Source organism: Dreissena polymorpha, chromosome 3, assembly GCF_020536995.1.
Source record: "Dreissena polymorpha isolate Duluth1 chromosome 3, UMN_Dpol_1.0, whole genome shotgun sequence".
NCBI classification, from domain to species: domain Eukaryota; kingdom Metazoa; phylum Mollusca; class Bivalvia; order Myida; family Dreissenidae; genus Dreissena; species Dreissena polymorpha.
The window spans coordinates 111,655,869-111,800,047 of NC_068357.1; the positions used below are offsets into that span (position 1 = coordinate 111,655,869).

Sequence of the window (144,179 nt, forward strand, 5' to 3'; positions counted from 1 at the left end):
AAAATAGGAGGAAATTAAAAACTGTGTAGGAAGCTGCTGATCTAAACCTGCAAGTAGGTCTAAAAACTGCAATAAGACGGCAACGTAAGAAACTGAATTCAAAAAGAAACACAAAAGTGCGACTGATAAAAAAGTGCTTAAGACGAATATCACCTCGAATCAGATTCGAGATTAACTGATCAGCAGCTTTCTCACAACAAAAACAGAATAAAAGCATGGAACAAACTATAAGCAAGCATCAAAATAGAGCAAGAAACAACTAGATGCAAACTATAAGCAAAATAAAATAATAATACATAAGACAAAGCAAAGACAGCAAAAGCAACTAATCACAGTGTGGCATGCAGCTCCAGAGAGATTTGTTCCTAAGTAACTTTACAGGCAGAACATTTACATTATTTGCCATTCCAGTGCATCATAAAGCTTTTGAATTGGTTAAAGTTACTAGCTTTTCTTTAGCTTTCTGGTAAGGCATTTCATAGAGTTGGAGCCGCAAGCCGGAAACTGTAAATACCATACTTATTAGTCTTGACTTGGGGAATCTCAAGAAGATTGGTATACATGTATATGAAATGATAACGAGATTCACGTTTGATAACCAGGTCATTTAGAACAGGTGGAGATATACTATTTACAATTTTGAATGTTTCAAGGGCCATAACTCTGGTTCTTCTAATATATAGACTAGGCAAATTAGCTTTTGTCAGTAATTGGTCATACGAAATGTTGTAATCGTCATATACAAAGCGATGAGCTCTCTCTTGTATTTTTTCAATTTTGTCTGGGTTGCTTTTAGAGCAGAAATGCCAAGTTAGAGGGCAGAAACTTAAATTTGAGAGGATAAATGAATGGAAGATGGTCAATCTACTGAGACGACAGAGGTTTTTACCTATTCTTTTCAGAATGTTAAGCTGGTTTGCTGCCTTACTATCGATGCTACTTATGTGGTTATCAGAAATTAGGTTTGAGTCTAAATTTACTCGAAGTTTGACAACATCGTCACATTTAATGTTTGTGTTTCTTATATCGAAATAAGGGTTTTTGGAAGCGGTTCTTTTTCCAATAGCTTTAGCTTGAAACTTGTCGGGAATAGCTTGCATACAGTTAAAAGTTAACCAGTCTATTAGGACATTGATTTCTTCTTGAAGAACTTTAACAAGGTCGTCAAAATTTGTGGAGCAATAGGAAAGTGTGTTATCATCTGCATAATTATAGAGTGTGCCCTTGTGAATAAAATATATCATTAATGAAGACATTAAATAGGAGAGGCTTGAGTATGGAGCCTTGAAGCACGCCCTTGATAATATGAGCCCAGGAGCTTACCGAACTACCTATTTTATGTGTTGTTTCCTATGGGATAGATACGAAGTTAAAAGATCAAAAGAGTTTTTAGAAAGACCGTGACATATAAGTCTGGATAAGAGAATGTCATGGGGCAGGCAGTCAAATGCCTTAGATAGGTCCATCAGAACCGCAGCAACATATTGGTTGGAGTCTAATGCAGATTTCCAATCCTCGACAAGTTTCAAGCGTGTTGTTTGGCATCCATGTCCTTTTCGAAAAGCACATAAAAAGTTATTGAACATTTTTATCAAATTGAATGGTTAGTTGATTAGCCAAAGAAAGTAATTATGTGAATGCTGTCAATAAGAACCATTTTTACTCTGCTTGCTTATGCAATTTAATTGATTATTGTTTTGAAAATTATGAGGTTTGTTGTGTCAATTCACAAGTGAAAGAGTTTATTATTATTATAGTCTCATCCAAAAACATGTATATGTAATAGAAATAAATTTATAGTTTGTTTTATTTTTAAAACCGTCTCAGACTCTTGTCTATAATAACGCCTCATTATGACGACGACATACCTGAAGCGAAAGACAAGATAATCTTTTTCCAATCGAATAATCTTCAAAAAAGATACAATAATACTGTAATTAACAATATTCCATATTTTTAAAGAGTATCGACCAAAATATTTTCAACGATTTATTCAAATAAAAATGGGGCCGAAAAAGCCTTGCAGCTAGAGTTTCACTTCTTTATATTGTACTTAAAAATTGGGCCGAATGAGCCTGAAATTAGGGCCGAATGAGCATGAAAAAAACGGAGCCGAAAGAGCCGACAACCGTTATGATTGTACATGTACACTATTTAATATTATATGTGACCTATCAGATTCAATATCAATTAACGTAACTACACACATTTATTAGAGCACAAAGATGACCTTACGTCGTTACCAAAATAAACTATTAAAATCCGCCGTTGTTGTAGGTGAATTTATTTTATAATTATAATCGTATTGTAGTTTATGGAACACGGTCGGCGTAAAAACTATACAGCGGTAGAAAAAAATCAAATAAATACAATACACCATGACAGAGTCTCTATCGAAGCTATTTTTAAGAAAGATTGCAATAAGTATAATTATATGTCGACATGGTTTTGGACGATATAAAAGATTTTGCTTAATTTCACCAGGCTTAAACAAGTAACATTTCTATGCTCTGTATGTTTGCATCAGGTCGGTTCAGAGTTAAATGGAAATTAAATTGAAATGGGCTCGCTTTTAATTATCATTTACTTCGAAATATGATGAGTTGATGTTAACTTTTAGTTTAAAAAGTAAAGTGAATAATTCTGCGCAAACAAAGATATACAAATACACTTTATTTATCGATAGACCTTTGGTGCAAGTATTGTTTGGCATTCATTAAACCAGCGTTAATCTAAAATGCTGTACATTCACCTTTACAATGCGGTCACCGTATATAGTTGTGTTCATGTGTGTGAGCAGGGACCTATACATATTGTGTGAGCGTTTCTTGTGTACTAGTGTTATGTCTACTAAATTTGTTTTGCGTGTGGTTGTTTGGCAATTAGTTCATTACCATAAATAAACACACTAATTGTATTATGCGGTTTGCATTCTGCTGGTTCGTTTTGTGAATATTTAATCCCCCAAACTCCAAAGCTTTGCACTTGCCCTTTAAGGACGGTGAAGACACTAATTATTTAATTAATTATGTGTGTTTTAATAAGAGAATTTCTTTTAAAGTTGAATAATAATATACAATAATAGCTTACGGTAACACACGTCCCAAAAATGTTACATGCATTTCATTACAACGCCATCTGTTTCGTTGTTTTTGTTTGTATTATGACGGAAATTTGCTTTCTGCTGCTGTACACAAGTAGTCGGGATTTATGTTTGTTCAACAAACCGAACTGGGGATGGCGCAGAAGTTGAAATGTGGAAAATTACAGGATCTGCGAAAATGTATAAGGGCTGTGCAGTTGTCCGATCAGACGTTAGAATCAGACGATTTTCTTGTACGTTTCAACGCATGTGGATAAAATATTAGAGTTGCACGTATGCAATAACTGAATTTGAACGGTCAGAATTTCAAAAAAACAACCTCATAACCAGGTTACATTACACTAATTCGGATTCCCATAGGGTCCTATTATAAAACTGACAACTTTCAACGCATTTTTGTTGCCTTTCCGACGTATCAATTTTTCCGAACCTTGTATCATTTAAAAATGGATCTGTCCTCTTCCAATAATTGCAATAAAAAACATACCGTCTCGCAACTTCTAAGAAAGTAAATCGCTGTTGAATGCACCCACCGTAGAAAAACCTGTTTCGGAAGCCTAATTTCGACAAAAGCCCCACACAATAGAAAAGACACCCCCAAAAGTTCATCTTTTCAGTTAACTTCCATTCAAATGCATAAAAGTACTCTAGTTGCAATAATCAACTCTAAGCTTTATAGCCCAATGGGCCGCTTCGAGTTGCAATGCGCTCTCTCTTGTCGATGGGTGCAAAATGTTATCAAAAATGCAAGGGTTAAGGAACACTGAAACCTATGTTAGCGTTTCTGATCGCCAAAATCGCCATAGGCGATTGAATCTTCCAGCTGGCGATTAAAGTTTAAAATGTGAATGAAATGGCGATTGCAAAAAAACCCCTGATATTTCTCTATAAGTATATAATATTCCCTACTTTTAAAGAGAACTCGGTACCGATTTCCACATGTAATCGCCATAAAAGCTCCTGGTGGTAACAGATAGTCCATTGATAAGAGATAACTGGATGCCCGTATCGTATATTCAAGCCACATAACACAGTAATGTATGCTGACAGATGCGTCACGGGAAATTTTCGCGTAACTTTCCTGTCGCCAAACTGTGACATTTAACGTCCAATCGGTTACGAGAATGTTTATGGAGGCGGAGTTATATAGCGATTATTATTTTTGATTGACGTCGGTCACAGAGTAAGTGTTTATCGCAGGTTTATTAACAATGAATCACAGTAGTAGCATTAATACGTGATATAAAACCGGTAAATAAAGCAGTACATTAAAGGCGGTTTCAGGCATCATCATCACACCTATTTACCGTACTGTAAACAATCATTAATTATGAGAAAATAATTGCAATTGGTGAGCAGTGTAAAATTACTTATGGCGAGTAAGTTGTGAAAAACAAAACCCGTTAATAATTTGATGCGGTAACAAATTAAATCCAGTGCATGTATATTTTATCATGTCTATTTGTAGAACTGATTTACACCGTTTTTCTATAGCCACGTGATAAGAACTATTCACCATGCATTAATACCGGTATGCCATGTAAAACCCGTGTTATAAGAAAGAGCGCAAAATTATTGCTGCCGTCTGCAATGCCAAGTTCTACGCATGCAAAGCATGCTTTTTTAAAAACAGACGATGTGTAACTAAATATAGCCTAGCCACTCAGTACATGCAGTATTTAAGACTTACGAAATTTACCGGTACATTTCAATAAATTATATATTGCAACTATGGAAAAATATGTCAATTCAAGAATACATTGCAGTAAATGTATTTTTCAAAAATCAAGAAGCACCAGACTACGGCAAAAATTATTGGGAGAAGGGGGGTGGCGAATAAGAGTTACGCAAGACCTACCCAATCAAAGACCGGGGCATATCTGAAAGTTCTAACATTGTATACTGTTTATGCCAGTGCATGAAAATAAATATAAATGAAAAATAAAAAAACCATAAAATTATTTGATTTCAGGCAACAAATAATTTATTTAAATGTGACTTCAATAATAATTTAATACAGTCATTGTTGATACCTATAGATTCATGATAATGAATATTTCGTTCATTGAGCAAATAAGGTTATAATGTGGGTCTTTATCGTAGTGCTGAAATTTGGCTACTAATTTTTTTTCCCTAGCGCCAACCTAGGAAACTGCAAGAACTTATTAAAGTTTACCTATCTAAACCACAAACTCATCCAAATGGTACCATTTAAGCAAGAAATAAGTGATTTTATTGACTTATGTTTTGTTTTGTACGCTGTATCCGCCACATTGGAAAATTGACCGAATATTGGTTAGGTCGCAGTACACCAGTGATTCATTTTGATGTGCGTCCCACGTGCCAGACGCACGTTTTTTTCTGGGGACGCATCATTCTCAAACATGTGCGTACTCGCGACGCATTGTTTAAAGAGTCCGATTTTCAACATCGTCAAAGTTGTACATGATACGGAGTTCGATTCGTGGAGATAAGCGAAACACATGTTAACACCGTTTTGAAAAGTAGAACGGAAGTAACATTCCTAAATTCAGAATGTAATACGCGTATTTTGATTAGTTGAAATATATCAATTATCCAACGAGTTACGGCGTTTTATTAAAAGTTCATTGGACGCTTAATTTGCTGTCCCGGATGGTAAACAAAGAAAATGCCACCCAAAAAGGTTTTCAAAATTGATCCTCAACAATTTAAACTCGCTCAGTGTGTAGATATTTATCGATAACGCAGCCTCGATGTTAAACATGTGATTAAATGTGAAGAATAAACGGCAGAAAACACATTTTGTGTTCGTCTGTTGTGAGCGCAGACAGTTACATTGTGAATGTAAAGCGATGTTATTATACTTTTCTGGATTAATTATCCCCACGCTTTTTGAAAAAAAGGTGGGGATATTGTGGTAATCTCCGCCGTCCGTCCGTCCGTCTGTCTGTCTGTCCGTCCTGGCCACTATCTCCTCCTACACTAAAAGCACTAGAACCTTGAAACTTACACACATGGTAGCTATGAGCATATGTGCGACCCTGCACTATTTGGAATTTTGATCTGACCCCTGGGTCAAAAGTTATAGCGGTTGGGGTGGGGCCCCGTCAGAAATTATCACTCATTTTTTTAGGTTATTTTACATTTACTTCTTTATTTCTACACCGATTCACTTCAAATTGATACTGGACCTCTCTTATGACAATACGGTCAATCTCAACCATGCATGGCCCCATTCCCAACCCTGGGGCGCCCCGCCCACATAGGCCACACCCACCAAAAATTTCCATTTACTATAATTTTTTCATTTCTACACGGATTCACTTCAAATTGATACTGAACTTTTGTTATGACATTAGGGTCAATCTCAACTATGCATGGCCCCAATCCCAACCCTGGGGCGCCCGCCCACATAGGCCACACCCACCAAAAAATTCCATTTACTATAATTTTTTCATTTCTACACGGATTCACTTCAAATTGATACTGAACTTCTCTTATGACATTAGGGTCTATCTCAACTATGCATGGCCCCATAACCAACCCTGGGGCCCCGCCCACATAGACCACACCCACCCAAAATTGCCTTTACTATAATTTCTTCATTTCTACACCGATTCACTTCAAATTGATATTGAACTTCTCTTATGACAATACAGTCAATCTCAACTATGCATGGCCCCATTACCAACCCTGGGGTGCCCCGCCCACATAGACCACACCCACCCAAAATTGCCTTTTACTATAATTTCTTTATTTCTACACCGATTCACTTCAAATTGATACTGAACCTCTCTTATGACAATACGGTCAATCTCAACTATGCATGGCCCCATTACCAACCCTGGGGCCCCGCCCACATAGACCACACCCGCCCAAAATTGCCTTTTACTATAATTTCTTCATTTCTACACCGATTCACTTCAAATTGATACTGAACTTCTCTTATGACAATACGGTCAATCTCAACTATGCATGGCACAATTACCAACCCTGGGGCGCCCTGCCCACATATGTCACACCCACCCAAAATTGCCTTTTACTATAACTTCTTCATTTCTACACCAATTCACTTCTAATTGATGATGAACTTCTCTTATGACAATACGGTCAATCTCAGCTATGCATGGCCCCATTACCAACCCTGGGGCACACCTAGGTCAAACATTCGGCGTGGGGATACGCGTCGGCCTCTGCCGCGCCATTTCGAGTTGATCATTGTTGTTTTTTCTCTAGTGACAATTAAAAATGTGCAAGTTCTGAAATAAATAGCATCTTTTATTTTTATACGGTACATACATAATAGTGATACAGATTGTACAGCATTCGCTCCTATGTAACGTAGAATGTAAGTACATATAACAACACAGACTTCTGCTGTTCATACTGCAGGATGTGAGAGGGGTTTTTATGTCTAGAATAAGGTCTTGAACAAATTCAGGAACAGTTTAACTGTAGGGAACCATGACAAACTTATGAGAGTGAAGTTGTGCAATTTTGTCAGGAATGAATTTATGGAAAAAGCTCTCCCTGTTTGAAGAAAAAACAAGGCGAGACGGCTATACACCTTAAACAGGGATCATATTTTCCCGCAACATCAATCGGTCCGGATATAAATGGGGAAAAGTATCCGAAAATGTGTATCCGAAATCATGACAAATTACGTTAATATATATACCATTGATTTTGCCACTCATGAAGGTGGTATAATACATGTACAAGTAAAATTCCCTTAGGCATTTTTTTTAAACGGAACGAGTTTTCTAAACTGGTTTTATCATTTGGTATTTCATTGTTGTTTCGTGTGCTGTTTTATCAGACTTTTTTTATCGTTGTCAATATTATTAATCTGTGTAAGTCTATACCGATGTTATAAATTGTTGTTGGCTCGATAATATCTTACAAACATGCACTGAACCAAACAAATGTCTGTGCGTAGGTTGGCTACTGACAACAACAAACCAAATAATTAAGAAATAATTTGTTGTCAAATAACCCACGTCCGATAGTTTAGATGCGTAGGGATTTAATCACGAAAGCGAAGCATTTGAAACCACGCATCTAATTTTCCGCTCGTGAGGTATTCGACAACAAAGTATAAAGTACACGAATTATTTCGATTCTAACACGGTTTTACTAAAGATTTATTCAATGTATATTATTTTTCTTGTGTACTATTTTATGTGAAGTTCCGCCCATAAAAATTACTTTCGGCTGTTCTGTCGATCAGATCTGCGACTTTCATTCATAATTATATTACAGGATTATTACGCTGGTGGAAAATGTATCGGCATGTTTTGTTTAGTTTCAGCAGTGTCCGACAAATCCATTGCCCGGATCCCGGGGGCTACCGAAATTTTTCATCGGGCTACTGAAATTTTCCAGCTGACGCCCGCCGGGCTACTATAAATCTATAAGAGCGGTAGCCCGGTTTATTGACAGACATACGTAAAATAAACACGCTGACCATGTGTTTGTGCACTGTGTATTGCTTATAATCCGATAACAAAGTGCAGTCAATTATCTAATCAGTAACCGATCACTTGCGGTAGTGTCTTAAACAGTAACAGTGTATTTTATTCATCCAATCAGAATCAACATTTGTCGTCTGCTAATAATATAATGAGAGCCGGTTGGATAGTTGGCGCACATGATGCAACATCATTTCGCAGTTTGGAGTTCTTTGTTAACCACAACAATGAGTAATAGCGACAACATTTTTGATGTCGTTAAATATCCAAGGACGCCAAACATTAAATAAATCAAAACAATAGCGGATTCTTCAAAACGGTAACGAAACCGAAAATGAATATTACTGACAACTTTGTGAACGCGGTTAACACCTGCTAATTAGTTTGCACTGTCAATTAATAATTGGATTAATCGACTGTTAATCAATAAGCCCATATATGCCCGATTTATATTTTTAAAACCAAATTATGGGTGGGTAATATAGACGATATGAGTCATAAACACAAATGTTTGAAATTTTCTAAAGTGTCAAATGAATTTCGGCATATGGTTCTATTTAAAGATATGATGAAATAAGCTCCCAATCAGGACCGTTGTATTGCAACATGCGTAAATAACCTGCCACGGTTTGCACGCGTTGTGTACAGCTATTTTAGGTTACAAAATTCTACATTTAAGAAATGAATTTCTTTGTCCTGATAAAAAGCGCGCGAAAATTGGCGTGGGTGTATTTATTTGTAAATAAAAATTTCGTAGCTGGTACAACATTGAGATCATTTAATTTCCATTAAAAGTTTCGTTGTGAATTTCAACTAAAGTACCGGGGTATCTCGCAAATTATTTGGCATTGCCATTTTCTTTTAATAAAATATCATGTTAACACGCTGTATCGTTACCGTTACGCTGTATCAGTTCCTTCATTATTGAAACAATTATTGTATTGTATACTGACTGCACACAAGTGTGGTAACATACGGATGCAATACGTAAATTCGGACAGTACTTAAAGTCGGACACAAGTAAATAAATGATTTAATACTCTTGATTGCTTGAAACTCGGTGTTTGTTGTTAAAAAGGGCAATTGCATTGATTAACACCATACGAGTCAATCGTATTGATCATCTAAACGCTTTATTTACGTTTACGACTTAACGTGCTGTCCGAATTTAAGTACACATACATGTGCCAAACATGTAATATCTACATGTAGTATATGATTTTCTTTGGTACAATTACATTTAAGTACACGGTGCCTGTACTGTAACATTAATTTACGATATTGACTGTGTACATCAGACTACTTGCTGTTTTATGTATATGTATGTATGTATACATATTATGTATATAATATGTAAATGAAGAAATAAAATAAAGATGAAAACCTGCCTCTTATCATTTTGTATGAAAATTTTATGGGCTACCAAATATTTTTATTGGTAGCCCAGTGGGCTACCTGAAAAATAAGAAATTTGTGGGACACTGGTTACAGCGCGTGCATTCAGACGCGTCTTTTCGGATGCGTCTTTTATCCGCTGTTCACAAGTTTTTTATTCTTGGTCTGACGTGCAATAAACTGGTCCTGACCGGTTTAGAGACTGCAGCGAATGGTTTATCACACCTAATCGAGATAAGGATGTCATTAGGGTGTGTAAGCATGTACACTGTGTAATCGATTTCATGACATGGGAATTTTAGTAGCAAACAGAATCGGACCGACTGTTTGGGATTTTCAATTGGTCTTTCATGACCCCAATCGGTCTAGGACCGACAAAACCGAAAAAAATATGATCCCTGACCTTAAATACATTATGAGTGTTATTACACTAAATCTGTATTGAAGGTGTAAACCTTTTGACCAAAGCAGAAATTGTCTTTTGTCACACTGTTTGAAAGGGATAATTTGACCAAAAAATTATAAACAGTCAGTCCAAATTGTTAAATAAGTTAAAAGTTCTCTGTTTAAGATGTTATATGTTTCACTGTTTGTTATTTAAAGTAAAACAAATAAAGATTTTACTTGCTATAAACCTATTTCTTTTTTTTTAGCTGTAAAATTGCATAAAAGAGCCACTGGCTAAGGCGTATCATGTTAAGTAGATTATTTGTAACGAATTTACAAAGACACAATCTGGGACCCATTGTTTTCAGTTTGGACCCATTGTTTCAAAATATGCGAGTCCCAGGGACTCATTGATGTAGATTTCAAAATGAATCACTGAGTACACCAATATTTTGCACATAGGGGAATCACTGAGTACACCAATATTTTGCACGTAGGGATATGTGCTCCAGTCTAAAGTCGATAACGATGTGGTATTCGATACAGAATACACTGTTTCAAATTTAAACATAAACATGTCAGCGAGAAAAGTGTGTTGAAACATCGTCGTGTTTTTATAGGGTGCATGCAAAGGATAACATCCGTAGGTCGCCATTCAGGTAAATTTTTACATGTTTAGGAAGTTAATTCATTATTTTCCTCAATTTGTCTCGAACAACGTCTGTTTAGTGAAGCGCACGGATTCGCTGCGCTGAACTGCACCCATGTTTATGAAGGGGTGCATATGGACTGCCAGAGCCACCATAGCAAAAATTATTAAAGGCTCTGGGAGTCCGTTGATTTTTTTTTAAATTTAACGTGTCAATTCACGTTCTGTGGTGCTTTATAACTCAGAGAAAAACAGCGTCAAAAGACGTCATTTGGTGCGCTATGACTCTTAAAAAAAATTCCCCAGTCATTTAAAAATATATTTTTTTATATTGTTTAATTGTTTTAAAACTTTTCCGCACAGATAGTAAAATCCCGACTCGAACGATTCCCCAATACATCCGTTTCAACCCGACTCTATTACTGTATACTTACTATTTTTCAAGTTTCTATTTATTACCAGATAATCCCGTTTATTCCGTTTTTATCAATCTCTTTCTGGTAAATACTTACGATAAAAGCTTTCAGTTATTTCTTTAACACAAACCTTGCCATTTTTAAGTGACTATTTATAGATTTGATGAAATATTGCCTCTGAATATGCGTCAATCCCCTGACCTGTTGTGTGCTTGTTAAAACGCTCAATACACGCCATTTGTATGCAATAGACGCGACGTTGTACATGCTGCATAATTTTCGCGGTCTTTTAAATTGAGAAAAAGATTCGACACAAAATAAATTTGCACTGCTAATTTGAAGCAAAAATATTTAACGTTGCGGTAACATTTACATTCGGAAGTGTGTTTCGGATTAAAAACGCGTGAACATCGACTTACGGTAATAGGTTTCGGATTACAAATTTAATTATTCCCATTTGAGATTTCAACAAATATTAACTGTTGCGTTATAAATTCAACGATAATTTGTTTACACACTTTACGAGTCGAATAAATGTTTTGACGGAATTATGCATGAAATTCACGTTGTCCACGAGGATCACGGTCGGTTGCCATCATCAGTCTTCTAACTATCGATTATCGGACGAAACATTTACAAGTGTGCGTAATTAATTCAACGAAAATTTGTTAAAGCGCATTACGTGTCGAATAAATGTCCGAAAAACGAGGTGAATCAGTTCTATAAATGGACATGTTGAAATATACATGTACTGGAATTAAATAAATTGTTATCACATAATTGTAACCGGGAGTCATTTGCACAACTTACTCGCTATAATAATTAATTGTTTACCACTTGCAATTAATTTCTCGTATTAATTATGAGCATACATGCTATATGTCCCGGATTGTCCGGAAATCTGTCAAATGTCCCGGAATTTACTAAATCCATATATATATATGTACCTTATCTTAGGCTTAACTGCACCTTGAATCTGTGTATATCTGCAGCGTCTCCATGACAATGCCTACCCGAATAGGCAGACTACGCTACGTGTCAAAATCGATCAATTAACAGGGGTCATGCTATCATATTGATTGTCTCACGTTCGCGGTCAAACCGAAAAGGCGGCATTGTTTAATGTGGTTGTTAATTGACTTTAATCTACTACGTCATTATTTCCCGCTGCGTAAGGGCAAAGGATAGTTGTTCACACATCTGAAGTCCGACATCGCTGAGGAAAAAATTAAAAGCAGTATGTATTGTGAATTGATTTGAGTTGACGATCTAACGTTACTGTATTGTTGTATTTTTAACCAGGTTTTCCGAAGGAAAAAACTGGTTATTAGATTGGCGAATGCGGGCGGGCTGGCTGGCTGGCGGGCTGGCTGGCTGGCGGGCTGGCGGAATAAGCTTGTCCGGGCCATAACTATGTCGTTCATTGTCAGATTTTAAAATCATTTGGCACATTTGTTCACCATCATTGGACGGTGTGCCGCGCGAAATAATTACGTCGATATCTCCAAGGTCAAGGTCACACTTTGAGTTCAAAGGTCAAAAATGGCCATAAATGAGCTTGTCCGAGCCATAACTATGTCGTTCATCGTCAGATTTTAAAATCATTTGGCACATTTGTTCACCATCATTGGACGGTGTGTCGCACGAAATAATTACGTCGATATCTCCAAGGTCAAGGTCACACTTTGAGTTCAAAGGTCAAAAATGGCCATAAATGAGCTTGTCCTGGCCATAACTATGTCATTTATTGTGAGATTTTAAAATCATTTGGCACATTTGTTCACCATCATGGGACGGTGTGTCCCACGAAAGAATCACGTCAATATCTCCAATGTCAAGGTCGCCACGACTAAAAATAGATTTAAAAAAAAAAAAAAACTTACAAAGGGGGTTAATTTTTTTTGCTCATTTCAAAAGTTCAGTTTGAGTTTTCTCCCTTTATCAGATTTTTTTTTCACAATGAAAACCTGGTTTTGTGACAATTTTGTCCCTTGTTTATTATATAAATGTTATAAATGAATAAAGGCAAATCAACAACTACCCGTTACACACCGGTCTTAAAACAATAACGCAGTGACGTCACCATCTATGTTTAGAACGCTTACACTTTAAAGAAAACACGTGACTTGTATCTAGTATTAACGGAAGTAGTAACGTTTATTTTGACGTTAATAGATCAAGTGTATTTCGGATAGGCTTTCGAACTTTTGCAATTAACGATGCGAAAAAAACCCATACCAAAAATGCATATGTTTATAAATATTGCTACATTTTATACATGTCCCGGAAAATCGGCAAAAGTCCCGGACAATTTAACTCAATGTCCCGGAATTGGTCTGAAAAATTATGGCATGTATGATTGTGAGTCATAGGTAACACTTGTTTACAGTAAAAAGGTGTGATGATGATGCCCGAAACCGTCTTTAATGTTCTGTACTGTACTAATTACCGGTTTTATATTACTCAAATGGTACAACTTCTTGCTAATCAAGCTGCGATAAACTCTTACTTCATGCCCGACGTCAACTTCATGCCCGTTGTCAATCAAAAATAATGGTCGATAGTGAACCCCGCCCTCATAAGCAAATGCGTAACCGATTGGACGATGAACTTCACAGTTTGTCGACTGGAAAGCTACCAGATACATCCTTGTCAGCATTTAAATGACCGTGTAATGTGGCTAGAATAATCGATACGCGCGTCATGCTATTCTCTTATCAGTGGATTATCCATTACCCCATGTGGTGTTTATGGCGATTACTTGTGAAAGAAGGTACCGAGGTACCGAGTGCTCTTTTAAAACAGGGAATATTGATACACTGATAGGGAAACCTTGATTTTTTTGGACAATCTCCACTTTCTTTTACTGAAGAATACACTGATCGGAAAATTTCAAGTGCCCCGGGGACTCTGATTTCGAAATTCAAGCGCCCTGGCAAGGGGCGCTTAAATGGCCTGGGGAAGACCCTGACCATGACGACTCCACAATACAAAATGTCACGAAAGAACACTTAAATGTTTACTGATCTTAACAGTATCAAATATATAAGGATAAGATTTTTAGTCATAGAAGGATTTCCTTATAAAAAATGTTAAAAAAGCATTTTAAAACAGCCGATATCTGTTCATATTTGCACCTTTCAGTCCTATTGGCGAATATGAGTCATATACGCACTTTATTCGTACCACCATTCACCTGTCAATAATACCCGCAAGGGGAGTTAGACAGTATAGACAGATAGATAGACAAACTAAATCGGCACACTCTTAAGGACTGGTTACACTTGTTCTTCCTGAATGCTTTGAGCTTTTATTAGTACATACCTACAATTTAAGTTTTTCATGGTAAAGACAAAATCTTTGATAGTTCTTGTTGAATGCATTGCGCTTTTATGAGAACATACATTGGAGGAAAACATCCCTTAGTGACCAATTTTTGTATGGTGTCCTTGTATCGAGCAGGTCGTCCTATTGATCATTTTATTTACATCAAGAACAAGACCCTCATTGTGACATAACACACGGTTTGCTTGAAAATAAATATAAGCACATACAGAATGAGGAACAAACAGGTATAAATTCATTTCAAAAGCAAATAATTCAATTAAATAAAAATTCACTAAAACACAGTGATAATTTTAGAAATCAAAAGTATGAGTCCTTGGGACTCGTAGGTTTTAACTCTATGGGTCCCAGAGAAAAAGTATGGGTCCCATCTATGAGCAGAAGAAAAACATATTGCATCAGGTTATTTCAACATTTTAATTAGAGCTTCAACGATTCACCAACAATTGATTTGATTTCGATTTCAGACACTCCGATACAGATTTTTTCGATTCGATTCATCCTCAAACCTAGTTTAATCATATATTTACTCTTCTGTCTCAAAATAAACATTTCTGTTCAAATGTGTTGCATACCTAGATATCTTTGGCATTTGTCAAACTGTGTGTTTGTTTGATATAGTTTGTTTGGTTCAATGGTGTTTTAAAAACTGTTGAATGTGTGTTAAATTAACATTTGTAAGAAATATTTTTAAAGAAACTGCCAATTGTCTTACAAACTATGTCAATATTTCAATAAAACACATAAAAAGAATAGCAAATTAGGACTCAATTTTAATATAAAAAAACTTCTGACTAGAAGATTGTTTTTGACTACACAATAATATAAAAATAAATAGATAATCATAAGAACATCTGAAATCAGTGGAGTGATAGTACTATCACTATTATACTTATACCCCAAACCGCTACAAGCATGTCTACCATTGTGCCGTGACAGCATCACCTGTTACCTTTAGGACAAATCACATTCTCTAATAAACTTAACAAATTCCCGACAGAAACAGAACTACTTTTCTGGCTGGCGACTTGAGTAGTTGAACTTGTGCTATGTCTTAGTCTTGCTAAATCAACGTTATGTTTGCGTTTGACATGTTGCATTAGATTAGCGGTTGAGCCGGACTTAGGGTATGCCACATCCGTGAAGCACAGCTTACACTTTGCTTTATAGGGAGGGCTACCATCCCGAAACACAAAGTACTGCCACACTTTTGATTTTAGCTTCTTAGGCACATCTGATAATTTCAATTTGTTGGCCACAACTTGTTCAGCCATTTTGACGCTTTTTCCGAAAGTAGACCTAATGCGCTTATTGATTGGATGACTAAAGTAATAAGCAACCAATCGCGTGCATCGTAATTACAGGTAAAGATAAAGCCTACACCTTTGCGTATCAAATAGTCAGAATACAGCGAGCTTTGCATATCTATGTCTATAAATATCTATATGTTAAAGAATCGAATCGAATTTGGTAGGTTTGGTATCGTAATCGAATCAACACATTTCGAACCGATTTTCGATGCAAAGGATCGAATCGTTGCAGCTCTAATTTTAATGAAGTCACATGGCTATATCTAGTCCCATTAAACAGGAAACTTTAAAAGGCATTTCAACAGTTTTATGACTAGATTATTTTCATGACTTAAACAGGCAATTAAACAGGAAACTTTAGAGTCTGTAACGGCAGATATGAACGTTTATCAACAGATGTTTACAAAAAATAAAATGTTTGAATTATCAATACAAATATGCAAAACTGTCTTTGTTTGTGTGTGTGCACTTCTACATTGAAAGCTTTCTTTGGGCTGTTGACCACATAACGGATAGCTGGTAAACGAGTATTTTCGCTGGTAACGGTTGGTGTGAACTGGGACTTATGGCTGTTTTCTAGTTTGGTCTGTATTTTTAGGGCCTCCATTGTACATCACATTCACGCGTATGTAGTGCGACAATCAATAACCCAACTTGACCATTATAATAGATGAGCAGTTTTATGTCAATACTTACATATCTCAACGACTATTGCCATAAAGATGCAGTGTAATTAACATAAAAAGTTTCCTCTTTAAAGTTAAAAACAAAGCACTACGAGTTTTTATTCATCATTCAAATTGAAAGCCCAGCTTTCCCCGAGGAAGAATAACATGATTTCTTATTTTCGCATGTGTTACATGAAATGCAGGAGGACTGTTTATTTGTTGCTAGTAAATTACAAAATTGTCAGAAAAATATAGTGCTATGCAACCCATGCTCCGTATCATAATGAAGCTTCCTATTGTTGAATACAAAATTAAGCTTTCCAATGGCCTGGATTATTGATTGCACAATAGTAAAATGGAGGCCATTTTCGGTTGAGGTCACAATGTACTAAATAGTTTCCCTATATAATTCAATGTAAAAGCGACAACTTTAAGCCAAAATAAATGCAACATTTTGCACATAGAGACCCCCATAACCATACCTTTTCTTAAAGGCTATTCTAAGCGGAATCGATTTATGCAATAAAAAAGATATGTCATGTTCAATGCAAGAAAGAACTTGACACAAATCAATATCAACTGTTTTTGCAACTTTTTTTTCGGCCGTTTCTTGGTGGAATGTAACCTTTTACAGTGCAATGGTTTACTTTAGTCTTCAAGTTTATCATATTTCAGGGATTCAGAAGTGAACGCCTATTAATGCCCTACCATTTATATCTCCGAAAGATAACACCCGAAAAACAGTTAAAAGTGTAAAACATGCCTTCCTGTCAACTATGATATTTTTTTAGAGAGTACAGCCCTACATGAAACGGTTATTTATTATATTGTAACCTTGATACCTACATGAAACGGTTATTTATTATATTGTAACCTTGATTTGCAAGTTTTTATACGCCCGTCTATGACGGGACGTATTATGGTATACCCCGCGTCTGTCCGTCCGTCCGTCCGTCTGTCCGTCCGTCCGTCTGTCCGTCCGTCCGTCCGTCTGTTAATGTCGTACGCTACGATAAATATCCTTTGACAGATTTTCTTCAAATTTTAACACAATCTTAATATTGATAAACCCTGATCCCCTTTCGTTTTTGACGGAATTCTGAATTGTCGTTCCAGAGTTATGGGACTTTGTTCGTCAAAATTTCGTGATTTCATTGAATGTCCTACTGTAGCTCAAATATCCTTCGATGGATTTTTTTCAAATTTCAACACAATCTTAATATTGATAAACCCTGATCCCCTTTCGTTTTTGACGGAATTCTGAATTGTCGTTCCAGAGTTATGGGACTTTGTATTATTGGTCAAAATATCTATAACAGGTTTACTTCAACTCCATATCCTCTAAAGAAATGCATACATATACTCAAAAAAAGATATGGTATGAATGTCAAGGAGACGGCGCTCCATGCTCATGTACTTATAAAATAAACCATGTATTCAAATACAAATAAACTGAAGTAAAAAAATGATTCAAAGGGTTATTTATTACCTTACTACTTCATTGGCGAACGACGGGCGTATCATGCGCTCATGGCGCAGCTCCTCAGTTTGGTCTTAAATTCTTTTTTTCTCCATTCATGAAATCTTTTTTCAGTATCATAATTTATACACTTTTATGATGTTTGAGTCCCTTGCGATTTCTATGCGTCCAGGACGCAGGACGCAGACCTAAAATTATCCCTGAAAAAAACAATCCAAATTTTCCATATTCCATACGCTATCTGTCCTTTTCATTACGTTTTCACATTAATTTTAAAGTGACAGAAGCAGATGACTGCGCTGGTGTTAGTACAACAATTTCATGTATTTAATTTATTTTCAAAGAAATACTTTCACTTTATTCTTATTCTCAGAAAATGTTGCATGAAAATTAACTGCACGCATGTGTCAGTTGCAATGTTCAATGGGATTACTCCATCTCTATTCAGTATTGGACATTTATTTTTGGAAATCTTTTGATAATAAAATATATGTTGTTTTTTATTTGAAAAACTGTTGAACTTTTCTGTTCATGAAATTCTTGCAGTAATTTTAGTTGCTTTTATTTGTTACAGCCTGTGCCATTTGAATTGGGAAAATTAGCGCGATAAATCGTGAAACTGGAAAAAAAGCGCGATTAACCATGAAATCGGGAAAAATTAAACGTTATAAATATGATCATAAGTAACAGAATTAATATTGTTTTAAGTGCATGTTCATGGGGTTTTCTAGCCATTTTGGGAAAAGGAGTCTGGTCAAATTGGGACTTTTTTAAATCAATAAACGTGGCAAATTTAGGAATTATTTATCAACAAAAAGTACTTAACTTTTAACTTAAGTTATATATTTTGTAGGATGTTTAAAAAATAAAGTTGAGATCTAGAGTTCAGAAATCATAATTAAGTCATAAGAGACTTCTTTCTTTAAAAAAAAAAAAAAAAGAATTTTATTTTTGGGATTTTGGATTTAAAAAAAAAATTTGGTCAGATTTTGGGGAAAAAACGTGGAATATTGCGATTGGGGCCGAATTTAAGGGTAATTTTGAGCAAAAAAATCACTGTCTTCAGAACTTTTATCCTCACATATTTAAAAAAAAGACCAATTGAACAGATAGTTAGATAGTGATTTCAGAAAATCTGATACTTTTTTTATGCCCCCTTTGAAAGAAAAGGGGGCATATAGTGATCGGACTGTCCGTCTGCCTGTCTGTCAGTCTTTCCGTCAAACTTTGCGTTTAGGTTTCGAAAAATGCTCATAACTTCTATGTCCCTTGAGATATAACGTTCATGTTTGGTATGCATGTGTATATGAACAAGGCCTTTCCATACGAGTATTTTTTTTTACCTCTGTGACCTTGACCTTGAACTTAGGGTCTGCATTTAGGTTTCGAAATCTGCGGTTAGGTTTCGAAAAATGCTCATAACTGCTATGTCCCTTGAGATATAACCTTCATATTTGGTATGCATGTGTATATGGACAAGGCCTTTCCATACGCACAAAATTATTTACCCCTGTGACCTTGACCTTGAACTTAGGGTCTGCGTTTAGGTTTCGAAATCTGCGTTTAGGTTTTGAAAAATGCTCATAACTTCTATGTCCCTTTAGATATAACCTTCATATTTGGTATGCATGTGTATATGGACAAGGCCTTTCCATATGCACAATTTTTTTTTACCCCTGTGTTTTGCCCTTGAACTTAGGGTCCGCGTTTAGGTTTCGAAATCTGCGTTTAGGTTTTGAAAAATGCTCATTACTTTTATGTCCCTTGAGATATAACCTTCATATTTGTTATGCATGTGTATATGGACAATGCCTTTCCATACGCACACATTTTTTTACCCCTGTGACCTTGACCTTGAAGTTAGGGTCCGCGTTTAGGTTTCGAAATCTGCGTTAAGGTTTTGAAAAATGCTCATAACTTCGATGTCCCTTGAGATATAACCTTCATATTTGGTATGCATGTGTATACGGACAAGGCCTTTACATACGCACACAAATTTTGAACCCCTTGACCTTGAAATTAGGGTCCGCGTTTAGGTTTCGAAATCTGCGTTTAGGTTTAGAAAAAAGCTCATAACTAATATCAAGCGTTTATAGGGGGCATAAGTCATCCTATGGTGACAGCTCTTATTTCTTAATATATCAATATCCTCTGGTGAAGCCGTATCCACTGGTTAAGAAATCAACTAAAAGAATGTTATAGTTATGCATTTAGAGTTTGTTTTTCCAAGGGTCTATGTGATTGGCTTTTGTTTCCCTATCTTCCCATCAAAATACTATGTGTTTCAAAATTATGACTTGGTCTGTTTAAAATGTGGGTTTGTGGCCTATGTAGTCAATTTAAATTTAATTCAAATCAGTACCTTATTTAAAAGTATTAATAAGCAAAGCAATAATTCCTAGAGTGGAAAACTACCAGTATATACATTCAACACATTAAATAATGATATAATAACACTGTTAACCATAGGCATACATGCCATAAATTTTCAGAACTATTCCGGGACATTGAGCTCAATTTTCCGGGACTTTTGCTGATTTTCCGGGACATGTATACATATAGCGATAGCCAATATATATATATATATATAGACATATATGCATTTTTGGTACGCATTATTTGTTTCACATCATAAATTGCTAAGTTCGAAAGCCTATCCGAAATACACTAGATATATTAACGTAAAATTAAACATTACTATTTCTATTACAAGCAACGTGTTTTTGGTGTTAGAAAAGAGCACCAAATTGCTTTTGTGTACATGTCACATCATCTGCAAGAAACGCGTGGGCGTATCCACGGCCGCATACAAACTTCATAGCGCATTTGTTACTATTTAAAGATGTGATGAAATAAAGTCAAATCAGTGCGTTTTTTTCCCACTGAACACCCGTAAATTGCCTGACATAATGTTCATGTTCAAAATGCGCCCACACTTTCCATAAGACGTTCGATATCACTGCATAATTTTCACGCGCTTTTTATTGAGCCAAAGAACAAGGCGCTGTTTATTTGACGCTAGAATTTGTTAATGTCCCGTAAGCGTTAAAATTCCGAAGCGTGTTTGGATAACAAATTGAATAATGTTCATTTGAGAATAGAACGAAACATTTACAGTTGTGCATAATTAATTCAACAAACTGCCATAAAATCACACGCTTATGAAAATTATGTCACTCGTCGTCTGCATGATCTTACTGCAGGTACAGGTATGACTGCTTGTGACTGTTGTCGCTCATTCAACAAACTGCCATAAAATCAGTATACATGTATTCAAGATCGATAGATAGATAGATAAACCCCTGTTAATTGATCGATTTTGACACGTAGCGTAGGCACCACTTAGGGTAGGCATTGCCATGGAGACGCTGCAGATTAATGGGAACACATGTGCGAGGCGCAGTTAAGTCTAAGATAAGGTACATGTATATATGAATTTTGTAAAATCCGGGACATTTTACACATTTCCGGGACTGCGGGACATGTTTTTCATTTCCGGGACAATCCCGGACAATCTGGGACGTAACAATGGCATGTATGCTGTTAACTACAAAATATGATTCATTTGAAGTAAATTAATTAATAGGGATAGTAATTGCATCTGCAAAAACATGATTAAAAATACAAATAAGTTGAACATATAAAAACTTAAAAACAAGTTTTAAATCAAGTGTTATTTTTTGTTCAAAATTGGGTTTGGTAGGGGGACCCATTTCCAATGGATGTTTTTTCCCCAAATTGGACCGTAAAATACCGGCTTAAAGGTTTAAAAAAATATTTGTTTGTATATCTCAACATTTAGATCTCCCATTTAGATCTGTTAGTTGAGCCTTAGTAAATTTATTGAAATCGCTTTTATTATAAATTTTTAAATATTTGTCAAAAAACAACAACAACAACACTTACTTCAAAATTTGAGCCAAAACATCAGGATTTTTTTCAAATCAAAAGGGACCCAGCCCCATTCCCAAATTGGTAAAAAAACACAGTAATGTGTAAATTGATACAATGCCAAGAAATAGAGAAAACCAGTATCTGCTGAAAAACAAAACATGCAGACTTCAGTCTCAGTGGAGCCAAACATGGCCGGACCGACAGACATGTCCTGTACAATTTTGTAAGGTCCTGCCTGTCGGTCAAATTATCAGGACCGATTGTCCGGTAAAAAAAAGAGAACAAATTTGTTGGTTTGTATAGGTTTGTTTATGGTTCTGAAAGTTTTATGAGTTGCTAAAATAGCGATAACGTCTTTATACACTTGCTTTTCCGTACCAACGCTCTTTCTGCTGAAGGAAGTTTCCGAGGGCACCTGATTGGTCCATTTGTGTGCATCTTACGAATGTGGGTCAGGACGGTCCAAATCCACGAAGGCCTAGTCGCTTAACAAGATAATCATAAATCTGATTATTAAATGATACATATATCAATTTGTGTGGTTGTAATAGCAATAGTTATGTAGAATAATGATCATTGTCATTCGAACCGTTATTATCTTGGCTGTCAATGTCCATGCCTTAAAAAGACTGGTCATCATTTTTTGAGATCGTCGTCAGTTAAGGTCGTTTTGACCAGACTCCTATCTGACATGCGCGCCTAGGGTAGCTTAGATAAACAAGTATCGGCTACTTTCGTTTTGGAATTTGTTCTTAAGATATTACGTGGAGCGATTCCCGGCAGAAAATTAAAATGATTGATGAGAAAATGTATACTAACTGTTAACATGTGTTCAACTTTTTTTTTTGATATGTTTTAACTAAACAAGACTAGTGCCATGTATGGCGTGTATTATTATTTAACATCATATATACAAATGTGTGACCTTGAAATTAATAGCCTTTTAATCATTTATCATTTTATATCATTAACACCTTGATCCCAGCAATGAAACCCAAGTTATTTTACTATTATATTCTGTAGCCGGTAGGTCCTGTAAAAAAATGGAGGTCCTGTATTTTTTCCCATTTTACAGGACCTACATGTACTGTCCTGTTAAAATTTGCCTTGTTTGGATTTGACTGAGACTTTTAAAACTTGGTTTCAAGGTGTTGGCGGTGCAAAGATACTTGGCTGACCCGAAACACTGGGCACAGGTTGGGATATGTGATGGAAATCAGAAAGATATGGTCCTGGATGTTATAGAGGTTGTACTGACTGATGGGGAATACAAGGTCAAGGTGATACTGGCTCCAGAGCTTAACAGCCTCATACAGACATGCCAGGTTAGTGTCTCTTAGTCAAGTTATGCAGGGGTCTCACTAGGATTTTAAAACTGGAGTCTTAGAACTCCTTGCTTGGTAAAAGTAGGAGTCCAAAAGGTAAAAGTAGGAGTCCAAAAGGTAAAATTAGGAGTCCAAAAGGTTAAAGTAGGAGTCCAAAAGGTAAAAGTAGGAGTCCAAAAGGTAAAAGTAGGAGTCCAAAAGGAGCCCCTTGAATATTGCACATGACTTCAAATTTTCAGAAAAAAAATCTAATAATAAAATTAAAAAAATTTGTTGGATTCGGTGGCATATATCGATTTTAATTCACTCGTGATCATAGACTCGTGAAAATATTATTTTTTGTGATCACTCGTGAATTAAAATCGTTAATCCACCGAATCCAACAAATTTTATTATTATTTTATGCTTTGTTTCACAGTTAATATACATTGTTTAAGAGTTAAACTAAAGAATTTCACTGAAATAATGATGTCATCTCGTCAAAAAAATTACATCATTTCACAGTAAACAGTGAAAATTATTGATAATTTTCACTGATAATTTTCATTGTTTGAAACAGTGAAATTATCAGTTTTAATTCACTGATATTTCTCTATAAACCACCGGAAAGCATAAAATAAAAAGAATAAATATATAATAAATACATTATATAATTGTTTGTTTCATTATTAAAAACCCATAGCGCACTATTCCTTACTTGAATGTCGATTTTTAAATCTTCACTTGTTTAATACCCCTCATTACACCTTTCCCATCATAATTAATTCGAAGTAACTCGCATTTGGCTGTTTGGGGGAAACATTAACAAAGATAAGCAAACACACTTAAGTGTTAATGTTGAGTTATTGGTGTATTTAACTGAGCTTAATTTATGTATTTAACCTTTAACCTGCTATGTATGTAATAACTGATAAGCCTCATTACTGCTGAAATAATTTCTTTAATAGAGGCTGAAATTGGTGGTCCAGTTTAACATGCTCCATTTAAATTATTATAAAACAAAGGTAAATAAAAAATATATTTTTCTTATTTATCATTTATTAGCTCATCTATTTTTTGAAATTTTTTTATGAGCTATTGTCATCATCTTGGCGTCGGTGTTGGCGTCGGCGTCCGGTTAAGTTTTGCGTTTAGGTCCACTTTTCTCAGAAAGTATCAATGCTATTGCATTCAAACTTGGTACACTTACTATCATGAGGGGACTGGGCAGGCAAAGTTAGATAACTCTGGCGTGCATTTTGACAGAATTATGTGCCCTTTTTATACTTAGAAAATTGAAAATTTGGTTAAGTTTTGTGTTTAGGTCCATTTTATTCCTTAAGTATCAAAGATATTGCTTTCATACTTGCAACACTTACTAACTATCATAAGGGGACTGTGCAGGCAAAGTTATGTAACTCTGACTGGCATTTTGACAGAATGATGTGCCCTTTTTATACTTAGAAAATTGAAAATTTGGTTAAGTTTTGTGTTTAGGTCCACTATTCCTACAGTATCAAAGCTATTGCTTTCATACTTGCATCACTTATTAACTATCATAAGGGGACTGTGCAGGCAAAGTTATGTAACTCTGCCTGGCATTTGGACGGAATTATGGGCCCTTTATACTTAGAAAATTGAAAATTTGGTTAAGTTTTGTGTTTTGGTCCACTTTACCCCTAAAGTATCATAGATATTGCTTTCATACTTGGAACACTCGCTAACTATCATAAGGGTACAGTAAAAGGACAAGTTGCATAACTCTGGTTGTCATTTTTACGGAATTATGGCCCTTTTTTGACTTAGTAACTTTGAATATATGGTTAAATTTTGTGTTTCGATCCACTTTACTTCTAAAGTATCAAGGCTATTGCTTTCAAACTTCAAATACTTTCATGCTATCATGAGGTTACTGTACCTGGCAAGTTGAATTTTACCATGACCTTTGAATGACCTTGGCTCTCAAGGTCAAATTATTAAATTTTGCTAAAATTGCCACAACTTCTTTATTTATGATTAGATTTGATTACTATTTTGACAAAACTACTCTTACCTGACATACCACAATAGACTCCATCCAAACCAACCCCCGTGCCCTCCCCCCTCCCCCCCCCCCCCCTGAATCCCCTCTCCTAAATTTTTTTTTTTTTTAAGATCATCTCACAAATGACCACCACACCCTCACACTATAACCCCCCACCCCCAATTATTTTTTTTGAAACGGTTAAAAAACACAAATATTTATTTGTATTATTTTATTTTTGAAATACCGTCCAACCATCGCACCCAAGAATCCCCTCCCTCCCCCCCACCCCGAAAAAAAAAATTGTGTATTTTTTTTCGCATTTTTGGAAGATAATGTAATAAATGTCCACACACCCACACTATACACCCCTCTTCACTCCACCCCTCCCTCCTTTGTGATTGAAATTGAGAGTCCCTTCACCTTTAAAAAGAAAATAGCGGTCTGCACCCGCTATTGTTGAAGGTTATGATGGTACTTTTATAATTTTGATTTTTTTACCTGAACAGGTTATAAACTTAAAATTGTGATAAAGCTAGTAATTATCAGTATCTTTTTTAAATTTTAAGCAATTTACAATTGAATCAAATGTATATTTTGTTAAAATTATTTGTTTATATATTTTTTTATTTTTTTTATAATCTCATATAACAGCAGTGATTCCAATTCTTACCAGTAACTGAGCCCCATATTTATTGCATGTGTTAGTAAAATATTTATTTCAGCAGAGATTAGATTACCTCTTCCCTTTTTTTCATTCTTGAGCGTTGTTTTAATGGGCCATTTAACCTTGCAGAAGCATAGTTAAATATCAATAGGAACAAGGCAATTAATCAAGGTATCAACTATGAACAATTTCAAGAAGTCTAATGGCTCCTGACTGACCATTTCAATGTTCAACTTATGTCACAGACCCTCTATTGACCAGCCATTCTAAACATCACATTGAAACCTTTGGCATCTGGCAACTGGACACAAAGCAATGTTTAATTGAGCAATACCCAGTTATGCAAAAAGATGCAACCTTGGGACTCTCAATTGGTTTGAGATAAGCATCATTTGTTAATTTTATGGGTACAAATTATAATAAGCTTAATTAAGCGTTTCCGAGAGGCCTGGTTATCTATAAAAATTAAGCCCCTTCCAGTTTCACCGAAGCGTGTTTTACGTTTACCAGTGTTTTTGGTCAAATTTAGGGTGGAACTACGACTAAATTCCCAATATTAAAAAGTACATTTTCCCGAAGTGAAGTTTTAATGTGCCCGGATCAATCCGGGGTATATTGTTTTTTGCCTGTCTGTCTGTCTGTCATTCTGTATGTCATTCTGTTTGTCTTTCTGTCCCAAAACTTAAACCTTGGTCATAACTTTTGAAATATTGAAGATAGCAACTTGATATTTGGCATGCATGTGTATCTCATGGAGCTGCACATTTTGAGTGGTGAAAGGTCAAGGTCATCCTTCAAGGTCAAAGGTCAAATATATGGCTTCAAAGCGGCGCAGTAGGGGGCATTGTGTTTCACAAACACAGCTCTTGTTTGTATATATAATAAAACAATAAGTTATTTTCCCTATCCAACTCTATGGGTTGAACCTTAGTAAATATAATATAAGGCCATCCTTAAAAAATTGTTTGTTTGGCATAACCCGACCAAGGTAAATTTGGGTGGGTAGGTATGTAGGGAAATTTTTTTTAGTATTTTTTTTTTCTGACATTGAACTATGACATATACCAAAGGTAATTATCAAATAAAGCTCTAAGTCTTCTGGCTCATGATAAGAAAATTGGTAAAGATTTTTCTGCATGGAATAGAATTCTTTGATTAATTTTGGTAAAGAGACATCCAAAGAACATTTGTGTGAAATTAATTCAAAATTACAGTAGATCACTGAGTGGTTTAGGAGATGTTATTTAAGGACACTCTGTGACAGGTGAGCTAAAACATATATGCTGAAAATAAACAGAATAAACTATTTAATTTTAATATGCCTGTAGTAAGATGAAACATAATGGCACTGATAATTTTAATTTTTAAGATAGCTACTTGATATTTGGCATGCATGTGTATCTCATGGAGCTGCACATTTTGAGTGGTGGAAGGTCAAGGTCATCCTTCAAGGTAAAAGATATGGCTTCCAAGTGGGGCAGTAGGGGGCATTGTGTTTCTGACAAACTTATCTCTTGTTTCCATTATATTTATAAGAATTTATTGATTAAAATAATGACATTCAAAACAATGTATTACCGGTAAATTTGTGCGGTTGTGAATTAGTCATGCATGAATTACCCCGTGTCAATATCAATCTATAGTTTCAGTGGCTTTGTTATACCAAGCACACTTATCAGTCCGTATTGTGTACTCCTCCACAATAAAATTGTGGGCAGTTAGTTCGGAAACTTTTGATGCAAACATTGATGTTGTCCTTGTGAATATTGTGCATTTCATCAGGGACCTGTATAGGTCCCTGATTTCATGCAAAACTCAGTTATATCAAAACATTTATTTTAACTCGAGATTAAATTAAAAAGAACACACACAAACAATGTGTATCGTTATCGTCTTTAAGATAGTTAATTAATGAAACAATTACTGTAACGTATACAAATTAAACAAAATACGAATTGCCTATAAGGTGGATATATTAAACGATTTTACATTGTTAGGCGCACCTGCCGCTTCCATCATTTCAACAAGATGGCAGACTTTTAAAGAAATAAATTGGACTCGGCAAACATGGCAAATAAAGATCGCATTAACAAATTAGATCTAGACTTAGAAAAGATTAATGAAATTCCTGTGATAATCAAAGATGCATAAAATTGTTTTAGATGCTAACAATTTATTTATTGGTAATGTACTGAATTTACAATGTGGAAAAACAGTGCGTATCAAAAATGCATATATGTCTATATATTGCTATATGTATACATGCCCCGGAAAATCGGCAAATATCCCGGAAAATTGAGCTCAATGTCCCGGATTGGTCTGAAAATGTATTGCATGTATGCCGGTAATTATGGACCAAATCGGCAGAGTTGCATTCACACATGTTAATCCCTTTTGTCTAAACACCGCATACAGCAGTCTACACAATAGGTCAGCAGACGTGCTATGCGTGTTTTCATAACGCCCAACACTTAATCTAGTTTCGTCCAGATATTCTCTTGTTTCAGTATAAAATACAATTAGTGTTTCAATAATTAATACTCACTTAAAAGACCGTAACGTTAAAGATACGGCGTGTTTGTTTTAAAATTAATTCAGAGAAAATATCAAATTATTCACGATATAAATGTGTTAAACAATACCGAAGAAACTTTTAACCGAAATTAACATAATGTTCTATGCGCTACAAAGTTTGTATAAAAAAATCAATACACGCACGCTTTCCTTGACCTTGTATATTGCCGCATAATTTTCGCGCTCTTTTGTCGGGAAATATACATGATGACTATATATGAAGCATTTGTAAACGTCGTGTTAACATTAAAAGGTCGGAAGTGTGTTTCGGATTACAAATTATTTTTCTCATTTGGGAATTTAACGGAAAATTTATGCTTGTGTTATATTTGTTGTGAATTAAATATTCAATAGGTAAAATGCTTTACATGTCGAAAAAATGTTTTGATAAAATTATGCATTAAAAGCACAATTTTCAGGAGGATAACACCCGTTGGCTATAATCAGTCTCTTACGTAACTTGCCATGATTTTATCGCGGAGAATTACACTGTACGGACAGATTAATGTGGCAGGTTTCCCTAAAATTATTGATTGATACACAAAATGTAGAGACATGGGGTTATTGACGCATATCTGATTCACACTGTTGCCACCTAGGGGTGGGCCGTAAAACACGCATTGTGTAAGTGACGCAAATAACAGGAAAGGATAAAAAGCGGAAAGGAAAAATTTAGCGGAAATGATTGTCGGAGCAAAAAAAAAGAAAAGGAAAGGAAAGTAACAAAAAAAAAATTCAGTCGGGCCGATTTTAGTGGGTCGGTCGGGTTATGCCAAACAAAAGAATTTTTAAGGATGGCCTTAGAAACAAATTCCCAATTTTAATCAAAACTAAGTAATTTTTTCCAACCAAAGGGTTGCCTGGTTCCTAAAATGGTGAAAAAACACGGGATATAGGAGCTATGTCAACTTATGATTTAATTTGACAATGACAAAGTTGATTGTTTTTTCTCACAGCTACAGGCAGGCAGCCATATAGTCATAACATCAGCACATGTTCACTTTGATGAGACAGATATAGACAGCGGTAAAACTGTGATAGTGAAGGGGCTGACAGTGACTGGGTATGGGACCTTGCCAGGCGATAAAGGTTTGTGTTTGTTTTAATTACTGAAGATAAATTGAGTGCAATAAATCACACTTTAAACATTCGAAACAACATGGCTAGTTATTTAACATCATACACTTATTTCATGGATGCGCGGTGAACAGTCAAAACTGTTTCTCAAGGTATCAGGGATGACTTTGATACTGTTGCCCGAGGCCAATAGGCCGAGGGCAACAGTTCCAAATGTCAGCCCTGATACCGAGGGACAACAGTTTAGATTGTTCACCAAGCATCCATGAAATAAGTGTTTTATTACCTGATCAAATTTCCAACATAGAAATAACAGCAAACTAAATTTTTATTTACACACAACAGTAATTGATAAAATAAATAATTTTGACTGTTTAACTGTAAAATGACGTCATTTTTTCGACGAAATGATGTCATTATTCCAGCAGGCAACAGTTCAAACTGTTGACCAGTCAACAGTTCGATATTCACCGGTAACAGTTAAAACATTGCAAATTTCTTTTTCGACGAGGAAATAGCAAAAAATAATTAATTATCATTTATATAAGACATCAGGTAATAAATTAGATCTGGATTGTGGAACTCAATTTCTAGTTGTCTTCTTAGTTGCATACAATTCAATAGCCATATAGTAAGTAAGTTTATTGTAAACAAAGGCCTCCGGCCCATAATACATCATGTATACATAATATATTTATACAGATAATACAGAGAGTTGTCCCTACGTATATATGTACAATATCATTTGACTGGAGAAAAAACAAAACGAACAAACATACTTAAACGACACATATTATGTTCCATTTGAAAAACGTATTAACTGGTTAACATAAAAGGCTATTTTTTTAAATAACAAATTCATTTTCATTTCTTAACAAATCAAAGAAATTCGAAATAGTTTGCCTGCCATGATACCAATTATACCAATATGTTTGCCTAATTTCAGCATATTTAGACCATTAAAAAAAATACATGATATTCATCCTCTATTTTTACAGATTCATTTTCTAATTGACAATGTGCACATATTCTAAGATGTCTTGGTATTCCTAATTGTCTACCTAACTCTTTTGAAACCTGTGGCTCGAACAACGAAATCTTGGTAACGCTTGCCTGCAATGAAATGGCATTGCAATGTCTAAATATCGTTCCGTGTTTAATAAACTTTTAAATTGCTTGTAAGTATCGCATCTAGAAGAATAGTTTAATAAACTTTTAAATTGCTTGTAAGTATCGCATCTAGAAGAATCATTTATGTTTTCGTGCCAGGATTGAGTTGCACAATCAGTCAGACGTTGTTTAAAAAGGAGTATGAATAAATCAATATCACCAACATCCTGTTAGAGCCAAATAAAGCCGAACCCATATTTAAAAAGAAGCTCCTTTACATCCGTAGCCCAATTTGGCCTTCCAATATCATCTAATGACTAACATTTTATAACAGTTTTTTGGATATTTTCTATCAGGCATCTAGAGAAGTTTACACCAGTATTTTATACATTTTGAGTGATAAATGACGTACATTGGTAAACGGCCACATTCCCCTAAAGCTACACAGTTATTGACCGCAGTTTTTAACACCCAGAGAGTACTTGCAAGCTGCTATTTGTGCACGCTCTATTGAATCACTATATGTGAATCCCCAGAATTCTGATCCGAATGTGAGTATGGGTGTAACCATTGCATCAAATAATTTAAAGAATTCTGTACAGCAGAAATATCCGAACGGAATTTGGTATTCTTTAATGGCAAATAATGCCCTTCGTCCCTGAGCGGCTAATTATGTCCCCCTTCAAAGAAGAGGGGGTATATTGTTTTGCACATGTCGGTAGGTCGGTCTGTCCGTCTGTCCACCAGATGGTTTCCGGATGATAACTCAAAAACGCTTAGGCCTAGGATCATAAAACTTCATAGGTACAGTGATCATGACTCGCAGATGACCCCTATTGATTTTGAGGTCACTAGATGGAAGGTCAAGGTCACAGTGACTCGAAATAATAGAATGATTTCTGGATGATAACTCAAGAACGCTTACGCCTAGTATCATGAAAATTCATAGGTACATTGATCATGACTCGCAAATGACCCCTTTTCAGGTCACTAGGTCAAAGGTCACGGTGACTCGAAACAGTAAAATAGTTTCCGGATGATTACCAGGTTTTTTTTTGGCCCGATTTTATAGCCGAAATTTGGCTATGTTCCCAATCCCAAAAAATATACTTTTTCCCCAAAATATGGCAATTTTTTTTTTTTTTTTTTAGAAATAAGTGTCAATTACATCTAACAAAGTATTATATGATTTTGTTCTTTTAATTTGAATGATTATAAAAAGTTATATCAAATTAAGTATTTCCCTAATCAGTGGACTTTTAGTTTGTAATAAAAAGGCTAATGAATTTATTTTCCCAATTTCATGAAAATGCCGATAAAATTCCCAATTCCAAAGCCATGGGCTATCTTCCCAAAAAGTGGAAAACCCCCCTGATAACTCAAGAACGCTTACGCCTAGGATCATGAAACTTCATAGGTACATTGATCATGACTGGGAGATGACCCCTATCGATTTTCAGGTCACTAGGTCAAAGGTCAAGGTCACGGTGACACGAAATAGTAAAATGGTTTCCGGATGATTACTCAAGAATGCTTACACCTAGGATCATGAAACTTCATAGGTACATTGATCATGACTGGCAGGTGACCCCTATTAATTTTCAGGTCACTAGGTCAAAGGTCAAGGTCACAGTGACTTGTAACAGTAAAATGGTTTCCTGATGATGACTCAAGAAAAATTAGGCCTAGGATCATGAAACTTCATAGGTGCATTGATCATGACTGGCAGATGACCCCTATTGATTGTCAGGTCACTAGGTCAAAGGTCAAGTTCACAGTGACAAAAAACGTATTCACACAATGGCTGCCACTACAACTGACAGCCCATATGGGGGGCATGCATGTTTTACAAACAGCCCTTGTTTAGTTTTGCAGCCGACCAGCATAACTTTGGGGTATATGGAATGCCCATATATTTATAGACGGACGTTGTATTTACTGGACAATTATTGAAACACCATTTTTCATAGTGACATAATGGACCCCCATTTCTAAATACCATTACCTCAGTTTTTTTATACCCCCATTACTGGTAATGGGGGCTATATAGGAGTCACTTTGTCTGTCGGCCTGTCCCAAAATTTCATCTGATCTTCACCAAACTTGGTCACAAGTTGTATCTAGATGATGTCTAGGTCAAGTTTGAATATGGGTCATGCCAAGTCAAAAACTAGGTCATGGGGTCACTTAGTGTGTTTTAAACCAAAAGTTTGTCTGGACTATAACTATGTCATTTATCGTTAGATTTTAAAATGACTTGGTACATTTGTTCACCATCATGGGACGGTGTGTAGTGTGAAAAAAGTACTTTGATATCTCAAATGTCAAGGTCACACTTGGAGTTTAAAGGTCAAATGCTTGTCTGGGCCATAACTTAGTCATTTATGGTGAGATTTTTAAATCATTTGGAAAATTTGTTCACCATCATTGGACAGTGTGAAGCGCGAAAGAATTACGTCGATATCTCGAAGGTCAAGGTAACACTTTGAGTTCAAAGATCATAAATTAGCTTGTCCGGGCCATAACTATGTCATTCATTGTAAGATTTTGAAATCATTTGGCACATTTGTTCACCATCATTGGACAGTGTGTTGCGCAAAAGAATTACGTAGATATCTTCAAGGTCAAGGTCACACTTAAAGTTCAAAGGTCAAAAATGGCCATAAATGAGCTTGTCCGTGCCATAACTATGTTGTTCATTGTGAGAATTTAAAATCATTTGGCACATTTGTTCACCATGATTTGCCGGTGTGTCGCGCGAAAGAATTACGTCAATATCTCTAGGGTCAAGGTAACACTTTGAGTTCAAAGGTAAAAAATGGCCATAAATGAGCTTGTCCGGGCCATGATTATGTCGTTCATTGTGAGATTTAAAAATCATTTGGCACGTGTGTTCACCATCATTGGACAGTGTTTTGCGCGAAAGAATTACATCAATATCTCCAAGGTCAAGGTCAAACTTTGAGTTCAAAGGTCAAAAATGGCCATAGATGATCTTGTCTTGACCATAACTATGTCATTAATTGTGAGATTTTAAAATGACTCTCTACATTAATTTTGTTCACAGTCATTGCACAGCGTGTCATGTGGAAGAATTCAAGAGTTCAAGGGTCAAGATTGCTATAAATTATAATGGCATAATAATTCTTAAAAATTGCCATAAATTAGATTCTCTTGTTTTGTGAAGACAGCATGCAAAATAGTCTGTGTCAATGCATGTGTCAAATTCATGCTTGTTAAGGTACAATAGCATTTATCTGCAACTGTAGATTTACAGCTGTATCTGCACAATTTGCAATATCATCAGCAAAAAGTATACAAAATATGTCAGGGACACATAGAACAAGCGGAGTCAGTAGTAGTAGTTGTTGACAGAAATTGATATGGATTTTAAATTGTAAAAAGTTCCTAATAGTTTGGAAGAAAAAATGAATTTATCATAAGTTTAGAATATTATTTGAGCAAGTTTGGAAGAAAAAAATGAATTAATCATAAGTTTAGAATGTAAATTTGAGCACAACAGTTAAATGGTTTATGCAACAGGGTTTAAAATTGGTTGTTTGTACAGCCAAAATAAGACTTCTTTTCCAGTATACCCTAACTTATTATCCCCCGCCATAGGCGGAGGGATATTGTTTTGGCGTTGTCCGTCTGCCCGTCTGTACGTTCATCCGTCCGGCACTTTTGTGTCCGGAGCCATTTCTTGGAAGTGCTTTGGCGGATTTCATTGAAACTTGGTATGAGTATATATATGGATAAGAGGATGATGCATGCCAAATGGCATTGTACACCATCTGTTTATAACGCAGTTATGGGCCTTTGTATCTTAATAAAATGCTTTTTAAGCTGAGTGTCAAATATAGCCCTTTTGTGTACAGAAGCATATTGGCGGTGGAAATCAATTCAACAAATTTGTTTTTTTGAAATGTGTTAACCAGACTGAATCATGATGAGTTGACATTAACTTTTAATTTCCATCTTGCCCTTTTGAATCATCACCCTTTACCTTAAAGGAAACTAGCTATTTCTATGGTAAATATTTGTATGTGTTCAGACCTGTCAAGGCTTCAGTGGGCAGATGACTGCAGCCCCCACGAGCAGACATGTTTACCCCTTACATCATCCCGGGGGTATCACGTCAGTGTGTGGTCCACCATGGAGATGTGTGGGGACTGCTGGAAAATGGAAGGTGAGGCAGAACTTTGATCTTTATGTGAACAGAAACTATTCCTATGTTAAGCTAACATGAAAACCTTGCATGCACTTTGATTTTGGGCCAGTTGGGGTAAGGTGAAGGCCACTGTTTGTGATGCTAAACATATTTTAAGTTTATGGTCAGTAACTTCAGGTAGTATGGGAATATTATTCAGACCCAGGTTGCGATTGCATAGAGGGTCAGTTGGGTCAAGGTCACTGTTACTAAAAATATACAAATGATTTCTTCTCAATAATTTTAGTTTAAAGGGATGTATCTTTCTTTTATTTTCGGTATAAGCAGCTGATATGGAGACCATACTTGCAAAGTAATTGAATTCACTTAAATTATTTAGTAAAAATTGAATAATCTAATTTCTTTGCATCATCACATTTCTTGTTTTTTGGTATATTTAGGTACATTTTAGTACATTTTCTTTTTCAGTTTACTACAGATATTTATCTTCAAATATGTCTTTGTGATCATAATATTTGGTTACTGTCACAAAAAGTACATGATAGTATCAAAGCGAAGAAATGGCCGTAGGATATCTGTTGCTTTTAAGTTGTCTAAGTTTTTTTATGAACAAATTAATAATTCTGTGGTTTGGTTTCAATACATGTGGGAGCATTGCTTCATTTAACTAATTGAAAGTATAGCTTGCAATTATGTTTACTCCTTCATTTCACTTTTGGTGATTATCTACAAGATCTTTGCAGAAGGATAAAAAAAACACAAACCTTACGTGAAAAACGCTTGTCAACATTTCAGCAACATTATCGGGACTGCCAGAAGGAGTTGAGGCCAAGGATATATATGGCATCAAGGATCTAGCCAGGAGCTGGGGGAGTGTCCGTGCCTCCAACCCAGCACTGCTTGTCCGTGTACAAGTGAAGAGCAGGATGATACATTATGCAAAACCATCCAAAAATGACAAGTGGCCTTTTCAGGTGTGTGTTTGTGTGTTGCCACAGTGTTTTTTCTTGCCTTTTTTGGAATGAAGAGGGTCCATTTGCTTGGTGAAAAATTGCTTGTTTTGACTCAAATTGGGAAATTATTGTTGTTGATTTTTGGCTAACAAATACTTTAAAATTGAGTATACAAGTTATTTTAATTGTTAGATTCACTCAACCAACAAGGGAGGTAACTCGTGATGTCAGAGTTCAGCAGTAAACAAAAAGTGGCTCTTCATTAATTTGCTTTATATGGGTATAAATAAGGTTAACAAGCTCTTCTGATTAGATTAAACAGTCCAAAATCATCAAATCAAGATAGTAGAGACATTAATCTTTCAGAACATTTAATGGCATGTTCATTCAAGCTATTAAGAGGTAAAATTCATAAACCAAAAAATGTGGATTGTTTTTTGTTGCACTTATAGACAATGTTCCTGGATGAAATCAATGCAATATTACTTTTAAATCATTAATGTATTGAAATTCAACAAGAAAGTGTTAGAATATTTGTGGAAAACACAATAATTTTTATTAAAACTTGTGTCCGCTACAATTGTACTACTGGTTGCGGAAATTACAGATCGTACACATGTATTGACAGACATACGCCAAAAGACAGAATATTTTAAGTTTATCAGCTTTTAAATAATCAACTTCTCAAATGAGAATCAAAATCATACATTTATCAACTAGCAATAGTCAGTAACACCAAAATCTTTGGGCGCAACCATCGTGTTTTGTGGAAACTGCAACATATTGTTTTTCGGGTAATTTCTGTAACAGCTGGGAAAATTTCAGAAGACAAGTTTTTGTTAATATTCTTATGTTTTCCTCAAATATTCTACTACGAAATTGTTTGTATTCCAATACACAGGATTTAAAAGATATTCCTCAAGTGCATACAATATTGAGAGAAAAAACTTGTTTCAGTTTAGTCTATCCTATCTGATAGTTACAATGTACATCAATTCCTATAGCTCGACAACCCACTTATTTTCAAAATCTATAATAATTGATTTGTAATCAACGACTCACAAGACCTTAATTTCATATCAATTTTCAAGTCTTGCAGATGCAAAGTTTGAATTTTGTCAGCTTATTTGAAATTAGTTTAAATTGTGTTGTATGTTTTAGTCAACTCTCAGTGTATAATAATGCACAACATTGTGGCCAGCTGACCCTTGTTAACTTCTCATTGTATCTAGGCCCACCTGTTGGTAGCTGACAAGACAGGGGCATGTACTGCAGTGTTGTGGAATGCAATGTGTCCCCAACTGTACCATAGGTAAGTGGGCTGATCTTCAGCTGAACAGATCCTTCCGTACTTGGTTACCCTTTGCATATTTGAGCATTGTTTTAAGAAAACTGGGCTTAATGCATGAGCGTAAAGTGTCATCCCAGATTAGCCTGTGCAGTCTGTACAGGCTAATCAGGGATGACACTTTACGCCTAAGCTTGATTTTCAGTAAGGAGGGACTTCCTTGAAACTAAAAATACCTTAAAAGCGGAAGTGTCATCCCTGATTAGCCTGTGGGGATTGCACAGGCTAATCTGGGACGACACTTTACGCACATACGTTATGCCCAGTTTTCTCAGAACACGACTCATATTATTGTTGTCAACATTCACACAACCATTAATTATTATTTTATGTTCATTATTTAAACCATACTTTTCATCACCATGTTCAATAAGCATTTATTTACACATCCATTACATGTCTTGTGTATGTTGTTTGGCTAAGTACTTATGTATTTGCCAATAAAACTGACTTGACTAGACTTGACTGGTAACAGAATAGTATAAACAAATCTTACAATAAATGGATAAACCCTTAACCAGGCAGATACTCATTTTTAGCTCCACTGGCCAAAGGCCAGCGGGGCTTATGTCATGGTCCTGTGTCCGTCGTGTGTGCGTGCGTGCGTCCGTGCGTTAACTTTTTCTTTAAACATCTTCTTCTCCTAAACTACTGGTCCAATTCTGATGAAATTTCCCAGGAATGTTCCTGTGGTGAACCTCTTACAAATTTGTTCAAATTATGCCCCTGGGGTCAAATTTGACTTTGCCCCTGGGGGTCAAACAATTGAAAATTTGCTTATATAAGGCCTATTTTGTGAAAACTTAAAAAATCTTCTTGTCCATAACCATTGGGCCTAGGGCTACACAATTTGGTATGTAGTGACATCTTATAGTCCTCTACCAAGTTTGTTCAAATAATGCCCCTGGGGTCAAATTTGACCCCGCCCTGGGGGGTCAAAAAATCGAAAATTTGCTTATATTAGTCCTATTTTGTGCAAACTTTAAAAATCTTCTAGTCCATAACCGTATGGCATAGGGCTACCAAATTTGGTATGTAATGACATCTTATAGTCCTCTACCAAGTTTGACCGTTCCCTAGGGGTCACAAAATTGAACATATGCTTATATTGGGCCCATTTTGTGCAAACTATAAAAATCTTCTTGTCCATAACCATTGGGCCTATTTCTATCAAATTTGGTAGGTAGTGACATCTAATAGTTCTCTACTTAGTTTTTTAAAATATACCCCTGGGAACAAATTTGACCTTGTCCCAGGGGTCACAAAAATGAACATATGCTTAAATAAGGCCTATTTTGTGCAAACTTCAAAAATCATCTTGTTCTTAATTATAGAACCTAGGGCTACTAAATTTGGTATGTAGTGATATCTAATAGTTCTCTACCAAATTTGTTCAAATTATTCCCCAGGGCTCAAATTTGACCCTGTCCTGGGAGGTCACAAAACTGAACATATGACGTTTACCAGGGGAGATTACTGCGGCCGTGTGGCTGTGACCAACAACAACAACAACATCTTGTAAACATGAGATAAAACCCTGTCATTTAGTGCCATTTTAGATAAGATGGTGACTGCTTACAAAGTAATTGAAGTAAGAGCATGTGTTCTGAATGTTTTTATTATAAACTGAAAAAAGTCGGGATTTATTTAAATATGTCAAAAGTGACCATATATCCGGATAAAAAAAATTCGGATGACATGTTTATTTAATGTCTTTTTTGTAGTGTTTAAACCAGTTTAATAATATCTTATTGATTTTAAAACACAACTTCCATGAACATAATTGTTTCCAGAAAAGTCAATATATGATACTGCATTGTAAACTCAAACTTTGTATCCAAGAGAAGGTGTTGGAATTAATGAAGTGCAATGTTCTTAACTATCGTATATGCTGCTTTTTAATAAATAATGATTCATTGTTCCATTTGTGAATTGTGACTCATAAATTGTGGAGATATGATTGTCAATTGCTCAACGATCCATATAAATTTCTGATCATTTTATAATTTTGTTAATATAAGTTATGAATTGATATTAGAAGTCAAATGTATTACTTAATTAAATACATTTATAAATATAAGAAATAATCTTTAGATTATCATAATATTCTCAGGCCTGTTGGTCTAAGGGATGTGTGGGTTGTTAATTATATTTATGCCCCTCTTCGAAGAAGAGGGTGTTTATTGTTTTGCACATGTCGGTCCGTCCGTCGTCCATATGTCCGTCCACCAGATGGTTTCTGGATGATAACTCAAGAACGCTTAGGCCTAGGATCATGACACTTCAAAGGTACATTGATCATGTCTTGCAGATGACCCCTGTTGATTTTTAGGTCACTAGGTCAAAGGTCAAGGTCACGCTGACCCGAAATAGTAAAATGTTTTCCGGATGATAACTCAAGAACGCTTATGCCTATGATCATGAAACTTCAAGGTACATTGATCATGACTCGCAGATGACCCCTATTGATTTTCAGGTCACTAGGTCAAAGGTCAAGGTCACGGTGACCGGAAATAGTAAAATGGTTTCCGTATGATAACTCAAGAACGTTTTATGCCTAGGATCATGAAACTTCATAGGTGCATTGATCATGATACGCAGATGACCCCTATTGATTCTCAGGTGAAAGGTCAAGGTCACTGTGACCCGAAATAGTAAAATGTTTTCTGGATGATAACTCAAGAACGCTTATTCCTAGGATCATGAAACTTCATAGGTACATGGATCATGACTCGCAGATTACCCCTATTGATTTTCAGGTTACTAGTTCAAAGGTCATGGTTACTCAACTTAGAAAAATGGTTTCCGGATTATAACTCAAGAACACTTGCGCCTAGGATCATGAAACTTCAAAGGTACATTTATCATGACTCGCAGATGACCCCTATTGACTTTCAGGTCACTAGGTCAAAGGTCAAGGTCACGGTGACTTCACACAGTAAAATGGTTTCCGGATGATAACTAAAGAAAGCTTACGCCTAGGATCATGAAACTTCATAGGTACATTAATTTTTGACTCACAGATGGACCCCTATTGATTTTCAGGTCACTAGGTCAAAGGTCAAGGTCACAGAGCCAAAAAACGTATTCACTCAATGGCTGCCACTACAACTGCCAGCCCATATGGGGGGGGGGGGGGGGCATGCATGTTTTACAAACAGCCCTTGTTTGAGATGATTCTTACCAAAGAAAGATGCTACTATTGTATTTGTTATAAATGTGTTAAAGGCTCTAAGAAGGAACCAGAGATTATTAACCCTTTACCAAACACCAACAGGATTTTACGGGTTTATAGCTGACGACTTTATGAATAATTATGATAAAATGAGAAATTGCTCAAGATGAGCAATTTCTCCTTTTATCACTATTTCTACCCTACCTGATTATTTCCTTAATATTCCATTACAATTTAATTGTCGTCTGCAACCTTTTTCAAATTGGGAAAGTCCAAAATGAAAATGTGTCATTTGGTAAAGGGTTAAGGCATTTTGATTCCTACGGGTCTTGTAAATCTGTTTCAAATGAAATGCGTATATTTGATCTTCAGCATCTAAAAATATGTGAAATAGAAAGAACGACAATATCTTTTGGAGAGATAAATGTACCTACGTTATAAGCAATGGGACTGCTTCAAAGGAACAATTCCCGGGCTTTTTAGTCTGTTTAGTTAACACGGTAGTAACTTTTTCCATATATAAAAATGCTCACCCTTCCAACTTTAAGCGCCCAGTGGGACGAGGGATAGACAGAGAAAGTCACATGCTTGAGTACATTTCAACCTATGCGCATTGCGCGTTTTTTTGCATAAAAAACCAGTGGAGCGATACAGGGCCATCATGGCCCTCTTGTTACAGTTTTGGGGTCCATTGAAAATTCAAATTAAATTTTATACCTTTCTTACTATATTTAAGTTTTTAAGGCTTCATTTCCAAACCTAAGATACTAATGAGCAGCAAACAGAATTAAACCTGAACAGACTGCAATTAACTCACAGGCTGTTGTGGTTTTATGCTGGTTGCACATAGCTATTTTCACATAGCTTGTAAATGGGTAAGGGTTAAGGATTCCATGACAATACATTTCATAAAATACTTTGTAAAGGTTTTAACCCTAGGTTTTAATCTCATCTGCGAACAACTTGCTCATGGTGAGCTTTTACGATCGCCTTTTGTCCATCATTTGGTGTGAATTGCGTAGAAGTGAACATTTTTTGCCCAACCTTTGTTAAACTTGGTCTGGACGTTTGTCACAACCATATATTGGCCAAGTTCAAAACTGGGTCACTTAAGGTAAAAAATAAGGCCACTAAGTCAAATTAAATAAAAAGATTCAAATTTTTTAAAAGTGACACATATTGTTTAATCTTTTTGAAACTTTGTGGGAACATTTTTGATACCTCGCCAAAGGCAGAGGGATATAGAACTGGTATTGTCAATCCATCAGTCCGTCTGTCACACAATTTATTTTTGGCGGGGGATATCTATTCAATGAATTTGCTTGTTGTCCCCTACCGGTTTCACTGGAGGGACTTATGGTTTTCGCTCTGTGTGTCCGTCGGTCCGTCGATCTGTCAGTCTGTCACACTTTTCTGGATCCTGCGATCACTTTAAAAGTTCTTCATATTTTTTCATGAAACTTTAAACACGGATAGATGGCAATATGGATATTATGCACGTCATTTCATTTTCTTCCTACGTCAAAAATTGTGGTTGCTATGGCAACAAATATAATTTAAAAAAAATCAAAAAAAATCTGGCAATGGTGGAGCCAGTAGGGGACGTATATTGCTTGGCAATAGTCTTGTTTAAGTTATATCTTTGCTGAGTTCAAAAGCTGTTCTGATTAATTGGAAAAAATGCCACCAGTGTGCATGCCAGTTGTTATTTAGTGGTAAACCCAGAAAACAGTAAGAACTGTTTCACTTGACCTTTCATCCAATTTACATGGTATCAGGGCCTGTAATTGGAATATTGCAACTTCATATATTAACAATTCATAAGTGACCTATGGAACTTTTGTACAGACAGTCTCTTTGCAGGTGGGACAACCAGCTACTGACTTATGGTTGTTCCAGTAGAGTTATCTCCCATAAATAAATCTAAGGTTTAAATATGGACATATACATTCTGTGTTTGAAATATTTTCATATTTCAAAAGTTTGTCAAAATAATTTGACTAAAAATTAAATACTGGTAATTATGCTTTATAAAGCACTTTTATTCTTAACTCCCACTTCATAGAATAGTCTAGTTCCTTCTGGTCTCCTGTGAGCAATTGGCCCTTGTTACTACAATTACGACAATTTACGTTATTTATTTTTTAAACAAATAAGATGTGTTTTTTTGCCTTTTGGTAATAGAGCTGCAAATATCCCAGGTGTCAGCAATCATGTTTTGATTTTCAAACATACTAAATCTTTACATTTGATGTTCAAAGTTTGTATTTGTTTACATTAATTATTTCTTTCATTATCTCATTCCTTTTCTATATTGACATAAACAATATACATAGAAAGTAAATAGTCCTTATTTACGTGTGAAAATGTTAGGTGGGAAACAATTGGTAAAGTGCCTTGCAGACTCGTGCAATATCGCATATATCTTTGGACAACTATGTATTTTTAAATACATTTATACCAATCAATTAAGGTCAATAAAGCAGTCATAAATTAGGTCACATGATTAACATTATGAAAAATTAAAAGTATTAATGTGAATAAGTTTCATTTGAGTCCCTTGAATGATTTCTCAGTTATGCTCTCAGGGGTTTTTCAGCACTGTCTGCGCCTCCGGAAAACGGAGGCACTCCCAAAGCAAACGGACCCGATCCCAAACCTTTTTTTTTTAAAGAATGAAGTGTCTTATAACGTGTGTGACTAATCAGTGTTTGTTTTGGTCAAAAATATCTGCTATAAGGTTTTGACTGTTCAGTTCTTATCTCAGAGTGTAACTGTAACTGAAAAACAAAACTGCATTACTTGAATAAACGTTGAACATGCCCAATATTGCATCTGTTTATATAAAGAAGACAAAATAACAAATAAAAACAAATTTATTTGTTAAACCACTGAATTATTTAAGCATGATAAATTCACAATTTTTTCCCAAATGAGCCGTTTCATCAAAGCAAAAATTCCCAAAATGACTAATTTTGTCGATAAAAAATTCCCAATTTGGTCAGACTCCTTTTCCCAAAATAGGCAGAAAAACCCTGGCTCTGAAGAATTTGGATGGACTTAGGTACAGAAAAACAGACAATGCGTTTACTATATGCTGTCTTTAGGGGGTATAAACAAAATTGCATCACAACCTAACATACAGTCATACTATACTTATGAGTAGATGAGCAAGAACTGAGATTGTTACAATGGTGGTCAAATTCATTTTCAGCATTAAAGAGGGGACTGTTTTGTTCCTGAGGAAATTCACTACCAAGAAAAGCTTCAATGTTCCGAGGATTAAAGCAGCACTGAAGAACACCCAGTTGTTTGACATTGACCTCAATATCAACAGTCACCACCCGGAGACTGAGGTCAAGGTCATTCATGAGTCAAGGTTACCTGATGGAATAGAACTGCCCAATAGGCTGTATAATTTTGTGAACCGGAGACAAGTTGGGTAGGTAAAAATAATGCCCAGAAATTATACCTAACACAGTTCAAACAAATTTCATTAATAAGGATTTATATTTGGTATTTTTTAAGTCATCAGCATCTTTAATTACTACATTTCCTATATATTGATTCAAATCATGATATTAACATTGTAACCTTGAAGTGAACTTGTACCGTATTTCTTCGATTGTAAGACGGATTGACTATAAGACCAGACCCCAACTTTAGGTCCCAGATCGGCTGTATTTTGTGTGGCCTCGCTAATAAGACGGGGCAATTTTTAAGAACGAAAATCTCAAATTTCAATAGTCAAGATACCGGTAATGGTTTACACAATGCGTGTTTTACGGCCTACCCCTAGGTGGTAACATGTCGCTATCAGTTGATAATTTCAGGGGTTTATTGCAGTATATGGCTTTGTTTTACCTACCACATTTATCGGACTGTACAGTGTACTTCACCGCGTTAAAATCATGGCAAGTTAAGTAAGAGACTGATGATAGTCAGCGGGTGTTATCCTACTGGAAATTGTGCTTTTAATTCATAATATTATCAAAACATTTTTTTCGACACGTAAAGGGTTGTAACAAATTAATATTTAATTCATGAGAAATATACCACAAGTATAAATGTTCCGTTAAATTCCCAAATGAGAATAATAATTTGTAATCCGAAACACACTTCCGATTTTTTAATGTTTACACGTTAACAAATGCTTCCAATAAAGTCATCATGTATCTTTCCCAACAAAAGAGCGCGAAAATTATGCGGCAATGTACAAGGTCAAAGCGTGGAAAGCGTGCGTGTATTGATTTTTTATACAAACTGTGTAGTGCAGAGAACATTGAATTCTGATAATTTCGGTTACCGGGTAAATGTTTGTTTGGTATTTTTAACACAATTATATCGCGAACAATTTGATATTTCTTCTAAATTAATTTCAAATCAAACACGCTGCATCTTTATCGTTACAATCTTTTAGTAATTGTTGAAACAGTAATTGTACTGTTAATTGTGGGACAGTTGTGATTAAGTCGACTAAACCACACCTTCATCCAATCAAAAAATATACCGTGTGAAGTTGAACAATAACGATTGGTTAAGGGCGCATCAAGCGATCGAGTAATTATTTTTGATTGGTCAGAAGTAGTTTGCAGCAGAACCGTTGTGCATATCATTATAAAATCGGATAACTGTATCCTTATCATCAAGGTCTATTAGTTGAGTAATTATTGAAACAGTAATTGTACTGTATACTGATTCAAGAGTGGGCGTTATGAAAACACGCAAAACACGTCTACTGACCTATTGTGTAGACTGCTGTCTGCGGTGTCTAGACAAAAGGGATTAACATGTGTGATTGCAACTCTGCCGATTTGGTCCATAATTAGTGGTAATACATTGTTTTGAATGTCATTATTTTTATCAATGCATTTTTATTAATATAATGGAAAAAATAATAAATGAACTTTTCATTTTTATTCGATAATAAACTCGCGAGTACTATTCCAAACAGACATATCATTTATAATATATAATAACATAAGGATATAAGCGGCAAATCATGTATCTAAACGAAAGTAGTTTCTTTTCGTCATCAGAAATACAATTATCACTTCACAAATATTAGTAAACTTTTTTTTCTTAGGATGCTCTTATAAGACGATCCCCCAACTTTATGCCTTAAAAAATCGGGAAAAAACCCCGTCTTCCAATCGAAGAAATACGGTAATGCCTATGAACTCAATAATTGACAGTTTACTTTTATCAAGCATCATAATGCTTCACAAAAGTTGTAGAGAAATTAGTGTATGTATCTTATAAAAAGTGTACTAACTCTATATGTGTTGATGCCTAAACATTATTTATTTCATTTCTTTATATTTCTTCTGAATATTTCTTGAAAAAACAAAAAAGCTTTAAGTCTTTCTGAAACCATATTGTTTGAAATAGTGTGATGAATATAATGTGAAAACCAAAGAGAATGAATAGAAACTAAAATTAAATAGGCAGATTTAGAGAGTTTCTAAAACATGGTGTCCAAAATGAGCATAAATGATTTTATATTGCATGAGATGTTTAAATGGATTTGCAGGTGCCTTCCTGACAATCACATATGTGACATTGCTGGCATGGTGACCTATGTAGGCAGATATGAACGAGAACCCATCAACAGTAGGAAGTTTCTTTTACAGTAGATATGCTTATAATGTGGGGCATTTTGTGCATGATTTTGCTGTTGGCCATAATGTAACTTAAGAGTGAACACCCTTCCATTTTGAATTTTCTCTCAGTTTAACAAACTGGTAAGAAATATTAGCATTCGTTGTTTTTGCATGAGAAAACTACCCAACATAGATGATATAAATTTTTATGCCCCCCTTCTAAGAAGAGGGGGTATACTGTTTTGCGCATGTTGGTCCATCCGTTCGTCAGTCAGTCCGTCCACCGAATGGTTTCCGGATGATAACTTAAGAAGGCTTACGCCTAGGATCATGAAATTTCATAGGTACATTGATCATCACTGGCAGATGACCCCTATTGATTTTCAGGTCACTAGGTCAAAGGTCAAGGTCATGGTGACTCGACACAGTTAAATGGTTTCCGGATCATAACTCAAGAATGCTTACGCACAGTTACATAGATCATGACTCACAGATAACCCCTATCGATTTTCAGGTCACTAGGTCAAAGGTCAAGATCACGGTGACTCAACACAGTATAATGGTTTCTGGATAATAACTCAAAAAAGCTTACGTCTAGGATCATGAAACTTCATAGGTACATTATTCATGACTGGCAGATGACCCCTATTGATTTTCAGGTCACCAGGTCAAAGGTCAAGGTCACAGTGACTTGAAACAGAAAAATGGTTTCCTGAGAATGCTTACGCCTAGGATCATGAAACTTAATATATATTTGATTTTTGATTGTATCCACCCTCACAAGATCTTAGAGCCAAATAATGGTTTTATATAACAATTAAAGTGACTACAAACTCTTTTGTAAATACAGTAAACAAATATTCATTAATAGATTAAATGCATAAATTAAACTGTTGTGTGCAAACAAAAGCCATCATTTGAATACACTTGTTGCTAATGTAACAAATTTACATTATAGCAAATACCATTGATAAATTTTAGGAAAAAATCCTAAATAAGTACATATTTTCAGCTGGGCGTTTTCGGAGAAAACTCGAGGTATTGTCATAGCCAGCTCGTCGTGTCGCTGTCGTCCGCTGTCCGTCGTCTGACATCTGCCGTCCGTGTCGTGCTAAAACCTTAACATTGGCTCTTAAATCAAAGTGCTTCCACCTACAACTTTGAAACTTCATATGTAGATGCACCTTGACGAGTTCTACATGCCACACCCATTTTGGGGTCACTAGGTCAAAGGTCAAGGTCACTGTGACCTCTTAAAAAAAATATATATAAAAAAAATAATTTATTCAAAACTGCACCCGTAGCCGAGCAAGGCATCCGTTATGCAGTGCTCTTGTTTAAAGTCATTGATAAACATGTTTATACTCAATGATTTGATGTTGATAAGCATTCACTAAAGACTTTGTGAAATGTTAACATCATCAATGCAAAACATTAGTGTCATACATTGATGCTGGAATTATATTTAATGTGCAGGAGTTTTGCAGAAGGTTTCCAAGGTAAGATATAGTTATTTACTGTTTAAACTGCAAACACATAATTTTATTTATAAATCCATTCTTATACATATGAAACATGATAAATAAAACACGAGCTTGACTTGGGACAAATGGCTTGTTTACTGAGTTCTGATTAAATAAAACAGCCCTATTTCTTCATTAAGGTCCCATTGTGGTCAGTACTTAGTCCATGTCCATGAAATCTGCTTGGGCAACACTGGCCAGACATCAATGCTATCTGGTCATCATTCTTCTACAATCAATTAGTTTTGACTAAAGAGTCTTCAATCATTTTACACAACACATAGCCTTGTTTACTAACAACAAGGAAATGTTAATACTTGTTGATATGTTCCTAAATGGTTTGAAAAACTGCAAGGAATTTGTTTTTAGTCATAGAAGGGCACAGGCTGCTTTCTTTCATATATATTTTGTTGAAAGTAACAAAATGTGTCTCATACCAAAAAGTTATATAGTTTTATTTCTGAAAATGATTTACAAGGGTATATTTGCTTGTTAGAAATTAATTTATATCGTACGATTTAGAGAACAAATGCTTTATAATAGATAAAGCATCAATGGGTGTATATTCGTTTGCAAGAAATTGAATATCGTACAATGTAGACAAAAAATGATGTATTATAATATAATAGAAGAACAAAATTGAACAATGCATCAATATTTTGCAAGGAACATACACATACATAGCACCATAACAATCCAATAAAATATATTTGAACAATTGTAGTACTGTATGAACTACTGAATATATGATTGTTAAGTTGTATGCATTCATATTATCTTAATATTTCTCTTCAACAGTATACTGCGAACATTAATATGCCTTTTTTTAAACAGATTGATTGGAATAAGGAATATGAAGCAGATACGAAAACATTAAAGGTTTAACTGTTCACCTTTAAATGTGAGCTGATTTTTATCTGCCTTGACTGAATTATGCACTTTGAACATTAACTAGATTTCTTTAATGTAAGTAAGCAAAATGTATGGAAATGATGCAACGAATATAAGAGACACAACAGGATGGAAAAGTAGATGCTAAAATATTTGACCTTGCAAGGTCTTAACCATAGAGTAGTGTTGCAGGAAAATTACTGAAATGGGTAAAAACATATGGAGGGCACACAAAGATACTGACAAGCTGATTTTGATAGGGAAGTTAATGTTAAATGCAAAAACAATCATACCCAATTACATAATGCTATAGATGACAACAAGCAGACAAATGAGTGCACTTTAACACATGAAAACAAGCAAAGCGTATGACATTCTGTTTGTGAAGTAAATATGTACATGTAACAAAGAGGTAGGGAAGACAAAATTTTTTTTTCTGCATATCTGTAAATATGAACATAAGTAATGAAAACAATCAACACTACACTAAAATAATATAAGGTTCATAAGTGATAGAGGTTAAAGCAGACATTAAAGAACATTATTTACATATCTGTAAAAATGAAATGAGTAATAAAAACACTTATTAACTTATATATACCCAAAATGAAATGAACATGACTAGATATATTAGTTTCAAAGCATGAAAATGTTTTTTTACATGATGGAAATGCAAGTAAAAACAAGAGGGTCAGAGGCCTGAGACTTAATGGTACTGCTCTCAGCAACTTGTATGATGTTTCTGAAACCATTTACAAATTTGGCCAAAATATGAACGAAATAGTTTACAAGGCCTTTCTATAGCCATATAAGGAAACAAATCCAGCCCCCTAGAAGCCATGTTTTCCAACAGAAAGAACAATACTTGAAATCAACTCCAGGTATCATACAAACACATGTTCTGACAAAGTTTCATGAAGATTGGACTGAAAGTGTAACTTCTAGATTGTTAAAGACTTTTTACTATAGCCATATAAGGTAGAATGCCAAGCTTCATGGTGGCCATGTTTTTCAACAGACCACAACCATTTTCTTACATGTTCAAGATAGCATTGAGAAATATTTTCTGACCAAGTTTTATGATGATCAGACAGTAAATGTGGCCTGTAGAGTGTTATCAAGGCAAATGTTGACAACGGACAAAAGGTGATTACAAAAGCTCACCATGAGCACATTGTGCTCAGGTGAGCTAAAATACACATGTCAAGTCACATTGCATGTACCCGCTCAACTGGCCCCTCGCATGAAAAGACGAAGGGTGACAGGAGCATTCTGGGAGATGAATGTGTCTATGTCCTCGCCAGGAAAAGCCTCACTTAACACCTCGGTTGCTACCATTCTCCATCATCGGCCAGGAGCTCTTTTGTTTCCTGGTCTCCCCCAACGCCTTCAATGGTTACTACTCTTTCATCTAAAGGATCCTCAGCAGTCTGAAAGTACATCAAAATAGGTGAATAATTAATTTATTACTACAATGTATGGAGGGAATAATCATTTTAATGCAAATCCCTCGATGTTATAATGTGCCTTACTGAAAGATAATTAAGAATTTGACAGGGCGTAAGTTCATGAATACAAATGACGGTGTGCAGTAACACACAGGCAACTGAAATGTTATGTTTCGCCACGGCTATATGTAAGTAAGTGTCTGTTAAATGTTTTTGCATTTTGAAGACAATATATAAATGTAGTAAAGTGTAAACATAAAAGTTCAATATGGAAAATAACTCATTACTGATAACCAGATGCATTAAGCAGCATTATGTGAAAAGCATTTATGTCTAAATCTAGCACAAGAAAGTATTACCGACAAGAAGAATTACGTAAAGTGAGTAAAGAAGAAATAATTCTGTGAGTAAGTTTGATAATTTAATTAACGAACTGTAAAGTCATTTTTTTAGCTCATCTATTTTTTGAAAAAAATTTATGAGCTATTGTCATCACCTTGGCGTCGGCGTCAGTGTCGGTGTCTGTGTCGGCGTCCAGTTAAGTTTTGCGTTTAGGTCCACTTTTCTCAGAAAGTATCAATGCTATTGCATTCAAACTTGGTACACTTACTTACTATCATGAGGGGACTGGGCAGGCAAAGTTAGATAACTCTGGCGTGCATTTTGACTGAATTATGTGCCCTTTTTATACTTAGAAAATTGAAAATTTTGGTTAAGTTTTGCGTTTAGGTCAACATTTTTCAGAATGTATCAATGCTATTGCATTCAAACTTGGTACACTTACTTACTATCATGAGGGGACTGGGCAGGCAAAGTTAGATAACTCTGGCGTGCATTTTGACAGAATTATGTGCCCTTTTTATACTTAGAAAATTGAAAATTTTGGTTAAGTTTTGTGTTTAGGTCCAATTTATTCCTTAAGTATCAAAGCTATTGCTTTCATACTTGCAACACTTACTAACAATCGTAAGGGGACCGTGCAGGCAAAGTTATGTAACTCTGACTGGCATTTGGACGGAATTATGGGCCCTTTATACTTAGAAAATTGAAAGTTTGGTTAAGTTTTGTGTTTTGGTCCACTTTACCCCTAAAGTATCATAGATATTGCTTTCATACTTGGAACACTCGCAAACTATCATAAGGGTGCAGTAAAAGGACAAGTTGCATAACTCTGGATGTCATTTTTACGGAATTATGGCCCTTTTTTGACTTAGTAACTTTGAATATATGGTTAAATTTTGTGTTTCGATCCACTTTACTTCTTAAGTATCAAGGCTATTGCTTTCAAACTTCAAATACTTTCATGCTATCATGAGGTTACTGTACCTGGCAAGTTGAATTTTACCTTGACTTGACAAAACTACTCTTACCTGACATACCACAATAGACTCCACCCAAACCATCGCCCATGCCCCCCCCCCCTATATTTTTTTTTTTTTTTTTTTTTTTTTAAGATCATCTCACAAATGACCACCACACCCTCACACTATACCCCCCCCAATTTTTTTTTTTGAAACGGTTAAAAAACACAAATATTTATTTTTATTATTTTATGTTTGAAATACCGTCCAACCATCGCACCCAAGAATCCCCACCCCCACCCATCCCCCCCCACCCCCCACCCCCCCACAACCCCCGATTTTTTTTTCCTTTTTTCCGCATTTATGGAAGATAATGTAATAAATGTCCACACCCCCACACAATGCACCGCTCTTCACTCCACCCCTCCCTCCTTTGTGATTGAAAATGAGAGTCCCTTCACCTTTAAAAAGAAAATAGATGAGCGGTCTGCACCTGCAAGGCGGTGCTCTTGTCTTCATTTATTATAGTATTAAGGACAGACAATACTGTTACAATTATCAATTGTAAATTGAAACTGATTCAAGATTTTTAAGCATTAAAGGTTCATGTCAGTTCCACAACTTGCAACAGATTTGCGCATTCAGTGTTGAATAAAAAACCGGTTGAACACTATGTAAAAGGAAAATAATAATGTATATTATTTGTTAGAGTTTATAATAGCAATCTTACATACCTGGATAACGCTTCTTGAGGTCAGTGACAGCGAAGTCTCCCCTCTGTGAACGTTGGTCACAGCATTTGTGACCTGGATGAATGTTCCCAGACTGTGGGGCATGTCACAAGCCTCTCGCCAGAGGGTCAGTTTCACTCTCCGACGATTGTCGGAGATCGTGATATCCTTTACCCTTGTCGGGGAACTCCCAACAGTGACCTGTCTTTCCAGGTCCTCCTGGAAAAATTCAATTTAATAACACAGGGGAATAAGATCATGTGTTGGTATAATTCCAGTGTGCAGTCAATGAAATATGATTTTATTGCCCTGAAGTATTCAAATTTTAAAAGAGACAAATTTACCAATTGTTATAAAGTTGCGACGAATGTTGTCACAATATAAAAGAGTTTGCGAATCATTTTTACGCAAATTGAGGGGCCTAAGGCCTCTTCAAAAAGACAGACTAATGGCCGTTGGGAGCCTTAGCATGTGGTTCCTAAGTTTATAGCATGTAAATGCACCTCTCTGTGTTTGACACAACCTGATAATCTTTTTAAGCAAAAGGTCTCAATTTTGGAAGTAAAGAGGAGATTTTGTAACAATAACTGAAAGAAAACGAAGATAGCACACAACATGAATTATTATACAAGTGAACAAATGATATACAAACACTTAAGTCTTTATCATGTCATATATGTTTTTAAATTGCTAAGCATTTCCCGTTTGTGATCTTATTCATGATTGAAAGAGTTGCACCAGACACATGTTGCGCTCATAAGGAATAATGAAGCAATATACAAATAGACATTTTCTGGAAACGTGTGTGCAGAAAATGAGACCACACAACTAATTATGTCATTTGAAAATTTCTGCTTAATGTCGTGGGCATATTTCAATCCATGTTTGAGGCAAATATACTGCCTCGTTCCCCCAAGCAATGAGTATATATATCAATAGAAATAAAAAATCTTTGAAACATTCTTTTTTCTTTTAACACAGTGCCTATGCCGTGACTTTTTAAGATCTGTGTTGGGAGAATACGATCAATAAAAGCGCGACCCAGGCACCATTGTTAAAGATGTGTTTTTAAAAACTTCACTATTTTTTTATGGGATAAAGTGGAGAGCTTGCTTATTCGTGACAGTTTTCTGTTGGTATCATGCTTTTTTTTAAAACAAATAAGTATTTTTTCAGTAAAGATCAATTGAACGTTTGAAGTGTTAGAAAAATGTCGAATCAGTGTGGGGAATTCATATAACAAACGTACGGTTGCATTTTACTGAAAAAAAGTACTTATTTGTTTAAAAAAAATCATGATACCTATAGAGAACTCATGAACGAGCGGGCATTGTAGTTATATATATGAAAAAAAAAATTCTATAACTACCCCTTGTAAGTTAGTTTTAAGTAAATTATACTGCCTGTAAGGGTCTTGACTTCACTTTCCCAATGAGTGAGAGTATTCCTTGACTATATTAAATGATGCTTTTACAGTTAAAAATTCATTTGTACACAAAGACAAAAGAGTATCCACTAACCTGCACAATGTTCCCCCTAACAGGTACAAGTGTCTTGGCAGGGGAGGCAGCTGCCTGTTCCAGGCTCATGAATGGGGCTTCCGGGTGGTGAACGAGACCACTGGCTTCAGAAGCGAATCCATCTGATGCAACAATGGAGGAGGTGGAGAATGTTCTCGAATTCCGGGTGACAATTACTGACCCATCTGCTCTCAAGATGAAATTTCGGATCACTACTGACTGCCCCGCTTGATACCGCTGGAACTGGGCACTGTCATAAATGACAGCCTTTGCTGCCCCAGTCATGTCAGCCAGTCCTACAATAAAGGATTGGCGCTGGTCTCCCCCGCTAGTGTAGGTGGATGGCCCCTTTGTGGTAATTACCCTGGGCTTGAGTGTGCCTGCGTGGGGGCCAGGGTTTCTCTGCCTCATGTGGGCTATGTCAGTGGTGGCCATCTGTAAACAAACACGTTATGACAGGCATTGAATGAACGCAGATGGATGATAACTCAAGAACGCTTATGTCTAGGATCATGGAACTTCATAGGTACATTGATCATGACTCAGAGATGACCCTTATTGATTTTGAGGTCACTATGTCAAAGGTCAAGGTCACGGTGACCCGAAATAGTAAAATGGTTTCCGGATGATAACTCAAGAACGCTTATGCCTAGGATCATGTAACTTGATAGGTAGATAGATCATGACTTGCAGTTGACCCCTATTGTTTTTCAGGTCACTATATCAAAGGTCAAGGTCACGATGACCTGAAATAGTAAAATGGTTTCTGGATGATAACTCAAGAACGCTAATGGCTACAATCATGAAACTAAATAGGTACATTGATCATAACTTGCAGATGACCCCTATTGATTCAAAGGTCAAGGTCATGGTGACCCAAAATAATAAAATGGTTTCTGGATGATAACTCACGAACGCCTATGCCTAGGATCATGAAACTTCATAGGTACATTGATCATGACTCGCAGATGACCCCTATCGATTTTGAGGTCACTAGGTCAAAGGTCAAGTTCATGGTGACCCGAAAAAGTAAAATGGTTTCCGGATGATAACTGAAGAATGCTTATTCCTAGGATCATGAAACTTGATAGGTAGATAGATCATGACTCGCAGATGACCCCTATTGATTTTTAGGTCACTAGGTCAAAGGTCAACGTCACGATGACCTGAAATAGTAAAATGGTTTCCTGATGATAACTCAAGAACGCTTATGTAGGATCATGAAACTTCATAGGTACATTGATCATGACTGGCAGATGACCCCTATTGATTTTCAGGTCACTAGGTCAAAGGTCAAGGTCACAGTGACAAAAAACATATTCACACAATGGCTGTCACTACAACAAAGAGCCCATTTGGGGGGGGGGGGCATGCATGTTTTACAAACAGCCCTTGTTTTCAAACATGGTTAAAAAACACAAATATTTATTTTTATTATTTTATTTTTGAAATACCATCCAACCATCCACCCAATAATCCCCCCCCCCCCCCCGCCAAAAAAATAAATAATTTTTTTTTGGATTTTTTTTTTACATTTTTGGAAGAGCATTTTTGGAAGATAATGTAATAAATAACCACACCCCCACACTATACACCCCTCTCCACTCCACCCCTCCATCCTTTGTGATTGAAATTGAGATAGGTCCCTACACCTTTAAAAAGAAAAATAGATGAGCGTTGTTTTAGTTTTCAGGGCGACCGGCTCTTCACGTCGATTTAGTCGTACAGTTCCAACGGCCATCATGTTCTCAGCAGACAATCTGTCAAACAGGGTTAGAAATGTGTAATAGTTGTCAACATACAGGCAGTATCCTTTGTTCAGAAGATTTTATCTTCGTAGCAGCCCCATCACCACGCCATAGGAATAGCCCAGCTGAACCTAACCAACTTCTGCGTTAGGGTCAGGATCAGAGTCAGCACCAGTGTAGACGTTGAAGTCACACACATAGCCAGACTTACTTTCACTAGCAATGTAAACTTTTATGCCAAACTTGTCTGGCTTGTTGGGTAGGTACTGTTTGAACTTCAAACATCCTCTCCATGGGACCATCCCCTCGTCAACGGCGATGTTCTTGTCTGGAGTGTAGGTGTTGCGACACTGAGCAGAAACCACGTCAGGACACCTCCGTTCATTATTAGCAACCAAGTCTGCTTCCTGAAAGCCTTCAAATTCGCCCTCGGAATCCGAATTCCCGAAGTACATATCAACCAAATTTTCATGAACAGCCATCTTGAACAACTTTGTTTGCCAATTCCTTCATTCAATCTCGCTTTAAAATTTCTTGCGCAATATCCGGAATTTCGTTAGTTTTTTTAGGACACTACCTCATTTATTCATATTTTCATTGGATAATATTTATATACTTGATGACGTTGACGGAAACCCTGTAAACTTTTACGAATATAATCATCACTATCGGAAATGGGTTAACTCGGTTCCCCAATACGGCGCATTGTACGGAACCGAGTTATCTCAGTTCCCGCGCATTGAGGGTTAACCCTTTCCCTGATAGACTTCTTATCTGATCTGCCACTCCAGGCCTGCTGTTCAGTGACTCCATATACAGCTGATAAGCCTGACTGCACCATCTCAATAGGGTTATTGGGAAAATAATGGAAAAATTCTCAACTGTTACACCTCTCTTGTTTAGGCTTAATTTTCACTTAGTTCCTTGCATTTCACATCATTTGTGTCAATGTAAATATTGTAGAGAAATAAATTCTCCTTCAAACCATATACATTTTAAGTCTGTATTCTAATAGATAATAAGAGGATATAACCAGTACAGTAAAAAGGCAGTCATAAGTCTACCCGGCTCATAAGTCGGGGGGTATACTTTGGTACCAAAATTGGAGATTTTGAGTATGTTAGCTTCATAAGTCGAGTCAGAAATTTTCTGTTTACGAATTTCATAAACAGACGCTCACAATTGTGTCCTTATTCTTACGCCAATCTCGCACTAGTTTCTCACTTATACCAAACTCACGTTCAGCAGCACTGTTGTTATTTAAATTCTCCGCAAACTCTATCACACGTATTTTAAATGCATTGTCATAAGCCTGGCGTTTGGGTTTGCCAGGCATTTTCACATTAATCGTAAGTCCAGTTGTGTTTTTGTTTATCTAATTAATAAATGGTTGCACTCAATAATCCACGCTAGTAATTATCCACAAACTATTTTCCGCTTTTAATCCGATGAAACAATATTATCACTGTAATCCAATCTTTGTACTTTTAATGTGACTGTCAAAACAATTGATTAGTGTCTCGGTAAAGAGGTTTTTAAAACAATGATTGACATACCCAAGAGACCGCTAACTCCACCTTTTTCTCTGTAACAGTTTCAAAGGCGGAGCTATACACGTGCTCAAGCATAATGGGACGATTGCAAGCGAGTTACAAACATGCGATTGGTTAAGCATATCGCTTCTCTAAACAAAGGAATCCAATTTTGTCGGCGAGAAAGGTGTTCTTTATGGCTTCTTGACAGGAAACGGCTTTCCTTTGATGACTTCAAACTGTCTATTCACACATATTGCGAATTTTTGCGAGACTTTAAATGATGTCCTTGATTCTTTGTTTACATGAACAGTAAAAAAACAACACCTGCTTACATGAAGACTTTGGATTAAATTATCAAAATAAAAACAAGAGTAATTGCAAACTGTGATTATATTAATTGGTAAGTATCAGTAAAAATACGACATTTTGTTAGTCGTAAATCAACGATTTTTTTTATACAACAACAACTATTGCCGCGGGGATCAATCTTCTTCGAATTTCATTATTTTTTTCATGGAATTTCATTATTTTTTTCATGGACCACCTCATAAGTCGATACCGGGTTTTTTAATCAAATATTGAATTGTCTACTGAAACATTAGGCGATTAATCTTTTGATTTGTCGGCAATTTGTTTCATTTCAGACTCCATGCAGTTTAACGATCATAATCTCTGTGCTTTATTACCCAAACTCGTTAGTTTCTGGACACATGTGCTACTGAAACTAGCCACCGCGATTGCGTTTTATGGCCCAAACAAGCACACAGTGTCTAGGGCCCGTATTTTGTATCCCTAAATGTTAGATAAGCACGTGCACTAATAATTATTATGTTGGTCAGTCAAAAAGGCTTACTGCGTCTTTGTTTTATTGCTCAATCAAGCACCAAAAATCCAATATCATGTGTATTACCAAACACAAACTTTAGATAAGCATGTGTCGTCTGTCAAAACAAATATTGTACATGTCCGTTAACATTGAAGTAATTCTCGTATATGATGTTGGAAAGGGGACTTGCTTTAAACATTTACAATTACGATATTTTTTTCCCATAAGATTAGCTAAAAACAAATGAGAACCAAAACAAGCAAACACAGACAACACAAAATATAAATAATTATGACAGATTAAATGAAAAAAAACCCCACTTATTTTCAAAAAATCGCTGTTACTTTTTCCCAATTTCCAGAAAATGACTTATACATGTTGCATGAAATCTAAATATAGATGATGTCGTTGTAAAAGAATATGAACTGTACACGGCACTTTGTGTGCAATCAGAAACAGTACAATAATTGTTGCAATATTTAACGAACTAAAAGATGATAATGATACAGCGTTTTTGACTTTTATTTTATTCAGGGAAATGTCAAAATCATTTGCAAGATACCCCGATACTTAAATGGAAATTCAATACGAAGCTTTTTTCGTTGTTGTCTGCGCTACGCAGTTTTTGTGTATAAATAAATACACCCACGCCTATTTTCGCGCGCTTTTTGTCCAAACAAAGACTTGACACGAAAATATCATGGGCATATACATGTATTTATTTCTGGCTACAATTTCTAACAGAACATTAACTGTACACGATGCGCGCACACCACATTATGTTATTAAAGCGTGTTTGAATACCCTTGTCCCGATTGGACACCTATTTCATAATATCTTTAAATACTAGAAACATATGCTGAAATTCATTTGATACTTTAGAAAAATGTCAGATGTTTGTGTTTATGAGTTTTCTTGAACACTTTTGTAGTCAATATAAATCAGAATTTGCATTTGAAAAATGGACATTGGGAATATACGGTATTATCGGGTTATGGATAGAGACGGAAAAATTGGCATGTATGCGGTAATCGATAGAGACGGTAATAAACGCATGTATCAGGTAATTGATAGACTCGGGAATATACACATCTATCAGGGAAAGGGTTAATTTCAGACCAGTTTGTATAGCATCAATAGTTTGCCAATCAAGGGATAGAGAAAGTCAGAAGTAATGGTCTTTGTCGCAAAGGCACACAGTGGATAGCACATATGCCCATATACACTTCTCAACATCACCACTTAAACTTGCTTTTCTTAAGAGTATGCCCCCGTCTCTGTTTGTGCTGTGTCAAACTTCATCATCTGGTTGGCTATGTCACCCAAATTACAGTAGCTACCCAGTTCCCCCCGTGTGTTTGTCATAAACCAAATCTTCCTGAATGTTTACCTCATCAAACAGCAGTCCAACATTTCTTCTCCATTCTACATCAAACAGTCCATTCTTCTCTGCCTCTTTCTTAGCCAATTCAAACGCATCTCTCTGAAATCCTAAATCACTGTGAAAAAAATGACTGTAGTCATAAACGGTTCTGGATGATGGTAACTTTATGAATCCAGATTCAGAAATTGTATTGTATGCTGCCTGTCACTTTTGGCAAAGAAAAAGGCACCGTCTTATTATTATTGGATGCCACTGCATACCACGTTCGTCTTGTTTGTTTCCGTAAAGTTCATGTTTATCACAGAAAAGCCTTGTTGCAAATTACTATAAATGTACAACATTTTGTATAAAGCTAAAAATGCATTTTTATGGCCCCCTTCGAAGAAGAGGGGGTATATTGTTTTGCTAATGTCGGTCTGTCCGTCCGTATCAGGGCTCAACATCAACCTAAAAACCAGCTTGCCCTGCCGGGCAAGTACTTAGAAAATCTACTTGCCCTGATCTTAAAGCCACTTGCCCAAACATGAAATATTACATTAACTTAAACTGTAAACCTCATGTTTTTTTAATAAAGATCAAAGTAATACACCACAAAACCTTTTTTTATTATTTTTGCACATTTAACAAATGATTATAGCAATTAGAGACTAATTTAAGTCTAAATTTAATGCTCTTTGTTCTTTTTTGCACTTGCCTGGGGGGACAACTAGATTATAAAATAACTTGCCCAGACCCAACTTCTACTTGCCAGGGGCAATAGGACATCTCTTAATGTTGAGCCCTGCGTATGTCCGTATGTCTGTCCGTCCACCAGATGGTTTCCGGATGATAACTCAAGAACGCTTAGGCCTAGGATCATGAAACTTCATAGATACATCTCCAAGGACAAGTGGAGACCTTTTCGCTTTAAGCCCTTCGATTAGGGCTGACTGGTGCATCCTCCAGACACTTGTTATTGCTGGTGTCCAATACAGTTTTTGTAAATTGTAGAATGTAGTTTCATTTAAACACACGACCCTAGCGAACTTAAGGGCATGTAGGAACTTGGTGGTTGCACTTCCTGAGACCATGTCTGCTGAAAGTTCCAAATGACCTTTAGCCAGCCAACCAACTGAAGCCTGGCTTCTCCATGACTCGGTCTCATGGCAGTGTGATCAAATCTTCGTGGTTACAAGCAAGCGACCTTCCACTTTTTTAAAACATATACTGACTGGTTTCATGTAGCACATTTACAGTTTTAATGTCAGAATGAAAGATACACTGTTATTTTGTGAGTTACATGAAACTCAATGATACAACTCACTGAAGCTGGTGTCTGGTTTCGAACATGGTATGCTTGATGAATTGGAAGGGGCTGTGTGTTGAAGGCAATTGTGGCTAGAGTGTCCAAGTCTGGAACACTTTCAAACTTTGTATGTATTGGTGTTGCTGTCAGTGGTGCATTGAAGTCTGTAGAGGTTTCAACTAATGTTGTCACCGTGTGGGTAGTCTTCTTTGCCTCATGTAGAACCTGAAATTACAACATATTTGAATGTAATTATACATAGTACTTATTGTAAACTGGTAATGTAAATTAAATTTTTCGGATGTTATGCCACTGAAAATTGTAATGAAAAGCTGTACCTAAAAAGTGCAATAAAAGGAGAACATTGACTAGAAAAACTTCAAACTGACCGGCACTCTTATTTTGGACTAGTACAATAGGACTTAAACAACCTAAGAAAGTGAAATGCTGATAACATTTGTTATCAATGTTAATTATGATTTTCCATCATCATGGCCATTTTCTTTGGAATTGTCACGGAGTGATTTATAAGTGACAAGCGGTTCGAGCCTTGATCATGGAAATGATAATAGAGACAGATAAAATTGTAAATACTTCATTTAATAGATGTCTTAATATTTGCTACATTTTATTCTAAAACACTAATGTTAGTAGGAACCGCATGCCTGTTAGTTTATCCTAATCGCTATCAGATAATATTGTACCAATAAAAAAATATATAAAAATAACAATCATGAAGTCACTGGCTGACTAAAACTGTCACAGCTGTCAACACATAATACCACTCACACTAGGTCCTCGACCCTTTGGTGGCGCTCTATGTGTCCACCCCACCGCGACACGGATGGCTCTCGCCTGACCTTAGGTCCTCTGGTGGCGTCCAACGTATCTTGCTTACTGCGGCACAGATTACCCTCGCCAGACCCTCGGTCCTCTGGCTGCGTCCAACACTTGCCAGAACAACCTCATTGTGGCGCGTCCTGGTCGACCGTTGCCGATACCTCCGTCTCTCAGATATTGCAGCTGTCTGCCCAACCGTTGTTGGTGGTGGCCTCTGCCTCACTCACCCGGAAACCTCCCGTTGGGTGATGCCTGTTTTCTGCATCCACCCGGAAACTGGGACCCCAGTTCCTATTAATATATTATCCAAATATCTGCCCCTTGACTACAAAACAAAAGGTGGTTGTCACGGGGTCTTCTTTCAATATTTTGTGAAATCGAGATCTAAATCTCCAAAAATGCCAAACTGTGCACGAACTGGTCTTCTTTAAAGTTCAATGAACACACTCTGTTTTTTATTTGGAGAAAACGGGTTGTGTTTGGAAATGGTTTGAACGGCCGATTCAAGTGTACCAACTCTTCTTCATTTTTTTTTCATTTGTAAACTGGAAAAAAAATCACTTTATATTTTCTAGAACATGATTTACAGTCAAAGGTAGCACAGATAACCATTTTCCTTATCACTAGGCTTAATCAGTGAAAATAATTTCATGTAAATATCAATAAAAATAAAACCAGAATTCTGATCTATCGCTTATCTTCTGAAATGGCGGACGTGATAATGCCTGAACATGTGTGACGTAAAACAACAGGAGAGATGAGCGAATAAACGCTTTGCGATTTATGATCATTAAATAAAAGTCAACAAAATCATCTTTATTAATCATATTTAAATGTAAATAGCATTAAATATATTGACTTTGGATTTTCTTTGAAATTGACCTTTAAGCATCAATAATTTGCTATGCTAAGATAGCGCTCCATGTGATTGACAATCATCACAATGGTTTAATGCTTGAGCGACTACTCTCCACCTGTAAATTTCCAAGGGCATGTAGAATATAAACATTTGCTGGAAAATGCTGGGGAAAAAAGTCCACGTTTCAAGGACATTTCAAGAACCAAACCCTGGAAACTGTTTAAAAAGCCAGGGATTTCCATGGAATTCCATGTTATACCATGAATTTCCATGATTACTCTGGACAATGTACACTCGGGCTATGCCATAACCTGTATTTAAAAATAGAATTATTATTCTTAACAAATATTACAAACTGTGCATAAAAATCCAAGTATACTAACAGTCTAATAATGAACAGAACTCTTACACTGAAAACATATGGAATGAAACAACCTCAATGCATAAAAACAGACCACAACATGTAAACCTGTATACTTTTGTTTCTTAGGCCAGGCCAAAAAATGAACACATTGAAGGCATGTAAAGCATTAGAACAGTTCTTAGAAGGGCATTTGCTTCAAGTAAGACACGCTGAATGCGAGAATTGGATATTGCATGTTTAAGTTTTAATTTGAAACTCGAGACAAAAGTTAATTTTTTGTAAACTTCCATAAGTAACACAAAATGATTGTTAAAACTTCACCTTACATTAATATTCAATGGCAAAATGGCTACAGAATCATGTCTGGTTCAAAAAAGGAATCTTGTTATACTGGTGCTACAAGTTGTTGGTAAGTTTGTCCTATCATTCAGCAAGAGACACACTGGTGATTTCACTCCCTTTCTGCTTGAGGTTAACTATGACTGGACCACCTACTGTCAACTGCTCCACCTCATGTGTCTCACCAGGCATTGCAAGTATCAGGAACTCAGCAGGCACTGTCCCAATCTCTTCATTATCTAGCAGCAAGTATGCCATTCCATCATCCAGACAGACTCTATCACAACAATCTGCCTCTCTTTAAAGGGATCATCTGATTTCTGAAAATGTGAAAGAAAATGCTTGCCTTACTTTTGATTAATTGATGCCTTGTTTTAATGGTGTGACATAATGGCAGTTATAGTTTGATATTACTAGCAACCACAGACATATTTTAAGCTCATCTATTTTTTGAAAAAAAAAAAGAGCTATTGTCATCACCTTGGCGTCGGCGTCCGGTTAAGTTTTGTGTTTAGGACCTGTTTTTTTCATAAAGTGTCAAAGCTATTGCATTCAAACTTGGTACACTTACTTACTGTCATGAGGGGACTGGGCAGGCAAAGTAAGATAACGCTGGCATGCATTTTGACAGAATTATGTGCCCTTTTTATACTAAAAAATTGAAAATTAGGTTAAGTTTTGTGTTTAGGTCCACTTTATTCATATACTATAAATGTATTGCTTTCATACTTGCGACACTTAACTATCATAAGGGGACTGTGCAGGTAAAGTTATGTAACTCTGACTGGCATTTTGACAGAATAATGGCCCCTTTATACTTAGAAAATTGAAAATTTCATAAAGTTTTGTGTTTTGGGTCACTTTACTCCTAAAGTATCATAGCTATTGCTTTCAGACTTGGAACACTCGCAAACTATCATTAGGGGACTGTACAGGACAAGTTGCATAACTCTGGTTGTCATTTTGATGGAATTATGGCCCTTTTTTGACTTAGTAACTTTGAATATATGGTTAAATTTTGTGTTTACATCCACTTTACTTCTAAAGTATCAAGGCTATTGCTTTTAAACTTCAAATACTTTCATACTATCATTAGGGTACTGTACCTGGCAAGTAGAATTTTACCTTGACCTTTGAATGACCTTGACTTTCAAGGTCAAATAATTAGATTTTGCTAAAATTGCCATGACTTTGTTATTTATGATCAGATTTGATTGTAGTCCATATAAACGGACTCCCAGAGTCTTTGATAAATTGCTTCAAGTAAGGAGTCCATATGCACCCCTTCTTAAACATGGGTGCAGTTCAGCGCACGGATTCAGCGCACGGATTCAGCGCACGGAAACCGTGCGCTTCACTAAACAGAAGTGGTTCGAGACAAATTGAGGAAAATAATGAATAAACTTGATAAACATGTTAAATTTACCTGAACGGCAACCTACGGATGTTATCCTTTGCATGCACCCTATAAAAACACACTTTTATCGCTGACATGTTTATGTTTAAATTTGAATTAGTGTTTTCTGTATCGAATACCACATTGTTATCGACTTTAATAGGCTCCATCACATAACCTGACGTGCAAAATATTGGTGTACTGCGACCTAACCAATATTGGGTAAATTTTCCAATATGGCGGATACAGTGTACGAAAGAAAAACTAAGTCAATAAAAAGCAATTATTTTTTGCTTTAATGGTACCATTTGGATGAGTTTGTGGTTTAGACATGTAAACTTTAATAAGTTCTTGCAGGTTCAGTGTTCCTTATTTTTATTATTTTATTTTTGAAAGACTGTCCAACTATCCCACCCAAGAATCCCTCCCCCGAAACAAAAAATATATTTTTTTTTCATTTGTATTTCTTATTTTTGGAAGATAATGTAATAAATGACCACACACCCACACTATACACCCCTCTCCACCCCACCCCTCCATCTTTTTTGATTGAAGTATTGAGATAGGTCCCTACACCTTTAAAAAGAAAAAAAGATGAGCGGTCTAAACCTGCAAGGCGGTGCTCTTGTTTAAAATTAAGTTATCTTGTTCTTTTTTCTTTTTGTTTGTTGAAAGAGATTAAAAAGACAATTAAGTCATTTTCAATTTTTGAGTTTTTGAAATATCTTAAGTAGAACCAAAGTTATGAGCTTTTAAAGTTTCAAACTTTGCGTCGCTTTTATGAATTCTCTCAAACAAAATCTTTTGGCAACTCTTTCAATGACAGTTGTTTTTTTTATCAGTTTTTGAAGACTGGCATACTGTCCCTTCCAATTGGCCTTTCTTTGCTTACAATGATGTCTTTCTCCATTTTTTTCATGTCATCACACACATACTTGTGGAAACCTAGTAATACATGTGCCATGCAATGAAAATTAAACACTTTTTTCTGTCAAAGTCTGTAGCAGTCTTTCAGTGTTTCCTCGCGCCATTCAGTAAAAAATGTGTGTGCGAGAATCACATTGCTGGCACAATCACTCATGGTGTAGAAAAGTTTTTCTAGTGGCTTATGAATGAAATCTACATTTCTCTGTTGAACTTTTGTCTCGGAATATGTTCGTTCAAGTTCTTGAAAGTGCTGCTTTGTCAGTTATTGTCTTGGCAGTTTCCCTTGCAACCTTCGTAAATCCAAGACTCATTATTTGACCACTGTCCAGTGTAACAGACGTGTTAATTATTTTTTCTTTCCTTCTGGTAGTACTGTCACGACTTATTCCAAAGCTTTGACATTGGTTGACACTTTCCACAACGAAGGCCTTGGCTATATTACCTTCATCCACAATACTTTGTCGAATTTGAAGTCAATTCACTTTTCTTGAACTCACAGTTAAACAAGTGTTTTGATACTGTGTCAATGGCCATGGAAATTTTCTCTACCTTAATTTCTAACCCGAAGAGTTTCATAATGCATAGTCGCAATTCATTTGGAATGTTCGATCTTCATATCTTATAAGCTTGTTATCATTAATGTGTTCGTGTAACAGTTCATTTTCTATTTCCGCATCTTTTTTTTTCAGTTCATGTTTCAGGTCTTCTAGCATTGGTTGTTGTTGGTGATTCGCTCTGCCTTTGTTAATCGAAGTGAAAATTTCTTCATAGTTTTTACCTTCAACCAGGAATTCTCAAATATTGCTGCATCATATGTAGAACCCGGCCAACGAGCAACAACATTCAGGAATCTGTTTAATTGTGAAAAAAAAAAATATGAGCTACCATGATTATATCTATTTTATTGAATAAATGGTATTCGAATTTTCATCCCACAAGGCATATAATAACTGTAAACACGCAAAACCAGATATTACTGACCCAACATTAACTGCATGTCATTGGTAATTACAGTCAACATGATTGTGATTTTACATGTTAAACACAGCATAATGAACTGAAACCAAGTTTTTGATAAAAAAAATCTTACATCAGGTCTAGTGACGACACTGCCTGACAAGTCAGGGCGTGGAATCCTTTTCGACAAACATAGGCCTCCTCTTGGTCTGGTGGTGCCATGATTGGAACGATTGGCACCAATGTGCCATCAATGGCACCCACAATGTTTGGTAATGAGCACTTTCTATAGAATTGCCTTTTTACATCCAACAAATTTTGAGGATGTGTAGGAAATCTGAAAAAAAGGGTAAATGTTCACATATTACAAATTGAAATAGTTTTTATGCACCCGGATTGAATGATCAGGGGTATATTGTTTTCGGCCTGTCTGTCTGTCATTGTATGTGTGTGAGCGTGTTGTGTTTGTGTGTCTGTCTCAAAACTTTAACCTTGGTCATAACTTTTGCAATATTGAGATAGCAACTTGATATTTGGCATGCATGTGTATCTCATGGAGCTGCACATTTTGAGTGGTGAAAGGTCAAGGTCATTTATCAAGGTCAAAAGTAAAACAAATCCAAGGAAGTAATAAGCTTTAAAGTGAGATAATTATCTGTACCTGCCAAATGATAAAAATAAATAAATAAATCAAAGCAGCGCTTTAGGGGTCATTGTGTTTCTGACAAACACATCTCTTGTTGTAAATGAAAAGTACCAACAAATATATTTTTGAAAAAAAAAGCAGCGTTAAAATGTCGTCCACGAATGCAAAGACAATTATTAACATTGATATGTTAATTAATAAATTGAATTCCTTTTAAACAATGATCAGTAGAATTAAAGGGGCTGTAGCAGTTAGAATCCCCCCAAATGGAAAGTTAATGAAAACATAATTAAGTATACAATAACAACAAGTTATTATATTCTCATTTCGTTGCCACATTTGGCTTAAGAAAAGTATTTGGCTAAAACATTGTTTACATAATCTTCATACAATAATTACAAATGCCTGAATTTTTATAATGAAAGGTAATTGTGGCTTAATAAATTTCTGATATAGATCTTGAAATTTAATTGAAAGGAAGTTTAATCAGATGAGGCATACATTTTGACAAACATTTACCAATCTGACAGACATCATTAAGGCACATTTTAATTTTCTTGTGAATCTCCACATTCATGGTGATAGATTGTGTTGATAGCGGTAAAGTTACTGTCATACATACGTTGTCTGAGTTTTAAAACATACATTGGGCAATAAGATATAGAATAATGTATAGTTTCAATCTGGTCAGAACAATTAAAATTGTGCATTGAAATTAACCAAATGGCAAATCAACTCATATGTCTGACCTTATATTGTCAATGTTTGCATTTATGCTATTTACAAATGCGCCAATGACTCTGCAAATAGAGCTCCTGATCACACCGTCAGCAATTTCGCTAAAAACCGCTCCTTTGGCCAGAGATCTCAAACTCAACAGCAGCTGAAAATGAAAACCATAAACAGACTCAAAACATCATAAAGAAAATACAAAACATTATAACTAATCATCATACAGAATAAGTATTTTAAGGTACTAAATAACACTGCCAGAACTCAAAGTGGCGAGGCCAATATGTGTTGTCTAAGATCATGGATAAATACATATACAGTGATCATATCAATCATGTATTGTTACGATTATAACTTTAACAATGCGTGAAAAATCTCCTCTCATCAACCGATTATCACACCACTGACACTTGATAACAGGAGCTTAGATCTTGACTCGACAGAAATATATATTTTATAGAGACTTGTTGTGGTATTTTACGATATTTCCAATAATGATTTATACAACAATTATACATGATACGTTTCACTAAGCCAGGCGCAATGGACATGGTATAGTTTTTTAAAATACCAGTTGGAATTGAAATTGAATAAAATATAAATTAGAAAAAAGAAACTTCCTTTGTTTGATCCACACTGCATACATTCGATATCTGAATGAATAAAGTCAATTTTCTGTAAAACTAGATAATTTTTGTAACACTATAATTCCATTGCCATTTGTTTCCTTCTACACCGGATGTTTGTATCAGATGTTAATATATCTACAACAGCAGATAATTTGGGTCAGGTTATTCACTACTATAAAAATAAAACAGATTGATAAATAATTTTTCTTCAACAAATACTTGCCTGTGTGTCTGGAGGTATTGGATGTGCTCCCTGCGTCTCATGTAATAAATCATTCCCGACTATTTCAAGAAGTTCTTGGGCCACTGCGGGGTCAACGTGATACCTGGATACAAAATCCATGTCCCGTACATTCGCGAACTGAATGTGAGGAGGGAATTGTTTTCCATTTCGCCGATTCCGTTGCTGTAAGCATGCATAAGCTTTAATTTTGGCCATTTTGACTACTGTCTGCACCACCTCGCTGGCAGTTGCAAACACGCTATACAAATATGCAATCAGCAAGTGCATGTTGCAAGTGCAACTTTTTAATGAAACCGACACAAGGTTGCAAGTTGCAATTATTAGCAAATTTGCAACTGCGCTGCAATCGTTAATGAAACGGCCCCCTGAATAGTAAAGCACACAGTCTGTTTCATATCTTGAAGCATATGCCATCAGAATTTTTTAAGTTTCTTTACTGGATATACTGAATTGTCTGCACCTCTGTGCCCTTAATTTCAATATTTAAGTCAATTGTTCCATTGACTGTCAGGTGCTCCAAGTCACTGTCTAAACCCTCAAGTAAAGCCTTCAACAACAACTTGGATAACACAGTAACAACTTCATCATTGCTTAACAGAAGCTGTGCCATCTCTCCTTCAACGCTGACTCCAGCTACTGTAACGTGTCCTTCGTGTGCCAACATGCTCATCTGCTGGCTGGAAAAATTGTGTACATAAAATCATTACTTGTAAAGTAAGGCTATACACTGACACTTATTTGGCAGTACATCCCTTGAGCTACACAGTTGGCCAGTTTTCTTTACAATGACATTTAGGACAACTCAAAACTACTCTTCAATACTAGCAACATTTTCTTATAAAATATTGTTATCTTTAATGGGGTCAAACCCTTGACCCTCTCTCAGTTAAATCAATGTCAAAGATCAACGTATTGTCTGGGCACAGTATTTAAGACACACAGACTCCAATGCTTCAAACCCATCTAGTAGCCTCTTACTATCATGCAGGGTTTAACTGTGGTTGCAACTCTTGTGTTAACAGGCAACCTCTTTGCCACAATGGGAAGAAATAGAGCCTAGGGCAGCAACACAAATTATAATTTAGAAAATAAATGTTAAGTATTACCTCCATGTTTGACCTGCTAGTAGTCTTGAAGGATGTGTCCTTATAGTGGTTGACAACCACATTCATGATGGTCACGTATTGACCAGTGTGGAAGTCCTTATCTGAATTTTCACGCCACAGGGACACCTTGGCACTCCCACTTGCGTCTCTAATCTCAATCTTTTTTACTTTGATTGCGGATCCTCTGGCATCAATGGTTCTCACACCTTCCTAAAAATGAAAAATAAAATTGATATTTAACAATATTTCTGTACATTATAAACAAACATAAACATAATATAGATTCTTACTGTTTGATCTCAACCTACAGAAATATTGACCAGTGGTGTAAAAAGTAACTGGAAGGCAACAAAATGGACTAACTATTTCATTTTGAACCATATTTAGTTCATATGGTGAATTATGTAACTTTCTTGGTGACTAAGACCCCAGGTGCACCTTCAAGCCTATTTCGTCACGAGTGGGCACATTGGTAGCACCACAGACCTTTCATAAATCAAAGCGCTGAAGGCACTGGAGATGTTCGCTATTGCATAATTAAACACGCAATTCATTTTTCAAAATCAATTGCAAGTTTGAAATGAACACACGCCATTCAACTTTATAAAGTGTGTGTCATTGCGCACGGGTCGAGTTTTGTGTGCACTTTTTGTCATCCTTATTATTTCATAGAAATAACTTAGACAAAATGAACAACATGCTTTTTGGACGTTCTTAAAGCATAGAAAGTATGATGAAAATGGTAATGAGAACTTAATATAAAGAAAATTTGCAGTCACCATCATATTAAAGGAATATTTTTTCTTATATCAAATAACTATCTCACCAAGAATATAAATTCATAATGAAAGTTCCTTGTACAAAACTTTTGATTTTTGACACCATATACAAATTCAAAATATACAATAATCTTTGTATCTTGTATATGGAGGAATAAAAGTATTATAAACATTGCTGTTTATGCTTTACTTGTTACCCGAGCAGTTCACACGGTGTCAACAGCGCTGACATAAACATAGGTATAGAGCACTAATGCGCTTTTGGGCATAGCTGTTTTACTCAGTTTTCATCTTAGTGACTTTTACATAACGCCTACAGACACGCATGAATATTTTCGAATATTTAATAAGCTGATTTGAGTTACAACCCCCGGATTTTTTTGCTACATCACTGCGTATGTGCTTAATTCAAACGATGTAGCACTGTTCAGTGTAAGGAATTCTGGACTACTCTCTGTATGCTCAAACGACACAAATTGTGGCCCTGTTACAATTATGCGTTACAATCGATCTCACAGAATTTCACTTTGATGAGAAAACATTCATTAACGAAATAGTTGTTTTTTTGTGTGTAATAAAGAATCACAAAATACCAACATACCAAAACCCACAAAAAAACAACATACCAAAACTCACAAAAAATCCACAAAAAACCAACATACCGAAACTCACAATAAATTAACATACCAAAACTCACAAAAAACCAACATACCAAAACCCACAAAAAACCAACATACCAAAACTCACAAAAAACCAACATACCAAAACTCACAAATAACCAACATACCAAAACTCACAAAAACCAACATACCAAAACCCACATATGTGGGTCTTTTGCGTGCAATAAGATTCACAAAAACCAACTTTAACACACTTTTGTACAAAAGCGTGTTTAAGTTGGTTTTTGTGAGTCTTTTGTTCGCTTAAAGGATCATACAATTTTGCTCGTCTGACATGTTACCATTGTAAAAAACTAATAATTAACGCCTTTCTGGTAAAAAAAGGCAATTGAGATAAAATCACAACAGATCATTAAAAAACCCATGTGATTTAGAAAAAAAAACACACACAATTTGCAGAAAAACTATGTTTATATTAAAAAACAAATTATGTGAACATGTTTACAGTGCATTTTTAACAAAACCAGGAAAACATCTACCCAAGATACATTATCACAATATGACGGCAAATTAACATAATAAATTAAAATAAATAACATTTTCATCTTAGGGCTACCACAAGTAAAAACGGGAGGAAGGGTATGAACCATGATGTATACCGGTACAGTTTCAGTTAGTGAGGAGTGATAAAGAAAATAAAATTTATTAAAATTGTGTTCAACTGTGTTGGTGGTACAGGATTTATAAAATGAATCCTTCATCATATTTTTTCCTGGAATAGCCCTTTACACATATTTACACCTATATACAAATGCGACAATGTTGCCAAGCACTACACGATACATCTCATAAATGCTCAGCGCGGTACATCGCACGAAGCCCCCTCAAGGCCCATCTCATTTTTTCTTCCACTGTTGAGATGGGCAGGGAAAACTTTTTGGAGATGACATCTGAAATGTATATGAACAATCAATGCAAGATTTTACTGTACATTACAGTATTCAAAATACTTGTCAAAGTTTATTCCATCAAAATCAAGTCTGATCTGAATGACTTGATTTTGATGGAATAAACTTTTACATCAATATAATCAGTTCATGTATCCCATTTTAACATCATCTACACTAGAAGAATTCCAAAAGACATTTTTGAAACAAGGAGGAAAATTACTGGCGGCTTGAATTGTTTTTATCGTTCAAAATGAAAGCTTAATGTTTAACTTTATACCGAGGTTATTTTTGTCTGCCTATGTGTTAAATGCTCCAATGCGCAGCGTTCAGCAATCGGGAGACCCTCTCGAATCTCCCCCTAATAGAGCAGTTCACCAGCTGATCAGCTATGAAAACTATTGTCATGGCCTTTGCGTGCATCTCGTGCATTATCTCATTTGATATCAGGTCCTGAAAGATATTTTATAATAGTTTTTAATATTGCTGTTATAGTAATCTTGTTGCTACAGTACACTCCACGCGTTTTCCCCAATTTCCCTCCATACTCCGCGGTGATTGACCTGGAGGGAGATTAAGAAAATCCCGCCAGACGCGGTGTTTGCATGATTTTGGACGCGGCGGTTATCGCAAAACTGATAAGCCGACGCTGCGGCCCTCGGCGTTGGCAACGCAGGGGAAACTCCGCGTTTTACGAGATAACGATCAATTTAATTTTGTTTGACTTCCTGATTTTCAAATAAAATTACATTTATTACAAGTACATACATGTATATGTAGTATAATATTTACAATTAAAAAAAACAACCAAGATAGATCGATCCCGACGTGGTTGTAGAAGTAGTTGTTGTTGTATAGAAAACTCGTTGATTTACGACAAACAAAACGTCGTCTTTTAACTAATACTTACCAATTAATATAAACACAGTTTGCAACATTGTTTTTTAGCCGGATTTTTTTCGAAAAAATCTCGGCTTATAGATTGATGTTGTCGGGCGGGCGGGGGGGGCGGGCGGGGTGGCGGCGTGCTCGAAAATGTTAAAGTTCTTATTTCATGGTATAACTTTGGTATGCTTGGACCTAGAGTCTTCAAACTTGACATGAAGGTTGGCCAGGATTAACAGATGACCACTGGTCATTTCAAGGTCATTCATTTGAAGGTCAAGGTCACTGTGACCTTCAATATAAAAAATGTTAAAGTTGTTATAACTTTGGTATGCTTGGACCTAGAGTCTTGAAACTTGACATGAAGGTTGGCCATAACTAGTTAGTAACCACTGGTCATTTCAAGGTCATTCATTTGAAGGTCAAGGTCACTGTGACCTTGAATGTAAAAATGTTAAAGTTCTTATTTCATGGTATAACTTTGGTATGCTTGGACCTAGAGTCTTCAAACTTGACATGAAGGTTGGCCAGGATTAACAGATGACCACTGGTCATTTCAAGGTCATTCATTTGAAGGTGAAGGTCACTGTGACCTTCAATATAAAAATGTTAAAGTTGTTATAACTTTGGTATGCTTGGACCTAGAGTCTTGAAACTTGACATGAAGGTTGGCCAGAACTAGTAAGTAACCACTGGACATTTCAAGGTCATTCATTTGAAGGTCAAGGTCACTGTGACCTTGAATGTAAAAATGTTAAAGTTGTTATAACTTTGGTATGCTTGGACCTAGAGTCTTGAAACTTGACATGAAGGTTGGCCAGAACTAGTAAGTAACCACTGGACATTTCAAGGTCATTCATTTGAAGGTCAAGGTCACTGTGACCTTGAATGTAAAAATGTTAAAGTTCTTATTTCATGTTATAACTTTGGTATGCTTGTACCTAGAGTCTTCAAACTTGAAATAAAGATTGGCCAGTACTAGAAGATGACCACTGGTCATTTCAATGTCATTCATTTGAAGGTCAAGGTCACTGTGACCTTAAATGTTAAAATGTTAAAATTGTTATAACTTTGGTATGCTTGGACATAGAGTCTTCAAACTTGACATGAAGGTTTGCAAGCACACTTAGATGACCACTGGTCATTTCAAGGTCATTCATTCTAAGGTCAAGGTCACTGTGACCTTGAATGTAAAACTGTTAAAGTTCTTATAACTTTGGTAGGTAAAAATGTTAAAGTTCTTATTCCATGTTATAACTTTGGTATGCTTGTACCTAGAGTCTTCAAACTTGACATAAAGGTTGGCCAGTACTAGAAGATCACCACTGCTCATTTCAATGTCATTCATTTGAAGGTCAAGGTCACTGTGACCTTCAATGTTAAAATGTTAAAATTATCTATCTGCTAGAACTGGTGTGATAGAAACCTTTTGGAGTGATCATAAGGCTGTCTGGATTTCTGTGTAGGTATGTGAAAGCAAAACAATAAATAGTATTATTTCATCTAAGTTTATTTTCTTACATTTGATAATGAAATTGATGGAAACTTCAAACAATATGTTACTAATTTGCTAATAAAAAAATTGAGATCAAACTTTCCTAATTGTCAATTCAAGTTCATATTTGTGACCTTAAATGTTATTGTTGTTCATGTATATGCATGCATTCAAAACATAACACAAGGTTTGCTCATGCCTTGAAAAGTACTTACATTTCATTTTGACCTTTGAACAATATTTCAGTAATTTAAGTATTGCATTGACAAAAACACGAAAGGTACTTTCCTGTCATTTAAATCAAAAATCCGGCTTCAATGCGGTCATCTCCGACCGCGGAACTCTTGTATAATTTGATAATTTAATCCAAAGTTTTCATGTTAGCAGGTGATTTTCTATACTGAACATGTAAACAAATGACCAAGGACCCTAAAAATCTTGCAAATCTGTGTGAATTGACAGTTTGACGTAATCAAAGAAAAGCCGCTTCCTGTCTAAAGGCATAACTTACACAAGTAAACACATTCAACGAATGCATAAGGAATGGTTTTAATTGTCGGAACAAAGTCAATTCTCTGCTCGCTAATGCATTTATTTTCTCTTTGAAGTTAGGTTATTCCATTGATTGCTAAAAGAAGGTGGTAACTATTGAGTTGATAGTTGCATTTAATATTCACAGTTGTATTCTTGTTGCATCGACATACAAAACAATGTTTACCAGTTATTATGGACCAAATCGGCAGAGTGACATTCACACATGTTAATCCCTTTTGTCAAAACACCGCAGACAGCAGACTACACAATAGGTCAGCAGACAAGCTTTGCGTGTTTTCATAACGTCAAACACTTAAAATCCAGTTCCACCCAGATGTCTTCTTTAATCAGTTTACAGTACAATTACTGTTAAAATAATTACTCTACTAAAATACCGTAACGATAAAGATTCGGCGTGTATGATTTGAAATTAATTTGGAGGAAATATTAACTTATTCGCGATATAATTTTGTTAAAAAATACCAAAGAAACTTTTAACCGAAATAAACAAAATTCAATGTTCTCTGCGCTATAAAGTTTGTATAAAAAAAATCAATACACGCACACTTTGCAGGAGTATACCTTGTACATTGCAGCATAATTTTCGTGCGCTTTTGTCAGGAAATATACATGATGACTGTATATTGGAAGCATTTGTAAACGTCGTGTTAACATTAAAAATCGTAGTGTGTTTCGGATTACTAATTATTATTCTCATTTGGAAATTTTACGGAACATTTATTATTGTCTTATATGTGTTATGATTTAAATATTAATTTGTCAAATGTCTTATATTCATTCATATTGTAGACGTACCTGTGAATTAAAAAACATAATTTTTATACTTTTAATTTTCTATACAATTATCTTTTTTATACATGCACTACAGTATTTAAACAATTTATAATAACAATGTTTTTATTTTTTGGCATGCCCAGTAGCACACTGCTAACGCGGCGTTGCGCGGCGGTCACTGATAAGAACGGAAATTGTCTGCATTTACCAACTAGGCTAAAGTAATACACGCCGCGGGAATTAGCGAACGCGGCGTACTGCCGAGCGTTTTGTCGAGTTCACCTCGCTCTCTCAACGCCGCGTGAACACTCGCTAGCAGAAAAAAATCCGCGTGGAGTGTACTGTATAAAAATTATAAATATAAATCAAAACAAGTTTGTTGTTTTTGATTGTTTATTTTTGCAATTTTAATCCCATGATCACATGTGACTTAACTCTTATCATAAATAACTATAAGAAATTGCGTTTGGTATAAAAAAACAGTTTGAAAATGAACCAAGATGCGTGGTCTCATTTGGCTGTGTGGACTGCATGGTTGGAAGTGTGATGTCTATTAAATGCAATAACCTGTATAGTTTTACCTCTCAACAAATCCAGCTTTTCTTGGTCAAACGCAGAGTGTGGTTTGCCCACTCCTGTTCAAATCCAGTTGGCTATCTCTTGAAGGGTAAAAACCTGGTGTAAAAACCTTTTTTGGTATGCAATGATACACGTTCTTTCCTCAGGATCTTCCAATCAATGTAAATTTCACCTTTGGGCAAGAGTTTAATCTTCAAAATTACAATATAAAAGTTCTCATTAATACACCGATAAACCATAAGCGTCTGCGCATGCGCGAATCAATCACCCGGATTATCGGATTTCGAGTAAAAAACAAAGATGGCTTACACATGCGCTGTGAAGAATTGCTCTAATGGAGCATATTGGCTAAATAAATGGAAGAAACAACTATGCGAAAGCTGTGGCTGTTTACACAAGGTCTCTATGTGTAAATGTGACCCACCATTTAGGTAAGTTATAAACTGTCAGTTTTTAATATACTGTATTTTATCACACACTTTTGTTTGTGTACCGCTGTACGATCTTCATTTTTTGTGTGAAGGATTTCCATTTTGTTAAAGTTGTTTAATAAAGTTTAATATTTCAAACGCAGAACAATCTTTACATGGAGACGGATTATTGTTAAAGATAATTTGTAATATAAAAATAACGCACAGAAAACACGGTATACCCAGAAAACATGTACTGAAACTTCGACAAGCAGGAAGGGATTGCTAATAGATTTTGCTAAGTGACCATTTTATTTGTAAAAATACTAAACTTGTAATTACTTTTTTTCAGATTGTTTGCCTTTCGAACAAAAAAGAGAGCACCTGTGGAAAGAGAAAAGTGGAAGCAGCTAATAGGAAGAAGAAATGGCAACAAACTGTGGTCACCATCCAAGGACAGCCGGCTGTGCTGCAGTCATTTCGTTGATGGGAAGCCTACCAAAGACAACCCCAATCCAACTGTCAATTTGGGGTATGATGGTGCAGAGAAGAGGGTTAAAAGAATGACATTGTTTGACGCTACCTCTCACAAGGTTAACGCACCAAAGAAGAGAAGGTTAGTGACCAAACCAGAACCCTTGACTGCTGTAGCTATCCATGATGACCCAGACATGGAAGTAATACCAAAATCAGAACTGAAAGTGCCGTTTGTACTTACACTTCTAGTGTTCATGGTTGGACTTCTGTTGAAATTGCACGAGAAGTTTGTGGAAATTCAGAAATTGAAAGAGGAGATCAGTGATTTGAGGGGCATAGTGAATAATCTTAAAAACAGCATTTGCTCTGATGAAATTCTTAAAAATGACAAAGAAGTAACATTCTTAACTGGATTGAACTCTAAATCAGCCTTTTACAAACTACATTCATTAGTTGCCCCGTTTGTGAATAGGAAGTGGCGTGGCATTCTGGTTTCAAAAGAGAGAAGTTCTATTCGAGAAGACGACAAAATCTGTTCCAAATGTCAGCTTCTATTGACGCTAATGAAATTGAGGCTTGGATTCCTGAACAAAGACTTGGCTAAAAGATTCTGCATATCTGAAACCTTTATGCTCCAGAATCTTCTTCACATGGCTCCGAGCTTTAAGAACAGTTTTAGAGTGTAATGTCTACATACCGGATGAGGAAACCTTGATAGCTACAAATCCACAACGTTTTCGAAAACTTAAAAACCTTCATACGATCATAGACTGTACGGAGCTCTTTATCGAAACTCCAAAGGATCTGCATCTTCAAAGTGCCTCTTGGAGCATTTACAAGCACTATAATACACTAAAGTTTCTTGTGGCATGCACTCCCAATAGTTCAATTGCTTATGTGAGTCCTGCATATATGGGGAAAATATCAGACAAGGAACTAACTGTGGAATGCGGATACTTGAATCGTGTTCCTCCAAACACTACAATAATGGCAAATAAGGGATTCAAAATCACTGAAGAATGTGCCGAGAGAAACATTGAAGTGTATATTCCACCAGGAAGGAAAGGGCAGTCACAAATGTCAAAATCCAAAGTAAAAAAACACAAGAACATTGCCAACTTTCGTATCTTAATCGAACAAGACGTTTAAAGACATTTAGAATCCTGTCCACTGAAATGCCCATTTAGATGATAAATCATGTTGATGACATTATAATTGTGTGTGCTGCTTTGTGCAATTTGAAGAAGCCTATTTATAGAACTTAAATTAGTGCTTTTGTATAAGGAAGTATGGTAGTCATTTATTTCCGGTGGATTAATGTGTATCCAATGCATCCAGGTTTCAGAAGTATCTCAGACACTCATAAATGACTCGTGTATATGTATACTTGGCTATCTTCCCTTTTGTTATAAACATGTTTGGTTTACATGTTCATTATGCCCCACCTTCGAAGAAGATGGGGTATATTGCTTTACACATGTCGGTCGGTCGGTCTGTCGGTCTGTCCACCAGGTGGTTTCCGGATGATAACTCAAGAACGCTTAGGCCTAGGATCATGAAACTTCATGGTACATTGATCATGACTCGCAGATGACCCTATTGATTTTGAGGTCACTAGGTCAAAGGTCAAGGTCACTGTGACCCGAAATAGTAAAATGGTTTCCGGATGATAATTCAAGAACGCTTATGCCTAGGATCATGAAACTTGATAGGTAGATTGATCATGACTCGCATATGACCCCTATCGATTTTCAGGTCACTAGGTCAAAGGTCAAGGTCACGGTGACCTGAAATAGTAAAATGGTTTCCGGATGATAACTCAAGAACGCTTATGCCTAGGATCATGAAACTTGATAGGTAGATTGACCATGACTTGCAGATGACCCCTATTGATTTTGAGGTCACTAGGTCAAAGGTCAAGGTCACGGTGACCCGAAATATTAAAATGGTTTCCGGATGATAACTCAAGAATGCTTATGCCTAGGATCATGAAACTTGATAGGTAGATTGATCATGACTCGCAGATGATCCCTATTGATTTTAAGGTCACAAGGTCAAGGTCACTGTGACCCGAAATAGTAAAATGGTTTCCGGATGATAACTCAAGAACGCTTATGCCTAGGATCATGAAACGTGATAGGTAGTTTGATCATGACTCGCAGATGACCCCTATTGATTTTCAGGTCACAAGGTCAAGGTCACTGTGACCTGAAATAGTAAAATGGTTTCCGGATGATAACTCAAGAACGCTTATGCCTAGGATCATGAAACTTAATAGGTACATTGATCATGACTGGCAGATGACCCCTATTGATTTTCAGGTCACTAGGTCAAAGGTCAAGGTCACAGTGACAAAAAACATATTTACAAAATGGCTGTCACTACAACTGAGAGCCCATATGGGGGGCATGCATGTTTTACAAACAGCCCTTGTTTTATGTGTGTTGTTATGTAAAATTTGCAAGCTGAACATTAAATATGATTTAAATGAACTTAGTTGTCCACTTGGTATTCTACAACTTTGAAGTTTAAGTTGATGACCATGATTACTTCTTGATGAATATTGAATTAAAGTATGACCTGTGGCAGGGGAGAGCATACAATGCAAAGTTAAATGTACTATTTCAATATATAGAGATCAAGTTTCCAATATTATTATGCATACTTCTTTTCGCGTACATGTATATCAATTGAACACTTTGTATTTACAAAGCTCTCGAGTAAAATCATTCATATTTACGTATGAAAGAATCTAAATTATGTTGGTAGACTATTAAAGGAGATGTATTGATAGCAGAAATTTCTTTTTATTTATTGCTGAAAAGCTTTAAGGGTACTTGCCTTAATACAACTTTTGTATGCCTTATTTTGGCATTACCTTTGATTATCAAGCAATACACAATAATGTACTGGTATACACAAGATTGTTTAATGACCCATAAAAAAACAGTAACAAATGGTTTTATTAAATATACAGTACACCAAAAATGTTTAATTTTTTGAGTTGTGTTTTGAGAAAACTGGGCTTAATGCATGTGCGTAGTGTCATCCCAGATTAGCATGTGCAGTCCGCAGGGACAACACTTTCCGCCTAAACTTGATTTTCGGTAAGGAGGGACTTGATTGAAACTAAAAAAAACCATAAAAGCGTAAAGTGTCATCCCTGATTAGCCTGTGCAGACTGCGCAGGCTTATCTGGGATGACACTTTGCACATGCATTAAGCCCAGTTTTCTCAGAACACGGCCCATTTTATTACATATTCATAACACACAACATGCCAACTAAAATCAATCAAAACCTCTATTGTACAGGTTGTCTACCACCTTATTTACCTTGTTTTACACTGATTTTGTGTTGTCGTCGGTAACTTCCGCATATGTGTCGCTATCGGAAATTTCACCTTTTAATTTTTTTATGTAATCTGTGCTATCCATTACGACTATACCAGAACCTTTATCAGCAGGCCGAATGACAATTTCATCGTCGTTAAGAAGCTCTTTCAGAGCATATTCTTCAGATTTACTCACATTGAGCTTAAACCTTCTTTTGAGACCCTTGATGATGTCATCCTTTACAGCCTTGATATACGCATCCAACCATTTATGGCGGCCTGCTTTTGGAGTCCATGTTGACGGCGTCTTCTTCCTGTACGGTTTCTCTTGATTAGGATGTCCGTCTCTCTCTTCAGAGTAGAAATATTATCTGAGATGCATGCGACGTTCCCATGAAGTGAGGTCCGTCAACAACTTGCCTTTGTCTACGACTCTTCTTGTTGGAACAAATTTCAATCCCTTAGATAGAACTCTTATTTGTGAGGCAGTAAGTTGCTTCTTTGACAGGTTAGTCACTACATCCGGTTGGACCGACGGTCCCTCAGTGACGATAACACAATTTTTAGACGTTAAACCGTTTGCTGTATAGCGGCGTTGCACTTCCGGCTTGTCTAACAACACATGCATGTTTTTTGTAGGCATGGAAAGTCTTTCTGAACCAATAGATCCCACTTCCGGTTTCTCTGCGCCGACATGGACGCTTTTTGCAGTCATTAAACCTTTTCCAGTGTGGTTACACTGCACTTCCGGTTTGTCAGTAGCAACATTCTTATCTTCAAGTATTAAACCGTTTTTAGAATGTGTGTTGTCTTTTTTAAGGACGCTCAATTTCTTTTTCTTTGTTCTTAAAAGTTCAATTTGTGTTTCAAGTAAAAATTGTTCCAGTTCTTTCTGTAGCTTTTCGAATTTATGTTTAGTAATTGAGGAAGACATCTTATTTGTTTCACTTGAATTGAGGAAGACATCTTATTTGTTTCACTAAATGACTTCAACCGAAAGGATGATATAAAAAATATACTATTTTGTACTATATTTGAATACTTAAAAATAATTATTTGTTAATGTGTACGAATTTATTCGATTGCCATCGTTTTAAACTGTATATATGTATATACATTTTGCCAATGCATACTAGTATTTACAAAACACACAGGTGTACATACGATTTAACAAATCACAAATGCCATTTACACCGGATAGTAATTAATTAAACTAAATTCAATTAAATCAATGCAGGTATAAATACATCAATTGCTAAATGGCTTAATGTTAACTGACCTTGAACACAAGTGGTCACGTTCGTCCAGCGCCCGTTCTGACATTGACTGGTCACATTGTTTAGATCGAGCCGAAGGTAACCATGGTTACATTCCAGCCTGCGTCTATGACCTTCCATGTGCATGTTTCCGAGGATCACTCCGTTGGTCTTTGCCGCCTTATCGAATGGTGGGCACACTGAAACAAGTATGGCGTATTTAAATGCAGAAACAAAAGAAGAAAACCAGACTAACGCATGTACATGTACGTTTGAAATGCAACGTCTCAACACATCGTATGATGTATTTATTTTAAACTGACGATTGTTCTGTAAACGGTTATGACTTCGAGTTCACTGACAATTATATTAAATATTTTAGCTACACCACTTACGCATTAAAAACTACAAATGAACGATAACCTAAGTATTGTTATTGTAACAATTAGTGTACCGTTGTTTGTATGTATGTCTCTAGTGCTTTAGTAAAATCAATCTGTGCAGGTAAACCTCTGCAGATGTCTGAAACAGAGCATGAAACCTGTTGTCCTGATAATTTCCTATCAGTGACTTGAGGCCATTTTCTGCGCAGTATGCCTCCCATCTGTCTCTGACACCCAAATGCTCTCCAGCTGGACCAAATATGTCTGACGTTGTCCGTACAACACGCCCCACTACCATTTCTTTCTTGCTCCAGGAATTGAAGAAAGAAAGAGCATCACGCCCAAAAGGTCCAGATTCTGTTCTCGTGTTCATTTCATGTTCCTTGATATCTGGCATGACATAATTATGAAATCCTAGAAGGACATGTGCCATACAGTGGAAATGGTGAACCTCATTTTTCTCAGCACCTTCAGTTACTAAGGTATGAAGCCACTCATCCAAAAGTTTGTCAGCCAGCTTTTCGTTTGCAGCACGGTCACTCATCGTAAAGGCAAGTTTACTAAATGTCTGGGAAATGAAATCTGAAATTTCGTTGACTGAAGCAAGTTCCTTTAACTGAGTCTGTGTTACATTTAGAATCGTTTCTGCAGTTTCATTTGCAACTCTGGTAAATCCCAAACTAATTGCCTTGCCTGAATCAAGATTGATGTATGTGTCCAATATCTTATGTTTCTTTGTACTTGTGCCATCTCGACACAATCTCCAACTCTCACAATTTTTAAGTCGATTAGCAATATAAACCTTGGCTATATAGTGCCCTTTATCAACAATATTCTGTGATGTTGTGGAAGATGGTAAATCCTTTTTCTGCAGCTCTTTTCCAGCAACATGCCTCATTAATTACAACCTGTATTACTGGTGACATTTTCTCTACAGCCACTTCAAGTCCAGCCAGTTCCATTATACACAAATGTATATTTTCTTAATACACACCTTTTTCATTTTTAGACTTAATTTTGTTTGATTTTAAACTGTCAATTTCCTCCTCCAGTTCTGCAATTATCAAGTCTCTTTCCTCAACATCAAGTTTAGCTTGTTTTAAACTTTCCGCGGAAGAATGGCTCGGAATTATGTCATTTGAGGCATTTGCAACATTACAGAGTTTGCGAACTTCACTGCGTAAATAACTGTTTGCTTTTTGTAGTGCAACTTTTTTTCCCTTTTTCTTTCTCCAATTGAACTGTCAATGTCTGAACTTGATTTTTCAGACAGGCATTTTCTTCAAGAATAATTATTTTATTGTTGTTAGTTTGCACTGCAGAAATTGATTTATTTTGTTTAATTAGCAGTCTTTGTAGATCTCTCAGTTTATTTAGATTAGTATGCGCAGTTTGATCACGCTTATTAACATTCTTCACCGAGTAGTGCCCAATCATTGATTTTGTTTAAACAAGGTTTAATCTTTGGTCTGAAACTTCTGCCGTCATTTTGTTTTTCGATTGTTCAAGCAATTTTATTTGGTGTTTAAGAACGTTCAACTGTTTCGTATCGTCACATGTACTTTTGTTCCTAGCACAAATTTCCGTCTGAACTTCTTTGCTACACTTCTTCGAACCTATATCCGTTTCACTTTCAGCGTGCACTTTTAAATCAGAGTTTGAAGTTGTCATTGGTGCTTGACTCTGAGCAGTCGGTGCACAGAAACTTTTCTGTAACAATTTGTTTACATTTTTATAGCCACTCACTTTCTTTTTTGATTGAAGACATTTCTTTTGATCTTTTATCCGGTTTATTTTGGACAGCACAGTTCGTTCGTTTGACAAACTAATGTCTGGCGTGAGGCTTGACAGGATTTTGATATACTTATTGTCTGTATACTTTCTTGCATCACAAAATGATTTTAGCTCAAGTACGACTCCATTGTTTATATTGTCAACATCTGGAAACGTGTTGTTGTCAATTGCCGTTTCATCCAAACCAATGGCCTGACAGTATGGACCCAGCATGATTGCATCTGAAATACAATAACATATTGATGAAATTCTTATCAAGTGTTTGCATTAATAAAACAAAATAATTAAACAAATAAAATATAAATACTGCTTACTGGTATTAAATTATAGTATTAAAAAGTCAGATATTAATTTCTTAATTATAAACAATCACTTTTGTCCAATCCTTGATAACTTTATATTTTGTATTATGATGAACAATTTTTTAATCATCATAATTTCTTATTCAAATGTTTTTTATTTAAAAAAAGTGAAATATTGGCCATGCATTTTGAAATTAAAACGCCTCATTTGATTTGGTAAGAAATGTCTATAATTCAACTTGGTTAAAAAAATGTACGTTCATTAAACTTTCTTCTAGTTATATATTGCGTAAAAATTGAATAATTGTGTCATAAATTGATTGTTTACTTAACATGAATTTGAAAAACTTGTTTATTCTGTGCAATAACAGATAAAATTTATTTTGTAAAATTCAATTATTCAACAACTTTCTTTCGCGAGTGGAGCGAATCTTATTCATATTAATTTATGCGGAAATTACTGACAATTGACCGTTTTTGACAATAAACGTATTAATTTAGACTAATATAAGTACATACCGGATGAATGATACAGATGATTCCCTTTTTGTGTAAGTATATGCGGAAAACGAGGCCTTTTATCGCGTCATGAACATGGCAAATTTGACACGACCGCCATCTTGGAAATTCTTTACGCGAACATGTTGGGGGTTACCCATTTCAAATAAAGATCCGAGGTATAAATTGTTTCTTCTGAAAAAAGATTTTGGTATCAAAATAAAGATGAAAGATTGAAGTTAATGTATGCACACTTTGAAAAAAATGTTTAACAAAAGTATCCAATACACGCTTTCGAAGCGAAGAGGAAGAACCACACGCATCTCTACAGTTACCTACTCTACCGACATCATCCGAAAACGTTAATCAGTCGTCACTTCCGGCCTTTCATCAATCCCGTCAAGTCGCCACCACCATCGCTGACTCCAACGTAATGCAACCACCGCAGCAGAACGTTAAGCACCCAACATCCGGTGACACAAACATGCATAACACACCATCGCTCACCGAAAGTTTAAATCGATCTGGAACCGCACATAGCAGGTCTAGGGAAAGGAATAAGGAGCAGAACGCTCATTGGACGCCTCAAAATTTGTAAGAGGCTATGGGCGGGTCTGGCAAGCCTGAAAAGTCCACCAGAGAAAGTCAAAGCAATATTGAAACGGTCGAGTCATGCAAAACTTTACGACGAGATGCAGAGAGCGAACATGTTGCCATACTTAAGGCGTGCGCCATACTTCAGGCATCGAGCAGATCTGTGGGATTAAGCGGTGTTCCTCGGACACCAAGCTTGCTTTCAGCCGACTATCCCAAGGATCCCATGGTGAGTTTACGCTGCACTAAGAACGGCTCCTATAGGACGTCAGGTGGCACTTCCCAGGACCACGGGGTAAGTTTGGACAACATTCCCAAACCGTCTGCGAGTTCGAACTGCATCCCCGATGGACCCGTCGTGAGTTCGAATCAAACTCCCCAGACTCCTGGGATACTCTCTGATCACTCCCAGCGAGAGATCAAGAAACTGTCCGATTACTGGAGCCGACAGAGCCCACTAGCGGAGAGTTCGCCGCGACTGCGGAGCAACCGGAAGTCTTTTTTAACATCAAAGAGTGCCTGGGAAAATCATCGCAATCAACACCAGTTAGAAAAAGAAGCAAAAGTCACGACTGCTCAGAGCAAACAGGCAATTTGACATCGGATAATCTTCTGGAATCTCCATTTCCGTCCACGAGTTCGGTTTCAAAATCGCCATCCAGTCGGAAATGGCCGGAAACCAACCATTCAGAAGATCAGACGACATCTGAAAGCTGAAAGCATCACACAACGGCGGCGTCACACAATGGCGGCATCACACAACGGCGGCATCACACAACGGCGGCGTCACACGACGGCGCGCTAAATTCCCAACAAAAAGCGTATTTTTAACGTTAAATTTTACAGAACTATAATTCAGCGTAGTGATATCCGATTTACGTCATTCAAAAACATATTTGAAGTGTAACCAATCAAATTTCTTGCTGTAGAAAAATCATTAATATTCATGAGCAATTACCGCCTCGCATTTGTTTGCAAATAAAGTACATGTCCGTCAACACTCGCCCATCAGTGATGCTATCAGGAGATAGCGACCGCTGATACAAAATCTTCCAATTACCAGGGGCATGTGCTTTAGCAATTAATCCCCCATAAATATAATTTATATCAGATGAAAGAGAATTTTATGACGATTCAATAGATGTTTATTGCATGGTATTATCTTTACAAACAAAGAAATTATGACCGGAAAACTAAGATGACTGTTGGAATTCCTGATAATTCCAGCTGATAAGCCATTGATTTATCGACTGACTGGGGTTGCTACTTCTCCTAAATGTCAACATATATACATTGGGTACATCTACCAACTTTGACATTAAAAGCATTTGAATTTGTAGAAACTGTCACATTTAAAAGCCATTTGCAGAATTTGCATTGGGCTTGCTCAAATAATTAACTTGAATATTGAAAGATTCAACATATACTATTTTCTATTATGCATTATGATTGCATTTTTAACCTTAACATAAGGGTTAAACACCATTAGCGGAGCATTCTGTTTTCTAAGTGTCAGAGTTAATAAATCACATCGCATGGATGTAACAGCCCTATACTTCTAAGAATGCGGAAATGCAATATAATTCTAATTTTATTTCAATTTCATCTTTATGTTCTTACACCATGAAAATGTTAAGTTAAATATGTTAAGACAATATTATGCATGAAAAGCACAATTTCCACGAGGATTACATCCGGTTTCCATCATCGGTCCATTACATATAAGTAACTTGCCATGATTTTATTGTGGAGGAGTACACCGTAGGAACCGATTAGTGTGGTTGGTATGACAAAGCCTACAAACCGCAATGAGCCACTTAAATCATCAATTGATAATGACACAAGTTATAAACGCCCAACTAATTCACAACTGGTCCCATCTTCAGTAAACAATTTTGGGTATTGTGATCATTTTTAAAGTAACGAGAGACTGTTAAGCGAAGCTAGTTTATTTTAGCGAAAGTATCAGAGAAAAAAAGGCTAAGATCGGGTTGATTTGGAGTAGTAGTTTGCATGTTTTTCATGCCCCCGGATCGAATGATCGGGGGTATATTGTTTTTGGGCTGTCTTTCTTTCTGTCATTCTGTCCCAAAACTTTAACCTTACTGTAAAGTTTTGCAATAACTTTTGAAATATTGAACATAGCAACTTAATATTTGGCATGCATGTGTATCTCATAGAGCTGCACATTTTGAGTGGTGAAAGGTCAAGGTCATCCTTCAAGGTCAAAGGTCAAAAAAAAAAGTGGCACATTAGGGGGCGTTGTGTTTCTGACAAACACATCTCTTGTTTTATTTAAAGATTAATATAAAGAAGTCAGACAGACTCACCTGACACAAAAACAAGGAGTCTGAGTATGATTTAAAGGTGTCTCGTACTCCCATTAGTGTTGAACGCTGATTTATTTGTTAAGATAGAAACATACGTGTATTTTTTTGTAAAATATTTTAGTGATGTAAGACATTTTTATGACCATTTTCACCACGTGGCACGTATAAAAATGAATAATAATTAATGTACAATTTTATTAAAATGCATTTTATACATGATAGTGCATGTTTGGGCGATGCCTACTGCTTAAATGAATAATTGATAGAAAATTAAAATGAGTTTCAAATCTGAGAATAAGAATGACTATTGAAAATTCATGAACATAAGCATTTCATTACCCGTTTTGTTTATTTTTTACCTATGCATAGTATCATAGTATGCACAGCATACTCAGTATTGTAGTATTTCCTGTACTAGAATAATCTACATGATGAAAAAACATGTGGTCCGTATGGTCCGCAAATCCGGGCCATATGGTCTGCCAATGTTGGCCGTATAGTCCGCCAACGTGGGCGGTATGGTCCATGGTTTGTATGGTCCGCATACCATATGTAATTATATATTTGAATATAAATATACTAAGGTAAGCTGAATTTACATATTAAATAAATAACTTGTACTTAAACATATAGGCTGTTATTTTTAGCTGTCTTATGACTTTAATTATCAATATTTACATTCAGTAATCTATCAACAAATTTAAAATAATTTTAAGGATGCTCTTTAAGCCTATAAGACAAGTCCATAACTTTTTAACAGGTTTCATCGAGGTCAATTTGTTACTTGAACTGTTTTTTGCAGTGTTATTGAAGTAACCAATATCCCATGTTGACAAACCAAGCTTGGGTCATTCCTGAATTTGGCCTGTGTTTCATCAAACTATGAAAATCTATGAATGGCTGGAATAGCACTTTGTGTTTTAACTTGTATGCGCTTGCAACTGATACTCACTTTTCCTGCAAATTGATTGGTATCTTTCGTACAATTTAGAGGGCAGCCCTAGATTACAGGATAGTATAGCATCATTTCTCTAATTATCATTTTATAGATATAATTATCATCATTGTTAATTTCAGATCTTGATCATTGTCAATGGAAATAAAGAAATAAAGATCCTGAAGCAAATAGTTGATACTTATTTATGATCAAGATCTTGATATATCGAATAACGAAAGTGCTATGATAATAAAAAGCTGGGGTGGAAATTGAAGTTCGCCAATTTGACCAGTATGTGGTACGACTTGATGGCTCAAGACGGGTAACCCTTCGCAATAGGAAGTTCCTACGAAAGTATGTCCCCGTTCAACTACAACCACGACGGCTGTCCATTGATAGTGACCTAGCACTCAGGCCACCTGCAGCAACAACTGAAAATCCCACAGGACACTCCATCACACCAGCAGTGACCCCAACACATGCAACCAGATCTACGCCGGCTGCAACCAACACCGGGATCCCAACTCACTCTGCTCCTCACCCTACTGCGTCACCCAGTAAGGTAACGCCAAGCAGCAGTGAGACACCCAGCCGAGGTAACCTGCAGCAGAGTCGTCGTCAGCTAGCCTATACTGAGTCCTGACAGTCGACCAGTAGACGTTTCCGTGGACACAGGACCAAGTCGTGAGACACCAAACCGCACAACCCCGCCAACGGACCTGTTGTGCCTTCCAGTCAGACGATCAGGAAGAACTAGAACTGCCCCAGAGTGGCAGAAAGACTATGTCATGTGATTGTTGACAAAGACTCATATAGTTGACCACATCAAAGACATTTGCCTTTTCTTGTTGTTAAAAAGTTCTTTTTTTTTTCTTACTTTATAAGGGAGTAGACCTGGTGGGCTCCAATGTTCCCAGTACTTTTTGTTATCAGTCTTTGTTTCAACTTCAGTTAAAGTGTAATATTATTTCATATGAACATTTCATACCCAAAGACTTGGGGGGAGATACAGGATAGTATAGCATCATTTCTCTAATTATCATTTAATAGATATAATTATCATCATTGTTAATTTCAGATCTTGATCATTGTCGATGGAAATAAAGATCCTGAAGCAAATAGTTGATACTTATTTATAGATAGATAGATTTATTTCAGCAAGGAATACATACATGGGCATTTACAACATGTACAATATATAAAAATATCATATACATGAAGATAAATATACTATGATATACACACCAATAATAACACAAAAATGAGTAAACCCATTTTCCATTGTGGTCCTATGTGCTGGGGGCATGACATAGAGTGGCTCTTACACAAAATATTAAACTAAATTGCAACAACAAAAATGACCACATAGTTTAAATAAATAGATTAAAAACTATGCAAATATAACTCATTTATATACTATTTTGATACTTTAAATATTACAGATTATCATTATTAATTATGAGATTATACATGCCAGAATTTTTCAGGTCCAAATCGGGACTTTCCTTACAAAATTGTCGGGACATTTGACCAAAAAGCGGGACACCTAAAACGATCAATCATTTCACCTTTTCTTTAGTCAGTAATCAGTATATTACTTACAAAAACTCTTAATTTCTGCCCAATATTGATGATAAATGTGTGTTCAGAATTTCGTGAACGCATACGTTCTCCATTTTCCAGAAGTAAACACACTCCATGAACTGAAATGTGGGGTGTCCCTGTTTGCCTCGATTTGACACCCAATTGGTGCAGGGATATCCCCTTGAACCTATGTATGAGCGCATTGAGCACTATTCTTATTCAACCAATCGTAAATTAACTCTAAATTTAGAATATGTACAAACTATTTTCTGAAAATCCGTCGAAAACGAAAGGTAATTTGTGAGAAACATCAATGTGTATTGGACAGCATTCAATTTGTTTGATGTACAAAATCGGTGTTTTGACAGGTATTATAACTTTGGGTTTTATAATACACAGGATAATATTATTGTTGTACTTGATTGGGCCATGAAATACAAACGCAGGCAGCGTTTATTTCTGTACGATACATCTTTGGATAGCAATTAGCGACTCCTATCATAAAAACACCATGGTGTGAATGCTGATTAAATCAATAAGTTGCCAATAAATCGCTGATAAAGTGTCAAAAACAACACTGGTGCACTCGAGTAGTAGAAGTGGGTTGTAAATTGGGGGCAATAAAGGGATTAGCGATGGTAAGTTTTAGCCAGGGATTAGCGATGCAATAACTTATTCTGGGTGGTTTGGAGCTTATTTTGTAACACTTTGGTGAGACTATGGTACCATATAGAGCAAGCATAATCAAAATGACATTGAATCAAAGACATGCCAAGAAGTTTCTTGGTTTCTTGGTTTGCTGAGAGTGATATTCTTTTTTTTTCTATATACATATTTTAATCTGAGTTTGGCCTTCTGAATGACTTAACGAGCCATGGTTTCAAAGGACAATGTTTGATCCAATTTAGCCCCTAGTTATTTGACTGAAGATGTAGATTCAATAGTGGTACCATTACAAAAAATATCGAGAGAAGGGTTTGACCTGATTCTATGCCTAGAACCAAAAAGACTAGACTCTGTCTTACCTAAATGCAGAGACAACTTATTGTCAACCAACCACTGACTAACCAGATGTAAATCCTCTTTCAATAACCTTTCAATATCAGTTTTACACTTACCAGTCACAAGAATACCTGAGTCATCTGCATATAGGAGGAGCTTATTTTTAACCACAGCAGACATATCAATAACATAGATCAGGAAGAGCAGGGGACCTAAAATTGACCCTTGTGGAACTCCACATGATATTGGGGCTGTACCGGATATCATCACTAAGACCTGCTGCACTTAATTTCATGAGGAGTATAGAGTGATTAACAGTGTCAAAGGCCTTTTGGAGGTCTAGAAGAATCATTCCTAAGACTGATTACCTTTATCCATTTCCAACCTGATATAATCAGTCAGATGTATGAGACAGGTGTCCGTTGAAAAACTACTTCTGAAACCAGACTGAAATTTATACAACAATTTGTTAACCTTGAAGTATGACTCAACCTGGTCATATACAACCTTTTCATATATTTTAGATATAATACTCAAAATAGAGACCGGACGGTAATTACCAACAGAGGTTTTATCACTTCTTAAAAATAGGAACAACCCTAGCAGACTTCAGATCATCTGGAACAACACCCTGTATAAGAGATAGATAAAGAACATGAGTAAAAGGTTGAGCAATAATCAAAGCCCCATCTATCACAAAACATGAGGGCATACCGTCTAAACCTGTCGCTTTATTAGAACTAAGCTGGTTTAAATATTTGAGCACTTGGGTCTCGGAAACCAAAGATAAAGAAAAACTGTTAACAGCTTTTTCACCAAAGCTAGCATAAAAATTAATGACAAATGATTTTCCAAACTTAAGACAACTAGTTGGTAATTTATCAACAAGCTTTGAGGCAACTGTAGTGTAAAAATGGTTAAAAGAATCTGCAATAATTTCCTTATCAAAACATATATTTCCCCAATATAAATGGCAAGTTCTTTTCGAAGAACATGAACTTAATTGGAAACACATATTTACCATGCCATATAAAGCAACTATTGAAAGCACACTGAGAAATTTTCAATATAAATACATACATAGAATTATAGCTACAAATAAATATCTCTTTAAATGCAAATTATCTAACTCAAATCTGTGTGACTTCTGCAGTGAAAACATCGAAACTATAGAACATCTTTTTTGGGAGTGCAAACACATCCAGCCTATTTGGAATCAACTAGCATCTTTTCTTGAACAACAGCAACTAAATGTTAAACTAAATTTCTTAAATGTAAGCTTCGGTTTTTACTCATTGAAATCAATAGACTGTAATAATATTGTGAATTTTATTCTTATAATGATGAAATATTTTATCTATAACATGAAGTACAAAAAACAAGTACCAAATTTTAATTGTTTTATTCATAGTCTAAAACTAAAAATCCAGATTGAGAAAGAAATAGCCCTCAGTAATGACACATTACAAAGCTTTGAACAAAAATGGAATCGGATTAAATTCTCATAATGTTTGTCCACTTATATACATTTCACTCTAATGTTAGTTTATCTTTATAAAATATTTTTGTATATTTTTTGTTCAATCTTATAAGATCATTGTGAATCTACAACAAAACACACAAATCCAGTATGCTTTCTTCCGACTTTATACAACTCATCATTTTTCATAACTATTCTTCTGTTGTTCTTTTCTTTTCTCATAAAAAAAGATATATTAGCATATCTTGTATAACATGTCTGAACTTTATTGCTTAGTACAATCACTATGTTGTATGATCATATACATGTATACATTGTATGTATTATATTGAATAAAAAAAAAAAAATCAAAAAAAAAAAAAAAAAAAAAAAAAAAAAAACATATATTTCCATCAATGTTAAGACAAATATTAGAAGAGGAAGATCATCCTTTCTTAGATTGTAAACGAAGATTCTTAATAATAGACCAGAGTGACTTTGAGTCATTTTTGATAGCTTCAAGAGACTGTAAAGAAGTTTTCTTTCGCTGTATCAATTAAGCATTTACACTTATTTTTTAATAATTTAAATAATTCTAAATTTTCAGCACTTTTATCAATTGTGGAGTTACTAAAAGCCTTGTCTCTTTGGTTGATGGCCTCCAAAATGTCAGAATCTATCCATGGTTCAGTCCTTTGTTTAATTCTCATTTGTTTAATAGGACCAATATTGTCTATCACTGACATAAATGTATGTTTAAAAAGATCCCAAGCTTCAGAAGCATTGTCACACAATAAAACCTGATTCCAATACGTAGCCAAAAGGTTCCCTTGAAAAATCTCCGTCATATTTTTTCATTGAATGTGCTGAAATGTTATTATGCGATCCTATGAATGATTTTGATACCTTCTGGGTACAATATATCATGTGATGGTCACTGAAAGTTGTGAACACCAGACTGTGAAATCTTCTCTGGGTCCGAAACTAGAACCAAATCAATGGTGGTAGAAGTGGTGTTGCACACTCTTGTACTATTACATATTAATTGTGTTAAACTAAACATATTGATAAAATGTTTAAAAGCTGACACAAGAGCACAAGATCTAAATTTAGAATGATCTGTGTTGAAGTCACCCAAAATTACAGTTTCATATTCAGAAAAATGGGTACTAGATGATAATACACTTTCAAATTTTCCATAAAAATAACACTGTTTTGGTGGTCTGTAAACTGCACTGCAAAGAATTGGTTTACACTTTGGCAAGAGTATATGAGCCATGTTGCTTCTAATTCTGCATGCTCCAGATCCCTGCCACTGTTGAACGAACGTAGATCAATACAGGATATAAGCCCTAAAGGTTTCTTTTAGTGTGTTGATTTCCAATAATTTGTCACTAAATTCATACAGTTTTCAAACTCTTTCGCATTAATTTGAGACAATGTCTCAAATTTTTCCTTAACTGCAGCATGAATGCTTTTAATTGTGCCATATTTCTCATCTAAGTCTTTTCCAAATGAGCTAATTGAGCTTGACTGCCATATCTAGGTCATGAGCACAAGATGATTTCATGCTGAGAGCCTGTCTTTTGCATGAAACTCTCAACCACTTAATTAAACAGTCAATTTCTTCAGAGGGTGTGGCATCCATGTCTTTACAATTTCTTTGAAAACTAACTTTCCAACATTGTTATTTTTGTGGTTTATCTGTGAATTGTGTTAGTCTTTATAATGCCAAGTCCTTTCTCAAGAGAAACTTGGTGATGCTCAGGGGTCTAGCTAGGCTCAAAATTTAGGGAGAAGTCACTTCTCCCTAAAGCCAAAATAGGGAGAAGTGGTAACATTTATGGGAGAAATGGTACATTTGCGTCATAGATCTTTTCATGTATTTCAATTTATAAGATAATCAGCAAAACTTGTAAAAACAAATCCATCTTTCTTACATTTTATTTTCTTCAAATGAATATAATTATCAACAGTCAACAGTAGAGCATGCATACGCAGAAAATCTTAACTTGAATGGAATATGATAGTAAGTTAAAATAATAATCACATAAACACAACTTCGGTACAACATACATAAGTCAATGAAAAAAAATAAATAATAAAAAAGCATAAATTGTGAAAGAAATTGGTTCTTGATACACAAGTCCCAGAAAAAATAAAAATTCAAGCAATACAGCATACATTTGAATACGAAATTAATACTACACGTCAAGCAGTCTCTAATTATTTTACTACAAAGTCAACGTATTTCTTTGAGAGTCTCTTCAAATTTTAAACAATTTTCACTTTCCTCTCCTTCCATAATAATGGCCAGTGCCCTGTTAAAGTCAAAATTTCTGAGCTTTGGCCCATCTTCTGAGATGCGCATCAGGTCAACCAGTGTGGATTCCTTCATGCTTGTTCTGTATTTTGATTTAATCCTATTCTGGGTGCTGAAACCCCTTTCACACTGCACACTGTTCATAGGAATCACAATGCAACATTTCAATAGTGCAGTCATGTTTGGAAGATCTCCAGCTTTCATCAGTATAGTTGTCACCTGCACAACACTGAAGTTACTGTAACTGCCTTTAACCAACCTTTTGTACAGCATGAACTCCGTTATTACATCTTCCACTTTTGAGATGTGCCTCACAAAGTGGGTAGCCAGCTGTTTGATCTCCTCCATGCCATAATTAACTGGCGACTGAGTCAGATGTGCAGATATTTTGAGGTATGATCACTTTCATACACTCAAGAATTTCTGTCTCAATCAACCTGTTTTCATTGGCCACATTCAAATCTTCTACATACCCAACTGTCACTCACAGCATTGTACAACACCTTTACCCCCTACCATTTCACACATGTTGTAACCGTCTATCTCTTAACCTGGTGGAACCATTTTTCTATCGGTGTCCCTGAATCCTCTTTGATCATTATCTAAGGGTCTCTGGTATTAGCACATCAATATAATTAAAGACAACTTTCATTTTTACCAACATACATGAAAGATAAACAAATGTGCATCATAAAACATATTAAATATACTTTCATAACTTGACCCTTAGGTTACACCAATCACAGCCGGGTTTCGCAGAGCCGTTAGAGGTGTGGACAGGTCCTTTGCATCAGCTAGCTGTAAGAATAAAACTGTCTGGGTAATGCTCAACCACAGATAGTAGAGCTGGTTTTCTACTCAGCTTGGGCCATCTTTAAAAAATTGTTTGTTTGGCATAACCCGACCCAGGTAAATTTGGGTTGGTAGGTAGGTAGGTCTTTTTTTCTGACATTGAACTCCGACATATACCAAACTGAAAGGTAATTATCAAAAATAAAGCTCCAAGTCTTCTGGCGCATGAAAGGAAATTGGTAAAGATTTTTCTGCACCGTCCGTATCACCGCACGTGTATTCGTAAGTCTATATTTTTATAAAGAACATCGAAAAATATAATATAATCGACGAAAAATACTTTATCCGAAAACGAGAGTCCGAAAAATTGTACGCATTTTACACATGAAATAAAATGTGCATATCGTTTGACTACAAAAAATGAAAACAAGTAACCTAGCAAATACGTAATTAATATACTATTTGGTTGACATATTACTTTACAATTGCATAGTTTGTGAGTAAAAAACAACGAAGTAATTATAACATTTTAATTTCAATCAAGAACAGAAAGGTGTAACATCTTCGACATGTAACTAATTATTTAATGATCATCCTTTAATTCAGATCAATAGACGGTAGAAAGTTGTAAAGTGATCAGCTTAAAAATAATTTTTTGAGTGTTACGCTTCTTTTCAATTTCTTATTTTTTATACAACTTTTGCCATCGGACGTTATATTGCAGGCAGACGACAATATCAACTGTGTATTCCATTATCTGCGCATGAATGACCCAATATTACCCGATAGCGAACTCAATGTTGATTGGCCAGCTACCATATGCACTTCAAAATATTAATGGAAACAAAGAGAAAAATAATTTTAAAAAAACAATCCGGATTAAAATGGCGGATGTTTTCAATGAAATTTAATGAAATTTTAGCATATTCACAAATTATATTTTTCTTTGCCAAATTCGCTATATTTCGCAAATGGCAAACGACAGCGCGAGCCCTGTAATGTGAGCATTTATTCCAATAATAACACGTTCGCAATGCTCCCGCAGGCGTTCGCCATTTGCGAAAATATTGAGAATTTGGCTCAAGAAAAATCTAAACTGCGACAATGCGAAAATGTAGTAAAATTTCGTTGAAAACATCCACCATTTTAATCCGGACTAGTTTTCTATATCTGTCTCTTTGTTTCAATGAAAGTGTTGCCAATTCGAACAGTTAACGAAACCCGGTCTGTACCCGATTAGACATCGCTTGACCTTATTGTTATTGAAGTGCACATGGTAGCTGGCCAATCAACATTGAGCTCGCTTACACATGACATAAAGTTGTTGAATGAAACTTGAGAACGGGTGCAGCCATCGGATAATATTGGGTCATTCATGCACAGATGTTGTATAATTTGAATACACATTTAATATCGCAATCTGCCTTCAAAATAGCGGCTGGTTGCAAAGTCGTATAAAGAGATAAACAAATGAAACAAAACGTGACAATACCCATCAATAAATATTCCTAAGCTGACCACTTTTTATCTTTCTACCTAATATTTACTGATCTGAATTAAAGAGTGATAATTAAATAATTAGTTATATGGCGATAATATTACACATCTCTGCCGATTTCCGAATTAAATTGAACGGTGATAATTAATAAATTTGTTTTTTTACTACCAAACTATCCTGAACGACAGCAGCGTATTTTAATTAAAAGGATACGAGAAAAAGCAGGAGCGGTGTAATTGTATTTAAAGTCTAATTAATCGCATATGCATATGTCATATAAATACGCAACTCAAATAAATACCGGTTCGCGTTTTGTTCATTGCTATTCTAGATATCATTGAAAGAGCATTCACTTAATTGACGCAAATAACTGGAAAGGATAAAAAGGGGAAAGGAAAAATTTAGCAGAAAGAATTTGAGGCGAGCAAAAAAAAATTTTTTTTTGGAAAGTAAAAAAAAATTAATTCAGTCGGTCCGATTTTAGTGGGTCGATCGGGTTATGCCAAACAAAATAATTTTTAAGGATGGCATTACTTGCCTGTTTGCAGAATGCAAGAAAGTCTGGTTGTGTAGCTTTTGTGCCATTTGCTCTGCGCACAGTTGGAGTAGCTACAATCTCCGATGCATCCATCAGCTTCTGTGCTTCCAATTTCTTTGAAGTAAAATAGATATCTCTGACCTTGTAAAGTACTGTTTTGCTGGTCGATGGTGGCTTTCATTTACAGGGACCCTCTGTTGCTGTAGGGGAGTCTCTGACTTCCACAGCTGCCATTATTGTGAAAGAACAGTGGTATAACAAAAAACATTATTCCATGTAAATATTTTCAAAGGCGTATAATTAAATTTGTTATACCAAAACGATTGCAAAGTTGTATTGTTTTATTATTTACAGCTATATCCACAGTTATTATTTACACGAAGTCGTCGTCTTCTGAGCCAAAGTCATATTTAAATGCTGACTTCGTATATTGGTTTGAGGCTGGTCGGCGCTTGTTTACTTTCTTTCCTTCCTGTTTAAGTTGTCTGTAACCCTCTGGATTGCATACATTGTCAGTTTTGTTGGTACATTTCCTTTTTATTTATGTTTGGGCCTTTTCTTGAGGTAGATGGTCCTTGTTCTTGACTTTCAGGCTGTAATGTATTATCCATGTCCTCGCTGTCAGATGAAATGATTACAGTATTTTGATTCCCCATTCTGTTGCCAGTAACTGTTGTTCCTCACTTTGGCAATTGTCATTTTGCGTCACTTAACCATGAGGACAAAGTGTCAGCCCTGCTTTACATTGGCATAATCTTGTCGCACCATCTTCATCTGTTGTCAGTCCTTCATCTTCACCATGTTCACAATCTCCCTGAGGAGGAGGCCCTTTACTAGAATCAAATAGTGGAGTTGTATACTGATAATCTGTGGCGGTCACGAGCGGATAGACTTCTGCCAGCAGCTCTCCACATTTTTGGTAAACATCCCCCTTTGTTTGAACTCGCCACATAATCTCTGCCAAATGGCTCTCAATCTTCCCCAATTTTGTCCCCACGATCCTGCGAAAATGGTCCTTGGCATGCTTCCACGCCCCTTCAATTTTGTTGGTATTGACAGAGATGGTCTGGCCTGTTGCAATATCGAGGTATTTCCTTTTTATACGCCCGTATAAAATACGGGACGTATTATGTGAAACCCCTTGGCGGCGGGCGGCGGGCGGCGGGCGGAAGGCATCACTTTGTCCGGACTCTAATTCAAATTGTATTCATCCGATCTTCACCAAACTTGGTCAGCAGTTGCATCTAGTTGATATCTAGGCCAAGTTCGAATATGGGTCATGCCGGGTCAAAAACTAGGTCATAGGGTCAATAAGTGCATTTTCAAAGGGGCCACTTTGTCCGGACTCTATTTCAAATTGTATTCATCCGATCTTCACCAAACTTGGTCAGCAGTTGCATCTAGTTGATATATAGGCCAAGTTCGAATATGGGTCATGCCGGGTCAAAAACTAGGTCATAGGGTCAATTAGTGCATTTTCAACGGCGCCACTTTGTCCGGACTCTAATTCAAATTGTATTCATCCGATCTTCACCAAACTTGGTCAGAAGTTGTATCTAGACAATATCTAGGTCAAGTTCGAATATGGGTCATGCCGGGTCAAAAACTAGGTCACAGGGTCACTTAGTGTATTTCAAGCATTTAGCATGGTGTCCGCTCTCTAATTGAAGTAGTTTTCATCCGATCTTCACCAAACTTGGTCAGAAGTTGTATCTAGACAATGTTTAGGTCAAGTTCAAATATGGGTCATGCCGGGTCAAAAACTAGGTCACAGGGTCACTTAAACCATTTCAAGCATTTAGCATGGTGTCCGCTCTCTAATTGAAGTAGTTATCATCCGATCTTCACCAAATTTGGTCAGAAGTTGTGTCTAGACAATATCTACATGTAGGTCAAGTTCAAATATGGGTCATGCAAGGTTAAAAACTAGGTCACGAGGTCACTTAGTGCATTTCAATCATTTAGCATGGTGTCCGCTCTCTAATTGAAGTAGTTTTCATCAGATCTTCATCAACTTTGGTCAGAAGTTGTGTCTAGATGATATGTAGGTCAAGTTCAAAAATGGGTCATTTTAAAGTTATCAAGTTGTCCAAAGCCTTAAAACGGGCGTATCTTGTGACAGTTTGGCACTCTTGTTGAAGGTGTAATTAAGCAATTTCGATATCCTAGTTCATTCAGATCGATGTATGCCAACCAGCCATCACTGTAGATAGCGGAACCCTTCTCCACGCGGCGAATGATTAATGGCAGCAATGTTTCTTTACTTCTGTCCGCAACTGGGTACAATATCACGTTGTCCAACATTCCAAATATCCATACTTTCATTCCCTTGTTTGGGTTCCCCTTGTGGTACTTGACTCGCCGTCCAAACAGTGATTCCTCGATCTCCATTTCTCCAGAAAGAACCAGTTCTCTAGTGTGCCTTTAGAAATGTTCTTTTAACAGTTCTCCCATGTACGATGCCCAGTTGACTGCCGTTTTCTTATAGTCCATTCCACTGAACTTGGCTCTCAGATACAGTGAACTCTTGTCAAGCTTTTGATGAATACAAGACAATCTTGGATTTCAAGTCTGGTCTTCTAAAAAAAGAGTTTGTGAATACTGCTCTTACGTGAATATGATTGTTCTTACAACGAAAATTTTCACCTCCTTTTCTCACAGTTCTTATCTTAACAGTCATCTCTCTTCCGCAAACTACACCGTCTGCATTTTGTCACAAATGAGGAAAGTATTCCAAGCTTTCGCAACCACTGCAAAATGACTGAATCTTCTGAACTAAATAACGCCTAAAAATAAATTCCATGGATTTTCTAAATCCCTCAAAGAAATCTTCAATAAATCTAACTTGCGCTCTCTATAATTCCCTCCACTATGCCTGGGACTTGGCATACTTTCACTTGCCATTTTGAATTTAACAGAACAAAATATTTCTTAGAAATGAAGTAGGAAAAAGTTTACTCACCTTTATTAACCCCCATTTCGTCCGTAATTGCTTATAATTGGTTCTCCTGGGTCCTTTTATGTCAATGTCAAAATTAATTGAAAAGTTTGTAACCGTAACACTGATTTACCACCAATGATAGGATGTTATTAGCATGTGTCCATAATTATAGGATTATCTTTTGGATGCGTGGGTATACCGACGAATAGTTCCATCAATATACTCGTATCTATTATTTGCCACATGGTATACATATAAATTGTAATTGCGCTTTTCAAAAAGCTTGTACATACTGCAAAAATGTCTGTAACCAATCTCTTGTGAACCCTTGCAGACAGCTGACTAGGCGTTCTTCTTCATCTTGGATGAACAACAAATCCTGAACACTGATCAACAGGCAAACTTCATCATCCTCTGTGACCATCCATAAGCATGAAATACTTTGTCTGAAATGGTTTCCAACCCACTTGTATGTGTCTTGTTTCTTGTTTTTATCAACAAAAATACACATTACTGGTATAAAAACAAATCATAATCTTAATATTATTAAGATTACCTTGCCTTCTTTAAGGAGAGAAATTTCCATATAAATCCAGATCTGTTTGTTTATTTGTCTTTAAGTCAGGTGTTCAAACTTCTTCAACAACTGTGAATGAGTGTTAAGTTGACCAATCACCAACTTTCAATCAAACTGACAGATCCGCCAATCAGATACTGTTTATCGCAGTAATTGAATGAGGGTTTTATAATAGAAAAAAAACTAGGTGATGGAGCAGTCTCTGATTTGGCGACTGGTCAGTGCTTTCAACCTACATGGAAAAGTCTTTTGTCATTACTTTTTTTAGTAAGTGCTTTCTGCAAAATATTCCTCATGATTCATTGTTTCACACAAGCCAGATTATAATCAATTGACTACAGAAATGTGTTGTTGGTTAAAAAAGTTTCAAAAATCTAAACATAAAAGGTGAAAAGCACTTCAGGCCTTTTGAGTTCTGAAGATGGTCCACCTTAACTTTGTCTTTTACATGATATTTATTATACCTGAACCTGAGATTGGGAGCAATATCCTCTAATGTAAAATCTGTCTTTTATTATCAAGTCATTCATGTTATAATAAGAAATTAATGTTGGCTTAGGACCAGTTTATTTCAACTGTTGTGAATCAATTTAAAGTCCGGGTAACAATCAGAGAAGCACATTTCCCATTATTGGATTTTCAGTTCCATGCAGAAAGCGTAGGCCTTCTCATGTGGGCTGCATTCATATCATGTCAGAGTTTATTTCGTTGATTAAAATAGTTTTTAAAGGTGTTAATAGTTATTAATATGGCAAGCTCCTGTCCATTTATTGTGGAGACAAGCAATAGGCAAGAGTTATGGGACCTTGTTTAAAAAAAAGGGATATATTTCATGTTATGAGATTTAGACTAAAATTCTGATAATTTGCTGCCTTAAAAATATGAACACAAACATGCATAGAAAAAGAACAAACACATCAAAATGAAATCATCAAATGATGAGTGATGAGAATATTTGCCAGTGATGCCTTCTTCAAAATAATAGTTTTCTGTTGATAGCTGCTAGACGCTATCTTCCCATTTATTCTTGCATACCGGATGATCACATAAAATCATGTGACTGCTGCTCATTCTTTACATTTGAAAGCAAGAAAACAAGAGGGTCTTAAAGGCCTACTATCGCTCACCTAAATGGGGCCTGGACATTCTAAGTAGTTTCTAAATATGTGACAGGCAGCATCAAATATGCGAGCTAATACTCAATGATATTTAATCATTTTATTTACAGAGAACACAACAAAAACATAAAGTAACAGTTAAGCATAATAATTTACATTCATTCAATTGTTATAATGTTCTTATTAAAATGCAAATTCTGTTGTAAAATTAAATAAAGAGAAAACAACTTTTCATGCTATTGTGTTTTTCTTGATACAACTTTTGTTGGACAATAACTGGCACAAGTTCATCCAAAGCAAAGGATGTACATTGAAACACTAAACCTTCAACAAACTCTCGATCATACTGGACTGTCTGTACATGAACACCTCTATGTAAATACACAACAAAGTTGCAAAATGCTCTTTTTGCACACACGCATCTGAAATTGTATCTGCGTGTAGTATCGTTGATTTCTTTTCAAATGGAGAGATTCCTTTTCCAACTAAAACCCAGTGTCTACATCCAAAATGTCCGTCGCACTTAACTCCTTATGCTTGTATGAGCATTTGACTTCTAGCAGTCCATCACCATGCAGGGCAGGCACATGATCGAAGTCCATCTGGTGTTGCTGCAAAAATAGGAAAGTGCCTATCCACAATCAAACTATAGTCACTTACTTTAAACAGTTCATGCACTTTTTCCTTTTGCGCAGCGTACATGTTCTTCGCTTCTTGCTCGTATTTATTTCCAAAAGCAACCACTTCAACCTTTGAAAGATTGGTGTGCTTCACTTTCCATATTTTATTCAATACGTTCTCGCGTGAGGTTGTCAATCTCAATGTCTTGTTATCATGCACAATTGAAGCAGTTATCTGTCCCTTCATAATTTTTTTCACAGCAAACTCTGGCTTTGGCAGGGCATCATTTTTTGGAGGTTTTCACACTGGACTTCAGTGACTGAAAAATCTTTCACGAAATCCGCACATCGACAGTCAAACATTTTCCCAGTACACTCCTCGTGACTAAGTTGACGGTAACATGTCAATAGCTGAAAAAGCATTTCAAAACATGACTTATTGAACAACGCGCAAATTTAAATAATTGTGTTTTCTATTTATCAGACGGTTAACACTGACTTTGAGTGTTGAGTGTGCCCATTTGGTTATGTCACTCAAAACCAGGATGATGAAGAATTATTTTGGGGGGCAAAAAAATAAACTGAAATCATATCATATTTGCATCATATTTGTACATTACCAAACTTTATTTACATAAATCTTTATGTGGCAAATTAAATATTTGAAATTATTGTACAATTACGTTAACAAAATGGTTAATATTCATTTAAGCGCAAACTTACTGGGGGAAGATCTTCGTCTTTTGATGCACTGTCTGTGTCAGACTCCTTTAAACAGACAACCTGCAGTTGGACAAATCCTCAGTTCTTTGAGGGCCCTCTTCTGTTCTTCTGCAGTGAGTCCTGCTACCTCCACTGGCTTTCTTTGGTTGACCTTTCGCTTGGTCTTTTTTTCCATATTTTGGTTTGGTGAAATCAATGTCAACCATTCAATGAGCAGTGACCTTAAAAACAAATATTGCTCATTAAATAGGATGTCTTTTTTCTTCCTTAATTTGTATCTTTGCATTTTAATGTGAAGTAATAGCGATACTGCACCCTTAAATAATAAACATTACAATGTTTCATTTCAATAAAGGCCTAACAGTTAACTTACCTTTTTACGCCACGATCTGTTCCAAGAGCATGCTAAACTTGTCTTGGACTCCTTGCTAATTAAACCTGCCAACTGCTTCGACCTTGAACAACATTGCAGCAATGTGACTTCATGCCTCTTCCAATCTGAAAGAAAGATTTTTTGTAAACAAGTTAGAATCTCACAAAATATTAATGACATTTATCAAGAAAGGTGAAAAAATAAATCATGCTTATTTTGCTATGGTGGACATCATTTTAAAACCATGCTTATTGTCCCCTACCGGTTTCACTCTGTGAGTCTGTCTGTCTGTCACACTATTCTGGATCCTGCGATATTTTAAAAGTTCTTCATATTTTTAAATGAAACTTGAAACATGGTCAGATGGCAATATTGAGATTATGCACGTCTTTTCATTTCGTTCCAACATCAAGAATTATAGTTGCTATGGCAACAACAACAAAAAATTCTGACAATGGTGGAGCCGGTAGAGGACATATATTGCTTGGCAATAGTCTTGTTTTACTATGGTTTACAACATTTTAGTATAACAATACTCACCCTGCTTTGCAGATGCAATGTGCAGCCACAACATATCCCTTCTCTTTGTTGAGGCAGACCCATGGGTCATGCTGTTTGTCGTTCACCCTCTGCTAAGATGCAAATTTGGCTTTTAGATAGCACACAGGAACGTCCTCACTCATTCTGTTACAATAGCACGTTTGCACATGTCCAGAGATAAAGTAATTGTACCCATCTAGAGATTTCACTGCTCTCATTTTCTCGCGCTTGTATTGGCATGGCGTGTCAATCAGATAGCCATAGATGCCTGCATAGTTGACAACTGGCCAACATTTTACGGATTTGTTTTATCCCTTCATGTAATAAAAAAATTGAAAAAACAAACAGACTTCAAAAAAGAGTAATAAACTTGTCGTTAAACATAACACTTTTAAGCTAATATTTAATTAAAGTGCTTACAAAATGCAATTTACTGGAAACTGGTTACATATAACACATAGTTTGAACTGGGAAGTAGAAAATTCCTCAGGTCTGTCATGAAAACAAAAATAGGGATAGCTAAAGCTCAACCTATTTTAATTTTCTAAGCCTCGCTGGATAAACTTTTTTCATCCCGGCATCAACCATGTATTATCTTTAACTCCAGTATAAGCACAATGACTCATAATTACTTCTATCACAAACTTTTCTGTCTTTTTGTTGGTATACATATACTTCCTGAGGATCTTCAATTATGACGCGATGTAGAGATCATTGATTTTCATATCTATTTCTATCGGCATTCCCTGAAAGTTTCGGATTTCTATGTAAAATGTGTCAATTGATCCACGATTTGAAATGCCGGAAGGGTAAAAGGTATCTTTAGCATGGTCTTACAGTGTCTGGACAGCCAGTGTTTTATCAATAGTCAGGTGTCAAATGCCTCCCCCACCTGTCTGCCTCACTTGTTTATGGCTCTTTGACTTCTCGTTTTAATCCATCCAACCAAGTTCAACTTTTTTCGACGTTCTTTCTGCAGATAAATTTCCAGGTTTGAAGCCTGGTCTCTTTACTCCCTGACGATTGCTCTTCATTTAGAGCACAATTCTGTTAAGGCATTTGACACTTCAACAGATGCGGTATTAGACTGGTTACTTCTGCAGAAGGCATGAACAGCAACTCTATCTCTTATTTAATTACGGAAGGATTTTGCCAGCTAAAGCTAAACCTATTTTAATTTTCTACCTTTCACTAAATTTCACCTTACTGGTGCGGCTTTCCCCCCTGACCCTTTTTAGCAGCACTCTGTACCTTTTGTGACCATAGATATTTCTCTTATTTACCACATTTTAAGTGGCTGGAATTTTTCTGTGAAAAAAATATAATAATATTTTAATAAGAAGCACTTAATTGTATTTAAGTATTTTAAATCTTTTAACACCAGAAGAAAGTGTAATAACTAATAAGACATGTCATCATGTGCACATGAAATGTTCATATAAGAGCATATAGAATCTGATACATTCTAACAGACTAAGCACAAAAATTGTCTCAACTTGGCTCAAGGCTCAAAAGGTTACTTAATCTGGTAAGTGGTGTCAACAAAACAGCTATAAACGTTCCAACATTGATAAATCTCGCCGTCCAGAATGTAGACGCCAAACCACTACAGTATCCGCAGAAATACAATAAATTTCTAATACCATACAGAGATCTAGTACTGTTATAGATAATTTAATAGGAAAAATCAAAACAGAACTTTCTTCTCATTCTATTCTGTACTGAAAATGGCGTTTTTTATCAAAAGGAATAAACTGTCGCTATATTTGCAGTTACGGCAGTATAGGCCCAATCCCTGAAAGAGTGTTGGTGTAAATGACTTAACCTTGTGAAAGGATAGTCAATTATTGCTTTCGCACACGCTACCTGTTTTGATCTGATACCTCTTATGATTGGTAAGCTATGACGTGCGCATGTCATAGCTATCGCATGCGCACGTCAAAGCTATGGTGTGCGCATGTCATCGCTATTGTGTGCGCACGTCATAGCTATCGCATGCGCACGTCATAGCTATCGCATGTGCACATCATAGCTATGGCGTGCGCACGTCATGGCTATCGTGTGCGCACTTCATAGCTATAGTGTGCGCATGTCATAGCTATCCGGTGCGCAGGTCATAGCTATCGCATGGGCTTGTCATAGAGACCATTAAATAAAACATTTCCTATGTCCCCTTTACCCTTTATGCCACCGTACATTTGTTTTATGAGATATGTTAATATGATCAAAATAGGTAGTTTCATCTCTAAAGAATCTTTGGATATACAATCATGTAAATGTTGTTACAAAAGCAGTACATTTTTTATTGTATCAATAATTAATTTACATAAATGTCATTTTAACAATGAAACTCATGAACCTATCTTACCAACTTACATAAAAACAATAGAAGTTACCAGTCCTAAAGAAAAATTGAAAGGTTTATCTTTTATAGTCTGAGGAAAATCAAAAGTTTGGACTTACGTGTACAGGTTATTAGTGTAAGGTATTATGGTGAGTGTTTAGCATAGTAGTCAGGTCAAATGGTGTGCGTTTGTCATAGTGGTGAGGTCAAATGTGTGTTTGTCATGGCGATCAGGTCAAATATTTGTTCTTAAAAGTGATGAGGTCAAAAAGTGCGTGTTTGTCATAGTGGTGAGGTCAAATGGTGTGTGTTTGTCATAATGGTGAGGTTAAAAGGTTTGTGTTTGTCATAGTGGTGTGGTCTAAGTCGGTGTGTGTTTGTCATAGTAGTCAGGTCAACTGGTGTGTGTTTGTCATAGTGGTCAGGTTACATGGTGTGAGTTTGTCATAGTGGTGAGGTCAAATGGTGTGTTCTTCAAAGAGGTGAGGTCAAATAGTGTGTTTTTGTCATAGTGGTGAGGTCAAATGGTGTGTGTTTGTCATAGTGGTGAGGTCAAATGGTGATATTAAATGGAGTGTGTTGTCATAGTGGTCAGGTTAAATTGTGTGTCAAAGTGGTCAGGTCATATGGTGTGTTTTTCAAAGTGGTCAGGTCAAATGTGTGTTTGTCACAGTGGTCAGTTCAAATGATGTGTTTGTCAAAGTGGTCAGGTCAAATGGTGTGTGTTTGTCAAAGTGGTCAGGTCAAATGGTGTGTGTTTGTCATAGTGGGCAGATTAAATGGCATGTGTTGTCATAGAGGTCAGGTCAATTTTTGTGTTTGTCATAGTGGTCAGGTCTAATGGTGTTTATCATAGTGGTCAGGTCAAATGGAGTGTTTGTCAATGTGGTCAGGTCTAATTGTGTGTTTTGGGTCATAGTGTTTAGGTTAAAAAAATTGTACTTAATCTTACCTGGTCAATTTATTTCTACCCCATTGGTTATCATGGTTATGATAAAAAAAAAAAATGTCATCCTCTGTATCTTTGTCTTCCTTTTTGGTATGTTTTTTTAGACAAGTTTGGTCGTGACACTGGTGGTTTCTGGGTGCGACGCTGGATACAGCTACAAGATGGCACCAGTTGCAAGCCATTCCATCTGCAATTGTACAAAGTTGCCGAGGTAATTTATTATTTTGTGTAGGTTCAGTTTACATGATACACTGTAACTCCAATATAACGCAGATGACGGGGTCCAAGCCACGCAACAGCGTTATAAACGGATCCCGTTATAAGTTTTGAGTTCATTTATTGCAGGGGGCTATAAAAACAGGTATAGTATAGCCTATAATACAGGTCCTGTGTATTACCCTGCTGTGTTGTCATCCGAAAATACATGCATATAAACCGAATCGTATCGATAACATGATACATACCGCTTTTCTAATGTGCACATTAATCTGATAATCCAATAAAGTTACATCACTTAAAAAAAAATAATCTTGAACATTTATGACGATAAATATGTTTACGAATTTTGTAAGCACAACTATATGCATACGCCATTTTTCAGAAGTGTAAAGAGAACAGTGCATTATGGGGCAGAGCTTTCATTGGACAAGCGAATTTGAATTTAGCTTGAATGCAATATGATACATGTACAAATTGCGTCATACGCCGTCATGCAAAAAACGTGCTTTTCGGGGACTTTTTGATACCGGGCAAAAATGAAAGTGAATCTCTGCTAACAATTACACTGCGTTAGCATGTAATGAAATCATCTGGATTATTTAATTAATGTCTCGTACACAAACTGAATTAAATGACTAAATACTAGAATGATAATGAAATGACAAAAAAACTTGTTTTATACTGTGCGCAGTATATTTCAAAGCTGCTCCTTTAATATAAAGTCAGATTGCAATCAAATAAAGGTAAGAAGGTTTTTATCGTTGTGAATAACTTAAATTTTATAATTATCTCGCTTGCACTTACCTTATTGAAATTAGCGCACCGAACCGTTCTGATAGGGAATACATGTAATAAACACTGACTCGCATGTTTTCACACCTTTATTGACATTACACAACAGATTAACACTAATTAGCTGTCGGGTGGCGTTTTACCTCCAATCGATTAAAATCAGTTAAACGGACGGATAAAGCAATCAAGCTGTGATCGCCGCCTTCTTTGAATTTTCTGAAAATTTATGAAGTTGCATATCATGGATTTGAATCAGAAATGGAAGGTTGGAGAAAAAACGGGATCCAAGCACCCCCTGCGTTATATTGGACACAGCGTTATAACGGACCGCACTTTATTGGAGCTACAGTGTAACAATTAAAATCTTGATAGCCTCCTCATCAAAAGTGTTTATATTGTATAATGCAGTTTCTTAATTGGAAGTCATCGTTGTGTTGTGTCATCTGATGACAGAAACGAGCTTAATTTAATTTTCATTTCCCTGTCAGAGTGGCAAAGAGAAGTCTGTCCTGCACGCATTCTTTTTTGGATTTTTTCCTTAGTTTTGAAATATTTCTTTGATTTTTTGTAATTAAGTCTACCTATATGAGTAATAGATCATGTTCGAGTTTCGTTCCGCTTCATTGATTTTTATGCTCCCCCAAAATTTATTTTGGGGGGAGCATATAGTCCCCCCTTCGTCTGTCCGTCCGTGTGTCCGTCTGTGCATAATTTGTGTCCTGGCTATTTCTAAGCAACTAATGACCGGAATTCAATTAAACTTTATGGGAAGCTGCACTACCAAGAGGAGATGTGCATATTATCAGCGGGTTCTGGTCGGATGATTTTTCACGGAGTTATGGCCCTTTGAAATTTTCTATAAAAAATTATTGTTCCCCCAACTACTGTGCCCTCAAGACGTTTCCTTTTATCTGAATATATAGTGCAATATTGCAAGAAAAAAAAACCTTTGGAGAGCATCACCTGTCTCCGATGGTTTCTTGTTTTTAGGAGTTATGGGTCTTGGATTTAGAAATTTTCTTAAGATAATACTTTTTTGGAAAACATTTCTTAAAGGCTTTAAGATATTAACTTGATTTTTGGTATGCGAGTCAACCTGCAGCAGTTACAGATAAAGTTCGAATGTCATTTGGGTCCTTTGATTTTTTCTTTGGCAGAATTATTGGCCTTGGACTTTAAAAAATTCTCTACAATAGCAGTTTTTCATACTTTTTTGCTTAACGCATATTACCTGATTTTTGGTGTGTGAGTCAACATAGTATGACTTACAGATCAAGTTTGAGCATTGTTCCAGTGCATTGAGTTTTTACGAAGGTACTGTCCGTTGACTAAGGTTTTTGTTTTTTAAATAATAATAATTTTCCGGGATTTTTTTCCGAAACGCTATCATTTAGGAAAAATAATGATTTAGATGTTTTCTTTTATAACATGATGTAAAACTTAATTTAAAGTGAAGAATGCTTTTTTATTTTTTTTATTACATGTTGTTTTTAACATCAATATTAAATCATCTAGTATTCGAGGAAACTTTACAGCTGTATGAAATGCTAATTTTCACATATGTTGAGAAGGCTTTCACTTAACACGCATAACAAGGTTTAAAACCAGTAAACTTTATTTCTTCCCTATTGAAAGGGGTTGCAGACAAGGAGATCCCCTCTAATGTTATATTTGTATCCTCTGCCCTGAAGTTTTGTCACTTGTATTGAGAGATAACAAGAATATAAAAGGTATAACAATACATGGAATTGAACATAAATTTTCCCAGTTAGCGGAGGATACTACTATTTTATTAGACGGCTAAGAACAATTGTTAAATGAAACACTAACTGTTGTACATGATTTAAAAAATTTAGGTCTCAATGTTAACTTTGATAAAACAAAATGGTGTATGGATTGGCAAACACAAATAAAGTTCTCATACCATAAAAAGAAAATGGAAATTAAACTGGATGCAAGACAACTTTAAACTCCATGTTTTCCTGTCAAAAATATTTAAAATAAATTACAATAAAAAAAAAATTAAAATGGAAAATATCCTGAAAATTTGAAAAGAAGAACTTAAATACCAATTGGAAATATTGTTATTGTGAAAACACTTATTGTATCATTATTCAATCACTTGTTCATATCACTGCCTTATCCACCTAATACCATTTTAAAGTCAATAAAATCTTCTATTTTGACTTTTATTTGGGACGGGTATAGTAAAGTAACGTTTACAACAATAGATAACGAATATAGAACGAAAATGGAGGTTTAAACATGATAAATTTGGATGCATTTATTCTAGCATTGAAACTTACCTTTTTGCTAAAAATGCAATCCTTCAATCTCAGAGGAATTTGGATTTATATCTCACAACTGTACTTAGATACTTATAGGGTCAATCCGGGTTAACTCGGACACTTTTCAGTTCTCATCAATAGCCATGTTTTCAAATGACCTACACAACGTGATATTTCGGATTATTAAAGGCTTCCGAAAGCATCAAACGGTTCTCCTAGAATTTTATCGTTATGAGCACACAAATCATATGCGGATCTATTGTAAATTTTAAGCAACTGTCGTAACCGCGGACCTTGAAAAGGAAGGTAAAACTTGGACAGGACTTGGAAAATTTCAAACAAGAAGGTAAAAGTCGGACACGTGTATGAATTTTAAAAAATTGATATAGGCTTCATCTTCGGTAATCACTTATTGTATAAGGTGGTATACAGGAAGCTAATGGATACATACTGAAGTTAATGTCTCTAGCAGATACTCTAAATAATCCAACAAAACATTCTTGGTGGTGGTAAGTTTTACTAACATCTAACTAGCCCCACGAAAATAAAATATCTATGCTATTAAGCAAATTCTGGTTAGTAAAATGCCACAACTACGTGGATTTTAATTTCATTTTTTTCTATAGTTTATTTTGTCTTTTCTTTTCTGCCTTTTTCTTTTTAAGAGCTAAAGAAGCTTTCTTCTCTGATATGATTACTTCACTGGTTAGGAGACGGTGAGAGGTAATGGCCTTGCATTTTTATGTCCCCCACTATAGTAGTGGGGGACATATTGTTTTTGCCCTGTCTGTTGGTCTGTCTGTTGGTCTGTTGGTCTGTCTGTTTGCGCCAACTTTAACATTTTGCAATAACTTTTGCTATATTGAAGATAGAAACTTCATATTTGGCATGCATGTGTATCTCATGAAGCTGCACATTTTGAATGGTGAAAGGTCAAGGTCATCCTTCAAGGTCAGAGGTCAAATATATGTGGCCAAAATCGCTCATTTTATGAATACTTTTGCAATATTGAAGATAGCAACTTGATATTTGGCGTGCATGTGTATCTCATGGAGCTGCACATTTTGAGTGGTGAAAGGTCAAGGTCATCTTTCAAGGTCAGAGGTCAATTATATGTGGCCAAAATCGCTCATTTTATGAATACTTTTGCAATATTGAAGATAGCAACTTGATATTTGGCATGCATGTGCATCTCATGGAGCTGCTCATTTTGAGTGGTGAAAGGTCAAGGTCAAGGTCATCCTTCAAGGTCAGAGGTCAAATATATGTGGCCCAAATCGCTTATTTTATGAATACTTTTGCAATATTGAAGATAGCAACTTGATATTTGGCATGCATGTGTATCTCATGGAGCTGCACATTTTGAGTGGTGAAAGGTCAAGGTCATCCTTCACAAGGTCAAGGTCATCCTACAATGTCAAACATCATATAGGGGGACATTGTGTTTCACAAACACATCTTGTTGAGACTGATTTGACTTGAAAGAAATGCTGCCTCAATGGCTGCTTCCACTTTTGGAGATGACGGTACGACTGGCTCGGACTGTCATTGAGTTGGCAGAGCTGTAGACTACCAAAAGCTACTTCGAGACCATCTGAATATACGATCTGAAAATAATTGTTTGCATTTCATGTATTCACTAGAGGATCCAGGGGTGGGGCAACTGATGCATACACATATATACATCTTGGTTGGGTAATGAAGATTTTATAAAATCATAAGTTTATTCTGTTTATGTAAAGGCAACAACGCGCTTGTCGACGGAGCAATGACCTCTGTAGCCGGTGCTGGAGTATCATTCGGGATACTTGGCGCAAAGGCAGCTTCAGGGACTGCACTAGTATTCAGAGGATGAATCCCACATGCCCAGAACCCACTCTTGATGTTAGACTGGACTACTGCGTTATCCCAAGCAACGTGAAACAATGAGGGGAATGAACACTTATTGACGAGGTTAAGTGCATTCTGTATCAAGAACTCTGAACAAGCACTGTTGTAATACTTGTTCAGAGGTCCATAAGCAGATCTTTCAAATGGCTGGAGGTTGTGGGTCGTGTGTGGCGGCAATGCTAGCACGTGGATGTTCTCCTCCATAGCGCACTGCAGCAACCCTAGCGTCTCGTTCGAGATGTGCCCATCCAGAATGAGTAACTGGGGATGCTCTGGACCAATAGCGGGAAGGAACATGTTGAGAAACCACTTCTCTCCACTATCGTCAGTCATCCGTTCTTTTGATAGAACCAGCGGGCGCCAGGAAGAGCGTCGGTGGTGTTGAATCCATGGAGAGATTTGCTTGTTTTCCCCTTAACAATGAACATGGGTGGCGCACGCTAGCCCTGAGCCTTGACGCACACCATCAGAGTTATATTTGTAGACTAGCTACTTGTTCTTGAAACAATGTCTCACCGGTGTTAAAGCAAATTCTTCAGTCCATGTGCTTGTTTTCACTTTCCTCAAATCCTACTGGGGTTGAATAGGCTCCTGATGATACAACTTTCTGAACTATGACTGTGGAAGGCCAATGACAGGGTCTGGCGGCCCATCTTTGCAGGATGCTGGGACAATGTCCAGCCCTTCAAGGATAGTGGCAAGGTCAGTAAAGTACCTGCCAACCGGGAGGTGGTTCATCATCCTAGCTCTTGTGCTAGTCTTATTTTGAGTTCAGGATATCTATGCTTAACCCCTTCCCACCAGTCCTTCGCAGCAACAAAATTGCGGTAGCGGGAACCGATTTTGGTACGTTTGCATAGTACATTTGTTCGTTTAAGAACAGCGGCCTGCAGCTGCGCCTCGTCGTACTGCACTGTTTTACTCCTTTTTTAGTGGGACATATTTCTTTGGCATGTTTTCTGTATGTACAATATGTAAGCTTTTTATGCCTGGTAGGGTGGCATAAAGCAGTTGAACTGTCCGTCCGTCCAAAAACTTTTAACATTGGCCATAACTTTTGCAATATTGAAGATAGCATCTTGATATTTGGCTTGCATGTGTATTTCAAGGAGCTGCACATTTTGAATGGTGAAAGGTAAAAAAAAACAAATCCAAGGGAAGTAACAAGCTCTAAAGGGAGATAATTTATATTTATCATTTGGCAGGTACAGATCATTTTCACATGGGAAGTAATATTTTTTAAAGGGATATAATCCAAATAAAAAATATAATCAAAGCGGTGCAGTAAACCATATGGAGTAATTCAACCAAAAACTTAAGCGTATTATGGTGTTTGTAATTGGAATAGGTCATTGCTCGCGTAAAAAGATTGGATGGCCTTTGAATAAATATTTCTTTACAGTCTATTATCACTGTACACTTCTTGTATTTCAATCGTAATGACCTTGGCATGTTTTTGAGAATAGTTCCCTTGCAAGGACATCTTATCAGAACTTTCAACTTTTTTGCAATCATCGGCACACAGTTCGAAAAAATCTTGGAGACTTGAGTTGGGCATATGTTGAATCTTATAGTAAGATCAGCGTTTGTTAAGTTTAGTTAAAGTTTCATCAACAGAAACAGGAGTTGATCACCAGCATTCAAATTTCCGATTCTCTTAAAGCTAAGGCTGACTGATGTCAGAATCCACATAAAAACTGCACATGATGACCAGTCAGTGTCTTTATTTCATAATTTTTCAAATTTGTATGTGTGATTTTTTTCTCCCCTAGTTCTTGTTTTAAGGTTCTATTTTCTTCCAACAGTCTTTGGTATTCTTGTTGCAGATAGCTGTAATTGGATTCAAGATCATTGACTTGGGTCTTCAGTTCTTTCAGTCTGGCATCTTTTGGATCTGGACCAGGGTCAGTTCCTGAAAATGAGGACACAAGTTTTAAGGAAAGAACAAAACATTGTTTACATGCAGACTGTTAAGCGAACATGGTCACATGCAAATATAAACGGCGTTTAAGCAGACATGCAAATATACAGGCTGTGTGAGCTTTCATTATCTCAATCAGTCACTGCATGTATAAGAGGAAAAGTTAGCTGTTTAATATATCAAACCGGGTCAGCTATTATAATTTTTGGATGCAGTTTGTGCCACTTTTCCAGTTTATATTGTATCTCACATGAACCGCTATGAGCATGAATTCAGTAAATCTTTAAAATAGTATTTATTGCTATGGCATATAGTTACTCTTGCACAGATCTACTGGCTTCATTCATAAAACTTTCATGGTTACCCTGAACGTCAAATATTGTTAGGAAAGCTTTTTACCTTTTTTTGACAAACTTCAGACTGTTTGAACCAAGCTCGAGCAAAGCATTTGCAGCAATGTCTTGATTTTCATCTACAGTACAGCCAAAGCGGAACAAACGTATTTCGCAATCCGCGGCGGCAAGGCGAAACGAGTCGATGCCGCGTCAGTCGTTGAAGCCGCGTCAGTGTGCGGCGGCAAGTCGCATTTTGGCGCGAAACTTCGCATCCGTCCGCCGAGGCATGCCGCGGTCCGCGACATGATGCCAAGTCGATGCGATCATGAAATATTTATTTTTTTTAATTATTAGTTACATGTAGTTAACAAATTTTGAAAGAACAATTATAATAATAATTAAAATCATAATAAATTTATTGTGCGCGGATTGTATTAGCATATACATGTAAGCATGGTTAATGTGTCTGGCCAATTATTAAGTTTGTTTCCCGCCCGTAGCGTATGTATTTCACACATAAACAAGGTCACGTAATTATGTTTTCGCACATACAAGTGGTCAAGGCTCCAGCATATGGTGGATTTATAAATTAATTGCATGTTTATTCCGCTATTATATTTTAGCTGAGAAAATTAGCAGTTTGAAGCCACATCAATAATCAAGACGGTGACGACGTTATTTGTAGTTTTGTTAATTATCAGCTTATTATAACTATTGTTTGAATATGCGTATATAAACACGTTTTATTTTGTTCATATTATACAGTTAATATCGCTACTAATTACCCGAGAATCCCGAATATTCCAGTTTTAAAGCAAATGCTGGTTAATATTTACGATACACAAACATTCTCGATATTTCCTTAAGTATCAAATACATTTTGGCATTTGTTACTATTTATAGAGATGATGAAATAACGTCTAATCGGGGCGTTTTTTTTCTCCACTGAACACGCGATTTACGCCTGACGTGATGTTCGTGTATTTATACAACACAAAATACACCCAAACTTTCCAAACGACGTTCTACATGTCTGCATACATTTTAATTTTCGCGCGCTTTTTATGAAACAAAGGATATTTTAGCACTGTTTTTTTTACGCTAGAATTTGCCAAAGGACGCGTTAGCATTAAAATTTGGAAGTGTGTTTCGGATTACAAATTTAATAATGATAATCGAACGAAACATAAACAGTTGCGCGTAATTTATTCTACGCTACACATACATGTATGTACATGTAGGTGGATATCTTTTCACTCGATCCGCCGCGTACGTATGCGGCGGATTTACTCCGCGAAAGTACGCGTGGTTAATACAGACTCGGCGTCGTTGCGCGGATCGATGCCGAGTGCCACGGCGATACGCCGCGTGAACACACGATTCGGCCGCCGCGGACTAATAATCTGGCCGTGGCGTAGCCGTGGATTATGTTTGTGCCGCTTTGGCTGTACTGTACCAGTACTGGTGTTAGGGCTAGTCTGCGCTGTACACGTCTCTGATGCCTTGAAGTGTCGATACCTGTTTATGCCATGGGTGTGAAACAGAGCAATGACGGCACATAACCAGGATGTTTTGGGTCTTCAGATGGCTCTCCTAAAAATATTAAAAATATGCTATATATAATCACTGCGTGTTTTGGGATGATTATATAGACAAGAACAATATGTTGTCTCAAAACTTTTCCAATTGTGACCAAGTTCCGACAACATGTGACTAGGAGCCCATTCCCTTACAGTTTCATCATTCGAAGGTACTGACACTACTGCCGGAGTATAGAAGCGAGCAGTCTGGTTCGTGATCAGATTGCATTTCAAGTTCCTTTTTGCCTGATGTAGCTTAAATCTCCTCTATAAATTCTTCTGTATAGGTCTATTTCATTTTTAACTATAAATAATGAGAAATTCTGTTTAAAAACAGTTTTAATGGAACAACAAATCTTCATCATGGACTTCCTCAACACAACAGTTTTCAAATGTAAATTATTTTGGTGTTGTAATGTTGATTGGTGGGGTATGGCCCATACTATGGACATACACTGATGCTGTAGTACAGAAAATCAATTTTGGTGCTTGCACACATTCCGGAAATTAAATTATTTATATAAATCTACAATTTATTTTATAACAATATTACACAGTACCTCCTACAAAGTGTTCGGAGCAAAGCAGATCATGATCTTTCGCTTCCCACAGCTGAGATGGACCGTAAAGTTTCATTTGCTTCATGGCCTTAATCTATCTCTTTCTTCTGTTTGTTTCTGTTTGAAATCTATTAAATTTAATTTTGCCTCCCTTTTTTGCCCTATTTGTGCACCCTAAAGCTGAATATGTATTCGACATAGTGGTTATATTTAGCAATACCAGGGTCTGTTTACGCTAGTGTCAACAATGGGGGTCAACAACGCTTTTTGTCTTCCAGTGGAAATACTGGTCATTAAGTAGGTGCGGGTGACGTTACTCGTCATAGTTCCTATATATGTATACATTTTTAGAAAGAAGAGACCATTCTGAATCCAGCAATATATATATTTTTTTTAATTATGTCCAAAATTAAACAAAATCTTAGGCTGTAAATTCGGCAAATGAAACTTTAAAAAAAAAAAAAAAAATAGTGGAAACATTTTCAACTAAATAAATCAATATGATTCAAAGTTTAAAATGTGCAAATATCAATGTACCAATTGTTCTAAATGTTTTACACTTTATAACAGTGAAAAAAATATTTAAATATTCCAACCAATACCAAAGTTATAATTATTATAGTGTACATTGGGAAATGCCCCCAAATTGCCAAATTAATTTGGTGGCATTGACATTGAAAAATACCAACACAGTAGAATTATTAATTTTATATTTATTATTGATGTAACCTTCAGTAAACCATACCTTTTATGAACATGTGAAAGGTAATGAATTTTTCAAAAAAATCGAATGCTTAATAATAATAATATTACTATAAAATAAGGAAATACAGTTAATGAAAAAAAAATCAAAAATCATGACAAATAAAAAAAATCACACAGTGCATGTGCAGATCCGTGAAAAGGGCCAGACTCTTGTAGTAAATGTCCATAAAAACTCTAATGTTTGTATGGTTCAGATGGCCAATCAGGTCTGTCACCACTCTGTGTGATGGGCCCTTCTCCTGATTGTCTTCCTTTTCAGTGTAGACTTGGAACTGGTAGATGTGGCCAGTTTCGCTCTACGCCAATGTCCACACTTTTATGCCCCACTTTGTTGGTTTCAATGGCATGTACTGACGAAAGCCCAGATGCCCCTTGAACTTCATCATAATTTCATCCACAGTAAAAATTGTGTAGGGAGTGTACATTTTCTTGAATTTTCGTTGAGATAGTTAAAAAAACACCTTATTTTTTAAAGTTTGAAATCTTGACTTCACTGGCACGCTTAAGTTTTTTGTACAAATACACAAATACTGTATGGGGATTGGTCAACAATATCAAACCCTTCCTTTATTCCCTTTTCATACTTCTGTCTTGTGGGTGTTGAAAATGCCTTTTCTAAAGCATGTAGAGCACTTTGAGCTTCTAGCTCCTCCTGAGAGCACTTAGTTGGCTTGGGTTGCATGCTGCTTTCTCTTGTTTTCTCATCGCTGTGTGTCTAGTTCAAGTGAGGCTTCATGTGTTCATCTCTGATGACAGTACTATCAACAGGATAAATAAAAGATGATTTTAAACTGTTCAGTGGTTTGTAGAACTTCCGGAAAATCCTCTTTTAACTTCTCCGAAAATATTTCCTTCCATAAGAGAACTCCAGGGTAATTTCTTGTATGAACCCTTGCAACCTGGGGCGGAATTCTGAAACTTTCTTAGACAAAATATTCACTAAGAATTCATGTTTTTTCTAAGTATTTTACTATAACTGTAATATTTTCTTAGTTTTTGTCTTAGAAACGTTCTTATTTTTTAGAATTTTCTAAGAGTTGCCGAATTTTACTAAGAAAGGTAGAAACCTCTACACCTGTCTAAAACTTATAGAATTTTCTTAGAGAAATTTTTTATCAGCCATTTTGTGTTATAAAAACAAAGCTCAAATTTCACGTCAAACTATCACAGGTAAGTTAAATATAACATCGTTAAACAATGTTTACATTGTAAATGATGTTAAAGCAACTAATATGTAAATATTTAAAGTAACATACATATCCATCTCTCGTTTACAAGTGTACACACGCATTTAAAATATTCAAATTCACCACAATATATGTTTACAGTTATTATCATCCTACAATTTATTATTTTGTCGAAACCTTCACTTTCCTATTATACAAAATACGAAACTGTATAGTGACGAAACCTCCTTAGAGACTTTTCCGTCACAACAAATATGGCGGACGTATCCGTTTGTTTACATCTTTGAAAATTTTAAATGAACGTTTCCAATGTAAATAGAGACATAACGATTGAAAAGCACATCATCTCTTGTGCTTTCAAGTTAAATGCTCATAATTTTAGCAAACTGTATGGATTTATAAATTGGTATCAATTCTTAAATTGGAGAAAGTGTAAGTTATCACATGTCAATTTACTACCATTTTCACTACCGTTTGACTTGGCCCTGCAACCACTTCCAAGTATTGTGCATGGGAAGGTATTGCTCTGAAAATAGTTTGTTTCATGAAGCGTATATGTAAGCGCACACAATTTTGCTAATAAAAAAATCAATGAAGCATTATTGATAATTCTTGGTTATGCAGTTTTGTATGATTTTTTTTTGCACTTGTTTTTGTATGATGTTTTTAAGCAGGAAATAGATAAAACTGAACTTGTTTTATGATTGTGCATGTGTTTTCTGTAGTTTGTCTTGAATATTACATTAATGAGTATGAACATTAAATGCCTAATCATATATAAAAAGATAAAACAGTAGTATACTGTTTATCTGCATTTTACTTAAAAGATTATAAATAAGTGTCATACACAGCTGATAAAGACTCCAACTGACTGAAGCTGGAGTCAAGTGCCACACCTGCAGCACCAGCGATTGAAGGCGACTCAATGCCTATGACATTCATGATCGCCTCTGTTACGATGTCGAGATTTTTTTGCAAACAACCTCCTCCTTAAATTAAAAAATTCATTCAAGAATTTATGGATGTGTGGTTAAAATTATATAATAACATTTATGAATTTATTCCAAACTTAAATCAGAGTTTTACTCTTGTATAATTTTAAACTTGCTACTATCAGTGTACGGTAATGACTTAATTCAAACAACTGAATTTTTGAAGGTGTATTGAAACATCATTACCAACAGGTTTTTACTTGACAGCAAAATTAAACAGTGGCTACATTGTTAAAAATGACATGATAAGTCTCAATTTTGTTGATACATGTACTTTACATGAAGATGACTTTCATTTTCAAAGTGATATATAAGACATACATGTATATGAACAAAATACTGGGTACTCATTTCAGAGGTAAAGCATTACAAAGCATTACAATTTATAATATTCTTTTCCTTGTTATATAAATATTTTATTTCTCATTTTGCAATTCATTGATGACTACCAGTCAGTGCACGGTCTCTCACGTAATCCGTGTAGATTATGTGAAGCTTGGCCACTAGGTTGAGCCACTTTTTTTCAAGCTTGTCAGCTGATCTCGTCTTGCTTGCTTTGACATTATACAGGTCTGACACTCTTGCCCACATCTTCTTTTTTGTTTGGCTTGTTATTCCTGTTATTAAATATATTTATTTCATTCATAAAACAATTAACATGCTATAAGCATTGATTCTATTGTTTAAAATGAAGCAAATAAATTGGTATGAAGATTTTGATTGTTATTATTATTATTATCTTCCATTTTTAAGTTCATGAGATTAGAGAATGGGAATGTGCACCTTTTTGGATCAAACTATACTTTTGATTATTGCAACTACTTTAAGCTAGGTTGAAATATTTGTATAAAGTTACTCGTTTAATAATGTACAGCAACAACTGTATGTTCAATGGTAAAATTGCAAAATCTGCTAGAAACATTTAACTATAATTTCAGGGCCAAAAAACTTCTTCACAAGGGGCATTTTTTTCTTCCGCTTAATCAAAAAGTCCCTTTCCCATACAGAAATTTCTTTAAAATCATGCATTTTTCTCTAAATTTCCAATTTACGTCAGTATTTTTCATTCCCAAAAACCAGAAAAGTGTGTCTTTTTTCCCTGAAAAAAAGGCTGTGGCCCTTTTCCCAAAGTTGGTGTTTTTGGTCTGAATTTGGTTACCTTCAGTAAATCTGTGTTTAAGAAGTTCATGGTTGCTCAATCCGTTTAATCCACAATCTTCTGCCATCAAATTACAGAGGATAAGACAATCATCTAACGAAAATTTTTGCTCCCTTTCCTTTTTTACTTGTCGACATTGTTTTCGCTGATGACAGTTGTCGTCTGTTTACATTCAGTGTCAAATATTCTATTTTAGAAACGGGAATTCCTATTCGTGACGAAGTCGAATGGTTACACAATAACATAATTATGAAATAGATATAGAATCACATTATTCCAAACATACCATTATGCAACCATCCGTTTTCTTTTCAGACTTGACACCTTTATTGCTTTCGATTGAAGATTTTTTAGACACGTAACATTCTAACAATTGTTCCACATTCGCGCAAATAAAATTTGATGCACATTATAACTGTTACTCTACTCTGAACGTTTGAGCGATTTCATTATTATCGGCTTTAACACAAAGCAGATGGAATAACGTCCTATATACAATTAAAATAATGTGTTTGAAGCCTTAAAACACATTACACTCCCGTATTGGAATGACACACATTGTTCATCGAAGTTGCCATATTGTTTTGCTTTGCAGTAGTAAACGCGCATGCGCACAACTGCAAAAAGCGCTGAATCTGTCAATAATACAAAAAATTTACAACGAAAATAGTTTTATTTTCTAAGAACGTTTTTTCTCTAAGAATGGTCTTAGAAAAATTCTAAGATGAAAATCTTAGACAAAAAACTTTCTTCGTAAAAAAAAATTAAGAATTAGAAAATTCTATGTAAAATATCTAAGAAAGTTTCAGAATACCGCCCCTGGTGTCACAGCTGTTTTAGTGGGCCAGACACACCCTTAGAAGAGTTGGCTGCACACACTGTCAACAAGAAGCAAATTGGCCTTTCTTTTCAAGCATGTTTTTTTAAGTGTTCAAGAAATGCTTCATAAGCAACATTATCCAACCAGCCTTTCTTTGTGTCAACTATGTCACTGGCAGTTATTCCACCGGCAATGCATTGTAGACCCTAGGCTTTGACTCTGGATACACTAAAAATGGAGGTATCATGGTTCCATCAGCACAGCCACACTTTGCAATAAGGAGTCCCTTTATTAACTGCACCAATCATCAACTTTCTTCCTTGTCAGTTTTGCTCTTCTTGCTTCTAGTTGTGTCTCAATTCTCAGTTGAACAATATACAATATGTTTGTTCCTTTCCATAACTTTTCTATACCACTTACATGACAGTCTTCCATCAACAAAAGGTGTTTTCCTTTTTTCTTTCTGCACCGTGCCTTGTACAAAGTCTAGAAAGTCTCCAGGCTTCAGACCCAAAGCTCTCTTTGCCAAGTCTTTCAACCATATAGCCCTGGCTTCTTCCTGTTTCTTATTGAATGCAGGTGATGGCCCATTTCTGCTGACAAACAACCACCTTCGCAGAAACTTACTCACACTGAATGCTTTTCTGCTGCTTTCTTATGGGAGACTTCTGCACCTCAACATCAAGGATGGCACTATTTACACATATCAGGGGTTCAGCGCAACACTGATCTAAATCAATGTTCATAGCTGGAGATATGCTTCCTGCCCCATATTTCTGGAAAAAATGTAAAAAAAAATTCTTTAAAACTATTAACAAGGTTTTTAGCTCACCTGTCACGAAGTGACATGGTGAGCTTATGTGACCGTGTGATGTCCGGCGTCCGTTGTGTGTGTGTGCGTCTGTCCGTCAACAATTTGTTGTTTTTTTGTCTTTCCGTCACACTTTGCGTTTAGGTTTCGAAAAATGCTCATAACTTCTATGTCCCTTGAGATATAACCTTCATATTTGGTATGCATGTGTATATGGGCAGGGCCTTTCCATACACACACAATTTTTTTACCCCTGTGACCTTGACCTTGAACTTAGGGTCTGCGTTTAGGTTTCGAAATGTGCGTTTAGGTTTCGAAAAATGCTCATAACTGCTATGTCCCTTGAGATATAACCTTCATATTTGGTATGGATGTGTATATTGACAAGGCCTTTCCATACGCACACAATTATTTACCCCTGTGACCTTGACCTTGAACTTGGGGCCCGCGTTTAGGTTTCGAAATCTGCGTTTAGGTTTCGAAAAATGCTCTAACTTCTATCAAAACGTTTATAGAGGGCATATGTCATCCTATGGTGACAGCTCTTGTTTTTAGCTCACTTGTTGCTCAGTTGAGCTTTTGTGACCGGTCTTTGTCCGTCGTCCGTCCGTCACATTTGTTCGTAATCACTCTAGAGGCCACATTTATTGTCTGATCTTCATGAAACTTGGTCAGAAGATTTTTCCCAATGATATCTCGATTGAGTTCGAAAAGCTTGTAAACACTGTAGAAGTCACAATTAAGGCCCATCTTCATGTAAATTTGTCTAAATGTTTGTCTTGATGATACGTTGGTTGAGTTCAAAAGTGGTTCCGGTCCGTTGAAAAACATGGCCGCCAGTGGGCGGGGCAGTTTTCCTTAAATGGCTAATGAGAAACCTTGTAAACACTCTAGAATTCACAATTTTGGCCCAATCATGAAAGTTAATCAAAACTTAAGTTTTATTGATATGTCGAACGAGTTCAAAAATGGTCCAGATCGGTGAAAAAACATGGCCGCCAGTGGGCGAGGCATTTTTCTCTATATGTATATAGTGAAAACATGTGAACACTCTAGAAGTCACATTTTTGGCCCAATGTTCATGAAATTTGGTCAGAACATTTGTTTCCTTGATACGAGAGTTGAGTTGGAAAATGGTTCCAGTCAGTTGAATAACATGGCTGCCAGGAGGGGGAGGGCAGTTTTCTTATATTTATATAGTGAAAAAAAGCTTGTGAACACTCTAGAAGTCACCTTTTATGCCCAATCATCATGAAACTTGGTGAAAAGATTGGTTTAATATATATCTCAGATGAGTTTGCAAATGGTCCCGATAGGTCAATAAACATGGCTGCCAGGGGGGTGGGGCAGTGACTATATAGAGAGATACCTTGTGATTGAACACTATACAAGTCACATATTTTGCCTAATCATCGTTGAAATTCGTCAATACATTGGTTTTATTGATTTCTTGGACAAGTTGGAAAATGACCCCTCATCCAAGCTTTAGTGATGGATGAAGGGGCATTATTGGAAATAAAGCCTGAGGCTGAGCATGTATAATTTAGCATATCATTCCGACGATATTTCTAATCGATCGCGATTTAAAGCATAAAAACAAATCGAGTATACCTCACTGCAACCGGAAGCGCTCTTCAATCGGAAGTCATAATTTACAGTAAAAATAATGTTTTGTTGCATTACTTCATAAAGGGTGGGAAATCCAGTGATTCCTTTTTAAACAAAATATATAATGTTCAAATGGGATGGGAATATACATGCTCAGCCTCAGGCTTTATTTCCAATAATGCCCCTTCATCCATCACTATAGCTTGGATGAGGGGTCATTATTTTCCATAAAGCCTTCTGGCTTTCACATGTATAATTTAGCATCTTTAAAAAGCAACAAAACCATTCTTTCCATAGAATGATATATAATACAACACAAAAAATAAAAAGTGTAACAAATATCAATTCCAAATAAGTATTGTCTTCCACCCTTATATGAATGCACCATATCTGTTATAAAATGTATAACAAATTCAAAAGCATTATGTATAATACAAAACATATTTGATATTTGAACAACACAAAAGACCATGTCCATAATAAATATTGTGTCTAATCAACATGAGAACTCAAAACAGCTTGGGAGAATGAGACATTTTCATTTGTAAAAGCCTTTCGAAGATAAAATTTTCTAAAGTTTTTATCCGACTTCCAGTCTGCAGTGTCCAATATATTTTTTAAACTACATCCTCTACTAAATGCAGCCGAGGTGGATGCACTTCTATACGAATGTGACTTAAACATTTCAGAATTGACACCTGACATAGTCAACACATCTTTCAACCATCTAGCAATGGTGCTAGAGGAAACTGGCTGAAAAGTTTTATATGATATAAAAAACTGTGACGATTTCCTAATCGTTTTAGTAACTCTAAGATAATGTAAAACAGTATGCATGACACATAATTCTTCTTTGTCATAATGATCTATTTTAAGCACAAATGCATCACCCATTTTAGTCGTTTTCAATAGTTAAGGAAATGTAAACACAACTGCCTGTTGTTCCTTATATAAGTTATTAACATTCATAGAAACTAAAGACTGTGCTCTTGGAGCTATAGCCAGTGCAATCAGTGCTACCAATTTCAATGTCAACATTTTCAATGTCAGATTATTCAAAGGATAAGGAGACATTAAATATTTTAAAACAACTGATACATCCCACGTGAATCTATAACGCGGTACAGGTGGCTTACTATGAAAACAACCTTTAAGGTATCGTTTCACTAAGAAACAATTCTGACACCAAGAATTTCCGAAAAAAGGTAATGTCTGTAGAAGCATTGATTTGTGTGTGTTAAGAACTGAGTAAGATTTATTATTATACTTTAAATAATAAAGATAATCAACTACTTTAATTTCAGTCGTAATAAGGGGATTAACTTTCCTTCGTAAACACCAAAAATACCATCGTTTCCACGCCAGGTCATATTGCTTCCTAGTTCCAGGTCTCCATGACTGGATGATAGTGTTTGCAGTTTCTGGTAAAAGTCCTTGACTCTCAAGTGATTTCCGGATAAGACTGCTGCGCCCATGATGATCTTCTTTGCTAACGGATGCTCCTGTCCGTTGTGTGGCAGGGTGAGCAAGTCCCTGTGTTTTGGTAGCCTGACAGGAAAATCAGATAGAATAGTCATCATCATAGAAAACCATGTTTGAGACCTCCATATAGGAAAAACTACTATAGCTTTCTCTACTTTATCAGTTTTAATTTTATTGATTACTTTCCCCATAAGATTAAATGGGGGGAAAATATATGGAACTTCAGTTTTCCAACAAATACTAAATGCATTAGTATATGTTGATCCAGGTTCTGGAAACCAAGAGACAAATCTATCTATCTGCTTGTTAATTCTGGATGCAAAAAGATCTATTTTAGGTACAAAAAACTGAGAAGTAATTCTACAAAAAATATCTGCTTTTAACATCCATTTTGTTGCATCAGAAAAATTTCTTGAATAAAAATCAGCTGTATTTAAAACACCTGGGACATGAATAGCAGACAAATATACCGGTACTTTCCTTTCAATACACCATTGCCAAATATCTTTGGCTAACAAATCCATAGAAATTGATGTCATGCCACCCATGTCATTAATATATTTTATTGCTGATATGTTATCAGATTGTATTTCTATGTGAACATTACAATGATGAACATACAATGATTGTAAAGCATAGAAAATTGCAAGTAATTCTAAATAATTAATTGATAGAGCAGATTCTTCAGGATTCCATCTGCCGTTAGAATATCTTTCAGTGTCTAACTCTTCACAACCCCATCCTTGCTTAGATGCGTCAGTCCGACATCTCGACTTAATCGAAAAAGGACGAATCCGTTTTCCATTTTTTAATCTTATATTCTCTATCCACCACAAAAGTTCCATTTTACTTTCATCAGATAAAATCATCTTTTGATTAAAATCTGTACTAGAATTCAAACCGAGAATTTTGTTTCTTTCCAAAGTCCTATAATTTAGGGGTGCCTCAAAAACTGCATAAAATGCATTAATAATCAATCCTATAAATGACGCCAATTCTCGTACAATAATTGTATTTTTACTATAAATATTTCGAGCGTACAAAATAATCTTTTGTAACTTTTCTTCTGTGAGGAAAACCATGAATTGAACACTGTTAATAATAAATCCAAAAAAGACCATCCTTTGTGTAGGGATCAGAACCGATTTTGAATGGTTAATGGTATAACCTAATTTCTGCAAAGTGTCAATCATTATTAGTGTGTTAGCCTTACAAACAGCTTGATTCAGGTTCATATTTAACGAATCATCAATGTAGTATGAACAGCGTATGCCTAACTGTCGAAAATAGGAATACACTGGTTTTAAAATTTTTGTAAAAATATATGGGGCAGATGCCAATCCGAACGGAAGACAACTGAACGAGTACAACACTTCGTTCCAATAAAATTTAAGATATTTCTGGCTTTCTTTATGAATTGGTATAGAATAATATGCTTGTTCCATGTCTGCTGATGTCATGAAATCATTTTCTTGTAATAAATCCAAAACAACATTAAATGTTTCTTGTTTGAAATGATGGTAAGTTACAAACTCATTCAAGGCTTTCAGATTAATTACTGGTCTAAATTTACCACCAGGTTTTGGTACAATGAATATATTTGATATGAACTCATTTGGTTCTGATATGGATACCTTTATGGCACCTATTTCCAATAATTTTTTAATTTCAGTATCTATTATAAATCGCTGTTCATTATTAAATTTAATACTATTTGGAAGTTTTTTCTGAACAGGCTGTTTGTAAAATTCAATGGAATAACCATTGACAACATCTAGTATCCATGGGTCAGTGGTTAGTTTTTCCCAACTTTCAAAAAAAAATTTAAGTTTACCGACCGAGGAATCTACTTGTCGTTTGGGTAAGCTGAAGTAGCTCCTACCCGGCCTGCTCTGGCCCTGAAAGGTCTTGAGAAATTTCCTCTCTGTACAGGATATGGCTGGAATCTATAATTCCCAGAATATCCTCTGCGAAATGGTCTGTTGGTTCCACGTCCCTGCCATGGTTTGTAGGACCCATACTGGGAATCCTTAGCAATATATGCCATCGAGTCACATGATTTAATTTCCTTGGACACATCATCGCCAAACAGATTCTTTGTAATAGGCATTGATATATTACACAGTCCAAAGTATTTCTTTTTCAAATGAGAACGAATGCTGTAGCGCCTCTTTACTGAAATATTGTACTGTACTTGACCAAGCAATGTAAGTGTGTCCGACAAAAGGGTTTTTGTTCCCTGATTTAATGCAGCCGATTTCAGATTTTCAGCTAATTTGATTACCGGTACCATGGCTGTGGCAACAATATTCTGAATTTCAGCCAAACCTCTGTCTTGTGTGTTCACTCTTAATCTAATATTTTCCAGATTTCAGGATTAACAAGTGGTGGTCCAGCCATATCAACATTTTCAGGAATCTTATATTTCTTTGCAATGTCCTCTATATCGCACTGAGAAGTGCATGCCTCATTAATCAATTTTGCTCAAGATTTAGCAATGGGTTTATCTGTTTCTAAAGCCTTCAATTTAGGAGGCTGCCAATTTTCATCCTCAGAAGTACCTGAGCCAAACAGTTCTTCTTCAATATTCTTAGACCTAGAAGGTCCTGGAGTTTCAGTGTCTGAAACATCCTCTGAATTTATTTGCACATGTAAATTTGGCCGATCCACCTCTTGATAAGAATATTCATCAAATGTATCATAATAGTGAGGGTCAACATCTGGAATACCCAGTTTCTGTCTTAATTTTACAATATCTTCCTTTGAGAGCTGATTTATGTCAATAGAAGATAATGGCAACTTTTTTGACTTGTTTGTAGGTGTCTGATTACGACTAACTGGTTTTGAGGCCTTTTTGACAACAGACTTAACTTTCTTTTTTCCCTTAACGGGACTTTTTCCACGTCTCTCTTTAGTAGTCACGGTGGAAACCTCAACCATAGAAGCAACATATGGTGTATCAACGATATCACCAGATTCGAAACCGGAAAACTCCGAGTCTCCGTTCACATCCGATAAGTCGAGAACATCGTTCTCAACAGAGCTCATTTTTACCAATTATAAACAAATATAAGAATACTTGCCTATAAATAAATATTTATAAACAAGGACAGCGTCCTTGTGAGCCCTTTTCTGTATACTAAACAGAAAATATTCTAAGTTAAAACACGTGTTTGAAAAAAGCACTAAAAAATCGTGCCTACCTTGTCGATCGCCGAAACAATTATGACTTCCGATTGAAGAGCGCTACCGGTTGCAGTGAGGTATACTCGATTTGTTTTTATGCTTTAAATCGCGATCGATTAGAAATATCGTCAGAACGATATGCTAAATTATACATGTGAAAGCCAGAAGGCTTTATGGAAAATAATGGCTCAGATCGGTGAAACACACTTTTTAGCTCACCTGATTGCTCAGGTGAGGTTTTAGTATTGGTCTTTGTCTGCTGTCCGTGTGTTTGTAAACACTCTAGCATTCACATTTCTCATGCATTCTTTATCAAAGTTGCTGAAAGATCTCAGTCAAGTTTGATGATGAGCAAAATCACATAATTAATGCCATAATTATTGCCCTTAGATTGTCCAAATTTTCATTATATTATGCAAAATCCTTGTAAGCAAAGTTTGATGTTTGGTAAGGGGGGTTAACTCAAAATATAGGTCACCATTTCAAATCTTACAAAAACAAAAACACTCCCTACGCCAGAGTTTTGGTTCAATAATGATGGAACTTGACCAGGATGTTTGTCTGGTCAATATCTAGGTCAAGTTTGACATTAGGTAAAGATTGAATGAACCGACTCCTTTCAGGTGAGCGAACTAGGGCCATCTTGGCCCTCTCATGATTTGACTTAGTTGGCCTAGTAACCTAGTTTTGGACAAAAGTGACCTAATTTCTAACTTCTCAATATATCACTAATATAATTATTGTGACAGATTAAGGAAGATTGGGACTTAATAGTAGTACCCAAGTGTGTTGACACTAGAAAAGACAGTCAAAGGGCAATGACCAAAAGCTAAATGTAATGGGCCATAGTTCAGGAATTGGTGGAATCATACAAATTCAAAGAACAACGCCTTGCCAGTTAACCGTTTTAATCGTAGTAGACGTTACGACCAAAAAGTTGGTAAAAGACTGAAAATACACAGAAAACAGGTTTAGAATGACGTAGACTTATTAAAATACTTTTATGACTAGTGATATTACAATACAATATCTATTTTAACGTGTACCAGTTGTTTAAAGAGCATATAAACCTAACACAAGTACGAATAGGTTTGAGTACGAATCTTGAAAATGGTAAATTTTACTATGAAATATTCAAGAAGAAACTCTGAACTTATGCAAAATGAACATTATTACCAATATGACTAAATTAACAATATAAACACAATATCCTTACACTGTGTGGACTAAAGAAAGCCATGAAATTACAAGAAAATAAATGTGCGGGATGCCCGACCAGACGTTTCCGGTTCAATACTAGGTTACATTATACTATTATTAAAGCATCGATACAAAAACCGACACGGCTCGGGGATGAATCGAAAACAGAAATAAATGGAACAGTCGTTCCAGAACACTCCCCGTCCGATGACAATAATTTGGAATCGCTATCAAAAATAAAACACGAAAAAATCCTGAATTTCACATAAAAATTATGGTACAACCTTTGGAATAAATACGGTAACAATTGACAATAGCAAATACGGTACTAACTGATAATAGTAAATATGGTATTGAGTTGAAACATCAAAAGAGAAAATTTTGATATGACCCAATTTACCTTTTGTTTACAAGAACAAATATGGTATTCACTTAAAATGGTAAATACGGTATCGAATTCTTTGAAAAATGAAAAAAACTAAACCATTGCTTAATGACAAATCAAAATTGTTTCTTCTTATAAGCAAAGTGATGACTATTTCTAACAACACTACATCAGACTAAATTACACAATTACAATTCTCAAAATATCCTGATGCCTTAGCTTTAATTGCTGTAATGATGTATTCTTAATGTATCTTTGTATTATATACATTGAACTTCTTGTGCATAGAACATCATAATGCATAAAATGAAGAAAATTACATTCATCTTTAAAAACAGTTACAAAATGAAGACATATTTTGAAATGTGAAAAGGCATGAACCATAGATGCTTTCATTGTTACATCTGAAAAATAATCTTTCACCCTGAAGTGAGTAATCTTACATGAAAGTAGACATTTAGTATTAAAACTAACAAGTACATAACGCATTGAACTAGTGTATACTCAATACATAATAGCACAACCTTTCAAATGAAATACATATGACCATTTTAAAGTATTCAATATCATATATAAGTCTTACATTAATACTGCATTTAACCAATGCCATTCAAAATTATCTTTAGCCAAGTAAAGATAATGTCTTTTAAGTCTTAAAACATTGTGAATAAAATTACACACATTCATTTACCCAAAACAATGAGCTATCAATTTCAAAAATTAATGGCACAATATCAAAGAAATGTTCAACATACATCTATGTACACACAATGACTGTGACACCATATCAATCTATAACAGCCTATATAGATTTCAACAGTTATTCAATGAAAACACTAGTAAGTCACCATTTACTGTGTTTCTAATATCTCACAAGCAATACCATCTCAACAATGGGTCTTACAAGGAAACTCTGTTTTCCTTCGGCATTTATGATACACAATTCAACTTTGCGAATCTTCCCGTCTGTGCTTGGAAAGATTTTGTTCACCCGTCCCTTGGGCCAACAATTGCGGGGTACGTCGTAATCTCTCAGGAGGACTATGTCATTGACCTTTAAGGGACTTTGATCATGATGCCATTTAGGCCTTGTTTGCAGGGATTGGAGAAACTCTTTTCTCCACCTTAACCAAAATTGGTTTGCAAGATACTGGACCCTTTTCCATTGGTCTTTGTACAGGTCCTTAAGGGACATTTCATCAACTGGTTGTTGGTCAAGATCAAGTTTCATAGTGAGAAGTGCAGATGGACTCAAAACTTCAGGACACTCTGGGTCAGTGGATACAGGTACTATGGGGCGAGAATTGATTATTGCGCTAACCTCTGCCATAAGTGTGGCTAGGACATCATGGGTAAGGGTATGAGTGTTTGACAGCATGGATTCTAATATGCGTCTGGAAACCCCTCTCATTCTTTCCCATATACCCCCCATATGTGAACTGTGGGGTGAATTGAACACCCAAACACTATTTGTTTTTGCAATGAAGTCTTTAGTGTCTCCGTCTTCTACATTAATCACATCTACTCCAATGTGGTCTGTAGCACCTACAAAGTTTGTACCACGATCTGAACGATACATCTTAACTGGGCCTCGAATGGCGATCAAGCGTCTAAGAGCATTTATGAATGCTGATGATGACATTTCATCGACTACCTCTATGTGAACTGCACGTACAGAGAGACAAGTGAAAAGCACTGCCCAACGTTTAGCGCTCGCCTGTGAGCTTCTAGTCTTACGCGATACAACTTGCCAAGGGCCAAAACAGTCTACACCTACATATGAAAAAGGTGCGTTTTGCTGTAACCTGTCTGAGGGTAAGTCGGACATCTTTTGTTTCTCAAAGCTACCCCTAAGCTTCTTACAAGTCACACAATTGAAAAGGAGAGAGGAAATGGCACCTTTACCTCCAACAATCCAATAACCTGCCTGCCTTACTGCACCTTCAGTGAATAAGCGCCCTTGGTGCTGAACGGATTCATGGTAGTGACGTATGAGCAACTTAGTGACATGGTGTTTTGCGGCTAAGATTATGGGGTGTTTCTCTTCTATTGGAAAGTCACCCTGACGCAGGCGTCCACCAACTCGCAGCAATCCTACATCATCCAGAAATGGATCCAATGCAACCAGAGTACTACTACTACCTACAGGGCTCTGTGAGGAAAGAGCATCAACTTCTGCTTTGAAGCAATCATACTGAACTTCTCGGAGCACAACCTCAGTAGCTCTAGACTTACTCTCTGGGGAACTAGAGATGGAACATCTATGCCAACCTCTCTGACTACAACACTTCTTGAAAGACGAAACAACATGCACTAGAACACTTAGAGCAAGCAGTAATCTACTCCAAGATGAGAAGCGCTCAAAACGGTCTGTTTCCAAGCGAGCATTGCTACCAACAGACGTTTTCATGGTAACAACATCTGTGCGAACTTCAACATCTAATTGTGGGTTTAGAAGTGGAAAGAACTCATTCGACATTGGGGTTTCCTGAGTGCAAAGGAAAGTTGGACCTGACAACCACAAGCCATCCTGCAATTCTTTGGGACTGGCTCCTCTAGTACCGATGTCTGCAGGGTTTTTGTCTGTTGCTACATATCTCCATTGCTTTGGAGAACTTACACGTCTGATCTTTTGAACTCTATTACTGACGTAAGTATGGAACCTACGGGTTTGGTTTCCTATGTAACCTAGCACTACTCTGCTGTCTGTATAGAAATGAGTATCGGCAATATTGACACCAAGATTCTCAGAAACTAAAGTGTACAGCTCTGTGGCCAAAACAGCAGCGCAAAGTTCCAAACGAGGAATAGTATGACCTTTAGCTGGGGCGACCTTAGCTTTACCCATCACAAAACTGGCCTTTTTCTCACCAGCACTGGAACACCCTACCACATACACTACTGCTGCTATTGCCTTTTCTGACGAATCTGAGAATACATGAAGTTCAGGATTGGACATTTCTGAAAGTGACACATTGAACAGACTTCTACTGACTTTCACACACTCCAAATCTGCTAAACTGCCTAGCCAATTGTACCACTTGGCCTCAAATTCTGTGGTCAGAGGTAAATCCCATTCTATACCGCTAGCGATTACATCTCTTAAAATCAGCCTGCCATTGATCAAAATTGGCGACAAAAAGCCGATAGGATCAAACACACTATGAATGCTTGAAAGAAGGCCTCTCTTCGTGACGGGTCTATCTTGTATATGACAATCGAACAGGAAGTAGTCCTTATTCAAGTCCCACTGAAGTCCTAAACTACGCTGAGTAGGTAAACTCTCAAGATCAAAGTCCAGACGGCTCAAGTCTGTTGACAAATCTTCCCGAGACAACCCTTTCATAACGTCTGGGACGTTTGAAGATATCTTATGAAGCCGAATTCCCTTCCCTGCTAGTGAAGCTTGGGTACGTTCAATCAAACTCCTGGCTTCTGAAACCGTACGACAAGAAGTAAGACCATCATCCACATAAAAGTCTCTCCGAACAAACTCTTTGACATTTGTCAGAATTCTCAACTGATTTCTGCAGACCATAATTTGCTATGGCTGGAGATGGGCTATTCCCAAACACGTGTTTACACATGCGATACTCAACTAGAGATTTTGAGGGGTCATTATCTTCATACCATAGAAACCGAAGGTAATCTCTGTCACACTCTTTGACACCGAAACAGTAAAACATTTGCTCTACATCAACTGAAACTGCTACCTGTTCCCTACGAAACCTTAGTAAGACACCAAGCAGACTATTTGCTAGGTCTGGACCCTGGAGCAACACAGAATTGAGCGACACACCATTATACTGACAAGCTGAGTCGAAGACAACACGAATTTTATCAACCTTTTTGGGATGGTAGACTCCAAAGATAGGTAAGTACCAACACTCAGCATCATCTGCTAGCTTAGAAGCAAGTTCTGCATGACCACTAGAAAGCAGGTTACCCATAAAGTCTACAAAATGCTGTCTCTTAACAGGGTTCTTGTTCAGACTATTTTGGAGGGATTTGGCTCTTTGAAAAGCTTGGGCTTTATTGTTGGGAAGCTTGGGTCGTGGTGACTTAAATGGAAGTGGGGCGGACCATTTACTGTCGGAACCTAGTGTGAATTCACTGTCCATAATGGACAGAAACTCTCGGTCTTCAATGGACAATGACGCTTTCTCATCACGGACAGAAGATGCGAACACAAAATCATAAGTCATACAATCTAACTCATGAACATTGTTACATGGCATAAACAGTGAATATCTACCATTATCAATGATATACATGCTTGAACAGTTATTTTGATCAACATTGTCATTTTCACATTTTTCAGACACAACATATTTACTCGAACATGGTGGCAAGATAGAGGCTCTCCCATCACCTACAATGTAGGTTTTATTTACATTTACATTGTTTGTAATATGCGAACTACCGAGACAAGTCTCGCCCACAATAACCCAGCCCAATGGAAGTTTATGAGCATATGGCATATTTGATGCCCCAATCTTCTGATCCATCACATGGTGTGCTTCTATAAGGTCTCTTCCAATCAGAAGGTTGACACTACATGAGGGATCGACTGGTGGGATGTGTGGCGCTAGATCCTTCAGGTGGGAGTACGCCAGGGCGACTTCTGGCGTAGGAATCTCATCTTTGTTGTTAGGCACTTCACACTCGAGCATTGATGGCATATCATATGAAACACTATTTTCATTAACACTTGTTACAACTAGATCAGTGGCTTTTCTGCCATTTTTCACTTCAATGCCGTTACACGTATTAACTGAGTATTCAACAACATCACCCTTGACATTCAATTCATCGAAAAGTGTAGGTGAAGCCAACGATCTATTTGATTGATCATCGATCAATGCGTACGTTTGCATTTTCAGTCCTGTCTGTTTGCTAGAAACTTCCACCAAAACTATTTTAGCACACGACTTCCCGACAAAGCCACACTCACTGCATTTCAATTCTTTATGACATGAGCCATGGAAATCATCAAGACACTTGAAACACAGAAAGTTGTCTTTCAATAACTTCTTTCGATCAATGTAACTTTTCCTTTTAAAGTCCCTACATGACGCTAACATGTGAGAGTTGGAGTTGTGTAATGGACACTTGAATTTTGCTTGCCTACTTGGTGTGTAAGTACTTTGGTTTGTGTCCACATTCAGTTTGTTCACTCTGACACCCAGGGATCGCTTCTGGGCCTGAGGTGTGGCTATGCTAGTTGTCATTTCATACACAAAGCTAGGATCATTCTTCATCCTGCATTGCAAGTTCAGAAATTCCACAAAGAATGAAAATGGTGGGTACGGCACACTGTGTCTGATTTTGTACTCTGAAGCTTTAACCGTCCACCGCTCTTGTAGATGTATGGGAAGCTTGGCCACGATGGGAGAAACACCATACGACGTGTCATAGAAAGAAAACATGTCTTTGTACTTGGGGTTATCTTTCAGAAAGTTAATTTCTGACACACAATCATACAACTCATAAAGTGCTTTTGAATCTTTAGGATTAAGTCTAGGAAAAGCCTGCAGCCTTTGCCTTAAAGCAATTTCAACTCTTTCTGCTGCTCCATATCTCTCATCTAGACGATCCCAAATTCGTGATCTTGCAGATTCAGCACTGCCAGCACATGACGCGCGAATACTAGATGCCTGTCTGGAGGACTCTGGACCTAGCCACTTAATCATCAAGTCTAATTCCTCAAATGCTGTCACGTCAAGCTCACTCATTACAGTTCTGAAACTTGTCTTCCACATCAGATAGTTTTCACACTTTTCGTCATACCGGTATAACCTGTTCAGTAGAAGTTCCTTTTTAAGCAAGTATTTACTGAAGTCATTTATGCTTTCGACTAAGAGTGATGGTTGCTCTGTTGTAGGTGGTGGTGGTGCAAACTCAGGCGGAATAAGAAATGAACTATCATCATGGATTAAAGCTTGTTTTTCTGACTGTACATTTTGCACCTTTAAAATGTTTTGCTGTTCCGACACTTTAGAAGAATTTTCTAAAAAAGTTGCAACCTTTTCCTGAGATGATGGAGAATGACAGGAAAGTTTCGAAAGTACCGACTTATTACCAATAGAATGCACACTTCCTTCGAAAGTTTCTGCCTTTACTATGGCAATTGCTTCTTCTTCCTTCGTTTTCAGTAGCTGCAGCTCCGTTTGCAAATCCGCTTTCCTCCTTTCAGCAACAGCTCTTCTAATTGCCTCATTTTCTTCAAATTCAGCTTTCTCTCTCTTTAATTGAGCTTCCTTCTCAGCGAATAGCGCTTTCGTCTTAGCCGCCTCTGCTTCAGCCTGCAGCTTGACTGATATTACGGATGAATGAGCTGATATCCGAGAACTACCAGATGCAACTGAAGACACTTCTGTTTTATTATCCTCAATTTCTTGTATGGATTCATTAAGTTTACACAAGAATTCTTGTACATTAAATTATATAGAAGAAATTTTCTTCTTGAGTGAAATGTTCTCAATGTTACTTTCTACTGTACATGTTCTTGACAAATAATATGAAAAATCACTAGCATTTGCCTCTAATACTTTCTTCTTAGTTAGAAAGTCCCGTTCCACTGCTTTAAGATGTTTAATATCACCCTTCGGTATATCAATTAGAGTAATAGATTCAATTTCATCAAAAAGTGGATTAACAGTGTTTTTGAACTTTTGAACATTTTCTTCGTAAATTTCCATCGCTGGTTGTGTTAACTTTTTGATACGTGAACTAGTTCTTGTGGTCATATTTTATGGCGGTTGTATAGTTCTTATACAGTTCTTTTACTGTAATGGGCCATAGTTCAGGAATTGGTGGAATCATACAAATTCAAAGAACAACGCCTTGCCAGTTAACCGTTTTAATCGTAGTAGACGTTACGACCAAAAAGTTGGTAAAAGACTGAAAATACACAGAAAACAGGTTTAGAATGACGTAGACTTATTAAAATACTTTTATGACTAGTGATATTACAATACAATATCTATTTTAACGTGTACCAGTTGTTTAAAGAACATATAAACCTAACACAAGTACGAATAGGTTTGAGTACGAATCTTGAAAATGGTAAATTTTACTATGAAATATTCAAGAAGAAACTCTGAACTTATGCAAAATGAACATTATTACCAATATGACTAAATTAACAATATATATATACAATATCCTTACACTGTGTGGACTAAAGAAAGCCATGAAATTACAAGAAAATAAATGTGCGGGATGCCCGACCAGACGTTTCCGGTTCAATACTAGGTTACATTATACTATTATTAAAGCATCGATACAAAAACCGACACGGCTCGGGGATGAATCGAAAACAGAAATAAATGGAACAGTCGTTCCAGAACACTAAACTTAGACATTTTGTGCTCAGGTGAGCTAAAACATCATTCATGGAAGCCTAAAACTTGCAGTGGAAAGGCCACAGGTTCAATCTTGGATATGGTCTACTTTGATCAATGTGAGAAACTACTGGGATTCTTTTAAACCATTTTGCAGTGCTTTCGAACAACTCAATATTAGTTAGCATATATACCGGTGTAAGGTATGTAATTACCCAGAAGAAACTTAAAGCCGCATACCTTTTCCTCTGACTTTGAAATGAAATACGTGTTAATCAATACATATAGATGCAATTTGAAAGTGTGCAAAATTGTCATTAAATCTATAGCCTTCTTAGCAAGTAATTTATTATTTTTCAAACAGTACAGCTTTTAAAACAGAAAGTAGCATTTCTAGATGTATACGTGCATTACGACAACGCGATTATTTTTAAGTTTTAAAGTGCAAAAAAAGACGAATTTATACACCAGATATATTTTAATTGGCATAGATAAAATATGTTTCTTATTTATACTTAATTTAACTATGCCAAATAATATGTGTGGCTTTAATTTAAAGCATTTCATACCCTTCTCAGCTGGTTTGCTGCCTGAACTAGGGCTCCCACGGGTCATAAAATGTCTTCGTGTATTTCAAAGTACAGGTAATTTTGGGTCAGGTCAAGTATTTATAAGATTAATTAAAAAAAAATGTAAACTACAATAAAACATTAATTTTCCTTAAAGTTAAACATGTCAGATACATTAAAAAAATGAGTGAAATGAGACTTATTTACTGCACAAAAAAGTATTCTTTATGTGGAATTACCACATTCTTTATAGTAATAAATGAATTTATTGTAAACTGTGATTGATAAAACCTCAATTAATGGATATATAAAGACAAAGTTCAGCAAAATAAACGGCAAATAAAATATAATAACCCTTTCAAGCAAAAAAACACTGCTATGGTATGCTTTCTCTTGAAGAATATAGGTGTATCTGTTAGAATCAAATGACTAGAACAAATAGAGAATTCACAGATCATGGGAATAGATATGTTATTTTGATATGTTATAACCAGAGTTAACATATTATTTTCTTTAAATTAGGCAATCACATTAAAAGGCTAAAATGCACAATGTAGACTGCTTAAGAACCAAAGTTTGCATCTTTGTCTACTATAATTGTGAAAAATGTAACTAGATGTATAAAATTGTAAACAAAGTCTTATCTCACGATAGCAAGACTTAATTAAGACATCTATAAGATGGAAAATGACTGGAGACTAGAAAACTGGAAAGTAAACATAATTATAAACAATTATAACAAAACTTCAGCGTAAACGATTCTATACAAGTCAAATTACTACCGGTTAGTTCTTTTTCAAATACAGCAACATATCAACATTTTCACTTTTCAAGCAGGATCTTTGCGTGCAACTAAAGTTGCTCGAGTCACTAAATACTTCTTGGCGATGGGTGCTAATTGTGGGTATTTCCCTTGGAATTCCACCATTGAAGTGGATTTTCGTCCAATTTAATACTTGGTTCAGCACGCTAACAATTCAGTTCAGTTTACTTTATCAGAATCAGGCTCGAACAACGCTCAGAAAAGATGTCACCAAACAGTTAAGTCAGTGCAGATTATATAGATTAGTCACTGAATATTCTATAAATTTCTAACTTATGTAACTTCTAACTTCACTCTCGTATGATATGAAATTACTGAGGGTGTATATCATATCCCATACACCATCAGTTACTAACAGCGTAACAAAAAACATATGCTGCATTGTCTGTTGTTACGTTGGGCTTTAGGCTTTCTTTAATTAAGCCCCATTCTTTCAGTGCACAATTCAAAACTTCAGACAAGTTTCAAGCTGTGTGGCTAACAGAAGTTTCAGGTGTTTGCAGCACAAATGAGGTCATTTAAAGTTTTCATTTAGGCAGTGCACTGTAATGGTGATATAGCTGTCCGTGGAAGGACTGGAACACCCATCTGTTGTTGTGGCAAGTGCTGATGCATCTTTGATGTATTTCAACACATTTGACTAAGTCCCATCGTACAAATTTGGGATTACTTGCTGACTGAAATGAGACGCAGAAGGTACAACATACCCTGGCTGAAGTTCTTAAAGAATATTCCAAAAACCTTCATTGGACACTACACTAATTGGCTTTAAGTTCTTGACAGTAAATTTTGCAATAGCACAAGGAAATTTGCTTGCTTTTTGGGTGGATATTTGTGGCTGATTTTCACTACTTTTATCAAGTGTGGATTGACACCATTGTTTTTTCATTGGCATCCTTTGCACTTGTTTTCAGAAGCTTTGGATGATCATTTGCAAACCATTGTTTTATTAGATTGAGAGGTTTAACATGGGGGTGTTTTCTTTCCAAGTGTCTTCTAAAGTTTGAAGTAGAAACACTTATGTATATAATTTCAATTTTACAAACAGTCATGCCTTTGTTTGTAATGTCCTTTCCGTTTTCGGATTTAAAATTGAAATACACTCATACGATACTGGCAAATTTAACCCCTTAGGTGCTTCTATAGTTTTCATTCCTAGTTTTCATTCCTCTTTATTCAGTTGGTAAAGATTGAGAAAATACTGAGTGTCATGAGATAAGTGAATACAGTGCAGATCTGGGAAAGTAGCGCTGTAAAATATTCTGTCCCAAAATTTAGAGTCATTAATGATAGACAATAACGCGCATGTCCAAAAATGAGGAGTCACGAAAAATAATAATTTTGGCCAAAAAGGGGGTTGTCGGTAAACTTAGTGTCCGAAAACTTAGAGTATTTACGGTTCTGTCTGTGATCTTGTTTATAAACAAAAGTAATATTTACACCCTTAAGAGTATAATATGTCACGTAATTATGTATCGTTCGTGGAAAACACACAGTAACAACTAAAGTTCATTTCTTTTTCATCGAGATTTATTTCTGTTAAATAATTTATAACACAACGCTTCTAATGTTCATGAAGTACAATTTTACATCGCGGTGGCCGACATGGCCACCACGTCAAGAAAGCGTGACTACTCTACTCGATTGTCAAACTTAGGACTCCCTTCATACAACGCAGATGCCAATTTATACAATAATGGACAAATAAATTGGGCGACGGCTGTCTGGATGATTGACTTTAACATGAGTTGAATTACCTGATACGGGATGGCTTTATGTGTGACTTACATATCTTGTGCATATATATGCCAATAATTAAGCGAGACCACGTTTGTTTAACTGCATATATAAAAGTTCACCTGTCATTTAACATGAAAATATACACAAATTAACAGTGCTGCATGTGCTTACCATAGACATAACTAATTAGTGAACCCAGCCATGGGCAATAACTTGGTGCATTTTTCTCGTCTAATTTGACGACGACATATGATGCCCATTTATTCATTTCTTCATGAAGACAGATATTATGTATTCAGTTACACCGAACAAGGAATATACATGAAATACACCAATTATGCGACACACCTCATTTTCATTAAAGAAAGATTTTATATTTTATGATTTAAAATCTTTAGAAAGATCAAATCCTGAATGACAAGTGTCTTACAATATCATGTATCAATGTTAAATGACGTTGATCGATTGTCCACGTAACACTACAGGCGTTGTTTGACTAGTGACCTCCTGTGCTGTCCATTCGAAGTAGGTATTGCCCGGGTTGAATATGTACCTGTTGCTGTCAAGTAGATGTCTTGGTTTGTTGTTTTCTGTCTATGTTGATTCATGGGTGATGTTATCTACCATTGCTGTCGTGAAGAAGCTCTATCTATCGCCAAGCTGTGTAGGCAAATCGCACGTGGTCGGTTGCACTCATCTGCGTATCAAGGTTCACATCGAGGCTGGATATGTCATCGTGGTTTCTGTTGTTTTTGTCGCTGAACCAGCCGTCATCACGTCGTTGTTTCTGTTGTTGAATCCATCGTGATGTTGTCTCTGGATATGGTGTTGATGCGTACCGCGTTGCTTATCAATTGTGACGTCTGTTAAAACCTTTGTGATCGCATTGTTGTTTCTGTTGTTGTTGATTGTACGTTTGTTGATGGTCCCAGCGTCTTCGTTTCTCTCGGGACATTAAGATCTTCTATTGGCCATAATGCTCACGAGGTATTAACTATAGCAGTGTTCTCCTTGATGTCTTAGGCCTCGGAAGTATCATTCCAAATGCGTTATCTACGCACGTCAAACAGTTGAACGGCTGCATCTACTCTATAGTGTTTAACGTCACAAGTATTGTGTCCAGTGTTGCGTCACTTGTTGTCCTTCGAAATCTTCTGGCGTTGGTCTTCTTTTAGCGATAGAACCAGGTATTCACTTTGAGAGTAAACGCCGTGATGTTCCATTCTAATTATGTTGTTTGTTTCTTCTATTCGTTGTGGAAGGCGTTGTCTCGCGAAGTCGCTCTTCTTCGGCGTTGTCTTCAAATCTCGATATTTTTATCTGTGTCGTGGTGATACAAGTATCAGTTGTTCAAAATCATGGCAAACATTTATAAATATCCCCTTAGTTATTGTTAAATATCGTCATGACAACTTACTGTGATATCTTATTCAAAAAAAAAATTTTTTACAACAAAAAAATATTAGTCAATTCCTCAAAACATACTTCGGATAAGTACATGACAGTTTGACATCTGACAAGCCATTTACTTAATATGACTTGTGTACCGCCTTAGGCATAATATCATTACTATTTCGACTATTTGGTATTTTGTCATTTTACGCACGTGCAGCCAGTAAATTTTTGACAGGCGCGCGCCACTTTATTGACCTAGAGTAATGGGTAATTATAGACGTACCTGTTCATATCATGGTTTCATAAACCTCGTCTTTATCACTATAGTTTTGCCGTTGGGCATAGATTTATTGACATGTTTGACCTGTGCACTTGTAAAAATGCGCAAATATGACAAGGCAGACTTTTATATATATGCATTCATAATATAAGAACACGTATCGGTATACTTCAAAATTCAGGTCTTTGCTCCTTATCGAACTACTCAAATAATTCTTATGCGACATCGCATCTTCTGTCCATAGCGTAATTTGCTTCGATGGCACAGGGATAAATTCTCTTACTCATGAGGACGCTAAGGTTATCAGAACCTCGGGCTCGGTATGTCCGAACGCTGATCAGTCAGCCGTGCTCATAAAATATAATTGTAACCCTTAAACAATTATATTAGAAATTTAATGCGTACATATCGTTATATTTTAACTGCGCTATACGCGTCAGATCGCATTAAATTCTTACTTAAAATTACTCAAGACCTTCATTATTACCGATATCCTACATATATTTGCATCAACACAATGACGTATATACATATTTACATAAAAAAATTTTTAAGTGTCTGTCCTATTCATATTCGCAATTACCATTACTGTTCTTATTTCCTATTTTCTATCTTTTACAATTCGGAAAACTATTTTTAAATTTCCCAATAATTTTATTTATTCGTCCTCTTGAATTTTCTTTATCATTCTAATAAACAAAACCCGCCTTATTTTCTTTATTGAAATAATAAACAAAACTGTCTTAAATAATCTAAATTCCTAAATTCTTAATTCTGCCAATGTTAAATACTAGGTAAATTCTTTGAATATTTGTATCATCTCCGAGTTTTTTCTCTTATGTTAACAAATAAAACCACCGCCAAAGTTTCTTTATTAAAATAATAAACAAAACTATATAAGATATTATTATTTCCTTGTACGTTTTAATTAAATGGAATTTTACAAAAAATACAAACAATTTAAAATGGATTTGTGAGCAAAAAAAACGCACGTTCGTATACAATCTATATTATAATCATACACAATTTATATAAAATTCTTTAAATATTCTCAATGATTTGTTCGCCTCTAATTTTCATTATTTCTATAACTCCGAAAATTCTGGAAATTTAAATTACTTTCTTTTTTATTTATTTTATTCTTAATTTCCCGATATTTTAGAAAAACTACAGATCAATGA

At 36.0% G+C, this 144,179-nt stretch overlaps 1 protein-coding gene and 2 long non-coding RNA genes across 3 annotated transcripts; 2 read left to right on the top strand and 1 right to left on the bottom strand.

The window, feature by feature from the left end:
* Positions 1 to 3,218: 3,218 nt before the first annotated feature.
* LOC127872502 (RPA-related protein RADX-like) lies at positions 3,219 to 118,242 on the top strand. Its single transcript, XM_052415828.1, has 11 exons — positions 3,219 to 3,336; positions 23,249 to 23,425; positions 29,625 to 29,757; positions 34,910 to 35,044; positions 35,822 to 36,000; positions 37,212 to 37,291; positions 43,717 to 43,944; positions 46,036 to 46,115; positions 107,770 to 107,876; positions 114,681 to 114,758; positions 118,210 to 118,242. Exons 1-11 carry the CDS (start codon positions 3,238 to 3,240, stop codon positions 118,240 to 118,242), a joined length of 1,329 nt encoding a protein of 442 aa, XP_052271788.1. The 5' UTR covers positions 3,219 to 3,237.
* On the top strand, positions 98,463 to 99,377 carry LOC127871042 (uncharacterized). The gene is made up of 2 exons (XR_008045067.1): positions 98,463 to 99,090; positions 99,248 to 99,377. It is a non-coding gene; the product is annotated as an uncharacterized LOC127871042 (long non-coding RNA).
* A 19,449-nt stretch (positions 118,243 to 137,691) lies between the features above and the next one.
* LOC127871043 (uncharacterized) lies at positions 137,692 to 138,194 on the bottom strand. The gene is made up of 2 exons (XR_008045068.1): positions 138,019 to 138,194; positions 137,692 to 137,748 (listed from the first exon to the last, which is right to left on the bottom strand). It is a non-coding gene; the product is annotated as an uncharacterized LOC127871043 (long non-coding RNA).
* Positions 138,195 to 144,179: the final 5,985 nt, after the last annotated feature.

Excerpts from the sequence above, each read along its gene's own strand:
- LOC127872502 (XM_052415828.1), top strand. The coding sequence starts at position 3,238 with ATGGCGCAGAAGTTGAAATGTGGAAAATTACAGGATCTGCGAAAATGT. Across the intron at positions 36,001-37,211 it reads ATGACAAGTGGCCTTTTCAG|GCCCACCTGTTGGTAGCTGA; the intron begins GTGTGTGTTTGT and ends CATTGTATCTAG. Across the intron at positions 107,877-114,680 it reads AATTGTACAAAGTTGCCGAG|ATAGCTGTAATTGGATTCAA; the intron begins GTAATTTATTAT and ends TTCTTGTTGCAG.